Raw genomic sequence first — 143986 nt, 5'->3', positions numbered from 1 at the left:
CCCTCCCCACCGCCCCCCCACCCAATAAGCAGTATTATAAATCTCTGTTCTTTGGTGTATAGTGTTGATTCTGTTAGTGTATGTTTCCTGGGTTCATTTGTGAACATCAATATTTTCATACCAAAATGAATCACAGAATCACAGAATAAGCCATGTTGGAAGAGACCCAAAAGGACCACCTTGTCCAGCCCCTAGTCCTGCACAGAATACCCCAAGGATCACACCCTGTGCCTGAAAGCATTGTCCAAATGCTTCTTGAACTCTGTCAGGCTGGTGCTGTGACCACTTCCTGGATGCTGCTCCAGTGTCCAACCACCCTCAGGGGGAAAAAGCTTTCCTGATGTCCAACCCAAACCTTTCCAGACACAACTTTGGGCCATTCCCTCCTGTTTGTTACTGATCACCACAGAGAAGAGATCCTATGATCTAAGAGATCTTGCCCCTCCTATTCCCCTCCACAAGGAAGTTCTATACAGCAGTGAGGTGCCCCCTCAGTGTCCTCTTCTCCATGTTGAACAACCCAGGTTACTTCAGCCACTCCTCATATGGCTTCTCTCCAAGGCCCTTCACCAGCTTTGCTGCCCTCCTTTGAATGGTCTCTAAGACCTTAATATTTTTTTTGTGGCACCCAAAACTGTCCCCAACACTCAAGGTGAGGCCACCCCAGTGCAGAGCAGAGGGGACAATCCCCTCCCTTGCCGGGCTGGTGATGCTGTGCCTAAAGTTCCCCAGGATGTGGCTGGCCCTCTTGGTTGTCAGGGCACTGCTGACTCATGGTCAACTTGCTATCAGCTGTAACTCCCAGGTCCCTTTCCACAGCTCTGCTTTCCCCAGTCTCTCAGCATCTCATTCCCCAGTCTGTCCATACATGCAGGGTTGTCCCATCCCAGGTGCAGAATACTGCACTTACCCTTGTTGAACTTCTCATGGTTGGTCATTGCTCACCTCTCTAACTTTTTGAGGTGTCTCTGAAGGGACTTTCTGGGAGTTGGCAGATCCTCCCAGTTCTGTATCATCTGCAAACTCACTTAGTATCCCTTCCAGTCCTGCATTTCAAGTCATTTCTGAAGATGATGAAGAACACAAGGCTGAGAATAGAGCCATGTGGAACCCCACTAACAGCAGGACCCCATTCCAATGTCACCCCTCTCAGTATAACTCTTTCTGCCTGACCTGTGAGCCAGTTGCTTTCCCATGACATAATGTGAGCCAGTTGCTTTCCCATGACACAATGTGTTTATTCAGCTGTGTGTTGGAAGTTTTATTCCAGAAGGATCCTGTGAGAGACACTGTCAAAGGTTTTACTGAAATCCAAACGGTTACATCAACCAGCTTCCCTTGATCAACTATGTGGATTACCTTGTCATAAAGGGAAATCAGGTTTGTTAAACTGGACTTCCCTCTCATGAAGCTGTACTGGTTGTGTCCAGTGACTGAGTTGTTTTCCAGGTGTTTTTCACCTGAATAATCATCATAACATTACCAGGCACTGAAGTGAGACTGAGACTTTCCACAAATACTGAAAATATGGCACTGTGGTCTGGACAGTGATGCATTTGTTCTGAACTTACCTACATATACTGTTCCTACTAACACCTTTGTGATTGCTGATTGTATAACATAGGGAATTCTTGGGAAGTAAAATATTGTTCACTTCAAATTAAAAAAAGAAATGAGCCCTTACAGCAGAATAAGCGGAATAAACCCAGGACCTGACAATTTTCAGAAAAACCAGTTTTAGAATATTTAAGATAACTACTATGATAAGGACAATTCATTAAGGTTCTATACAAATGTGATCTTTTTTAGATCAATCTTCTAACATGGTGCTCTGTTTTACTGTCTGGTCAGTATTCTTCTATGTAAGACACTAATGTTTTTGCTTTTATAAAAAGACATTGGGAACTTGTTCATTATTGAATTATTACAAGCTAAATAAAGAGAAAACTATGACACCTTAGAGAAGATTTCATTCTGGAAACTTATTAAAATAACAAACCCAATACCTAACTGTCTTAAAAACTGCAGATGGCATCAGTTTTTATTGTAAAGCATTTCTGAGAATCTGACGAAAATGATAGTTTTACTGCTTTCTGGTTAAATTTGCAGTTCTGTTAAACTACATTTAAATAAGTATTAAATTATGAGTTGTAATGCAGATCATGTGTCATGAGCTCTAGCAGTGTCATACCCTCAAATGGTAAAGTATAATATTTTGTGAAAACAAGTGGAAAATACAAATGTATCATAATGAAAAGAGATGTTTTTTATGTCATATGCTATATACAAAGACAAATTAATTGGAGCATCTCCACCACTCCATCAGCTTTTCAGATAAAGCAAAATAAGGGGCTTAACCTTTGTTTGTCAATCCTTAGTCTTTGGAGACAAAAATTATTAAATTTCTACTCCCTTTAATCAAAAGTGCGTTGACCTATAGAAAACTAAAAGAGTGATTTTGCAAAATAATTATATACATACACATACAGAAATATTTGTCTTATTGTCTTCATTTTAGTTTTAGCCACCCTGGAAGACTGAAATGAAAATATTCTCCATATAGGTGTATTTTGGTATCTTCATATGGCATTTTCCAATATCTTTCCTCTTTTACTAGTTTTGCCGCAGCAAATACATACTGTGTCACCTAGGTATGCATGGCCTTTGGTAGAACAGTCAGTCATGTAAAGCAAGGCAACATTGCTGGTTTTGCTGTAAAAGAAGAGAAATGGGACCATGTCCAGAGTCATCCCACTGTACAAAACTTGTCTAAAATTTCATTCCTTCTATCAGAGTCCTTCATGATGACAGGAGGCCAAGCAAGAGGTTTGTCCTGCACATTCATCTCCTAGATAATTAGAGATACAGATCTAATTTTGTATAATTACATATATTACATATAAATCTAGATAAATCTGCATGATTCATAGTAACTTTTACAGATTATTTCTTATCAGCAACACCATTCTTCCCAGAAGGGATGTTCAGTGTCTTACTCACAAATACCATCTTGCAATGAGAATAATTTTTTTTGATCTTTAAAAAAAGGAATATCTCCACCTCAATGCAAAGAATTATTTATTGCATGCTAGTTTAACAATGAAATTAAATACAGAAAAAGATTAATTTCAATACCATATCCATAATAGTAGTCTGTTGTTAAATTGCCATGAAATTGATTTGGCAGCTGGGTAGATATCAGACTATTTTTCACCCTCATTTCTAGATGTTTTTCAATTTCCATGCTACCTACTACTGTTCTCGAATAAATTCCACTTTGCTCTGATAATTGTGAAAAGGTTCTTAAAATTCCATGTAGAATTTGAAAGTACTTTAAGTAGGATTATATTACTGATTAAGCCCTTTGTCAGCCCTTTGCTAGTCTTAGGTAGGAATTTCACATTTACAAGTAAAGCTGAACATCAAAAGCTGATGTTCATTCCTCTGTTCAGACCGTTAAATAGCTACCCTCCTTTATTGCTATTTACCCATTAATGTTGGTTTCACTTTTGCTAGACTGAAGTCTGGAGCAAAAATTTAAGGTATTCAGGCTTTTTTTTCTTTAGCATATCATGCACCACTAAGAGCAGAGATCTAAAGCTGTAAGTTAAACCCTTACACCAGCCTTTCAGCTGCTACTGAAAGTCCCTTGCTGTGCACTCATTCCACCTGGGGTATTTCAGTTCATTTGCAACTTTAGAATATATTCTATTTTCATGTTACATTTCCACCAGTACACACAGGCATTCCCTTCTTGTCTCTTTAATTTCAATACTGCATAAATGAACAGCATCTTGGGTGAATATTGCCAAACCACTTTCATCTCCATTCAGGAAACTGGGATGGTTACTGCCATTTATTTCTCAGAATTACTTCCTGCTTTTGGCCATTGCTCACTACATTTAAATGCCACATCTGCTGAGAAGACAAAAAGCATGCTCTAATGAGACACCCTTTTAAAAGAGAAGTACTAATTCTTTTTCTTTTTTTGCCATATAACTCTAAGAGTGCATTATCTGATTGTGTCAAAATTATATGCATACTGTTTTACCTCCATGGAAATCCCATAAAGCAAACAGGTTTTGTTAATCACTCCTGTAAATGGTTCCTGGCAGCAGCCTGGCTTTGCATTTGCAAAATGAGCCAGGTTTCTCTCTTCCAAAGAGCTGAATAGCAACTTTCAAGGAAGGAAAAAAGAAAAAAAAAATCCCAAACAGGTCTTCTCTCCAATGGTGTCTGCTACCTTTCAAAGGTATGATTTCTTCCCTATGTTTTCTCTCTTCTCTCACTCAAAATTGTATATTAAAATCAGCAAGAGGTCCTCCTTCCCAATAACTCAACATACTCTGTTTTCTTTTAGAAACATCTGTTTTCTTTTAGAAAGGGATAGTTGTAGTTTTAGTTTATGCAAAAATTCTTAAAATTTGGGGAATAAATGACACAACACAGCCAATAAATTTTTTCAAAGGTCCATGTTGAATTTTTTAAACACTCAAAGTGTGATATGCAATATGTTCATTCAAAGTAGAAAATGTGTTTACTCAAGCATCTTTGTGATAACTGCTCCTCACATCAAAACAAAGAAAAAAGTCAGGTAAGGCTTTTTAGGTAAGTAAGTATAGCATGTGCATACATAAGTGCATTAATAAAAATATTGCAATTTTCCACATCTGCTGTCTTCTGTGCCAAAGACTTTAAATTTTCTGGCTTAGGAGAGGAACCAGTGTGTCAGAAATAATTTGGATATTAACTTTTATGTAGTTAATCACTCTTTCTTCTGATATTAAGCCAATTCTATAGAATATAATCTCTTGGGTTATATCACTTGCCAAGTTGTTTTGTAAACAGATGCTACTTTTCTTGAATATTGATTATATTTAATATATTTACCTTGTCCACAAACTATTGATTACATTTTTTCTTGTTGTGTTTTATCTGAAAGCTCATTTTTTCCTGTTTTAAACTGAAGAAATACATTTGGCTTTTTCAATAACTTTAGCATAAACATTATAGAACAAGGGAATAGGAGTCATATGTTTAATCTGGTATGGAACTGAAATCAACTGTTTTCTTAATATCATATTTGATAAAAGGTATCTAAGACATAAAAGTGTATTTAAGCATTCATCTGTTCTAAAGAAATATAGAATATCTTTGTTTCAGGACTCTGTGATAAAAAATTTCCTATCTAAGACCATATGATGGGAAAAATTCCCTTTCCCACACTTTCATTTGTTCTGCCAGCAGCAAGGCATCACATTTCTTCGGTTCTGCTTCATGGTCAGATCCCCACTAGGATTGTATGCATTTAGTTAATCAACATTTATCTTTTTATGCTTATTAAAGGTTGAACATCTACCTTGCTTCCTAAAGAAAAAATATTATAAAATTCTGGTTAATATTTCTCATTGCTTTGATTTTTTTTGGCTAATATTTGCTTTTATTTATTTATATTCAAGACATAGCTATCCTGAAGAGTGAAAATGGTTGCATTTCTGCATCACCTATTTTTTTCATCACTTTCTTCACATCCCGATTTCACTGCTCACTTGCTCACTGAAGGCACATGCTCATGCAGTGAAAACAAAAATAAATAGAAAGGCATTGTAAGCAATAGGGTTCTGGTAGAGAGAGGAGCATGAGAGAGAGTTACAAGCTGTCTGAGTTATTTAAAGTTCACTACAAGGACTGCTAAAGAACATTTTCTTCTGCTGCCCTGCCTTTTGACTGTGACATTTCTTCTGTTTCATGTGTCTCTGTGGATATGGGATCTAAAGCTCACTGCACTTAGTTGGAAATTTTCTAATAATTTTGCACTACTTTGCTATTCCACTTCAGCTATAAATCTTTTTCCATGTAAGGCAGCTTGCTTTCTCCTTGAGCTACACCATGCAGCGTCAACTTACCCTCTAGATCTCCATGTGGTTTCAAATGTGGGACAAATTACTAACCCAACAATCATTTTTGCAGCTGTTTAAGTTAGAGAGGTCTGTGCTCCTGCTGAGAGTGGTTGCTGGAGCCAAACCTGGCATGCTACATCACCTAGAGGACTGCTTGACATGCATTATTGCACCATAGGGCTGCGCCTCGCATCCAGCCAGCCACCAGCTGGAGTGGTTCAGACCTTACACCAGCCACTTTCCGTGGTGTTCCCCTCTCCTTGCTTTGCTTCATGTTACACACCCACCAGTGCAGCCAGAAGAAGAAAAGTGCTCAATTCAGTGTCTTTGCTATTGGTATTTTAACTATTCTGAGAGAATGAGGACCTGGCATGCCAGAGGCATTGCCCCACACTGCCCTCTGCTCCTGCCCAACAGGCAAGAATGGGTGCAAGGAGATGATTGTATGAAACCTTCAGCTGGTTCTTAAAAACAGACTTTTGGAGGTTTATTTGTCCCACATATCCTTCCCTATAAAAACTATTTTAGTTGACATTTTTAGTGGAGCTAACATATTTTAGAGCAGCAAGGGTTCTTGGGTTTTTTTTTGTTTGTTTGTTTGGGGGGTTTTTTTGGGATTTTTTTTTAATAGCAAAGTAATAAAGATGTTAAGGAAGTAAAACAAAAAAAATTAAAAGAAAGATGTCAACCCTAAAGTTTCTGAAATTAGTCATTAAAGATAGATCATGTATAGTAAAAATTATAAGTTATTTATCTTTTTTTCCACTCAAATTAGCTTTGTTTTGTGGTTTGGGGTTTTTTTCTCTCTTGTGTTTATGAGTTGCAGAGGCAGCTAAAACTGAAAAACAACAGCAAATTTTTCCCACCCTTGCTTCACAGTTTGCATAGATTTAGAACTTTTTTAATATTTACCCACATGGAAACATCTACCATCTGGTGAGCATACTTTGGTCAGACATTCTGCTCCCAGTAGTCAGGACATCTTGGAAAAATTCCTAGTTCTGAAAAAAGAAAACAAACCTTTGTCTGTGCCAGCATAGATTGTGGGCCAGATGCTTATCTGAATTACACTGCTGTGAATAAGCACTTTCAATACTAATGAAAAGCAAAAGTTTGGTTGGGTTTTTTACTTCTTTATTTTCTCTTCTTCAATTTAATACAGTAATTAAATAGACCAAGATTATTCAAATAACCTCAGTAGTCATTTTAAGAGTAAAAGGATCTTTAATTAAACTTGGAGTAAGAAGTCAGCAGCTTAAGGTTCCTTCTCTCTCACAAAGGGGAGTGCTACAGCAGATTTCCCAAGAATTTGAACTTTTGAATCTCAGGCACTCAGAACAGAGGGCCTCTCCTCTTTCCTTATCTCAGTATGAGCTATAGAAAAGCACCTTTCTTCCAGAACAGTCTATATTCCAAAGGCTAAAATTAATAATTTCATAAATGGGGTGTACATGCACAAGAACTCTTATGCGAGCTTCTCCTGCTTGCTTGTCCCACTGTTCTAAAATACTGCATTCTCAGTAGCTTAAGTGTCTTCACTGCACTTGCATTAGTAGACTCAGTTTTCAGGTTTCAGTTTTTAATGCCATAAAATTTAAAAATCAGGAATAATTCCTGCTCTTACTGTTTTCTTCAGTTCACTGCAGTTTTCAGACAAAAATGTGAGTGATGAAAAGAAACGGAAAAAATGTTTATAGCCTTCAGAAAAATTGTTTATTTTCAATCTCTTTTGTTGGAAAACAGATACTATTTCCCACATAGCACCTAAGAACAGAGCTAATATGTATTCCTAAATGTTAATGCAGCGGCTTTTTTTTAAATTTTCTCTAGTGTCTAAGCAATTATTTTCTGTTATGAACCCAAGGTGAAAATGTTTGGCTTTTTTTTCCCCTTTCAGCTCTACTGGAATTCAGATGAGGACATCCTCATAGCTTCTTTTTGAGGTGGTGTTTTTTTGGGGTTTTTTTTTTTAGACAGGATGGGTACTATTTATAAGAAACAGTTCATCTGGTAAATTTAGTTGCTTTTTTTTGTCCTCTTTTACTACTACAAAAGAAAGGATACAACAAGAAGTGGGGCTAAATTTCTGAGCTCTTTAACACTTTTCTTTTGGAATGCCCTACCATGCTTTGGCAGTGAGCGTGCAGGGTGGCACCCTGGATACCATCTAATCAGAAAAAGCAGAGAAATTGTTTTAGCTTAAACTACTTCTTGAGACTGAAGACAGAAATTCCATAATTACTGGAAAGGAATCAGATGTAAGAGGCGGACAGCTAGTAACAAAGCAAAGGATGACTCGGATGTTTCTAGTGCTCCCATCCCAAAAGATTCTGTAGTTAAAAATATTCCAAAAAATCCAAGACCACTGAAATCAAAAGGAATGCACATCTTCATTTCAACAGGTTTGATCACATCCTAATTTAGAAATTATTTCTGATCTTTCAACTAGTCTTAGAAAAGGTGCTTTGAGGTAATTCCATGAGAACCAAGCACTGTTCATATTGAAGTTTTTAAAGAAATTGTGTTCAGAGTTATGCAGAATTTAATTAAACTTTATTCACCATTATTTCCCCTGCACTGAAAATAGGGGTTTGGTGGTGCTGCTCCTCTCCTGTCCTGCCTTTCCCCCCACTCCATGAACTATGCTGGTACAAGTACCCAGTGAATCATATAGTGAATCAAATAGAGAAGTATAATATGGGTTATAATCAAGAAGGAAATAAAAACTGTGATGTTAGTTCAGTCACCACTGGGCCGTGTTTGCATTTGTGCTGGCATAGTTGAGGCAATGGAGCTAACATGATTCAGTTAGAAGGAAAGAAGACACCGTGTAGTTAATGACTGAGCAGCTGTTTGCAGACACAGAGATATTTCTAAACCCTTTTGTTTAGTGTCTGTATTAGCACATATAATAGTCTTCTTATTGTCTCAGATCAGAAGACTTTGAAAGGATAAATGAAGGGAGAGAAATAAAAATTAATTAATCCAAGAAGATGAAATAAAGCAGAGTTACCAAGACCATAAAGTAAAATTATTTCAGAGCCACAAGCTGGGCCCAGACCTCAATGTGTTCTCATTGTTTGGCTGCAAATATATTTTTTTTTTTTTTTGGTTCTTTAGCTTAATTTTGTGTAAAATATAATCTCATGGTTGTAAGAAAAGCCTTCTAAATATAATCATTGCCTCTTAGATTATTCAACTTAAAAATCAATTCCTGTAAATAAATTCTCTGAAATTTAATTAATAATTCCTTTTCTATTTTTGCTAAGTAATAGATATAAAGATTTTTAACACTGTAAAGTCATACTGATTTAACTTCTGCTTAAAATCCATAAATAAGCCTTATTTGAATAACAAATATGTGTTTTAAGTCTTCGTAGCCAAAGAGGTGAATGCTGTTGCTAGCAGACTGGTAAAGACAACTGAATGTAAACCGGGAAGTTAATGAACAACAAAGAAATTATAAGAAAGCTAAAACCAGAAAACCTAGGAATAATCTCCTGGTTGCATTAAAAAAGTCTTCAAATTAGAGCTGATATGTCTGTCAATTCTTGTCCAAAGTTCGTAAGCTTATGTATATTTTTAATACATGATAACAGCATAAATGTCATTAAATGTGCATGGCATGTCATTGATAAATGTCAGTAAAATGCATGAGGTTTCAGGGAGCAGGCACTGTTACTACTGCAGGACCTCAGAGTCATCCCAGTGTTTAGATGTCTATCTTCAGCATATCTCACAGTTCCCTCCACTGTGTGAAGGTTCACCCAAGACACCGAAGGGCTCAGCCAGAAGACAACTGTGGAGGCAGATTTCATTGCCAGCAAACAAGTTTCACAGCAAGAGCATGCAAATTCAGAGCACTGTGGAAGGAATGTTGTGGGAATAAAAAAAGAGGAGTGGTTTTTTGGCATAGTTTTAAACCGAGGGATAGAAAACAAAAGTCTAATTGAATTGTCTTGTATAATTTTCTAACATAATTTCCACAATCACTTGATTTTTATTTTTTTTTAAGATTGAAAAGGACATTTGGAGTTGCATGGTTTTGTAAAACAACATTTTTGTTTGTGAGATGAAAAGGAGCTTTCAGCTTTTGAAATAATGATATTGGAAAAATTTTGTTATAGTATGAGAGAGGAATTCTAAGGCTGGAAAGGATAAAACTACATAAATTCCTTTCCATTTTATACAGGGTTGGACACATAACTTATGACCTTTAGTAAATCATTAAAAAAAAATTACAAGGGTGGAAAAAAGGGTTCTAGTTCAGCCAGACCCATTGGGAGGTGAGAAGAGACAGAGATGTCAGAGTATCATAGCATAGTCCAATATTGGATGGACATTGGAGGGAGATACAGGAGAGAAAGGGAAAATACAGAAAATGGAGATGAAGAATGAAGACCAATAAAATTTGAGCTCACATGAATAATTTTCCCAGAGCTGTCACTTAAAAAGCCAGCAATTCAGACAAAATTGTATTTCCTGGTTTTTTGGGGTATTTTTTGTTTTGGTGTTGGATTTGGTTTAGTGCTAGAATAGAAAATAATGAAGTTAGATTTGGAGATGCCAAATTTCTACTAGTATTAATTGCAGATTTTCAGTGTGAGGGCTGAGTACTGAGTTTTGTGCATTTTGAATGGCCTGAAGCTGAATTTGGGTCAGAAGATATTTTCTACTGAAGCTGGTCTCTTTGGGTGTTATGAGTCTACTGTCCCTTTTTTAAATTAAGATTTCTTATATATCTGTTTCATGTTAATGTAGAAATGTCAGAGATTTTTGGACTCACAATATCTAATATTTGCAATGCTTCTGGTTTAAATTAAAAGTTAAGAAAATTAAAAAGAAGGTAGTGGAGAAAAAGAAAAGAAAAGGTAACATTTTATCATTTTCAAATGAATTAAACTTGATTGTAGTTGTATAACTGGGAATAAGAGATGATAAATATTGTAATTGTTTATAATTGTTATCTTCAGGTGTATTGATGTTCAGTACCATTTTAGGCATTATTAGCTATTATTTGGTATTGGAGACATCTGAAATCCAGAGTTAATCAATAGGGTAAGGGATCTCAGGTAACAAACAGCCTTCCAAAGTGACAGCTGGTGGCCAAATATTTTTTAAAATAAAAATCAGGAATAGAAATCAGTGTTGAAGCAACCAAAGACAGAGGTATCTGGTTTAAGATAATCAGCGTAGGTGCATCTATAGTCAGGACAGAGACAGGGGGTCTCCAGAGGGCAGTTCATTGCACGCTAGGTTAAGTGCCAAAGAGAGGTGGTACCTCTCAGGGTACTCCTGGTGCAAGAGGATGTAATGGGAAGAGGATGACCAGCTTAGACAAGACTTTCAGTGTTAAGTGCACTGATGAAGACATGTATCCTATGGCTTTGTCTGTTAGCTCAATTTCCTCCTACACCTTCACCCCAAAGAGTATTCAGGCTGATATTTCAAACTGAAAATGGTTATGCCCCTGGGAAACTTCTTCCAGTTTGACAGACCTTTAAATAAAGAAATATTTACTATGTTATTGAAGATAATTTTGTTAATAACATCCTTCCATGGTCTAAGAATTGATTAAACTAGTAGGCAAGCTTGCTTCAGAAAAAAAAAAAGAAAAAAAAGAAAAAAAAGTTGCAATATTCTCACAAACTAAACAAATTTAAGACATATTTTAGCATTATTTAGTTAATTACATTAATCAGTGGTACAATCTGTGGGTCAGAGGTTTATGTACTAATTGAGAATATCAAGTTGTTAAATGCATAAGAGCTTGATTATGAGGTGGTTAAAGTATTCTGTGTGGAAAACTGTAGTGTCTAATTCCAGCAATACGAGACTGTTGATGACAGGATCTGACCCTTTCTCAGTTCACATTCAGGTGACTTGCCCAAACTCTCATTAGGCTTGCCCAATGATCTTTACAGAATGTATGCTGGAGTCTGAAGAGGCTAATAGGGGAGGAAAATATTCACACTACTGAGCTAAATATCAGCTATTTGGTTTTATTCCCTCCTCCCCACACCCTGCTATGTTTGTTATCTGGAATAAGGGTACCACCTACTGGCCATCAAGTTTTTTTGTGAAATTATCTGAACACATCTTTGTCTCCTGCTCAGTGGCACTTATTCCTACCCTGTTGATTAAAACAACCTAATTTCCCATCATTTTGTACCATTCTGGCCGTGTGCATTTGAACAAATATTCTTTTTGCTTATATATATATTTCAATAAAGATCAAAAAAATTATATGCAGGAGGTCAACAGTTCTTGCTTTAGTGTATAATTTTATTAATGCAAGCAAGCTGTCATATATAAAGGAGCAGCTGGATTTCTTTAGTATGAGGCAGTAGCAGTCTCCAGAATCACATGCTTTCCTACAAAGAAATGTAAAAAGACATGCTCTTACCTCTCTCTCTCTTTTAAGGTTATAGGAGATAGTACAATCTTCGTACTCATGATTTTCAGCCTGGGGGTCTGACCCCACTAGGCACATTTTCTGCCTCTGAAGACTTCATTTCCTGCCAGCATGTGAAGGAGAAAAGAGAGGAGAAAGAGGCGGAGCTCCATTTAGGAGCAGCAAGGGTCCACAGATAGACAATGAAATCCTGAGCATGTCAAGAGTGGGGTGATCTAGGCTGGGTTAGGAGAAACTCCGCAGTCACTCTTCTCACTCAGCACATTCACACTACTCATGAAAAACCACTGATCTATTCCAATCTCACATCTAAGGCCAAATTTCTGAACGTTCCCTTTTACATGCCTTAGTCTAGGCCACCCACAATTTGGGGCATCATGCTGGTGTTTGTAGGGTTTTATTTTCAAGAAAACTTGTGGACTGCTAGGTATGTATACTAATTTTGTGACCTTAAGCAGGGGAAAACTAAACCTTTGCTTTAAAATAAGACAAATGAAATCAGCTTTGTAGCAGTGACAAAGGAGACTCACACAAATTGTGCACTCCCTTCAGGTGAAGAACAGAATGGAAGGTGTCAGATTTCATACCTTTTCTCGAAGAAATTTTTATTGTGGTGAAGGCTGTGTATGAAACTGCTTTTGATGCTGTACTGCTTTTTGATACTGATGCTGTATGAGTATCAGTCATATCCAACACTAATGGCCTGACCAGGACAGAGTTAACTGTCCTCATAACAGCTCAATCAGTGCTTCAGTTTATGTTTGCGAACAAAACAATACTGATCACTCACTGATGTCAGAGGCATTGATGAACAGTGTCTGCACAGCACCCAGGCCACCTCTGCTTCTCACTCTGCTCTGAGGCTGATTAGGTTGGAGGTGTGAAATAGTTAAAAAAGGAAATGCAGACAACCCAAACTAACCAAAGAGATATTCCATGACATATAGCATCATGGTCAGCCAAAAAAAAAAAAAAACCGGAAAGAGAAATTGATTGGACATTGGTCCACCTGAGGGAAGTAGTGAATGATTGCCTTTGCATGACTTGTTTTGTTTTCTTTCTCTCCTTCCATTTATCCTTCTTTCTTTTTTTTTTTAATTAATTGTTAGTCACCAAGATTTTTTTTTGTTTTAATGTTCTTTTTTTTTGTTCCCCCATCCCACTTCATTGAGGACTGAATGAGGCCTGTTCAGTGCTTAGCTGCCTACCAGTATTAAACAACACATGGAGAGAACTAAAAAAGCCAGGTGATATTTCAGTATTGTGGGCCCCAAGAATCCTTCAGAGAAAGAAAGCATTTCTCTGGTGCAACAGAGATTAAAGTAATGGAACAATGTAATACAGCCATGTTATGATAGTTTTTGAAAGGAAAGATAAGGACTTGTTAAAATGTAAACTATTTGTAAAAAACGCCCCTCATTTAAACAATTATGCTGTTTTTTCACTCCCTAAAAGTTAACATAAGTTGAAAACAAAAATTAAATCTACCCTGCTTAAAAATATCAAGAATTAATTAATGTTGCAAGACACAATTAATTTGTGATACTCATCATCAAGTCATTGAAAAAGAATGAACTGATCATTACAAAACTGCCAATATGAATTATAACAAAGCCATTTGGAATTACTATAAGTATGAGAGATCTCATATTGTGTTCATAAATACCTGTGGCATTAAAATGGTATGGTTTGCTGAGTCATTTTAGCTGCACTTTCCTCTGGACCTAGGTTTACCGTTTTTTCTTCAGCAATATGGCTTAAACATGCATTTCTCTTCCCAGAAAATTGGAGTCCTTGTAGACATGGTTAATTGTACTATAAAAGGCATATCTGTTTGATATAGTACAATTAAATTATGCTAGTTGTGTCCTTCAAAATTAAATTGAAATTTAAAAAATTAATTCTTAAAAATTCCCATTTATAATCTATAATGATTTTACATTATAGATTATAAAAATATAAACACAGCCCCAACTTTTTTAAAGTTGTATCTTACTCCATCCAGAATGTCTCAGGTAGGAGAAGAGCTGTGGATATTGAACCATGGATATTGGACAGGTGGATATTGGACAGGTAGCCCCTATTCATGCAAAGGGCAGCAGCCAGGTATCTGCAAGCACTGGCTGCAGTTATGCATTGTGTCATCCTGAACACAACCTCACTGGAAACAGCAGGCAAGACGAAGAGATCCTCTCCAGCTATGTGGCAATCACTGTGACCATATGCCACATTCAACATTTTCCTGATACCACTGTTGAGATCTCTTTTCCCCTGGGAAGGTGGAAGGGCTCAGCAGCTCTGCACCATCAGAGATCTTCCCCTGCCAGCTGCATTCCCTCTGGTTTTCTAGAGATCAGAGAGAATCCTTTTATCAAGTACATGAAAGGCAGTTGTTACAATGCCAATGGCACAATTGTGTCCACAGTGTGCTATTAAGGCTGGTTAAAATGTAGGAAGACATTTTCCCATTTGAAAAATGATGGTTGTCTGGCCTGGCACACTCCTGCGGACTGGTTGATCTTGCCAAAACTCCAGCAGAAACTGGCATACAGGATGACCCTTGGCTGTTATCGCGTCACTGAGCTCAACAAGACTTAATTCCCTGGAAAGCTTTGCTGACTTGTTGGTGGCCAAGACTGCATAACACGCTTGTCTTTAAGTCTGCTTAGGTCCTTCTGCTGCAAATTCCCCAGCACCTGTTGGTAGGTAGCATATTTCAATTCCCAAAAAAATTGTACAGTGGAAATTTGGAATGCCTAAGTATTTAGTCTGTGAGCCTAACAGGTGGCAAAAAACAAAAAATAGGGGAGACACTGAGGATCTTTGTAAACATCTCTAGAGCAGAATATTTAATTCTAATGTAAAACAACTACCAACATAGTTTTTTGGCGCTTTTTTACCCCTATATTTTTCTAGACAGATTTTTTTTTTAACAGGTATGGATTTTATTTCCAATCTTGTTGTGCCCACAATGTCTAACATTTATTAGTGACAGCACAGAAAGAACATGGTGACTACAGAGAGAACAGAGATACCATCAGAATATATTGCAAAGTGAATTTTCATTGCAGTATAAAATGAAATTTAGCTCCCAAAGTGCATAGGCAATAAGATTAGAACTTTTCCCCTAAGATTTTAATCAAAAATTTGTGGGGAAAAAAAGACCCTCATAGAACAAAGAAAGTAAGCTTGCTAACAATTTTTTGAAAGAGAACAAAATTAAATTCTACCAATAACTAAAAAATATACAGCAGTAGTGTATAGTTTATATGATAAATCTTGCTTGATATTTAGAAAAATATTTTGAAGCATTTTATGTCGCCATAAGGAAAATTCTGTCTTGAATTACAGATCAGATATATTAAGAAATACTGAAGTGTGTATTTAGTTTTAAGAATATCCTCAGGGTCCTTAAAAGTAAATAATTGAAGCAAATAAATTGAATAAAGAAGTGTGAAAATTACATGGTTTAAAGTGATTTGGTGTTCTAAGTCCTCAAGAGCCCATTGAAGACAATTAGTACTAAGGAACTAAAACTTCTCAATTATCAAGACAGGTTCACCTTCAAAATCTTTGTCTTTCTCTTTACTTCCACCAGATGGTGGTATATTGCAAAAAAAACCAATTCTTGGGGATTATTTTTTCTTTCAAAGCCTAAAAGCAAGGGAAAATCATCAGTTAAAAAGAACACATGGAATCTGTAGGAGATAATACAGATTTTACAGAAACAAAATCCTATTTTTTTTAAGTTATAGCTGACCCCATCCAGGTTTCAGTAGGTAGAAGCAGTATGACTTCTCTTCTAGTTTATTCTTTATTGCTTAACCGTCAGACAGTTTTATTTTCAATAGATGGAGTAGGAGAGATAGTTATTCACAATTATTATGTTTTAATCAAGTCTGGTAATATTTTTTCCATTGCACTTCAGCAGGGATTCCTCACTGCACTCTTTTAATCATTTTTTTTCCTAGAAGAATTTGCTGATTGCATTTTGCTCTGTCTCACACGCAATACCCGTGCACCTTTCTGGTGGATTAAGTGCAAGGCTCTGGGCACTCTAAAGCAAATACTTAAACTTTAGTCAGATATCATGATGCAACCCTTGAAGGTTCCAAACACTTTTGACATCAGGTCAAGGAAGATTTAACTTTGGCTTAAAGATTGTCCTTGGCTTCAACACAAGAAGATTCCCACTGATTCTGAAACCACTGCTTCAGCTAACAGGCAGGCATGTTCTTAAAACTACATCAGCATTCCTACTACCTCCTCCAACTGAGTAACTGTGTAGAAACACTGGATATTGAAGCCCTTACAGGGTATGAATGCTTTTGTCATGAAAGTGCCCTGGATATTGATGGCAGGGAGTGATGTAACCTGTGATATTTCAAGATTTATTCTAGGTAATTAATACTCTTATACTTCTTCTCCAAGTATCGTGATATTGTATTAGCATCTGTATATGTAGACATACAAGCACTTACAAACAAAAAAAAAATTGCTAAAGATCTCCTCATTAAAAACATTTTTCTTTGCTTCTGAGAATAGAGAAATGTTTTCTTCTATTGAGAAACTGTAATTTCAGCATCTGAAACTGAATGGAATCTCTGTGTTACTGGTTTCAACAAAGGAAAAACTTAAAAGGCAAAATATAATGCTGTTGTCTGTGCTTTATTCACTGTGTCTCTCCCGGCAGTGCCTTGATATTCATTCATGAGCAAAAAGGTTCAATTTGCTAATCCTTAAGTTCCAGAGGCTGAGCCTGGGGCCCCTGGGAATATGATGTTCAACACAAGTCCTGACACTCCACCCTAAGCTGTGTGGATTTGAAAAGCAGGCTTCAAGCCCGGAGCAGGACTGTTTTCTAATTACCATCTCTTCATGTGAAAGTCAAAGTCTCAGAAGCTAAATGTAATTAAAACAGTTATTCTACCCCTTGGTACCAAACATGAAGCAGCCCAAATTCCCAGGTCTGTCATCTATACTGTGCCAAATTATTCTTTGCTGTGTTGACTGCTGCCTCCTCATCTATGTGCTCACCAATAATGCAGAAACTCTTAAGACCACTGATTATGAACAACAGCTATTCATTTGGTCTCCTTGCTTTGGATTACAAATTGTCTGCTATGCCATAGGGTGGCTGAACTCATAGCATTCTCTACAAAACTTCTTGTATTGCCACTCCTCTCCTCAAGTCTACTGTAGAAACTAATCTACCCCACCCAAAAAGAAGATGAAGGGAAAATACATGGGTTTTCTTCTTTTAAAATCAAATGTTCCTCACAGCTTGAGTCATAGATTTTTTTTTATTAACTCATAGCTTTATTTACATCTGAAAAGGGGCCTAAAACCTTGTTAAAGCAGGGAATTTAATTTTAAAAAAAAACTAAGAAATTTTTCAAGTGGGAATTTGCAGTTTATGCAGTGCCTTGATTTGTAATGGTCCATTTGAAATAGTTTCAGTAAATAACATCATGCAGAAGGTATGATGTTCTGAAAGGCAGTCTCAATTGGCATAGACAAATCAGACAAATCATAGTAACTATAGGAAAATTGATTCCCTACTTTACAACAGGTCAAGCAGTGTCTTGCAACAATAAGGTCAAAGACTGTGCTGCTTACAAAGTTGCTGTAAAAGAAGAAAAAGGGCACTACTCTGATAGTCTGACTCTCTCACTTTCTGTCCTTCTTGTCTACTCCTTCTCTCCAGGCTATTCACCAACTCACCACTCTCCCTTTTTTACGTTAAAGATTAAAGGAGAAGTATACATCTGATAAACAGTATATTAAAAAAAAATCAGTCCCCAGTTCCAGAATTAAATCAAATTCTGAATTTTCTATGATAGTGTATACAATCTAATAAAAAAATCAATAGTAATCACAAACCTTACTGAAAGGAAAATTGTGATTGCCAGACCAAATATTATGTGGGGAAAACCATGGCATATTTCTCTCTGTCCCTGTTTTCTTCATGTAGTAGTGATCAAATAGTGACCATTTACTCCACTTTTTGTTTGAGTTTCTTATGCTATTTTTCTCAATCATCATTTCCACCTTACAGAAGGCTTCCCTCCTACCACTTTTGCAACATCTGAGGGTTATAATATGTCTTCTGCTGTCTTAGAAGACTAAAGCTTCTCCATCACCAAGTCATTTCCTCTTCTCTCACTTCAAATTGTGCATATTCATTTCAGGACCAGTGTAACTGTACAGGACACAGAATTGCTTTTATGAATGTTGGAAGGTGACCATCAGGGTGTGAGTTGGGTGAGTTGGGTGTGAGTTGTGCAGCTCACACCCCAACCAGACAACATGAGCTGTGGGTCATTGTTTTGGCTAGATCTGATAACACAAGCAAGGATTATGAAATAGTACTTTTTTTAGTTATTTTTTTTACTCAAAACAGGCATAAACATTCATTTTCCTGGCCATGAAAATCAAGTAACATCCCTGAAAAGCTCTTCTTTTGATGAGATGCATCCTGAGAGAGATAAACCAAGAGACAGTGTCTCCACATACAAATGTGTGCTTGTCTGTATCAAATGAATGAATATCATAGAATGGTTTATGTTGGAAGGGCCCTTAAAGAGCATCTAGTTGTAACTGCCCTTGCCATGGACAGAGACACCTTCCACTAGACCTCAATGCTCAGAGACCCATCTAGCCTGGCCTTGAACCCTTGCAAGGATGGGGCACACACCGCTTCTCTGGCCATCTGTTCCAGTGTCTCCCCATCCTCACAGTAAGGGATTTATTCCTGTGTGTATGTGTACCTATATATAAGCATAAGAAATATTGTCCATTTATTTGACTTTTTCCCTGTTTACTCAAACTGTTTCAACTGGTTGTACAAAGCTAGACTGTTTAAATAACATTTGGCTTTATATATTATTAATTTCAAGGAGTATCTATAATAATGAATTTGAGCAATCCTTTCTTATTCACACCTGTTGCCAAAAGAGGCAGATGCACTCCTAGCAGAAAAGCACTGAAGTGTTTAAGTGAACAGAAACCAGGTTTTTAAGCACCGTGCTACAGATATTTTAACACTCTATCTAAATAAAGACTTATCACAGTACACGTCAGTTCCTTCCACATCAAGATATGCCTTGGAAAGTGTTGCAAATAGTACATTATGTTTCTTCACACACTACTGAAAGCTGCTAATAAGGCATCACAAATCTTTTAGCACAGCATTACTTATGCCTTCTGCCTTGTTGAATGTTCCGAAGAGATCTTATTTATAATCTGCATCCAACCATTTCACAGAAGCCTGGATTTCAGGTCCAGGTCAGTGTACCATGCATTGAAGTAGAATGTTTGATTTGCCACAACTATGCTAGATACATGAAGGAAATCTAATTTCTTTAACGACCAGTTTCAGATTACTTTCTTTCTGAGAATATAAATTGATAGTTTATCTGGAGTAAATCTGGAGTTTATCTCTGAACTTTTATCTGACAAAACAATCTGAAAAAAAGCTATCTACAAATGTAGGTTTCTTATTACCTTTCAAGACTGGAATGAGCTCCTGCTTCATGATAAGGCCTTCACTTTGGCTATAAGCTTTCCTTTGTTCTTTTTTCATCTCCCCAGTAAGCACATTGGGATGTCTTCAAATTCTGAGACCAGTGTGACAAAATAGTGTTACCTTGCTTGAGACATGGATTCAAACAAGGTTTCTCAAACCTGTGCAGATTGGTGTTGATTATCCCAAGCTATGAACAGCAATCTGTATTTCTGTCTTATATTGACAGTCCAGGCTTACTTAATGATCCAGCTGACTCTGATTTGTGTATTTCTTGGCCCTTGCCATGCACTCCTTCCTTTTCCAGATCAGCTTTCTTTAGTTGCTCCAGTTTCTGCTTCAAAACTTTCAACTTGAAACATATCAGCTCAAATCTGCTTTTTTTCTTGATTCAAGGGAAGTGCTGGGAATGCCAGCCAGATGATTGCCCTTCCTATACACTGACGGGATCTCACCTACTTTTTTTTCAGAATATTCTGCATCTTCTAGTTTATACTAACCCACCTGCACCTTAGTTCTTAACGAAAACTACAAAAAAACCCCACAACTCAGTATTATATTCCCTTTCCTCTTTTCCCTGACTTTTCCCTTCCTTTTTTCCTCCCTACATGTTCATAAAACCCATGCCTCAGCCAGCTCTGACACTCTTTGGTTGGAGCCAGACAGAAGGAATATCCAATTGACATCTTGGCACCTTTTTTCATTAAGTCCCTTCCCTATCTGCATTTTGCTTCCCATTTGTCTGTTCCCTTTCAGCACCTTTCCGCTCAACACTGTAACACAGGAACCTCAAACCACAGAGGTGAAGCAGAGGTACAAGGGGTATTTATAAAAAACCCCAAATTTTAACTTTCACAACTCCTTCGTTCTAATAGTAACTCTCAACTTCACTATCCCAAAAAAAAAAATTGAAAAATCTGCCATCAGCAAATGAACTTTTGAGGAGAACAGAAGTATTTGCCAAGGATTTCATCTTCAGTTTCAGCACTTCAGTGTCTTTGCATATTAAAGAAAACAATTTAGAAATTTGTGTTATTGTTGTCTATTTCTGCAGCAATCAGATGTAGAATACTATAATAACACGGTACTATAGTATTTTGCAGTTACGTATTCCTTGAAATGTTATACATTATATGCTGCAAAATTCAGAATAATTTTAATAAACCCTTCATTTGTGGGTATATAAACATATTTTTTGATCCCTTTTTTGAAGCAGAACAAAAGGCAAGTTGTCTTTTCCGAAAAACTCTTTATTGAAAAGATCATTAAATAAGATACCAAAACACAACAACTTCTACAGTATATGATTATACAACTACCTTAAGGATTTGGTAGTACACAAAAATTCATTCACGAAAGAACTGTTGAATAAACTATTTCTAAGATCTCTATATCTGTTAAAAAGTAGGAATTTTTTATTTTTTTTAGGACAAGAATGATTGTGTTTCAAGCATAGAGTTTATTCATTCTAAAAGTTTGTATTTTTGCATCCCAATAAAAGTTTTTAAAATATTAGATTAGAGGAACAGTTGTTTTTAAATATGTATTAACAATAGATTAGAAAAAGAAAATTGGAGGAACAATGCCATTCATTCCAGATAAAATGATTCCCAGGTCATACTGCTTTGCAAAATCTTAAAGGAAATAATGCACAATGTAGCACATACTGGTTTTCTTTCTTTCTTTCTTTCTTTCTTTCTTTCTTTCTTTCTTTCTTTCTTTCTTTCTTTCTTTCTTTCTTTCTTTCTTTCTTTCTTTCTTTCTTTTCTCTCTTTCTCTCTTTCTTTCCTACATTTTTTTTAGACCTTGAGTTAAATGCCTACAGGGGATAAAATAATCTTAAATTCTAGAATACTCCACACAAAAATCTGTTATACAGCTTGGATTTTTAAATCATTAATACAAAAAAAGCTGCAATAATGATGTCAAGATTGTCACTTAGGATGTTTCCAGTCTATTAGATTCACTGGTGTACAAACCCACTCTTATAATGTTAGCACTTTATTAAGTAGCTGGGACACTGCACCTGGACGAGGTCTTCATGTTGCTGCCAGTCATTTAAAAAGTAATGTGTAGACTACCTGAGCAGCCCTTTATGTATCCATAAGAGAAATGCAAAACTTCCTACAACTGATTTGCAAAAGCAAAATAGAAAATGGTTCCAGACTAACAGCGCACTGTAACTTCTGTGACACAACAGACTGGTACTTAACCTGTTGGGAGCTCAAACAGAATAATGTTATTCCTTGGTAATTCAAGTCCAGTTTTGTATAGTCCCTCTTTTCCTTCTGTACAATGGAATGATGTACAGAATGTACAGTGATGCAGTTCCTGAGATATGAGCTGTACATTATTGTGTGCTTGGAAAAAGCAAGTCTTCATTGGGCAACCAGGAGTTCCTGAAGGCTTTGTTTCTTAATAGCTGACACCCTCCAAAAATTACTGGGTGGCTCCCATGTCATTTCCCCATATTGCTGCCTCAGAGGAATCATTCAGTCAAACAAAGCTTGCTTGCTAATGAGGTACCACAAAGCTCTTTTATTGCACTGTCTGATTGACTGTTCTGGCAGACCCATCCAAGTATCGTGGACTTGGATGATTTTGAAATCTGGTCATGAATATTGTGCTTTTGTGTGTGTTGTAATATGACACCTGCTGAATTCAAAAGGCTGGATGAGAATGTCAAGTTTCAATAGAAATTAATATTAGCAAGCAACTGTGTTTAAGCTCTTCTTGTTGACAAAGTTTAGATATATGATTCTTATGCTCTCTGGCAGTCTAGTAAACAGAAATAAACAAAAATAATTTGACATATATTTATTACTTCATTTAGGTGTCAGGGATATTTTATCTATCTATCTATCTATCTATCTATCTATCTATCTATCTATCTATCTATCTATCTATCTATCTATCTACCTATCTATCTACCTATCTATCTTTCAGGGTTTTGCAACCTCACTCGTGAATTCTGAATGCTTGCATTTAGCAGCAACTAAAATCTCATTCCCCAGATTCCTTGCAGAGGTCAGCCCCTCTCTTCCACTTTTTTTTGCTTCCTGAAGAGTGAGATCCAGGTGCTGACTCTTTTGTTATCCAGAAGTCAGCACAGTTTATTTTGCAGATTATCTGAATCTCTTTGTTTTCTCACTGCTTTCAGTCAGTCCAAGATTTTGGATGTGGAGGATATCAATGATCAGTCTGGAACCTTAGGGAATTTAAGAAAAACCTGCTCTTCTTTCTGCCCTCCAACATGAAATCATTGTAGTGGTAGCTTGTATGTTCAATTTGAAACTCCACCGTGCAAATTGATAACTAATTTTGGGGAAAAAGAATTAAGTTCAAGACCAATTTTGTCTACGTTTTGTGTTCACTAGAAGTCTGGTATGAGACATAGCTAATATCATACCTTTCAAAATTAAATCACTCTTAATCTGAAAACTCAACATTTCATCCACTTTGTTTACAGCACATCCGTTAAGCTCTTACCTAAAACATAAAACAAAATTTTAATTTCTAATAGAAAATACAGAAAAGATCAAAACTTTTACCATAAGCAAGACTTAAGGATGAAGGCTTATTTTATCAGCACGGCCTTTAACCTTGATAACAACAACCATCATATTATGTTTCTTTTAAAGAAAAAGTAACAAATATATGCTTCAGAGATGATGACATTATTAATTTTACTTTTCCTGTATAGGGGATTTGAAATATTATGGATGACAACTTAAAAATATAGAAATTCAAAGTTAATTTCAGTTCCATTTAACTCTGCATTAGGAAGTACTGACAGGTGTCTGTAATAAGTGCATGGCTATAGCCAATATTTCGGGAGTCTAACAAATAGTTAAGTATGAATTTTCTGAATAATTGATATAATTATTCATCTATGAACTTAATTAAAAAGTTCGTAATGGAATTTATAAGAAAAATCTACTCCTCTGAAGACATATAAACAGACAGAACATCTGTCAGTAATTGCTTTTATAAAACAAAATTGCCCATATCAAAAGGTGTTCTTTAAGAAAAGGTAGCACTCTCTAAATTAATGATCTTCAAAATAGTATTTTTAAGTGGGAAGGGAAGGGAAGGGAAGGGAAGGGAACTGTCTAAGTTTCTGAATTAGTAAATTCACACATTGTGATAGCCTTCTCTGACCTGAACTTAATCCAACACTCATTCCTGCTGAAAATACAGCAGTATGGATATTGCAGGCAATGCACAGTTACGGGTGAGGCAGGTACCCTGAGGATCTTACTGGAAGAATGTGCAAAATAGAGACAAATACACCTAAGCCTATAATTTTTCAGCTGTCATCCAAAAATGAAGGCTAAAGAAATGCTGCAATTCTACAGCAGTGAGGCCATCAGGAAGTAGCAACAGTTAGAAGAGAGAAGAGATTTCAATCAAGGAAGTCTCCCAAACTTAAATAATTCCTTTAACAGCTCTGGTTTAATTCTATGCTTGGGTTTTCCATAATTTTAATACTGCTACGCTTGCTTTTCATGGATGACCAATAAACTGAAAAACCAGCACTGTTTTTTTTTTAGCTTAACTGTATTGCTATTACAGTTTTTATTTCCTCATCTAGTTCAGACTATCACACTGAATGACATTCCTCTGACACCTCCATCAGAGTCTAGGAGCAACTGACAAGCTGTACTTTCCAGCCATACTTTAAGCTGCCTCCACCAGTGACACACAGTAGCTGGATGTGTGTGGATTCAGAGTCTGCTGAAAGGAAATGGGTTATTTAATGCCATTTCCAGCCAGTCTGACTAATCTGTTAGCTCTGCTCTGCCAAGAACAAGTACACGGTCACAAGGTAGTGTGGAACACTAGATGAGGATGGAACAGTGAGTATCATCATTTGAGGTCATATGCCATTACCGTGACTGTCTAAATTACCTGCAAAATGAGACACGGAAGAGTATTTGTTTCTGAAAAATTACATTCTCTATCAGATGGCAACCACATTACCTTACCCTATTTCTTTTTTAGCTTTTATACTGTTAAACTTAACATTAGAGAAAAAGATAATGACAACTTTTTCTCTTTTTTTTCTCTTATTCTTCTGGTTTTCTCATGAAAGAATGATCTGAAGTTTCTTTTTATTTTTTCCTCAGGTACTGCAAGCAGCAAATTTTGGAACAAACTGTTCTGCTTTGTTATTTCAGAGCAAAAGATATTTTACAATGCAAATATCCATAATAGAACTCGGGATCTTACAGGCTTGTTGGAAAGAAGGTGTTTCTTAAACACTTGAGAGCATGCTGGGTCTCCAGTCTAATTCAATGTGTTTTGTACAAAAAGCAAGGAGTGTGAGTTTACTTATTTAAGCAAAGCCCTTAAGCACATTTAAAACATTGAGACTGAATGTACTTAATTGCTTTGCCTTTGCTATATTTGAGTCATAATGATTATTGCAATAATTAGTGTATGCTCAGTTATTTCTTGTCAGTGCTTGCATTTAAGAGTTATTGAATGAATAAACTGATTAATAATATTTGCAGTAAGAAAAGGAAATATAATTAGCTTTTATATAGTTAAAAAACATTTTACTTTAAAAAACTCCATCCCTCCCCTTGAAACAAAGTGTAACAAACTTGTGAGAGGACTTGATAATTCTCTAAGTGTTTGGGTTTTCTCTTGGGTTCTTGATTGTTTGGGGGTGTTTGTGTGTGTGGAAGCTGGGGGATTGATTCTTTGTTTGGTTGTTTTGCATTTTTTGGGTTTTTTTTTTTTGGTGGGGGGTGATGGTGTGGCTGTTTGTTGGAGGAGAATTGATTTGAGGAAATACCTCAAACAGGAAACAGGTAAGTTTTCAAAAATAAGGTCTGTCCCACTTTTGCCTTCTGGTCTGAGCATCCAGGCTTCACAAGTTTTGGACAACCCCTCAATTTTGATGGCTGTGGTGTGCCCCAGTCCATTCAGACTTTTCCTCCAAACTGGAACCCAGAATTATTGAGATCCCAAATCACAAACACAGAACTGGAAAATGTGTAACTTTCAGGCAACAGTTGATTCCTCATGGCCTGAAAAAAAATTTTCCCATGCTGTGACCCTCCCTATCTGTTAGCTTCCAAGACTGTTTTCAACTCTGAAACTTCCTGTTTTCTACAAATCTGTAGAAGGAGGGAAAGGAAATGCCTTTTAATACTCATTTTAAGATGTTCTAATTTCAATTAATCTTTCAAACACTTCACCAAGTTTTTTGTATAACCAGATTACTATTTTGACTTTTAACAGTGACAGCACCAGGACATGAATCAACGTTTTGTTGTTTTTTGGTTTTCCTGAGCATTCATAGATTAGAAGTCAAAAATTCAAAATTCACCTACAAGCAAGCTATTTAAAATATTCATTTTGAAATTGCCACTTAATAGTTAATCCTTTTCTTCCTTAGATATATTCCTAATACATTAAACTAGTCAAAACGTAAAATACTGTGGCACTTCTTACTACTATATTATTCAAGAAATTTGGAAACCTTTACATGTTTGAGGTGTTGCATTAAGAAGATGTAAGATTCTCAGTAGGATTTACGGACAATATCAATTTACTTGGTGTTATGTTGGTGTGCTTTATAAAATGGGAAAGGACTACAAGATTGTTTGAAAGCATGTTAAAATCGCAGTTTTGTACAATACATCATGCTTAAAAACTAGTTTTATTCGCAAATGTTTTAGTCCAATTAATCTCAAGTAGGAAAAATTCACAATCAAGAAACAGCAATTGCAAAAAAGACACAGCTATGTTATCATCTTGATTTTCCAGAGTATATTTTCACACAAGTATGATCTTAGATTTAGATAAGATAACCATAATGCACAGTTACCTATTAACTAAATATACATTGCTTTCTTCTGCTGCATCAGTAATATGAACTTCTCTTGAGTATGTATGGTCTTCTAGCTTTGTTCACATGTAGCTGCCGTTTCAGAATATAAGGATTTTTTCTCTTCATGATTTCTTTTTCTTGGCTTGAGTTCTCTAGATCAAAAGCGTCTTGCTGAAGTAACTGTAGGATGCAAGAAGAGACACACTGTTATCTACTTTTTTTGGTAATGGAGATTACAATCTCCTCAACATTTTAATAAAATATTAAAATATTTTATTTCCACCAATAAGAATCATTACTATATTAGCTTCAGCATTAATTTAAAAAATATATACAAAACTCAAGACACAAAACTAAAATCAGACCAGAGATGAGCTGAGCCTTACAGAAGGGATATTTAAATTCCGCTTCAAAAAATTAGATAATTGGTTTTGACTAGAGAGGAAAGCTGGTATATCCTCCATAGACCAAAACTCAAATAGACTGAAAGTTTTCTAATGACTATCACTCTGTTATCACACATTTAGATGAAACACCTACATGCACTGCTGTCTGGTTTCATCTTTTGAGAAATATTTTAATCTACAACATCCCTTCTGAAAAGCAGGGAACTGTGATTAAGACAAATGTGTTATTGCATATATGGTTCTAGGGTAGCTCCTTTCCAGCAAAAAATGCACTGATGAAGAGAGCCTTCAGAAAACTCTGGTTCTCAAAGAGATTGCAGTCCTTTGCATGGACCACTCCAGCTAATATGAGGATTGGGTATATAAAGAGTTATGACTCAGCAAAGCAAACCAAAACAAACAAAAACCCAAACAAATAAAAACCAACCAACCAAAAAAGTTCTGGATTCAGCTAGACTGTACATGAAGCTGAGATAGATGAAGAACTTTGCTTTACTGAAAAGTGGGTAGTGACACTGAGTTATCTTTTTTCACTACACAAAGCAGCTTTTAGTGTAATATCTAACAATGCAAGTGTACTGTGCCTAGTGTGCTTCTGTCTAATCACTGTAATCATTGTACTAAACCAAATATCACAAATGGACTATGAACAATTACTATTTAAGAGCAGCAATCTTCATACAATCACAATGTCAACTTCCAGAGCCCTCTTTAGTTGTAGGGAAACAAAAAGCAGGAGTTACGTTGTTGCCAGCTTCCTAGCAATGATAAGAAAACCAGGGTACCTAGTAAAGTGGTATGTATACATGGACATATATCCCTGCATTTCAAATCCAGTTTGCCTTAGGGTCTTCAAACAGAAATACTAGGTACATTTATTTATGCTTCAATAGATCCATAATAACTTAATAATGTCTGTTAAGCAGATATTAATTATGTTTTCTGGCATAGTGATGACTTATATATGTTTGTTTGGTTACCTGGAATGGCTAAAGATGTGTTTTTGTAAGAAACATACACTCAGGTCATCAGAAACTGCACTAATTCACTACTCATACTGAATGATGCATATTAGAGGTATTAAAGAATATAAAAAAGGGAAGGAAAGCTCAGAAAATGTGATGAAAGTGACAGGGATATTTGGATTTTTATAACATCACTACAAACAGAGCCTAACAGAGAGTTTAACAGCATCAGAAACATGCATTTGTGACAGTTTGTGTTACCTCCCAATGCTGAAAGGCTCTGCTGTGGCAAACTTTTTGGAGTTGATATACTGTCAGCATTGCTTCCAAGCTGAAGCCATCCAGAGCAGCAGGGAACTGTCTTCCTGGAACCAGATCCTCCTCATCTACCTCTACTGTTTCTCCCATTTGGTTGTTTATGTTGTTGACAAGATTGCAGACATTTAGCAGGGTCATTTTCCAGTAAGGAAGTTTTGCTCTGTTAATCTGAAAATAAAAACATTCACGATTTAACGTATTTTGGGTTTTTCGTATTCATGTGCTACATTCAAACATTTTGTTAGAAACAAGTTTATGTTTCTGAAGTGCTTTTCATCTGGTCAACTTTTAAACAATAATTAGAGTGCAGAACTTAGGACAACTCATTTATTACACACGCCAAGTCTGCTTCCTTGCAGCCTTGCCCCCCAGGTAGATATAAATGATGAAAAAGCTAAACTGCTACCAAACCAGAATGGCAGCATTTCAGAGTCATTCTGCACAGGTGCAAACAAAAACACAGATGGAAATTAATATAATATAAATTCACAGGTGTAAATAAGGATAATGAATCAAACCCACTGGATAAATTCCCAGCTCAGGAATCCAAGCTGGATGCCTGTGGTTAACTAGACACTCCTCTCTAGTTCAGCACAAATACCAGTCATCTCAAAAATCCCTAAGAACAGGAATGGAGTCCCTGCTTCAGGACAAGCTGTCTGATGAGGCTGGGTCTGAAGTTACAGAATCTGCAAGCCCCAGGAGTTTTGAATGCTGGAAAGTGAAGAGCCTGGGAGATGTTTACTGAAGGTCTGTAGGCTTAGGAAGATGGAGCAAAGATAAAGCATATCTGTGAAAACAAAGTACTCCTGACTTGGTAACTGGACTGTAAAACTGAGACCAACTGTATTTAGGTGGCCCATAATAAACCTGTTACAGAAAGATAGAAAAAAGGAAATTTCACCATGGTTTGTCTCAAATTTTGTTTGTTCCAGTATCTTGTATTATGTATGATCTCTTAAAACATTTGAAATAAATGCTCATAAGCATGATTTTTACTTTTCTACTGGCACTGTTTTTTCCAGGCAGTGGCAGCAGCAGTCTTCTTCCACTTTGGTTATCAATAGCAAAAAAGTATGTTTAAAACTTAATTCCTATCTCATTTACTGCTTTTCATGATTTTGCCATTTTCTTCATTCTCCCACTACTAATTATTTCTTCTGCAATGTATTCCTTTCAGTGCTGAGTATAGCATTTAGTCTCCTTCAACTAGAACTGGTGACATGGCAATCTCCAATCAAAAGCCAAATAGAAAATTCCTGTTTATTCCTGGCAAGGATTTCCTTGCTGTGCACATCAGGATTAGACCTTACCCATGAACTGAAATGTAGTTGCTTGTTTTCCTGTATGCACAAAGTTAAATACAGGTATGACACTAACACAGACATTGCCTTTCACACATTCTTGGCAGCACTAATTGAGTGTGGATGTAGTGTTTATTTGGCCTGAACATCAGGTAATCACATAACCTGTTTCTTTAGAGCACCTTCCTAACAAAGGGGCCTTGTGTGCAAGATTTATGTATATTCATCACACTTGACTATTTTTTGAGGGAAAAGAAAGAAAATTCAGAAAATTAGGAAGAAACAAGAAAAGTTGGCATCACTCTTAGCATTAGTTACAAAATGGGGTTTTTTTGGCCATGCTCGTTACTCCAACATACACCTGATATATGCGTGCCCTTGAAAATGAGAATGATTTAGCCTTTTAATAAAACTGCTGTGCATTCTCAGATGCCTGACAACATTTAAAGAAAATTATTTTGTTTTGAGGCTAAGAAAACAAATCTCAAATCTTTTTTGGAAGCCTGTAGTTTGTTCTGCACTCTTTAATTTGAGCTCATCTGATTTCACATTGAAGTACCGTAGTTAGTCTATCAAATTACTTAAAAGGATGTGACAGTTTCAAGATAAAATTATTCTCTTTGCAGAATATCTAATTTTATTAATAGAAGTTAAACTAGGGAAAAGACCAAATGCCCAAGGCAATTTCAAAATGTTCTTTGGTCTGTTTTAATATATTTTTTAAATATAAATATGTGGAGCTTTCCATGACAAATGAGGCAGCTTCTCCAGTTCACTGCTCTCTCCTGGGTATGCAAAAGAAATGTGAGCTAGCACGTCAACAGCTAAATTGCAATGGAGCATAGAATCTAGAGGCAGTACTACATGAGCAATGAGATTTCTGAGTTGAGAACCAAAAATATTCCAGTGGATGGAAACAGAAGAGTAAAGGATAGGGTAATTTTTCATGCCTTCTTGCATAATTCATAGAATGTTTTTGATCTAAAGTTACTACTTTATGTCATTCTGATGCACATCTATATACAAAGGAACTTTCCTCTGTGTATTAGTAAAATACTTAAATAGCAGATTTCCTTATGTGCAACTTGTCTTAGCTCCTACTTATAAGTTGAGGAGAAAACAAATTTGCAGTGCTGTCTGCAAGCTTCTAAATAATATTTCATTTGTTAAGGGAGTCTCATTCCTATTAATGCCATGAATATATCAAAGTATTTTTACTTGGATACACCTGCTTCTGACTTACTGCTACCATTAACAATTCAGTCAGAATGAATTTTGGGTTATTTTAATTGAATGTGGAGTTTTCCAGGTCATGTCCAGTCACTAAACAGGGCAGACATGTTATTTTTCTGCTCCACTATTACATCAAGCATTAAAATCAAGCCACTTTGCTTTTTTGGATTATGGAAAATGTCTGAAGCAGTTATCTGAAAGGTATATGTAAAAAAACAGTTTATGATGATGATAATCCAAATTTTCAGGTTAATTTATAATATGGGATAAATTTATATTTTATACATTTATATGTATTTTCCACACAGGTGTAAAGCAATATCAAGTACAGTCGCTCAACACATGTTTTGGAAAACACCTACACAATAAAACAAGGAACCCGTATCTGCCAAGTAGAAGTAATTTTTTCAAGAGTAACTTGAAAAATATCTGGGAATAATCTGAAGAAAGATAGGAGATTGAAGTATGACCTACAATTTACAAGGTATGTGAATGCTGAAGGGAATATGATGTATGTATTTCCAAGTATGTTGAACATACTTGTAAATAAGAATCAGATATCTAATTTCTCCCACTTCATGGACCTTGAAAGAGAATTTAATATCACCTAAGAAACTGAAATAAGCATATTTCCTTCTTAGGTAACAGGCTTGTCCTATGCAAGACAAAAGAGATTTCCAAGTTATAATTTATATGATATTTTATTTCCATATCTGGTTGAATGATACTCCTCATAGTTTGCCTAAGATACTTCTTTAGTTACAATCCTTCCATACATCCCAAATGCTATTTTCCATTAGGAAAAACGATATCTGCTTTTTACATTCTTGTCTTTATCTAGTAAAAGCAGATAAAAAGCAAATTCATTACAGACTAAAAATCCCAAGTTAGTGTAGGATGTCTATGGTTCTGTTCCATAATAGTAGTTGAATTTTTTTCAGATTGTAACCACAGAAATAATATAGTTAATCAGATAAAGCAGTGAATTCTGTTAAAGAAGAAGTGCTTCCATGGTGCATACTAATGCCTGTAAGCCTAATTAATTTTTATGTGATGACTGAGTCAGGAAGTCACTAGCTCCTAGACAGCTGTAGGTTCCTCCTACTTCTAGGCAGCTCCTCAGACAAGGAGGCTAAACACTCTGGGGAAAATGCAGTCATAAATAGGCATCCTACAACAATGAAAACTCAGTGGGTCTAAGACTTCAGAAAATTAATGTTGGGTGGGATCCCAAAGGTGGAGGATATTCTAGGGCTGATATATTCTCCAAGGAATACTTTCTTTTTTTTCCCCCTAAATAACATAGTGTCAATCTTTTTGAGTTCAAAAAAGATTCTTCATGCAACTAGTAGTTTCAGGCAAGCATTTAGGAAAGTGGAAACAGTTATCTCTTTGATATGAATAGGGTTTTTTTATTTAAAACAAAAGAGAGACAGGAGATAACTGTCCACATATTTTGACAAGTCAGGTTTTGTTGTTTTACCTGATCTTCCAAATGGCTTTTTGGATTTTATCTTAGGAAAAAGACAGAGCATTTTAAGGACTTGTTTGATCCTTGTATCTTGGTTCAGATGTAACAGCAGGCAAGGCTGACAAACTGCATTAAGTGTTGAAGACAGATTTCAATAAGCATGAACTACTTCTTTAAGGATGGAGAGTGATTCAGAAGATAGATGACCTTAAGAACAATGTGAAAAAGGGCAGCAGGCACTGGACAGCAGTCTGTGAAGTTAAAGGCATAAGGCAATTCTTTTCATAATATTGTATAGACTACTGAATATTGCAAAAGGTGCACTTAAGCTCTGGGTGTAGTCTTGATACTGTAGTCCACAAGTGCTTACTTAGGTAGATTTTTGTTCTATCAAATGCTAAACCCACAAGTGATAATCCATTTTGCTGCACTTTTAGATCTCAGCTTTCATAAACAGTAATTTTTTTCCCATCTTAATGTTGTTTAAATCGTTAGGATTTCCTTTGCTGATTACCATGTAAGTGTCAAATACAGTCTGTGTAATTTAGCAGTAATTGCCCTCAAACGGAACCAGATCTCAGGCACAACACCAGACAGGTATTGCACATACTGTCTTCAAATTTGTCTATCACACCAGAACCATAATTTTTTGTAATGAGAGTTGAAATCTGGCAGTGGACAACAGAAAAAAAGTAATTCCAGTAATGAATGGGATAATGATATTATTCTTGTAGAAGACTTGATACACAGTTTTTAGTGTTTCCACCATGTCTTGCTTTGATGTAAAGAGACAACATAAATTTAACTAATGAACTTTAGATGGTGATTTAAGGCAGTATAATGAAGAATTAAAGCAATGTCTTCAACATGAATCTACTGCTTCTGTCAACTTCAAGTGTCAGTTGACTATGGTAAATACCCTAAGAAAGCTAAATAACAAGCTACATGACATCAAAAAACCTAAGAGTACTATGGCAAACATAATGACATTATTAACTGGTGCAATGTATTTGCACATTTGGAGTTACCTGAGCTTGTGTTCTGTGGTGAGAGGGAGGAAAAGATGAAAGTTATGTTCACAGATCCACCAAAGTCAGTAGCAGAAACACCAATAGCTGCAGGGTTTTATTCCAGGGCATGCTATGCTTTGCCACACAGCAAAAAACCTATTTTTGTCAGCATCCTACATTTAAATATATCTCTGAAAAGCAGAAGTTATTAAATCTTTCTGTACCTTAGAAAAGTGAGTGGCCAACAGGGTTATTTGTAATCTAAGTTTAACTATCATGACAGTAAAGAGCATTGAGGTCTAAGAACTGCCAGACAAGTTAAAGAAAATGCATTTTCTGGCCTCATACTTCCTGTAGTCTATCTAATAATCCTGTGGAAAAGGCCCCATATACTTAAATACAATATAATGGTAGGTTTTCTCTTTAACCTCCAATTAGTCATTGACTTATGTAAATTTCATTTTTGGGGAAGAAATTTTTGATTTCTCATTTTATTTTCCATTACATTTAAGTACCACTAAAACTTTATTGGAATAATTAATTAAAATATTCACCCTTAAACCCACAGCATTTGTTTCAGAGTTTGTTCCTTACATGTGGTTGAAGATATATCAGACACATATATTTCTTAGATCATTTATGGAAGAAAATTGTGTTGAGAAAGTGTCTGTCAGCCTGTCCAATACATATGTGCAACACTTTCTGCTCCACCTAGTCAATATGAGGTTTTCACTGAATTTTTATATATTCATATTAAATAACATAAACATTATTCACAGTCTGGAAACCTGTCAAGGAAATGCCATTTACAAATTTAGTATTTTCACAGTCATGTTCCTGTATTGGCAGTATAATCAAAATCCTAAACTAAAATTGGCATATGTATTACCTGGTTTTGCTTTATGATTGTCTTAATTTTATATGGATATAGGAAGGGTTCTGCATAAAAATAGCACTTACAGCTTTGACTCAAGGTTAATTTAGCTTTCATCGGGCATAATCTTATGTTACAAATGGAAACACATTTCCTCACATAAATTTACATCTCTGTACATAACACAGTTTTGACAGTTTAATGAAAGTACCAGTGTTACAGCTGAGGAACATGTTTAGTGTGTCACATCAACACCTTTACATTTCCTTTGAACTGGAGAAAATCTTGCACCGAAGTAAAACCTAACACTGAACTTTTATGTCTAGACCATAGGTTATTACTTTGTGCAAAGACTTTTGGGTTCGTAATGAGAATTCATTTGCTCCCTCCCTGTCAGGTAAAGGAAGAAAAATAATTACCTTTGATGTGTACATATTGGTCAATAAATCTGCTTCTAATGCTTTCATTTCCTCTTCTGAATCTGGGAATAAACCAGAAACATATGTCTATTATTTGATCATAAATCATGGACATTTCAATTCAGTATACAGAACTAAGATATTTAAATTATTTTTAAAAATAAACAGCAAACACAACCACAAATGAGGTAGAGAGAATATCAGGAGTCTTCAGCAACATTATATTAAAATAAATACTCAATATATTTTTAAAGCATGATCAATCTTATTGAACTGAATGGAACTGTTAATTTATCTCAGTTTCATAGCAGACTCATTAAACTGCAGTTCTTTCAGTATAGAAACCTGGTGCAATATTCTTCATTGTTTTCATAATAAATATTTGTCACCTTCCAAAGTAACAACTTTGGAAGAAAAAATTGAATATTTATTTTCAAACAATATTTATTTAAGTAGTAATTATTTACGTGAAATGAAGTTATAATTACTCGATTAATAATCAATATTCTTGATTACTCTTAATTAAATTAAGGGCCTTTTTACCGATATGTGGGAACTGAGCTTGTTCCCTCATATCAGTAGTAATACAAGCTCTTGACAATGTATATACAATCTTTTGACAATGTATATACAAAAAAGAAAGCATTCTGACTGGAAGGGTAGGGATTTTCTTTACTGATTTAATCGACCTTTGATAGCTCAGTAGATTTGCAAGACTTGTGATTTGGGAAATGGGGTAAAAATTGCTGTGGAAAGAGAAAAACAGACACATTTCTACACACAGCATCACAAGATGAAGATGAGAATCACAATGAAGATCTGGTGCCTTGGCAGCAGCAATCACAGCTCGAAGAGAAAAAATGTAAGGAATTGGTTAAGCCTTCAGGTGAAATACAGTTCCACATAGCTTTTACCTTTCCTGGAACATCAACAGTCCGAACCCAAACAATGCATTAATATTTCAAACCATATTAAACCAAAATATATTTCATATTCATATAGGTAATATCTCACTTTCTTCAAAATAATCAATGCTTTTGGCATGTAAGACCCTACTACTGAATCTGTGGATGGATTCTGCCCATGCCTTCATTTCAGGGATCATCACCATGTTGTGTCACTACCTTTCACAGAACATGAGACTGTAAGGGACCACAAACATGTGCTAATGTGCCACATTAGCACACTGTGCTGATAGGTCTCTATCAGCACAGAAGCCACTCATTACAATGCTCTTAAAAATCAGTCATGTTCAATCTCAATAAATATCACAACAACTGTCACTTTATTTCTTCTTTAGGAAATGCTTCTAAATATCATTGCTTACTCACTTGCTTCTGATTTCAATTATTTCTAATTACAAATGTATCCATGGTTTGCAAATAAATTACTACACTATAAATAATACCTTTCTATTTGCAATATTTAACCATCATGAATTTATTGAGAGGAATCATTGGTCTTGCAGCTTAGTGGTTTTGTGTCCTTACAAGATTAGCAAACAAGTCCAAGATCACTGTGTCGTTTTGGTCAAAAACCACTGCCTTGGAAATCCCATAAATGCTTCATTGAAAGGCTATGCCCAGATGTATTGGACTCCCTCCTATTCTCTTTCCTTGCAAAAGCCTTGTATTCCCCAACTCATCAGAGCAGCCCTCTTCTGTCCTGATGTAACAGCATAGCACAGTTTGGTTCAGCAGCCTCAATACTTAATCACCTTAGTGCTAACCATTAGCTACAGAGGGCAGCTGTCTGGCATGTCCTTTGGTTTGTTTGTCTTTTGTGGCTGAAAAACCCCAAAAACCAGGTTAGATAACCAGATAATGTATTTTATTCCTCAGATTTCAAACAGTTGTGCTTCAGTTAAAAAGGAACTTCTAACAGGAATTTCTATTATTTCCTAAGCCACTGCATTTTGTATTGTTGCACTGCTTCTTATTCCTATTATTTAGGTCATCAAAAACTTCCATGTGTCACACATATCCCCTTCTTCTGTAGGATGCTCCTGATCACCTTTGCATTACCAACACAATAGGTTCATTCATAATTTTTAACATCAAAGCAATTGCATTTAAGTGACTTGCTGTAATGCTGATCTACAACCAGCCTTATTCAATGTTAAATTTTTCATATTAAATAGGACTAGTTGTAGACCGGTCAGCAAGTCTCTAGCAACTGATCTCCAACTTAATGCCTTTCAGCCCTTTGAGCAGGAATGGCAGTCAGCTTTGCCAGCTTTACCATTAGCCAAAGTACTTCTGGCAGCACAAGATCACCTCAGCTGAATTTCTATCAATGACAGCATCTCCTGTGAGCAGATGAGCACACACACGATGACAGCCAGGACCCCACAAATCATCGTGATTTGTGGGGTCCTGGATCACACCAGCTGAGAACAACAAAAGGACTTGTGCCTGGTTAGCACCTGGGTTTTGTTCCTGTCAAGGATGGAAGGAAGCTTCCACACATCAAGGCTGGACGATAGCTGCAGGCATGAAAGATGGGAAGAAAGGTATTAAGAAGCATTTGGATTGAAAAAAAATCTAGAGGACATTATTTAGGAGTCAAGATTCCTTGAGTGAAGAATAAAGCAAGGCTTGGAGGGAGAGAAGGAAGCATGTTCAGGTAATTCAGGAGTCAGAAGAGATTGATGATGAGCAAAAGCATAAAAAGAAGTCTCTAAGAAAGCAATGGTTACAAAAAGCCTGGTTACACATTATTGTTAAAATCAGAGAGAAATTCACACAATTTCTGTATTCTTGAATCCATTGACAAAAAAATAGTTTCTACTTCTATATTTGTATTCTACAGGTACATACTTACACCTGAGGGCAAACTTTTTTAGAAGAGAATTTAATTTTATTTTTTCTTATGATATAACTGTCCATATTAGTTGCAGATTATTTGAGCCCCTTCACACAAGTTTCTCTGTGTCGTTTCTCATTACAATAATTTCAAATTTTCAAGCAAATCAACCATTGTGTTAGTTCCCCCCACAATTTGGTTTATGGGGTGTTTTTTATGAACCTATTTTAATTCCCACTTAATTTATTTTTACTTTAATGGTCTTTCATTAAAACTCTATAACAAGTTAAATTTGAAACTGCTTCACTGAAAATACTAGTGAGGAACTTGTTTAAAAAGCTTAGAAATATATGGGGAGGAAAAAAAATGTTAAGCTTTGTCACTCAGATCGTTCTCTATAATATACAGAATAATTAATTATATTTAAACTGTAATAAAATGCAGGTATTATATGGTTTACATTTTTTTTTTCTGCAGGGGAATACAAACCGTAAACTTCTATCTAAAGTGAGAATTAGGAATTCTGAGTCCCTCTGAATATTAAAGTTGAAAATTAAAGTTACCTCTAAAATTACCCTGTAATTTAGTGGAGTTAAAAATCAGTTCAAGTAAGTTCAGATTAGATTTTGCAGGCTATTCTGCTGCATATATATGTGCATACACCTGTTTAACTATCACCATACCTATTTGGTCATAAACTTTAGACATAAATGACAGATGCTTAAGATGTGTCATTTTTCAAAGAAGCAAGAAATGCATTTTAGTATATTGTACTCCTTTTGAGCTCTTTTAAGCAGTTGCTCTTGGAGAATAAATGCACTTACACCAACCTTCTTACTGTGTGATTTTCCTGTGCTTCAGCGGTTTTTTTGGTCATAATTTCAGATTTGTTTTTAGCAACTTTTTCTCCAGACAATAAAATTATGTTTCTCTTTCTAAAAAGCAACTGAAGGGCATACATATTCATGTTGATTTGGATTACAGCAGCTATTCATGAGTTGCAGAAATTACAATTTGTATCTTAATTTGAAAATACATGATATTCAGTGAGCTACAGCACAACCAAGCAGATGGTCTGAGCTGATTTGTATTTCCAATTACTAGTCTGCACTAATTGCCGTGGTATGGATGCTGTGAGGAGTAATGGATTATAGGAAGAGAGAAAGTTAGAGAGGGGATATAAAAAACAATGATGCTGGCCGGAGCCCGTTATCAGAGGCGGCTCCCGGGCGCCTAATGGGGACAGCCGGCGGGCGCTAGGGGACTTCACTTGCTTGCTTTGGGTGCCTCTCAGGGCTGCGGGAGCGGCTCAGCGCCGGGCGCTCAGAGGGGCTTCGGGCGGAGCGGGGCGCGCCCGGCAGAGGCGGCGGCGGCACTTACCTGAGCAGAGGCTGCAGGAGGCCAGGGCCAGCAGCACCACGCACACCAGCTGGACTCTCATCCTTGCCGCGCCGCCCTCTAGAAAGTAAAGTCCATAAATCCTAGGGAGAGACGGAGAGAGAGACAGAGACAGAGAGACAGAGACAGACAGAGCCGCGCCGCTCCTCGCCCTCCGCACGCGTGCTGACGGGCGGCTGCCGGCACAGACGGGGGACCCAGACCCTTCCCCAACTATATAAGCCGCGGGGTGATGTCACGGCGGTACCGCCATCGCCTCCTGACGAAGCTCCCCCCCTCCCTCTCCTCCTCCCTCCCTCTCCCCCCTGCCGCTGCCCCCTCCCCGCCGCTCCGCGCCCGCTGACGCCACTCTCCGCCTGACGCACGCGGAGCCCCGCGGGGCGCGCAGCGAACCCCGCACCCGCGGCCGCGGGGCGCGCCCGGCACGGCTCTTCCCCAAGGGAAACTATCCTGGGATTTTTTTATTACTGTCATTATTAAAAAAAAAAAAAGTTTCCGCAGGTGCTCCGTCCCCAGCGCGGGGCCGGGGTGGGGAGCGACCGCGCCGCCGTCCTCGTGCGGTTGACGCCCTTTTTCTTTCATCTGTAGAACCTTTGCCTACAGCAAGGGAAGGAACCGCGCACCGGGGACGGCAGGGATGTTAAACCGGGGATGGGCAGGGAATGCCTGACATGGGGCACGGCAGGAATATAACCCCGGCCATGGGCAGGAGTGTTGCATCGGGCACGGGTAGCAGGAAAAAAGGGAAAGAAACAAAAAGAGAAGTCTAAATGTGTGAGAGATGCAGCAAGATAACGGGAAAAGCCACTTGATAGAGTGTTTCATAGATGCGCAAAAAATTGAGACCCGACCAGGCGAGACTCCCCTATTACTTCTGAAGAGCGCTTGCCACAGCCACCCGCTGCGGTTTCAAGAGAGAGAGCGTTCCTCAGAGACATATCTCTCGGGATGTACTTCTCCCTGTTGATTTTTCCACTAGGTATCCTTCCTCAAGGACTAGCGCAGAGCAGCCCGAGGTCGGAGGGAGCGGGACACGCCGGGACCCCAGGCGGAGGCAGGGCGGCGGCGGGACGGGCGCGTCTGCCCCGGGCGGGGCGCGGGGTCCCGGCTCCGCTCCGCCTGCCCTGCCCTCCGTGCCTGCCCGGCTGCCCCCACCTGCGGGGCTCTCTTTCTGCCTCTCAGCTGCTGAGCCGTAAAGCCCAGAAAAATGACTCGAAGGTGAGGGCAGGGTAACCTCCAACGTGTGAGTATAAAAACGTAAAGCTCAAGACTGGCGTCAGCCTCCATCGCGTTACTGCTTTTGCTGTGAGGTTGTTGGGTTTTTTTTTTGTTTTTCTCTGCTCAGATACAGACGAATGCTCCATATGTTGAATACAAATACAGATACAATGCAGAACATTTCTGTCTCTCTGAATGCATTTAAGGACAGATACACGTGTCACACGCAGCAGGAACACACGCTGTGAGTAGATTCTTCTGTCCTGGATGTTCCCTTAACCGCAGAAACGTTCCTCTAAAATGCAAAGAGCAGAGATCGGTGTTGTTTTCTCCCCTACCCTCTGCGACTGAATAGGTGTCGCAGGAATACCCAAAATTTTCGAAATCCTGCCACAAGGAGCACCTGGTGAGAAAAGTTTAATCAACTGAATTTTTTCTTCCCTGAAACAACTTTTACAGCACAACAAAATTTAAATTCAATTGTTGCTTTGGTTTATGCTGAAATAAATACACAAGAAGTGAAATAGAGTGCACTGGGGTGATATTAGATGTTTTAATAACACGGATTTTTGCATACAGTTGGGAACACATCCTTCTGTACTACTGAGAGAGAAAATAAAAATAAACAAAACCCCTAAACCCCCAAAACATATGTATCACATTTTACGGGCTGTGCTAGTCTACCAGAAAGTTTCAGGTATCATTCATATGCCTGAGAACCCAGGTTAGATGAGGTAGACACTCACACTTCCCTCTAGTCCTATTTTCTATTATTTCCATGATCTAGAAAGACCAATCTGCAGCTAATTTTGCTCTGTGGGTGTTCAATAGTTCAGAAAGCTCTATGAATGAGAATCATATTTCATAGATATTTTCTAGTGCCCACTTTCTGTCACAGAGTTCTTCAATAGCCTAATTACCCATATTCTTATGTAACTGGAATTTAAAGGAATGATTTTTTTTTTCCTCAGGAAGAGACTAATTGCCATTTTTTCCTGCCATTAAAACCTGTGATCGCTTAATTGCTGCCTTTTTGGTTTTCTTTTTTTTTTTTTTTTTAGGGTTTTTTTTTCAGAGGTAGTATTTCCTAGTGATTTGAAAGGGACAAATATATGGTATGTTTTGAACCATATTTTTTTTGCCATTGGTCTGTTTCCATTTTCTTTTTCTTGGAAACTGACAAGGCAGAAACTTCAGTGTTGAAAATCTTCTTTGCTTTCTTACCACGTTTTATGTTCTGGATGTATTATCTTCAAGTTCCCTGGATCAGGCTCAATTGAGCTTGGACAATTATATTTTTTTCAGTAGAACTCAGCTGTCATCTGCTTCTCAGATACTCCTTTACTTACTTTTTCTGGCTCTTTCCTACATCTATACCTTGTACTGCTTCACAAAGAATGGTATAATAATAAATTTAACCCTTTCAACTGTTAATTTCCTAAATCGCCTCAACTTCAAGTCATCTTCATATCACATTTCTCCCAGTACAGAAGAGAAGCTGTTATAAGGAAAAAAGCCAACCTCTTTGCAGATCTGTCTCTCTCTCCCTTTTATTTTTAAATATTCTTGTCTAAAGAAAATATTTATAACTATTCATTAGTGCAAGTCAATTTCGGAAGCTCAGTTTATCTTTGCTTGCTCTCAGCATGTGATTTAGACAGCCTGTCCAGGCCTATAAATCAGGTCAATTCACAACTGTGAGGCACTGAAGATAACGAAACAATCAGGTAAATGGCAGATTCATGGAAGAACAGATATATTAACCTCTATTTACTTTGTCATAAAACTACCATCATAGCATATGGATAACACCGAACACAAAAGCTGTAATCACCAAACAAAAGGAGAGTACCATTCTGCTCATGTTCCTGCAGTAGAGGGTACTGGGGATTATAATAAGGAACTCTCAGTATAGCATTACCAGTCTTATGTCTTTGGAATAGAAATAATCACAAAAAGCATGGAAGAAAATTCAAGATTCTCAATCTTGCCATTAAATATATTTATGTCTCAGAATTTTTTAATTTTTCTTTTAAATTTTTTTAGCTAAACTTAGCAGTAGTTATATAAGTATGAAAACTCCAAGGGCAATCATTCTGCGGGTGGTCACTGAGAAAGTGTTTCATACGGCAAACTGGCTAAAGACGCTCAGAATCTTAAAGTTTATTTTAGTTATGGTGATTAACCTGCTTTGTCCCTACAACAGTTTGGCTATCAGCAGTTTAGGTTAACATGCTGGGCAGAAAACTGATTCAAATTAATTTCTATCATGTCAGGCCAAGGGACAAGATCAAGGAAAGCAACAGGACAGACAGGCAAGGGAATTCAAAGCACATTTAAATCATGAATGTAGTCAGACACTGCAGCAGAATTTCCCAGACAATGTGAATTCTCAGCATGTCTTTTCCTGACCTTAAAAATAAGTCAAGGGGGTTTTATGTGTTTGGTCAGCACAGTGATGCTCAAAACTTGATGGTGTGTTCAACTGCTGAAAGTCTTGGAGACCTCCTCTGCTGCAAAGGATATCAGAAAAGAATTCAAAAGTAAAAGGCAGATGGTGCTTTACACATCAGATAATTTTTAGTAAGTAAAACATTGAGCATCCTCTCTACTTCAAAGCTAATCTCCTTTAGTCATTCTAGGACTCAATCTTTTAGATTTGTGAGGTTGTGCACTTCCAGGAATCCTTGAGAAGTTTACTGAATAGTACCAAAGAGCTTACTGATACAGAAACCCAAACACATAAGCGACTACATTATTGTCTGAATCAGAAGAATTTCTTAATATGCAACAAATTTCTGCCACATTTTAAGGAGCCACAAATCTGTAGAAACTTCCTGGATATCCAGTGAGCTCATCCTTTGGGTTTTGAAGTTCTGGGGTCTAAAACCATGAAAGTAGCATTCTGTGCAGCTTCTCCATATGAGGTATACATGCATGGCAGAGCTTTTTTTGATGCTTTGGAGTTTCAAACAGCAACACCAGCTCAATACCCCAGGGAATCATGATCTTCAAATCATGAAAAGCTTAAAAGTATCATTTCAACAGAATAATTTGAAGTATCATTTCTCTTTTAATTTTTTCCCCATTAAAGCACTGCCATTACATTTCCAGAACTTTGGGATTCTCTAACCCTTCTCATGAAAAAATAGATTCTATAGTTACATTACTATAAAGTAAACACAACATGTATGCACCAACACACCAGCAGTTAAAACAACTGAAAATGCAAAATTTTAGGACATACACACACACATATATGTATAACCAGTTGGAAATTGTTTAATAGAAGTCAGTTTGGATAAAAAAGGCCATAAGAAAACAATATTCACTCTTACTCCTAATGTCCATTTCCTTTTAAATTTTTTCCCTTTTACTAAAATCCTTTTATATGAGAAAGCAAATAGTGCAGTTAGAAGTGCCACCACAGTGTGTCATGGGAGCTATGCTTCGGGTACCTCCTCCTTACTCTCACTTTTCAGCAACTCATTCCCAGGCTAGACTGAATCTTTCTCATTTCTCTGATTACACATTTTCCCCAAATACCTAATTTAATCATTTTTTCATTTCTCTCCAGTGAGCTATGAATATTTTCATTTAGATTCCAGGGTATAATATATACAAGAGACATGGGTGAAAAGCCTGATATAACTTTGTTGAGTATTGAATATTCATGTAATCCACTGTTCATTAGAGTGATCACGCTTTGAAATTTTGTGTTACAATAATGAAATAGTTAAAAATTGCAAGATTATTTTCTTAATACTGTTAGTCTTGGACTCATAACAATGACTACTGACAATTCCTGAAAGAGCAAAATGAAATTGGTTTCAGAGGGTTTGTCCCATAATATTCAGTTTTTGTCAGCAATTATTCTTCAGCATTCTATGGAACATGATAACAGAAGACATAAGTATGCACTGTTACATTACTCTGGTTCAATTATGCCATATAAATAAGAATTGGACTCCACACTCTGAAACTTTTGAAATCATCTCTCCTGCCTCCTTCACAAATTTCTCAAAGAATTGTGCTTTTTCGTCCTACCCAAAAGAGAATTTACTCTAACTAATTATTTAAAATCACACAGCCATTAAGAGATTTTGAAATAAAAATACTGAGGAATATTTCCTCTGTGCACAGTAAAGAGGCAATATATTATTAGTACCGTAAATCACAGTGAATATGCTGAGACCTTCAACTTGATAACATAAGAGCTCTTCCCCAGAAGTCCTTAAGAGATTTCCAAACAACCAGTAGCCTTTCCTTTTTATTATCTTTTTTATTATTTTTCTTTTCTTTTTTTTTTAAATAAAGGTAGCCTCAAAGAGTCAAGGACATCCTTCCACAGTTCTTCCACTGCAACATAAGAAAATACAAAGAATCACTTAGAAGTGTTTTTTTTTCCTTTTCAGTTTGTTGGTTAATTTTCTTCTTCAGAAAATTTCATTAAGCAGGGCCAAAGCACCAGTCTTAAATTGATTCTTAATATATAAGGTTTGTTGCTTGACCATTTATGAGCAAATAATTTAGAAATCGTTACATCTAATTGTTCTGAATTTAGGAGTGATAGTCAGAAACAAAATATGGATTCAAAGAACTGTGGTTTCAGAACTGTGCCAGTACGCACATACCAAGTATATACCACTTCTGCAACTTCCAGGTTTTTTTTACCTAAGAGGGATGGAAACCTTTTATGTAATTTGCACATCTGTGAACTGAAATTTGCATGCATAGTATTTAAGAAATTCCTTGGAGATTGAAAAGCAGACATCCCAATAAAGACAAACAAAGTGGTAATAAGAATACATGTTACAGCAAACACAGGCAACCAATCATTTACAACGTAAGCAAAAACATCACTGACTAAGAAAGCACCCCTTCTGAAAAATAAAAAGAGGCTTTGCATCTGAAGAATATTTTGCATTTGCATAACACCTTTCAATTTCAGTGCTTCATAAACATGAATTAACTATAACCATGTCTAAACTAGAATGCAGCTTATAAATATACACTGCTCTAGAAAGAAAAGTTTGTCATCTGCGGCAGCCTACAGCAGCCTAGATTGTGCTGTTAAGGCAATCAGGCAATGCTGAAGAGCTGCAGTGTTTATCCCTTATCAAAGCCATCCAGAGCAGTGCATCCTCCTGGATATATGTCCTGACAGCAGTTCCACATCTGTGATCACCATCCGTATCATAATGGCATCAAGCCTTGGTGCACTCACTCCTCTCTCCCCCTGCTCCCTCCCAGCAGAAATATGTTACACTGGCAAGAGAACAGTTGCACTGCTGTAACTGCAGGTAAGTGAAGGGATTCAGCGAGCACAGAGCGCTCACACCCCAGATTAACACGCTGATGTCAGCCATGCCTTGCGCTGTAGACATGATCTCAGCTTCAATTCACTATCCCAGTGCATTGATTTGTGCTGCTGGAGCCATGTTTAATTGAGACCCAGAGGGGACTGTTTTCTAATCACCCGATGATGTAGCCCCAATCCTGAAAACACCTCCATACATGCCTAATTTTAAGAAGATGAGCAGCATGACTCAAATGCTTAAACTTAAGCTTGTCTGTATCTGTAAATTTCATGTACACATAGCAAGGGGAGGATGGATTGTTGATTTAAACAGTGAGGCCTGACTTCCAACTCTTGATTTTAATTGAGATACCTATGGAATACTTTGGGTTTCAACTGAAAATATTCAGCAGTCAAAGATTACAAGCAGGTTTGATGAGCACTATACTGACCTGAAGGTATCCTGTAGCATTTTATACTGTTGATTTAGGTAAAACTAAAATTCTTCAAAATCAGGAATAAATACTTAGTGCAGACACAAACTTCAGTTTCTTCCAGCTTTTCTCCTCATTGTCACCAGTCTCCCTTGGATAAACAAGCGGTCCAGCTGTATTATGTTAACTGATGAGACAGCTTGACATTCACTGTTAGGGCTAAGAGGTAAATGGTACCTTTGTACTCATGTAGCTACAATGATCTCTCTCCATAGGGCTATATCTTTAGGAGTAAGGTAAAACATGGGAAGTGAACATCTCTGACCCTATTTCAGTGAATATCATGAAAAGAAAAAGGTTTATTTACATAGATAAGACCCCTTTGCTGTGTGAATAGCCAGCTGAGGTCTTAATGCAGAAAAAATAATGTTAGAGACCACCCCTATATACCTAAGGGGATTTAGAAGGTGTGAAGGAGTTAAAAAATAAGCAGACATGGTGTATGGCCTCTGGCAGGTTTACACAGGTCCATCAGACAGCAGTAACTCCCTACAGTCTAAAGCTTCACAACGGGGCTGTCCATCACAGAGAAATGCCTCACTTCAGAGATTCAACTTTTACTGGAACCATGGAATCTTTTAGGTTGGAAAGTCTTCAAGTCATCAAGTCAAGACATCAAGTCCACCTACCAGCTTAGCACTGCCACTAAGCCATGTCAGCCACTAAGCCATGTCCCGTATCCACACATCTTTTGAATACCCCCAGGGATGGAGACTCCATTACTTCCCTGGGCAACATATTTCAATGCTTGACAACCCTTTCCATGAAGAAATCTTTTGCTAATATCCAGCCTAAACCTTCCATGGCACAACTTGAGGCCGTTTCCTCTCATCCTGATACTTGTTACCTCAGAGAAGAGGCTGACACTCACATGGCTACAGCTTCCTTTTAGGTGGTTGTAGAGAGAAATGAGTATTATTTTCTGAAGGCTAAACAGCCCCGGCTCCCTCAGGGGGTTCTTATAAGACTTGTGCTCCAGATCCTTCATCAGCTTGATTCTCCTTCTCTCAACATGCTGCAGCATCTCAATGTCTTTTGGTAGTGAGAGGCCCAAAACTAAACACAGTACTTGAGGTGTGTTAAGTACAGGACAACAGTGACAGTTTACCACTCAACAAAGTTTCTCAGGAACCTGGTGACATGCTTTAAACCCAGACAGCAGCCAAGCCCCATCCAGCCCTTCACCCACTCCCCTACTATTGGGAGCAGGGAGAGAATCAGAAGGGAAAATGCTAGGAAACTCATGGATTGTGATAAAGACAGCTTAATAGGGAAAGCAAAAGTCACACATGCAAGCAAAGCAAAACAAGAATTTCATTCACTGCTTCCCATGGGCAGGCAGGTGTTCAACCCTTCCCAGGAGAGCAGGGCCCCATCACCCATAACAGTGACTTGAGGAGATGAAGATCATCACTCCAAATGTCCCTCTTCTTCCCTCCACTTTATATGCCTTAATACATGGTCTGGAATAACCCTTTGGTTAATTGGGGTCACTTGCCCTGGCTGTGTTTCCTTCCAATTTCCCATGCATCCCCAAATTCCTCCCTAACATAGCAGTACAGAAAGCAGAAAAGGCCTTGGTTCTACCTAAGCTCTGCTCAACAGTAACATGCCTGTATTATTCACCCTGTACTCAACACAAATCCAAAACAGCTCCATACCAGCCTGTGAAGAAAATTCTTTCTCTGAAGAAAATTATCCCTATCCCAGCCAACACCAGCACACCTAGAGATGAGGAATTGGCTACTATATACACATTTGTTTATAACATTTAGTTTTGATATAATACTGATTTCATCTGATAGCTTGTACTGGGTGATCCTGCTCACTATCTTTTGGTGTGATAGGACAGTTGTGTTTTGAAATCCTTACTGTGTGCAGATGCCAGCATCATCACAAGATAGCCTACAGCCCTGGTACCAGGGTGAGACTGTGTGTATTTCTAACAGTAATTGAAGCAAGAAGAGAATACTGCATTTCTCTGTCATGCATAGCAACCATTCCATTTCTCCCTTTCACAACACATTACTACTAGCTATCATCCATATTTGCAATGCAGAATATGCCCTTTTGAATATAAAATTCAATAGCAGCAGTTTCTTTCCAGATCATAATCTTTGTGATTATACAGTTGATTTTACAGTAGTCCTGGTCATAGGTTTATGCTCCCGACCAACTAGGTCCTTTTGGCGTAAGGCCTTGAAGCCATCACACAAGCCTGCACAATAAAGTCACCGTCACAGTCAGGGACTGCCTGGCTTCTTTCCAGTCCTACATCTTTTAGCATGGGAACTAGGCTTAAATAGTAGTAGTATCCATACATAGTAACATCAGCGGGAGTTAATTATCTAAACAACTTTGTGGATTTGGACTGAGTCAATACTAAGTCAAAAGTCTTTATGCCTTTTACTAAATATTTACTAAATAATTACTCTGTTTCCTTTATACTGTTTCAGGAATTAGGATACCATCAGCTAGCAGAACAGAGAGGAAGCCAGTGGAGTACATTCCTTTTATTTTCTTGAGTTTGGGTGCCTGGGCCTCAGGGAATAATCTTGCTGAAGTAATAATTAACAATTTAGCAGTTAAAAAATCATGTACTTGACCAAGAGGCACAGAAAAGTTTCACAGGAGCAAGTATCCTTCACTGTGAGGCATTATACTCCAGTCCAACACAGGAGAATATCTTCGGGAGAAGACATATGCCTTGGCATGTGCACCTCTGCTGTGTAAACTGTCTCATTCTCCTGCTTTGTGTTGCTCTGTCAGATGCAAACATGCAGCCCACGTGGTTTTCTGCCCTTTTTAAATATTTCTGATTACAGTTCATCTAAAATGCCATCTTTGGCATGTGTGTCAGAAACATTCAGGCATCTGAAATCCACCTAAAACTGTGATTAGAGACCTAGGTTCCTTACTGGAACTAAAGTTAAATCTGTGAAAAAGCATATTTCTCAAGGACTCAGTTTTGATTGTATCATTGGACTTGAAATAGACAAAGATGCTAGAAAATGCTCTATAAAATGTTTTCCCCATTGGGAGAGTAAGCTTAATATACTTTTTGTTGGTTTTTATCTCAAATTGTTTTTAATTGTCTCATTCTGAAGTCAACACCAGTTTTTTTCTTAAGTTAATGTTCTGTGTAATAAAACTGCTTTCTAGTTAGGATAAAAGTAAGAACTTCTTTTGTATAGGAATTAACGAACCATTTCAAGAAATTTTCATTTGTTTTTCTTTTATTTACTTCTAACAGAGACAATCTACTTGTGATTCAATGCCCCAGACATCAGTTTTTCCTAACACTTTGCAGTTGGTCATTTGTGCAAGACCTTGATCTGGCAAAACCCCGGTGATTTTAATGAAAATGCTTCAACTAAAACACACAAAAATATGAATTTAATTGTCTCCAAGTATTACATCATATGCAGATTCCTACCCTGCTGGTTTTTGGATTTTATTATTAGAAAAGGAGTGAGAGATATATTTAGAAGCTGCTTCAGCCTAGAATTTATCATATGTTGTGTATTAGAAGATTCCTTCTACTTCATGATGCCTTATCACCTTTAAAAGTAATTAATGAACTGTTATAGTGCCAGTATGAGATTAGGGAAGAGCAGTATTTTGCCACTGTGGAATTTTCAGTGATGTTTCCATGCTTTCCTAGATGAGAAAAGATGAGTGGAGTACAAAAATTTGTTTCTGTTCCTCTGAAAAACAGGCTGGATGGATGGATTAATTCTACCATTTCAGTAGGGTTTGAGTATTTTTCATGCATGGCTGGAATCTAGCAAAGGAAGAGGGCTCATGTTTTAATGTGTGTCTCCCATTGGAGAGACGACTTGTGGAGATCTCTGTCTCTCTGAGCAGGAAGACGAGAACAGGCATGCTGGAAGCTTACACAGGAAAACAATATCAAGGATTTTGGTGTAAAGTTGCAAAGTGATAGGCTTAATGGGTGCAGGTACTGACAGGATCCCAGGGACTGGTATTAAATAAGAACTCCCTCTGTAATGACTGGAATAGTGTACACCCCCAGGGGACATTTGTTTCAGATGTTTGTCTCTAAAAGATGGTCTCTTTCAATAGATAAGCACACTCAGAAGCTTGTTTCTTTCTGAAAATAATTTTCAATTGAAAGGGTCGGTTCCTTTAAATACTGTAAAATCTACTTAAATTACCTAAAAATTAGTTCCTCTTGTGAAAGATTAAATAATGACCTAAAGTTAAATAATGAATCAATGGATCCAGCTCAATTGAGCAAAAGCTTTTGCAACACAGCCACAAGAAAAATGTTTCCTCTGTGTATGTGTGTATTTAAGGAATCATATCTGACCATGAACGTGTCAACAGTTTATCGTTAATTCCAGTGGCAATGATAAGAAGCAATTTAAAAATATATCTTTCAAGAAGAGAAGTAAATTTTATACACGGGTTGTGAAGACGCCTTATCTTGGAGGCTGTCTGGTTGATAGGGGGTCCTAGTCCTTCTTAAAGTTTGCTTATCTACAAATCCTGTGATCATATTTCCTCTAGTGCTGCAAGAACTCATACTGATTATCTTTGGATGTAGGCAGCATAAGTGGCTTTTTCAGTAGGTTATAGCACATTATGCAAATTTAGCATACATCTATTGAAAGAAAAAATATTTTTTATATAGTAAAAGCTTTATTAAAGATATTCAAAACCCTACACTATATTTGTATCAGGAAAGTATTTTTGTCACAATTCTGAAAGAAAAATATTTTGTGTCTCTTCAAGTTCTACAACCTTCCAGGCATAGAAAGTTTCTTTGATGTAGCCAGTATGTTTTCAACATAACTTTCTCAATGGATACAGTTCTAGCTAGGGCTGTTGGAAGTGTACTCAGATTAGTTTTAGGTTTGGTGATAAAATCAAATCTTGGTCACCAAGCTTTGCTGACCCAGCAGCTTGGAAAACAGCAGTTCATCTAAACTGCTCTATTTGACTGAGATGCCACAAGTCAGACAGTTAACACCAAAGAATACAGCCAAAAAATTCTATTGCAACATGCTGCAAAAACTATTATGACAAGTAATAGTGTAATGTACTTCACAGGAGGATTAAAAACCAAAATACAGTTATAGGTAAATCATTTAACCCTGACTGCTGTTTCCAAGATAAACGTGCAAATCCGTAGGAGCTGAGAATTTAGCTGATGTCTCTTAACACATTTTTATCAAATTGACAGTCAGGAAAAAGGAGAGCTGGAGAAAGGACAAAAGGAGAAATAATTTTCATGTTACATCCAATCATTAACAGAAAATCTGCTCTAGGAGATAATCTCAAGTACCTTGCTGGCATCATGTCCTGTCTCTGATAGGTGGGCACCAGCACATGTTTAGAGAAGAATGCAAAAGCATGGCAAATATCAGGTAGGCTTTTTTACTCCCAGCATCAGGTAATCAGTGATTCAAAGATTTAGAGCTGAAAGCTTATTTGGACCATTATATGTAACAAACCCCACTACAGACAGAAGGATATTCTGCTCACTTAATTTCCTTCAGCCTTTTATTGCAGACTCTTCAAGTACCTAACTGACAAAAATTTACACCATTACAGAAAGAATAGGAATATGTAAGGGAGTAGAGTTTGAGAATGGAAAAATGGTAAATCCAGTCACAGGACACTGTCTCAGCACCTAATGAAAACAAGGAGAGAAAGAGATTTTTTGGGGCTGGATAAAGTATGGACTGTGATTGTGCAGACCAAGAACTTGACTACATCATATCTGGGGGTTTTCTTCTTGCCTGTGCTTAGGAGTACTTGGGGCTTGTGGAATATAAAAAACTGCTTCTGTATCTGCAACACAGTATAAAAATCTGCTTACAGGGGCTCAAGCTGACTGTTTTGCTCCCTGTTTTATTAAAGCACAGGAAAACCTTTACATGGAAGTCCTCTAAAAGAGGGCAGAGCAGCCAAGGTGATGCTTCACATAGACCCAGTATGCAAGTCAAAAGTAACCTGTGAGGTTTAGTGTACTTTAGGCCATGCCAGTAGCTAGTGAGCTGTAGGGAAAGGAAAGAAAAAGAGGTTTGAGATACAGCTGGATTGAGGTGAAAAATACAGAGAATACAGTGATTTTTCTGACTTCTCTTGGTCATAAGATCCATGGTTTTGCCTAATCTCTCTTTTTTAACTATTCCTACCTTTTACCTTCCCAAAATTTGCAGTCTGATGGCAGTTCTGTCATTATTTGCAGCCAGATAGCACTTCTATCTTCAAGTTGTTTACTTAAAAGTGCTATCTTTTTATGTGTATTTATTTTAACTTTGCTTTATGATTTTTTCTTTCAGCAGGTCCTTATATTTACACTGTGAGAAATAATTGTTTCATGTTTATTTTCTTCATGATGTAAATTATCATAGAGCTCTTTTAAATTAATCAGATATTCACATTCCTTCTGAGCCAAGAGTCTTATCTCGCTACTTTCACATATTAAACTATTCTGTATGTCAAATCTCTCCTCCTGCCATGTACTCCATATCCTCCTTCAGGTGGGCTACCTCCGTTATTCAAAATGTAGACAGAGTGAAAGTTTACAGTGGCATAACAACCTTTTCCAATTCATTTTGCATTCCTTTCTCATTAATTGTTAACTCTCTCTTTTTTGTTTGTTTTGGTTTAGTTTTGCTTTTAACAGTATAGAACATTAACTTAAGGCTTTTCATGGACTGTTCCAAATAAATTACATTTCCAAGATGTGACAGTTAATTTAAAGGTTTGTTTAGATTTCCTTCTGAGAATATTGCTCCACACTCATCAACATGACCCTGATTTGCCATTTTATTACCAGCCTCCAGTCCTCTTGAGTTCCTTATGCGAATCTCAAGTTGAGCAGGGCAAACCTCAACCTCTCTGAATAGCGATCACCAACTTTTCCGACTTTCAGTGGATTACAGTCTGGGTATTGACCATTCCCTCTTACACTACTGGACCATCTAGTCTAGTGTCTTTCATTCATATATTTGGCTGATTCAAGAAGACTCAATATTTATGAGGTTTAAAATGAGGAAGCCAAGGTACCCGAATCACCCTATGCACAGAGCAAGGAATGGGCAATTGTCCTATTCCTAAGGTACCTTTTGCTGTCTCCTTTGCTCACTGCTGCAGCCAGAATGAAGTTACACAATATGGCTGAGCCAATCCAGCTGCTCAGGGCTGCTCAGACAAGACATCTTCCTCCCACACCTCTCTTCCCACATTCTTGGACTCATTGTACTGTTTCTCTCCTCACATACCAGATCTGCCAATTGTCTGATACCTCAAAAAGCCAATTTAACTACCTAGCCCACAAAAAGCTGTTTATTCACTTTCCTGTGTCAAGTCCCTTTTTCATCCATTTAAAAAGTTGAATGGTGTAAGCACAAAGCCTGTTGAAAACCAGATTTGGCACAAGGAAAGGGTCAGGAGTCTGGCTGGAGAAAGTAGTAAGACATCCTCACTTTTAAAGACAGTGAGCCATTAGATGAGATGAAGTCCTTTTTTGTGAACCCCCTCTTAGAACAGGTTAAGCTGCCAAGCTACCTTACCACTCAGCCAAAGGAGGTCTTGCTCCTTCCCCCTATTTCCAAGTTCTCCTTTGTTTCTTCTCTTTTTTCTCTTAGTATTCCTGGTTTTGAATCAGCTCTGGAAATCACACTGTCTGACTGAACTTTTCTGATCCTGAGGTAAGTCAACTCATCTCAGCAATCAGCCAAAGCAGAATAAACAAAACTTTTTTTTACTGGGTTTGAATTTGCATAGATTACATCAGCTTACAGGGAGATCAGATGAGATCCTGGAGACTAAGATAAGCACTGGAGCTGAGCGGTGGGTAAGTGAGGTGAGAAAGGGCAAGAAGGAGGACTAGAGTTCCCATTCCTTGTGGCATTTAAGAAGGTAATTTGAAACTATACCATAGACTGATATGGTTAAAGCTGGGTTCTAAATCTGAATTAAAAGTGGGGTTTAAAGCATATCTGTGCTGCAGTATTTTTGCAGAGAAGAATAAAATACTCAGAGTGACCTACTTTGGAAGACAGCAGGTAATACACAAGTGCTTATAATTCCCTTTCCTTCTACTTTAAATACAAGAATGAATTGTTGACATGTCTTTCTGAAGATCTCAAGATCCATACATATGTATTTTTTCCAAAAAATGAGTCCTGCAAAACAGACTGCTTGCAATTCATTAATTACTTCTCCTAGAGGGAAGATACTGTGATGGAGAACAACTTGGTGAGCCTGTGGGTGGCCAGCTAGTCACCTTTTAGCTTTTTGCATGCAGAAAGTATGATTAGAAGGTGATCATACCCAAAACTTGAGTGGTTTTTGCTTTTTATGTCAATGTGGCATGCTGGGAAGTGCCAGGGCCCTGGTCTGGAATGTTAGTACAATATTCCTGGAAGATCAGAGCTGCAGTTTAAAGAAAACTAAGGACGTGTACATACAGATACAGATAATTTGAGGCACTTTGGAAGGTTAAGGACAAGCTAACTGAACTGTTGTGTCAACACTGCCTACAAAATTAACCTGTCTCTCTGCAAAGTTTTGCTACTATTCTACCCTACCCAGAAACTAGCTTACGTGCTGGGGAATGGAAATTCAAGTCCCTTCTTTTAATAAGAGCAATATCCATGCATTTTTATGTGGTTTTGTATGTTTTTCTACAAACTAAGTAGGTTTTTTGCCCCCTATGTTACTTCTCTTTGGGTTCTACAGATTAATTGAATATTGGAAGAAAGTGCCTGTAGTCACTCCTTTATGGTGTACTAAACATCCTTTACTCTTGTTTTTAGGAAGGGGCTATGTTCCTCATTCTTAAGATTCTCTCCTTTATTACTCTGCAAGACTTTATCATACACTCACATACTTTTTTCCTGGTTTTGGTTAGACTAATTGTGAAAGTGCATAGACTGAAAGGCCTCTTTTTCCCTCAGTTGTGGGGAAAATGTCTGCTTATTATGCTGGAGCCCTTTCTATAACTCTTTGCATAGCTACATGAATGTAACAAACATTTTGATTTACTTGTGTAGAGGGACCCACATTGCATATATTTGGTTGAAATTGATTTTGCATTTGCTAGAGGAAGAGGAACAATTTACATGGTATTTTAATTTTTGAATAAATTAAAATTGTGAGATGACTTTTCAGAAGTAATAAAACCAGCTACAAATATCTTTGAGTTCCCATTTATTTTCATAATTAAAAGTGAATATTATTTTGTAGATAAAGCTATTTCATTTTAACTTCCCAATCTAAATAATTACTTGAATACTAATTATTTGCTAGGAAGTTCTACATTGATTTGATTTTTATACCAAATATGCCTTGAACATCTCTTAAGTACTGAAAAAATTTCCCAGTCCTTTGGATATAGGAAAACTCCCTCTTTGTGCCATATATAACTTGATTCAAAGCAAAAAGAAAGAATTCTATGGACTTAATGTGTGCTTATGTTCATAATGCTGAAATCTGACTATTTCAAACCTGCCCTGGCAGCAGGATAAGAAATCTGAAAGTTATTTTATTTCAGGTTCTCTATTTTTTGTGTGTGTGTTATTTGAATGAATACACAAACAAGGCTTCTAAGAGGCTCTGGTCCCTCTCTTTGTAGTTACAGTTCAGAGAATTCGGAGGCGTGGGACTGAACTGAAAATATGTGGGGTATTCCTAGAGCTGCCAGTAATAGGTAAACCATGAAACGGGCCTTTGCTTTGTTTTCTTCAGGAAAATTGAATTCTTGAACAAGGGAGGAAAGGGGAAATTTAGAAAAATACTTTTTTCAGATAAGCTCTTACTCTGGTAGGCTCCTATTTAATCATTGCCCCTGGTTGATAAAACAATTCCCTATTGTGCTGTTCCTTTGGGCAGCCACATAAAGAATCTGCCCTGCGAGGGGAAAAAATAAATGGAATTACTTACATCTAATATGTAGCTGTTAAATTACTACAGATATGAGAGGGCTACGGTGTGCTAGGGCTGTGCACAGGAATTCCCACCTGCCCTGGGACTTTCACCCGCTGGCATCAGCCTTTTGGGCACAATGGCTCCTCTTTCCCCTGCTCCGCTCCAAATTGGAGGGCGGGGGGTAGGAATAAAAGATTTTTCCTTCTGAAGCTTTACTCCAAATCACTCATTCCCAGAGGGTTGCTATGAACAGGAACCATGGTGTGTGTTCACTTCCCTTCTGGCAAAGCCAGTTTAGAATAATAACAAAAAAGGTCGTGGAACAGCTTAGTACGAATCCAGTCTTTCGTGTTGCTGCCTCGCTTGTTCTCTGCTAGGCCACATTTTCGAAGGTGTATTCAGTCTGTAAAGGCTTTCATGCAAATAGCTCGTTTACTTAAAAGTCCACGGAGAGCAGAGGGGCCACAGCGGTCTTTTCCCCTTCATCTTCCCCGTACTCGTTCAACCCCTTGTGAAGAAGTACCGAGGTACTGAAAAGGCAGGTTATTATGCATTGAGAACTGGTGTGGCAACTGTGGCTTGCCCTTCATTAACGTGAGTTTAAGCTGAGCGACTTGACCTGAAGTGGCTGGAGCCTCCCGGGGAAAGTTTTCAGGGCTTTTGAATGTGTGTGTGTGTGTGTGTGTGTGTGTGTGTGTGTGTGTGTGTGCGCGTTTTTACGGAGTTCCACACGGGAGCAAAGCCCCCTGTTCCCCATTTGCTGCCTGCTGCCCTGAGGGTGACAAGGCTGAAAGTTTAGCAAGTTCTGTGCATAACTCCACATCACAGGAGCAAGTGCGTATTCCCCCCCTCCCCTTTCTTTTTCCTGCTTCTAAACACCTCCTTCAAGTTCGCAGCTGGGCAGGACTCCAAAGGTGCAGCAGCAGCAACAAGCTGGAGTTCAAAGTTAGCAGTAAATTGCACAACTTCCAGCTCATCGCTACGCTCGGTGACTATTAACAAGTTGGAAGGCGCTCAGGCAAAAAAATAGGGGAGAAGGGAACACCCTGGAATTGTTTGGGGATCGCTGATGTTATGCCGCTGGGATCATGGCTCCTTTTGGAAGGAATTTATTGAAAACCCGGCATAAAAACAGGTAAAGTGCGTGGGAATGTGGAGGACCAGGTAGGGCGCCATGGGATGAATTATTTTTTAAACTTTTTGTCTGGTTCTGTGGGCAGGATGTGTTATCGGCAGCGTGCCGCTCCCGGCAGCCGAGCTGCGGGGCTCACCTGCGAGCGGCAGCCGGGCCGGGGCAGCGGAGGGCAGCGGGCCGGCGTGTGCCGAGGGAAGAAGGGGCTTTGCCCTTGCCCCCTCCCCCCGGACCTGTCGTGCCCCTCTTCGCTCTGGCTCTTTTGATTCCTGGGCAGTATTTTCCGTGAGCGGGAGGCAGCTCTTCCGGACTTGGAGCCTTCCCGGCTGAGCCGAGGCGAGCAGCGGCGGTGCCCCGCGCTGGGAGGGTGAGGCTGCCGGGCCGGGAGAGCCGGCTGCCAGCCCGACCTTCGCGTCCCGTCGGCGGCAGGGGGAACCCGGAGCTCTTCCCCCGCCCCGGCGCAAAACTCCGCGAGTTTCTCACGGGAGGGCCGGGCTCCAGGCCCCGCGCCTTAGCCCCGTTGCCCTGGGAGGTTGACCGGCAGCCTGCAATCCCTTCGGATCAAACCCGTGCCTTATCTTGTCCGCTGGCTGTCAGCCTGGGAGGTGAGAGCATCCCCCCCGCATCGAGCTCTCATCGTGGGGAGGCGCGGGGGGGATGTTTTTTTTTTTGTTTAGCCTTTAGTATAGGATGGACTTGTACTGTGTATACTTTTTTTTTTAATTAGAAACCTCTTCAGAGGGACTGTTGCGGTCCTCTGGTCTGCTACTGCGAAGTTTCTTTATGGGGACTTTGCCCCTTACGCTGTACATGCTTCCACATGCCCCACACGCGGGCTGCAAAAAGGAGAAGGAGGGTTATGTAATAATGTCAGGTGCTAGGGTGGTACTAGATTTTTTAAAGAGTAAATTTTCTTGAACCCTATGGAATGTACAGCGGCTGAGCCCAGGTAGCTAAAGCTGAACAGAAACAGGTCACTGGAATTTCGCTCAGTGAGAAACTCTAAAATCACTTGTAGTCTCATCCCCATTTCACCTAGTGCTCTTCACAGAAATTTAGTTTGTATTTAAAGGAATACAAAGATGATCTTTTCTATGAGGGATATAATTGAACTTTAAATAGTCTTGTAAAAACATGCTCTTTCTTTTCCATGTTTGGCTTTTGGTTCACACATTTGATATATTGAAAATTATTGGGGGGGGCCTTGTATTTGCTGGGATTGTGTAAAAATGTTAAGTTAGCATATTATATTGAATACAAATTATATTGTGACAGTCAATGTTTAAAAATTGAATACTATTTTAGAATTATTAATATTGTAGTTTACTGATTAAACAGCATATTTTCTTAATGTGTCTGAAAACAGTAAAACTTTGGTATAATTCTCTTGTGGCCATTTTTTGTTTAGAAGATCTAGAAAGGTGGACATGAACTTTTCTATGAAATTGCTTTCTTATAGAGCTGGAAAGTTATTACTCTTAAAGTGGATGTTTTGTTCCTACAATCACTTCTGTGAATAAGGATTAATTCACAAAGCACAGTTCCACTGTGTTCAACAGTGAAATTGTTTCTCTTTTGGGAATTTACAATATCTTCACACTAATTGCATCAATCTCATTATGTTTGCTGATGTGACACTTTATTCCTCAGGAAAAGAAAGTCATAATCCAAAGCTTTAAATAGGCAATAAAAATTAAAATACCAAAAGAACCTTTGCTGGTTCATCTAGGACTTTCTATTCATTTTATCCTCACATTCCCAGAAATAAATAAATGCCTCTAATGGCTGAGAGGTTTTGTGGCAATCAGAAGGGGCTGTGTGGCCACAGAAGTGTAGGGGGAGGGGGTCAAGAACAAAGCAAACTACATACTTCCTAAGATGTGTTATTATCTATTCAGATATTTAAATTTCTGCATATGTTATGTCAGCTTTGATACTGAATTTTGAGAATTAAACTTTGCTTATGCAGTTAGTAAAATGGTTTTGCAGCATGATTGAAGAGATACGTAATAATTATTTCTCATTTTAATTTTATCATGGTGAACTCATTTGAAATCTTGAGAAGTGAGCTTAAAATCCTTCATTGTGTTTAGGCTGGTAGTTGGAGAGTCAGAACTTGTGGCTCACTACTTTGTCTAACTACCTGTAAAGAAGGACCAAAAAGGGACATACACAAATGTATATCTTTAACCTGCTGCTGCTTTGTAAAATAGGCCTAGTGCTCATTCGCATTTTTGGAAAACTCAGCTTTTTCCTTTTTCTCTGGTAGTTCTTAATGACCATTTGCTACATGTAAATATAACTCCTGAAAGTTGTAAGATATGCAAATGAGGAATAAAATCTCTGTTTACATGAGTACATAAAGCTAAGTTGAGGTAACAAAGGTAGGTGGAAGGAGAGCCAGAAGGAAAATGAAGGCGTTACAGTCATTTGCTCAGATAACAAGATGACACTACTGTAATTAGTGCTTGTCTTGCAGCATTGCCCAGAGGTTCCAGATCAGGTCCCTGTTTAGTAGTAGGCTCTTCACATCCAGATTGTAAATTGTCAGTTTCTGCCCCTGAGACCTCAGAATTTAAACAAAGAGGTTACACTAACACTAACTAAGTCTGTGTCTGAGCAAGAGGCGAGAGACATTGTCCATTATGTCATGAGTCTTTAGAGAAAGAAACTAAGATTAAACCTCAGGAAAACAAAGCCTGTGCTGAACTACTGTTAGTATTTGAAAAGTCTTCATTCAGTATTACTCTCTTGGGCTTCTGAAATGTCACTATATACAGAGACAGCACAAAGCCCATGTAGCCTGTAGATCACTTAAGCCCTGGTTTGATTTCAAGGGAGTGACCTCTAGGATTGTGACTCCAGCATATGTTTCTTGTCAAGAAAGACACAAAAGTGATATTTCAATATCTTTTTCAACAGCTATAATAGTTTTTTACAGTATTCATTGTTCTTCTCTGACAACCAGAAGTAATCACAGTCTCCAGAATGTGTATGTGCTTGCACTATGTCCCCAGGAGAACAATACTTCCAAGACACCCCACCCACTTACAAACCCAAATGTGCACAGCAGGGACAGGTTGTACCCTCTAAGGCAACAAAGGAAAAGTGAAAGTTTCCTGCAGGACTAAGGTTTTGCAACATGAATAAATTCAAGGGGATTTATTTTTATGCAGATCTCTTAAAGATGCTTACTTTGAGCGTGAGAGGAATGCTCAGCTCATATTACACTACAGAAGTGTAGTGAAGGCAGAAATGCTTAGCTGAAGGTGGAGGAAGTGAAAAGGCGCTGAGTTCTTTGCTCATAAGGTCTAGTATTGATCTAACACGTTTCTTTGCACAGAGACAAAACAGCTCCCTATCCAAATATGAGAAATACAGAACATAGATAGTGTTTAGGTACCAAGGTTTCACATTGTATTCAATTTCCTGGTTGCTAAGCAGACAAGAATTTATGCTGTATTGATTTTCAGTAGGATTAAGACTTCTCTGGTCTTGGGTGCTAGATTTGATCACTTTTGAAAATGGGTCTTTAAGTTTATTTAAATACTTCAAGGATATCTGGGTCTATGTCACAGTGAGAAAACTGACCTCATTGCTATTTCTTTCATCTCAACCACCTCCTTGGGTTTTGCACATAAACCTTAGACAAAATTGTTGAATCTCTACTATTTCATTCATGTTGTAGCTGGGATCCTGAAAGGGAGAGGGTACAGATAATCAATCTTGATGCTGTAGGACTGTCCTGTTATGTTCAACACCTTGAGAAACATGTTTTGCTAGTGTACTTCATTCTGGTCCTATGTTTACTACAAAAGTTTTTACACTCTGTTGGCATGCAACAATTCTGAACACAGAGTAGTGTTTCATGATTAAACAATTGTGTTACAAATCTGTTAATATTTAAATATATTTACTGGTTTTGCTTTTCCTTCCTGTATTTTTTTTCTACCTTTTACTGTTTACTATTTTCCACTGTTTCCCACTTTTACTCACTGCCACAGGAGTTAGTGTTTCTCTGTAGGAGGGAAGACTTATCTTGCCTACTCTTTAATTCTGCTTTTCTTTAATCAGCTCATCTCTGGTTCAGAAGTAGAAAAAAACCCATGTATCTCCATTCAGTGTTATGGATAGAAGAGGGAGTTCTTCCTGTCCTGACAGTCAGAGGCCCCTCCCCAGTGAGAGACACATTCAATTATTCTGTCAGTTTATATATTACAGTGCAGGGTAGTGAATTAGATTAGAGACTTCATCTATCTGATACTGACTTTGCATTTCCATGATCCCTCCCTTTCTCCCTCCCTCCAGTAGTTTCTCATTGCATCTAGTTAGCCCAGTGATTTGTGTATTGCTCTGAACATCTCTTCTGCTCTACCTACGGTTGAGTACACCGCTGTACATTTTAAACCTTGATGAAGTAAAACTGAAAATGCTCAGCATTTAGGTTTGGACTGGTAAAGCTCTTGGAGATCACCTGCATATCTGAATGAACTGTGTATGACCCACACTGTAAGTCTTATGGGATCATGTGAGATATCTAATACTTCTCTTGGATGAGCACACCTGGATAAAAGTCTATGTGAAGCTATAAAGGTTCTTTTTGGTACAAGACTACGAAGTATTTGGTATGTATGTTGGAGAGGGTAGATAAAAGTTTTAGAATCAGTGGTGCTACTTGTGTTAAATTTTTAGATTGAAAAGATGGTGCTTGTTTTGTAATGGTAGAATGCATTCTTTTTACCTATTTTTTTAACTTTTCCCTGAGTGTAAGATGTATTAGTGAATTATCAAAGAAGTTGGTCCTTTTTGAGCCAGACTTCATACATTTTAATTTATTTTCTGGTCTTCCTTGGAAATTTTCTCTGGGGTCAAAATGGTTGCACACATTTTCTAATAATCTTTGTACATATTTGTTCACTTCACTTTCAGGAAGAGCTTTTTGTCTAGCAAAACACTAACCTTATTTCTAAAGAGTTAATTATCTACTATTCCAGGAGGGCAGGCAGCAATTTCATCCTGAAGGAGTAAATAAGACGAGTAATAGAAGTGTAATACTACACCATCTAAGAGCATGACTTTGGTTAAATTGAACCTAATCTGAAACACTAATATAGTGTAGAGTTAGGCTGAGAGATACTTTTCAGACAAAACTCCCCCTTTTTTTTAGTAAAACATTAAAAAGAGGAAAAATCTTGCTGGTCAGTGGTCATTTCCTATTTTACTGTTGAAAAACTAGTATTGTGCATGAAGAAAGACACATTCCTAAATAAGTAATTAATTCAGTAGACAGAAGTAAATTTTTAGAGTTGGGCATTTTAAAAAAAATCTATTAACTTTAATGAGAGTCAGTGATAATCACAGAGTAGTACCTCCTGATTTACCTCTGCTCAGAATAAAAAAGTTTTTTGTTTGTTTTATATGAGTAATAATAACAATTTAAAACTCTGGTCTGAAACACTATTATTTGAAAACATTAACATCTCATATGCTGTACAAGCCTTAATTAGTTCATCCAGCTTCTATATTTAGTATGTTGGTAAGTCCTTATTAATACTGACAGAAAGGATGATGCACTATAAAAATGTGAAGACCACGCATTAAGTGAAGCCTAGGACTGAATGTTGGACATGGTGGTACCCAGCTGTGTGCATGGGTAACTGGGCTGTTATTGTCACTTCCATTGTTTCTCTTATGTGTTATGGTACTCTCAAGATCATGAGTTTCTGTCTTCTTCTCTACAGTGTTTCTGTGCTAGCAATTCCTCAGGTATCACACAGGACAAAACAGATAAGAGTTTCAGGAAGCCTTGTCCAAAAGAAGACTTTTTTGAGCATGTTTCTAGAACTTGACTCAAATAGGCTGCAGGATTAACCACATTGCCTTTTCCTGGTTTGACCTAGCCAGAATTACACTTATGGTGCAGGTGTTGCAATAGTGATAACGATACCAATTTTTTTGTGACCTCAAACGCGCGATAAGATTACATAGTTTTCCTTAGCAGTAATTTGGGTGTTAATATTTACATGCCTCAGGAAAACAAGTAGGACATGACTAGACAGTGTAAAATGTGTAGAAGTGCAGACTGTGAAAGCCAGTTAGTGGGAGAGGTAAGACTTAGATCTGTGAGTTCTTTTATTCTAGTCCTTATGCAGTCCACTAAACATAGATGCCATGCAGGAAAGTGAGAATACACTGTGGATTGTTTAGGTTTGATTTCATGTGATTTTTCTGAGGAATTTTTCAATGGTTTAAAATTTTCCATAATGTTAAAAATGTCTTGTAAGGAGCGTTTTAATGTCACAGAAAGAGAAATAAATAAAGAAATTCCATGAACATATTAATATATTTTGAGGTGGTTTTGTGAAGTGAACTCAAAAAAAGAAAATCATCTGCAGAAACTAAAAAAAAAAAAAAAAAAAAAAAAAAAAAAAAAAAAAAAAAAAAAAAAAACAAAAACAGAAAGGAAGGTTCTCAATGGTAATGATAATAAATTGTCATGTAATTGTATATAATAATATGATAATAATATGTCATGTAATGTGGTAATGAGCAAAAGACATCAAACTTGAAAGAAAAATTCTAGTGCATGTTTGGTACATCTCTCATGCACTTTATTTATACCCTTTATTTGAAGATGTGTTTCTCTTTCACCAACTTTCTTGTTTCATTCCCACTCCTGTCTGCCTGAGTGCATTTTTCCCTATGTCAGTCTGAGACATTTAAATTGAAGTTTAGATTTTTACTAGACATGCATTTTTGAGCATCAGCATTAGAAGAAGCCAGGCTATGTTGTAATCTTGGAGGAGATATAAACCTCTGTTTTTCTGGGTTGTGGTTGTTTTTTTTATGACTTTTTTCCACATTAATTAGTAAGTTGCAGAATAATCATAGGAGAAAAACATTTTTATAGATATGGTGTTTGCTGTGAATATAATGTATAATTTCTTTATATTGAGGGTCAAAATCATTAATCTGATTAAGTTGCTTTCTTTATTCCTCACCCCTGTTTGCTTTCTTTCATTGATGTAAAGAGTTCAAAGTTACATATTTCCTATCATAATGGTAAATAGAATAATCTCTATTAAAAAACAGAATATTTTATTTTTCCTCCTTTTAATAACACAAAAATATTGACGCTTAAAATAAATATGCGAAAGCATAATATTCTCATGTTCAAGGACAAAATCAGGTTTATGAAAATTTAATAATCTATTAGCTCTTGTTTTGGTCAGGTATAAATATGTTTACCTTAGTTTAGCTTGTAAGGGTTTATGACCTCACTGGAATAATGCAGTTGAGTGAAGACTACTAATTTTTAAGAGAGTCTGCCCTTGGGTCTTGAACATGCAATTTGCTTTGTGTTAATAGATTCCATCATCCATGTAGAACATCTTACTTTGCTTTCCCCAACCTCCTTCAATTCAAAGGAATTCTTTCTACAGTGGGTATTTTCCACTGTGAAAGCACTTTTAAGCTACAACGTTTTTCAGAGCAGCAGTTCAGACACTGTTTTGATGACCTAAAGTATACCTCATTTGCCATAGGAAGTTATCAGATTTTGCTCACTGATCAAAGAGTGGTTTAGTGATATTTATAAATGTGGGATCTTGTGCTGAACTTGTTCAGCTGCTAATGTTTTGGTTAGTAAATTGATGTTCTGAACTGCTGTTTCTTTGGACATTAGCTGTTGACAGACTTCCTCTGGACTGATTGCTAAGGCACTGGATATCCTTTTTTAACTTGATTATTGCCTGTATCTCTCAGGGCCACTCTGTTGTTAACATCCTGCTTTACTGAAAAGCCCTGCACAAATTCAGTTTTCTAATGGCAATCTAGGATTGGTATTGACTTTACTGCACTTTCACAGACTCCTGGTACTTTAAGGATTAGGTAGATAACTAATAATGTTTGTTTACCCATGGAAGTTCCTACAGGTGTCTGACAAAGATCTAAATTATTTTTGGAACTGCAGTTGTGAATGGTCACAGTACTTTTGCTGACACTCATACTGCTCCTGAGATTCAAGTACACAGTGAAACACAAATGTCAAGCTCCCTCTTACCCTACTTGAGCCTGCTGAAAATCTAGGTATCTTGTCATCTAGGTACTCTTTGTAGTTAATGGGTACATCTAAACACTTCTGGAGGGCAATTCATTTAGTCTTAGACAGGCTGTCAGTATGGGATTAGTCACCCTTTTGGAGGTGCCTATTTTATGCCACTGATTACAGAGGAAGGTCAGAAAATTATCTTTGACTGCACATCAACATTTTTAAATAGCTTAAGGTAGATGATATGAGCACCACCCAATCACTTGTCATGGAGCATGCTCAGATTTGTAGAGCAGGTTATTAACCATCTTTTGCACCACTCATTTTAGAAATTAAAAAGGGAAACATGAACGGAGAGGTGAATTACAGGTAGATTATGTATGATTAAGGGAGAACCATCCCAACAGCATGGATGTCTTCCCTGACCCTGCCACAAAATTCCTATCTAGTTTTGGGCAAGACACATAAACCACAGTTTACAGAGCTGGTTATTCACTGTGTGTTCCTCACTTGCTAATTCAGTGTCCTGTAAACACTTTTTACGTAAGGGCTGAGCAAAGGAGGTTTATGGATGTCTTACTTTGCATGTGTCTGTGGATGTTTATTCAGTTAGAGTGGGAATTTAAATGAGTGAATAGCTTTGGTTTGTAAAAGGGAGTTTTTTCCCTACAAGAGTATGTGGAGATAAATTCTGTAATGTCAGAATTACAGAATTGTGAAGAGCAATTGAATACCTGATGATAAAGGATATATACCAAAAGTTTAAATTTTGAAAAGTGTCCTCTAAAAGGGTTGTGCCATAGATAGGAGAAAAGATACAAATAAAAATGCACAAGTATTGAACAAATGTAAGCAATAAGGGCTAGTTTTATGAAGGTGCCTAAATGTAATTCCAGTCACCTAAGAAAATTTTTAAGAACTTCGGATGTTTAAATTCTGACTGGTAACATTCCCCAGCCACCTCTACTTCTAATATGTCTTACACTGGTCCTGAACACCATGCAGTTTGTCCTTCCCTCATTATGCATTTTTCAGGAAAGTCTTGTGAAGTTGTTCTAAACTGAAATTCTTGCAGTATTTCATCTTGAAACTGCTTAATTTTATGCTGGTTTAAGTTGCAGTAAGGCAGACAAGGACAAGGATTAGTGTTGCAAGCTTCAGAGAGAGAAGGGAATCAGGTTTTGGGTTGCTGTACTAATTAATATTTCTGGGTTTTTTTTATGCAATGAACATTTGAACATGATCTAACAGCATCTAAGTCCTGCCCTTTTGTTCATGTTTCTGACTGCTTTAGTTCAGTTCTTGCTGAACTTGCTGGTGTCAGCAAACCCCATTGTTAGGAATTCAACTCTTTTGTAGTATTTTCTGTGGAAGTTGAGATGTCCAAGAGAGCATTATGAATTTTCAGCAGCAAGGGAGATATTTGGAAGTTATCATATTTGGTGTCTGCAATGCCTCAGTATGTTCCGTGTCCTGACAAAACTGAGTACTGTCTCTTATATGCATTTAAGTGAAGCAAGTAACCACTGTAGCAGAGAATGAATCTTTCTATGGATACACTGAATCAAATTAATTTTTGTTGAACTAAGTAGCATGGAAATCTTTAACAACATGAATTTTTTCAGTACTTGGCTGCATGCTAAACATATTTCTTTGTGCTAAAGCATTTGTGCCTGGTAGGCATATATTCAGTATAAAAATGAATTTATGACAGCTTGTGTCGAATGTGATCACAGAATGCATATGTATACCTCATGTACTGTCACATATGTACAATAAAATATATTACAAACCCCAAATTATTGTATATATAAACAATACATGCAAAAATAGCCTCTTCTGTAGATTGCATATTTATGCATCTACATATCACAAATCTGAGTACACACACCAGCCTGTCAGAAGTGACAAACAGAATGTGCACATGTCACAGAAGAAAGCTAAATATGTGTATTTCTCCCAACATGACAGAGCTGTTCATGTGGCAGAGGGATGCATGCCTTCATCCACCTGTCACTGTGGTAACCACTCAGCTTATGAAGTACCTTGTTAAAAGGCATTTTTATCCTCCCTGAGCTATGAAGCCATCTCAGTTGCTCATATGTTGAAAGGATAGCCACCTGCAAAGACATTTGGATATGTGAAATAAACATAGGATTAATTTGAATGTCGACTCAGTCTGACTTTCTGTGAACTAATGACAACAAGTAATTTTCAGTGTCACAGCCTGCTTGGGATAATCACTATCCTGCCATAGATGTGTCTCACAAAACTAGCACCATTATTTCTCAGGCCTGCCTTGGTCTTCGGTCATTGACACGTGCTTAGCTTCAGCTGTGCCCACTGCAGGTTTTTGGCCTCTGTCTGCTCTCTCTGTTCATCACAGTTCTCTCGCCAGGAGTTACCACCTTTTCAGTTGCATTAAATTTTTGAAGTTTCTTCCTAAACTGTTCAGTCACATTTGGATGGCTATCTAAGATGGTTTAACAAGGTTTTTATCTTTATGGCTTAATTCATCATGACTCATTGGAGATCAGACAAGAAGCTCAGCTCCAGTGGGAGGGTTGTGATGGACAACTGACATGGTTATGAGCCTCTTCCAGCTGGAAACACATTATCTGAACCCATTATGTCTGCCATAGAATAGGTTTTGGGCTTAAGTCATAATTGTTTAAATATTTTAGGATTCACATGGCTTTTTATCTGAATCACATGGAATGTCTTTCTTCTGCAGTGATCTTCCTTATGTTCTTACAGCTAAAAATTGGGAGGGGATGGGCGGGCTGTTAGACTCCATTCTCTGTATCGCTCTCTTGTCTACACCATTCTTCTTTGCATTAATTTCATAAATTTCCCATTACTCTTGGCAATCATTATGATCCAGCTTTAAACTTGCCTCCAGATAGGAATTCATCCCTTTTTGCCTTTCCTATCTGTATTGCTCAGCTGGCTAGAGCTAGTTTTGCAATCTCCTATGCCCTCTTTACGCATATACATTGCTTGGGAAGAGCACAGTTGGTGAGGTTAACAATTTATTTCATTAATTCAGTAGCTTCTTTAGAGAAGATGTGGTTGTATTTCAGAGACCTTATCAGCCTGTGGGTGACTAACTACATATTGAAGCATTCATTGATAGGCAATTTTAGAAAATTACTTGAAAGCATAAGCTGCACAAATCTCTCAGTCTGACAATGGAGAGTAAAAATGCTTCAGGTTTCTTTTTAAAAAAATTATGTCCACTCTTCTCGTTAGCATAATTATCTAGTACTCAATTTAGCTCTTTAGAATGAGCATTTATATAAGAGTCCACTTCATTATCTCATCTTTGTTTTTTCCTTTCAGCTCTTCAAATACTGTAAGTAATGGAACACATTTGTCACTGAATTGTTTTTCAGAAAGTTTGAGGCAGAAATTTGAAAGAAAAAAAGAAAAGAAAGAATTTATATAAATTAAGTCTTGCTAGAACATCCTTTGAGGTGATGTTTTTCAAAATGATTTAATGAAAGCAAATGAAATGGGAAAGATTGTGCAATGTAGTTTCAGAGTGGGGTGGTTCACAGTAAAATTGATAGCAGTACGTATAGGAGAATATTAAAGCCCATCCTGTCTTTCTCGCTCCTAGCAAACTGCAGCAAGATACTCAAACTGGTTTTTATGATATACAAAAAAGCTGTGTTGACAAATCATTAGATTTTAAGAAGTTAGGAAAGGGTAATGATTGATGAAATTGTTGAACAGCTCTAAAGGCTTGCTGTAACATTAAGAGCAATCCTAAGCCCCTTTTCCAGGCTCCTGGCCATTCTCTACCTTTCCCTTTGCATTGCTGCTATTCTTGCTTGACACCATAGAACCCAGATGAGTATTTTTTAAATTTTGTTTCCTGAGCCTGAGTTTAACCTTAGGATTGGCAAAAAGAAACCAAATCCATCTGGACATTCCATTCATTATGAATGAGAAGAGCACTTGTCTCACATGGTGCCACCATAAGCAGAGAAGAGGTGCAAAACATGCAAAGCATATAAGGATTTGTAAGAAGGTAACCATCCTAGCCTCCTTCAGATCAGGGAGTATTGGAAAAGGAGCATGAAGTCTTATTATTTCCTTGTCTGTATCTCATTCCATTATTTAACTTGCCTTTTTATCATCTGTCTACATATAGTGCGCTTTGTTCATGTTTTGGCAGCTCAGACCCAACCTCTGAATATTTTGTGTTTGTTTCTTCACTGAGCAAAATGTCAACAAAGGCAGGGGAGGGAAGCAGTACACTTTTGCCTTTCAACAAAAGCTGAACTGAATTTCATGGAACCACAAAAAAAGAAAAAAACCAAACCCAACCAAAAAACAAACCAAAAACCAAACCAAACAAAAAACCCCTTCATACTCTCAATGCTTGGAATTCCCCTCACTTCTTTGATCTCAAAAGTTCATAAACAATCAGGGTACTTCTAAAAGGCTGTTATAAAAATTCTAATGGGAGAAGTTAGATAACACAAATTTCTATGAACTGTAACAGCAATTCTGTCATTTAGAAACCTGTCTTCCAAATGAGTCGTAAATTTTTTTGCTTCCTCTATACTACTGGAAGTGATGGAGTTTTAAACACATTCTGTACATTATTAATAGAAGCTCTGTAAAGTTTGTAAAGTGTAGCCAGTGCTTAAATATGCATAGGCACTTAAACACAGAAGCAATTTGAAGATTGTATTTTTGCAATGTAGCAAAGTTCTTGTGGTAGATGAAAAGTACCAGTGGCATTTTCATGTGTTCACTAGTGAGAACTACCCACTGCTCAAAATTAAGATGTAGCATTTACTGTATTGATATTTCTAAACTTCTCGTGTTGCTCATTAACACTGAGGAATTTGAAAATGTCTGTCTTCCCATCCCCCCCCCATCATGATCTAAAGAATTACTATCGCTGAATATGTCAGTGTTTGTTTTGGCTCTGGAGTTTTTCCTGGATCTTCCATTCCTGTATAACAGCTGCTTCCTCAGCAGCAGTTGCAATATACACATCAAAGCATGTTTTCCCAGTAAAGTAAATTGTTGATGTTACTGTTACTCATCTTGGAAAATATTTTGGTGGACAGCTAGTTCTCCTCTCCTTTTCTCAAGCCTCCCCCTCCACTGTGTTATGCTACTCCAAATACAGGCCTGGTATGATAAACGTGTTACCTGTCATGACATTTTGTGCACACGCCACGCTTGTTGGAATTCCAAACATTTTTTTGACTAATACCCACTCACCAACCTTATGACTTTGACTATACAATTGAGAAATGATGATTAGTCTGACAGGAAGGTAGATTTAAAGCAGGTGTAATTTACAGAGAATGAGTACCCTTAGGGGCAGAGGAAAATTTCAGAGGTATGACAGGAGGAAAGGGCAGGGGCAGATGCAGTCTCCACTGCAGCCTTTGCACTTGCCTGTGATTGTAAGTGAAGGGGAGGACCTAGTAAGGTTTTGGTCAGCTTTGCTGAACATCTGCACTCGGCCCTTGCAAATGAGGTTTTGCAAAACAATATTGGCCATTGTAGCAAAGACATGGAGTCCTGTCATTATTAAAAAGAGCAGCAGGGGAGTGTTTAGGTAAATCCATCATAACTATTGCTCTTATCTAGTGAACAAGGTGTGTAGTTCCTCTTCCAGTATGTCTTACTTCTGTCTTTCTGTAGTGCAATATGCTGAGTTAGTGTAATTTCTTGGCTTATTTTCTATGTAGTATAAACTCTGCTATCCATCCATTTAGCAGATGATAGAATTATTGCTGTCACCCCTTGTTGGTCCTTCTTCTTGTCTGCTTTAGTTTCCGTTTTATCTGTTTTAAGTACTGTCAGGGCATTTTTCCTTTTTTGATTTTTCTTAACAGTTGGTCCCTGTTCAGACACCTGTTTCCAAGCAGTACAGTTATTAGAATGAAGCACATGATTTCCCATGGGATTTTTACCAAAGTCTGACATTTCAAGTCAGCAGCAGTCTGGTGTGAATGAGTTATTTGCAGTAAAAGAATTATCAGAATTATTTTCTTTAAACTGTCATACCTTTTATGTTTTCATTCTATAAAAAAATAATGCTATCCCATTGCAATTCAAAGTTATTCCACTGAAATTTGTCACAGAGTACCAATATAGTGTAAAGTGTTTAGGTGAACAGAAATTTCAACTACAGATCTTTGTTGAATTGTAATGTATGCAATTTTGCACAGTAGCTAAGGTGGTGGCATTTCTCTGCAATGAAGATGAAGGACCTACTTATAGTTTTAAGTAGATAAATTTTAATTCATATTGGATATAATTTGCAACAGCTGTTGCTAATTAAAATGCTTCATAGAGCCTTCCTGACAGTATGTATATCTTGCTGAATTAAAAATTTATGCCTTTAAAAAATAACAGAAAAATGAACATCAAATTTATACCAGGAAAAAAAGTGTTGTAACTAGCTAGTTATAAAAATAAGCTTTCTTTAAATTGTTTTATTTTTTCAAATATCTGAAATATTTCAATTAGAGCATCCAAACTACTGTGTATATGTGTATGTTTGAAAAAGATCACTGGCTCACAAGATGCCTAATTTTCTTTTATTTTTAGTAAATGCCTATGCACATTTCTGTAAAGGAGGAAGTTTTATCACAGAGCAAGATTAAATGGATACAGAAGCAGATGGTAGAGAGAAATTTATTTCTCTGTATAAATAATAATTATTTTGTTTTCAGAAGTACTGTGGTGCTCTTTCCAAGTCTTCCTGAGGCATTAGGACCACACTGATTATCTGTACCAAGAGCTTTATTCTCACAGTTAAAGTACCAGTTCTGTCTTGCCATGATACCCTTCAGGTGACCTTTTCTCTGCCTTGCATATGATGCAAAAGGGAAGAAGAAGCAAGTTTCTGACATGTCATGTATGGAATTTCTGTGTCCTGTATGACATGGATATTAACTGTGCCTCCATTAATACTGTTTTTAGGGACCTGTGGAGAGGAATGGTAATGCAGTTAGTTAATAGGCTCATTTGAATCCCTAAGGCTTTGAAGTAATTCCAGCTTCACTGGGTAGTGAGAGAGCAGCTACTTCCTCATTGCTGCCCTTAGGAAACTCAGAAGTGTGTCATGTACTTGGGCAGGTGGCATACCAGGATTTGGCCTTTATTACCTTTTGAATAACTTTACAGAAGGGGACAGAAAGTTAAGAGAAAAGGTGGTTTAAATGTGAATAGTCTGAATAAACATAAAATGGACTTTCAACATGAGCCATTTATTCCTGAAAGGTTGACATACTTCTGACCCTAGCTTTCATATGGACTGTGTATTCTCTATACCTTTAATGTTTAAACTCACCTTCAAAAATCTCTTTGGATCAAATTAAGTTAGTTTCTTCCATGCAAGAGCTGCAACACATGGCCCCAACAGCTTTACCTTTTTACAAACTTGACAGACAAAAATCACAAAAAGCCAAAATATGTTTTAATCTTTTCTTTCATAATGCTCATCTATTATCTCATATATACACATATATACACACACACACATATATGGTAACATGCTGAGATTTTGAAAAAGAAACAATAAAAGCAATAAATACAATAAAAGCAATAATAAAACAATAAAAGCAGTGTTATCTAAATGGTTGTGATAATGTACGTGTTTTCTATGCTTTGACTTCATATTTGGTTATTGACTTCATATTAGGTCAGAGGTCTGGTAGAAACAGCATTCCCACACCATTTCCAAAAAATCATTGGACATTAGGAAAAGGTTCTTCACTGAGGGTGGGGTTGGGTACGAGAACGGTCTCTTCAAGGAGCTGGTTATGGCAGCAAGCCTGTCAGAGCTCAAGGAGCTTCTGGATGATGCTCTTAGTTATATGGTTTAATCTTAGGTAGTTCTGTGAGGAGCAGGGTGTTGGGTGTTGTTGATGATCCCTTTGAGAGTCTTTCAATTTGAGATATTCTGTGATTCTGTGGCTGATATTTGCCTTTATATACCCTGACATGTAAGAGTCACTGGTATCAGAAGCTCTCAAATTATATGTAGCATGTGCCCTATGCTACAAATATAGGCCATTTGTGTCAAGTAGGTAATATTGTAATATCGGCTTCTTATTATTTCCAGCAAGTAGATATATAATTAAGAACCATCATATTTTTGATTGATATCTTATCTTTGATGATAGTTATAGCTCAGATCTAAGAGATAACAGAGATTAATAATCTTGGCACTGAGATAACAAGGTTTTCAGAAATTCCATGAAAACAAGGCAAGTTTTCTCTGGGCCCTTGCACATGGAAGAAGCATCTGTGGGTGTTGAACAAAGACCATAATACAAACACATACTTCCCAACAGGCATATGTGTGTGCCCCAGCAGCATGCTCAAAGACCAGCCCCTTGAAAACACTAGATTATTAATTGCTTAGTGTGTCTTTTTTTCCCAGGATGGCATTGTGACACAGCATTTTCAAAGGCAGTAAATGGCTCAGGCACTGAGCAGGCCTGGCTGGGAGGTTGTTCCCCCCTGTGCAGCGTGGCAGGTGGGGGATGCAGCACAGAACGTCTTGCTGAGGAGCTGGGAGCTTATGGATTGAGGAAGAACAGAGGGACTGCTGAGCAGCAGAGCCCTGCCTGGGTCTCCCTGAAAGTGTTACATTTCTTAGTGGACTTCAGGAAAGCATCTAGATGGCAGACCCTGAATCTCTTGGCAAGGACTGCTCTGCAAGGATGCAGTAGGCAGCAGCAAGATTGTGTCTTAGAACTTTTTTTCCTTTTCCATTGAAGAAAGTGAATTGTTCTTAGTGGCATCTTGGCATAATGTAGGGGTTTGCTTAATGTTTAGAAGTATTTTGAACTTACTTGGGAAGCAGCACACCTATGTACTCTGGTCAGCTGAGGACCCCACCAATGCAGTCTGTAAATTATAAAACATCATCTGATTTGTTGGAGATTAGGCTGTATGTGCTATTTGAGAGGGCTTAGGCTGTCATAGAATAAAAGATGATTTTCCAAAAAAATTGGGGAAAAATTACTAAGATATTTTACAGAAATTGCTTTCTAGCATGAGCTTTTTGATGGAAAATTTATAAACAATTAGGAGTTCTGTGCATTTTCAGGGAAAAGGTTAATGCATTGCTTGGTGTGTGATCTATTTTCACCAACTGATATTTATTCCATATAAATTGTTTCAAGGACTGGGAGGAGAAAAACTAGTGAAATTTTTGGTCATAAACATAATCTCAGGTTTTAATTCCTTTCCTAAGTGTTTAAAAATCAGTTAATCAGTTTGATTTATTTTCGTAGAGGGCATGTCAAGAAATATGGTAATATTGAAAAAGGAGTTAATTTTTATTTTTTTGATGGGCGCAGTCTAGAAATAATTTATTTCAGTGAAGGGAGACAAGGTTTTTATCTATGCTTGTTTTCACAAAGGCAAAGTATTCTTTTAGTGTCCATTGTATTTCAGAAACACTGTATTAATTTGCTAAGAGTATGATATGGAAGTGATCCAATAGAATGTTTGCAGAAATTAGTCGAGAAAAAGAAGCATCTTGTACACATGAAGGTAAAATTCTAAAATGTAGGGGGATCCCTTTATTTGATTGGCATGATTGGTTGTAAAACTGATATACTACATATTTAGGGAGACTATTTCAGGAAGGCAAACAATGATGTTTGATATGTATATTTTTGGGCCAAACATGCCTTAAAGTCAGTGAATATCAAAAGTGCCCCTTCCAGCATTTAAGCCATCTCATATTTTGACTTTGTAAAGTGACCTAAGTAAATGTTTTTGTTTTGTCGGTACGTTGCTGGAATGTATTACTTTCCCCTAGGCCTGAAGAATAAATTAACTAATTATATATCTGACACACAACACTCAGTTTGTGCTGGTGTAATTAAGACTGTGTGAGGTCTAGAGTATGATTGGGATGGGGTTTTGGGTCATCTTGAAGAAAAACAAGGAGCAGAAGGCATGCAAATAGCAATCAACCAAGCAAACAAAAAGATGGGAAATGTACTTTTGACTATTATTAAGTTTAAATTCCAATCTGGTCCTAAGTAATTAGTGGCTTTGTAAAAAAAAATACAGACTTGCATGTTGCTGTTATCATCAATACTTTATAGTCTTAGAAGTATAAGCAGAACGCTTCAGTAATCAATTCAAAGAAACAGACTTCAAAACAGAACTGAAAGCTTCAAAGCCTGTTCACTGCAGGATTATGTTTTTGAAAAAATATAAGTTGCCTAGCTAGTTTTGAAGAAATTGTTATTGCGGTCATCAGGAAACCTAAACATTTAAACTGAAAAAACACTTTGGTTGTTACACTCCTATTAACTGCTAGATTATTTAAAATGCTAGTTCTTTATTCTTTCATGTCCTTTACAAAACTACAGGACAGGAAATTCAAAGAACCTGTAAATATGAGAAGGTTGCCTCTCTGTTAAAATGACTGTTTAAAAGCAGACCTTGGGCCTGAAGATTATTACTTTTAGTATTGCATCTCAGAAAAAAAAAAATGGAATTCCTGTTAATGACCAAAATTTATTCAAGACCTCTTTCTTAATATTGAAATGAATTAACAGATTACCTTATATATTACTGGCTAAACTGAACAGTCAAGGTCTAAACTAAGTTGTGAAATTATGATGGGTAGGTCCCACATTTAGTTGTGTATACTAAATCAACTGCTGCTGTAACCATTCTTGTTGCATTTCTTTCAGGTAAACCAGAATCTGAATTAATCTCACCTGAATGAATCTGATTGGGTTAATCTCACCTGATTTTAAGTTCCTGAGAGGGAAGTGTTTGATTGAAGGTGGCTACATAAGTCTCTTGTAGTAAATGAAAGAGAGAAATAGCTTCCTCTTGTGATAGTTCCCAATGATCAAAGATGGGCTAGGCAATAGGGATTCTTCTTGGAAGTCTTCTCTCAATGAAGAGGAATTTTGATGGTGAATTTATACTGAAATCTTAACTTTCAGATGAGTTCCACTTCATAAATGCAGAACCTGCTCTCCACTTTCTAAGAGGAATGCCCAGTTTAACAAAAGATGTTTCCTAGTACTGTCATCTTCTTGCATCCTGAAAGCGATTTTTAGTAATTGGTATTCTGTGACTGACAAAATGATGCTTCATTTTTGTTTGGGACTACCTGAATTAAGTGTGAAAAAAGAATTAGACAATACATTTTACTTGAAAGGTCCATGGTAAGGTTCCAGTTTGCCATTTTTAGTGGAAGGTAATAAAAAACCACTTTTGATATTTTAAAATATGTTAGAATTCCATGGCAATGTAAGATTATAAATGTCTGGCTAATTCTTTTTGCTTAGAAGTAAAGATCAAAAATTGAGTGGAGTAACTGAATAAAAATTAAGATAATATATGTTGGGACAAATGCAGAAAAATTAATGAAAGAATTTCTACTTCCCCATGTTGCTTTGATCCAAGAATTACAGAGATGGTCAGAAATTCTTTTAATTTCTTCCCTACTTTTCTGTAAAATGTGATAATTAAAAGATGTAGGTATATACAATATACATATATATATATACACATATACATTTGTAAGTACATATTTTCATGTATAAGCTACTTGATTTCTTTGTGAACCTGTATGGTCATACATTATCCAATTGTGCTACTAAGTTACATTTTATAGTCAAAATAAAGAACAATCATTCCCCAAGAAAGCTGAATGTAAAAGGTCTGGACAGACAGGTGCATCATAACTGAAAAAGTTACAGGAGGCAATAAACAGCTAGAAAAATGCTGAAAACAGTAATTTAAAATGTTGTTTTTATGTCCATATTGTTTTTAGGTATCCTGTAGAGTTCGCTTTACAATATGCCCGTGTGTTTCCATCAGAAGTTTGCTTAACTCCTGCTGAACTCTGTGGGAATTCCATATAAGAAAGTATTGTGAAAGTATTTATCAGTGCAATAATGATGGGTTGTCTAGGGGCTCTGCAGATTTATCTGAATATTTGCTAATAGCACAGAGAGGAGCTGGCTTCATGAGAAAACTTGAAAGGAGCCAGAAGAGACAGTGGGCCTCTGCTTAATCCACATAATCAGTTACATACTGAAAATATTAGCTAGAAGAAAATATGCCAATCAAACAAAACAAAAAATAGGAAGACTTTTGATTTGAAAACAAATTGCATAAGACACTCAGAGAAATGCTAGAAGAGACTACATTTATTTCCTGAAATGTATTTCCTAATTGCAAAAGAAATGAGGAAAGATACAGCCTGAATTTACTGCCTCAGAATCCCAGTATGGTATTTCTTATATTTTTATGCCTCTTTTTTATTTTCAGTACTTCTATAAATTTAAATTCAATGACTGGTAATATACTTGGATTTGTAAATCAATTATTTAGATATCAGTAGCGAACATGGTTTGAGGCACTGTATTTTTCATTATTCATTTTGCATAATTTTATGCATAATGATTTGTTGCTTTTTTCTTTTCATATCTGTAGTGTAAAGCAAATACTGAGTTATTTTTAGTCACAACTGACTTACGTTGCAACTGGCTATTTACCTGAATTTCACTTAACTGTCAATCTGTTAACAGAAAAAAAAATCACATCCTGCATATTGTAAATCTCAGAGGACTTATAGATATTGAATTTTTAGTGTGTGACATACTTCAGAGTAATGCCATTTAATCTAATATGATCCTCCATTCCTCCCCCCCCCCACTTAAACTTGAATATTACTCTTTCTTTGTGCCACTTTGCCATTTTCTGTGTCTGTGATATGTACTTTTTTGAGAAGCAGTCTATGAAAACATTATTAACTTTTTGAGCACCAGTTTCAAGAAATAATTACTGTAAAATTCTGGTCTGTCAGGGGGAGCTGTTGGAGAGGGAAAATGATGCTATTACTCAGAGTCATCTACCAAAACACACATTTTACAGAGAATGTTCCAAGACCTGAAGCAATGTAGTTGGACAGTGCAATAATACTAATAAACTTGCACTTGTCAGTTTTATTAGTATTCATTTGCAGTTGCCTTTCTTTTAAGGATTTTTGCCTCCTGGTCAGAGTGGCACCTAGAGATGAGTCAATCATAGTTCAATTTATTGGATTGCAGTGTGTCTGTCATGTTGTGTAATAATTAGGAAAAACGAACAAGCTGGATTGCTTTACTAATCATAGGGTGTAACTGTAATTAAGCCAAATAAAACTCCATGCTTACTACAACTCAGAAGACTAAAAAATTTCTGTGATAAGTAGTCCTAGATGGAAACAAAAGCTCTATTGCACCCTTTGACTATGGTCTGAATAGTTATTTTCCTTTTCAAGACTTCTCTATCAGACTATGTTAAACCTCTTTCATTCAAATTAACTGCAAGGGATACTAGAAAATCCAAAGACATTTTTTTCCTCAGGGAATTTACTGTTTTATCATTTTATGTGAGAGGTCAAATCATCAAGTCTGGGCAAGAAGAAAACTATTCAAGGGGAGTCTTGAATACAGGAATATCCAGGCAACTCTGCCAACATAGGCCCACAGCAGTCCAGGACCAGATGGGGGCAAACTGAAGAATTAGCTGTAAAGTGAATTCAAACCTTTGGTCAACTGAATTGCTGTCTAGGCACTGGAGCTAAAGGAGCCATAATGGGATCTCAGACACCTGGAGTTAGATATCTCAGTGTATAAGGAGGCACCAGGTTAATAGCACATTCACTGTAATTCATAAACAAACAAGTAAATAAACAACTAAATAAAATAACTTTTTTCCTTTTCTTGCATTTCTGTATAATTTCAAGTAACAAAATGCAGACCCATGTATGTATTCTCTTGAAGCTGGTATTCTCTCACAATTCACTGGAATTCAGGCTATTCAGGCTGTTTTGGCTCTTCAGGAGGGGCAACAAATTTCTTGCCACTTAGTGAAAAAAAAAGCAAAACAATTGTTTTTATGCTTGTGTGGGTGCAAGTGTGGCAGAAGAGCTATAGATTTATCCTATTGTTAGATTCATTGGTGGTGTTCAGTCATCTTTCCTCAGTCCATCTATGTTCAGTGCATTCTTCCCTTCAGAAGCCATTCCTAATAGCTTAGAAATGTCTGTGTAGTCTTTGTAATGAGAACAAATATGAAGATCTGGAGGCTGTGCTGTCCTAGGTCAGTCTGAAAGTGTAATGCAGATTGCCAAAATTTAATAGACTTACTATGTATACAAAACCAAGATTTGATGAAAGACACTTTGTGAGATTCTCATTCAGCTGGAATAGTAATAATATTAAAGCAGTAGTCAATTAAAGCTGTTACTTAATCCAAAGATATTTCTTCATGCAATTTAAGCAAGTATATTGTCTTGTACAACAATACATGAGTTTTTCAATGTGTTGGTCATATCAGAGCTATAGTAATTATTCATACTGTCTCTGCCATTGATATGTAATTTATACTTGGTCTCTTCTTGTTTTCCAGATCTCCCAGCAAGGACATGGCTTCAAATGAAAGAGAGATTGTGGTTTGGGTTTGCCAGGAGGAGAAGATTGTGTGTGGCCTGACAAAGCGTACAACTTGCTCAGAAGTGATTCAAGCACTGCTTGAGGAACATCAGACAACATTTGGAGAGAAAAAGGTCCTTTTTGGAAAACCGAGTGATTACTGCATTGTAGAAAAATGGAGAGGCTCGGAGCGAGTGCTGCCTCCCTTGACAAAGATTCTGAGACTTTGGAAGGCCTGGGGGGAAGAGCAGGCTAATTTGCATTTTGTATTGGTAAAGTCAGATGCTTTCCTCTCATTTCCACTGTGGAAGACGGCTGAAGCCAAGGTAGTACAAAATGTAGAAAAGCAGTGGGACCTCAGTCCAGCAAACTACATGAAGATGTTGCCGATAGATAAGCAGAAGAAAATTGTGAGGAAGACTTTCCGGAAACTGGCCAAGCTTAAGCAGGACAGTGTTCAGCAAGAGAGAGACAATATGGAGACACTGATTCATCTGATCATTTCTCAAGATCATACCATTCATCAACAAGTCCTTAGAATGAAAGAACTAGATATGGAAATTGAAAAATGTGAAGCAAAATTCCATTTAGATCGTGTGGCAAATGATGGAGAAAATTATGTGCAGGACTCGTATTTAATGATCAATACAAGTGAGGCTGAGCAGCAAGGGAGTAGGCCAGATGATCAAAAAGAGATGCATGACTATTTGAGCAAAAGTGAGGGAATTTTACAGGTTGAAGAGAGACTGAAACATCACAAACAATTAATAGAGAACCTGTGTGCTGAAATTGAAAGAGAAGTACACGGTATATGCATGGAAAAAACCGGAGAGTCTGTTCGCACAGAAGGAGCAGCTAATGCTGAACTGGAAACCTCAGATTTGGAAAGTGTAAAATATGAGCTGGAAAAAAGTATGAAAGATGGTCTGAGAATCAACTCATACCTGAGCTGCATCCAAAAAGAGCTTACATACAGGGACTCACTGCTTCAAAAGAAGGAGAAAGAATATGAACTTCTTACAGAAGAATTTAATTTACTACATGTTAAGGACAACATTGAAACTAGGCTTCAATCAAATGAAGAGCCATCCAAGGGCAGTGGCATCTCCAGTAACAGCATTGCTGTTCCTGACTTTGTTCATAGAGTGACTAGTTTGGACATAAACGATACAGACTCTGACACTGGAATCAGCTCTACACACAGTCAGGACTCTGAAATAACTGCAGGGGACATGGTGCTGTTGTCAACATAGTTGAAAACAGTTATGCATTTTTAAAATTATATTTTGGAGGATATTTATAAGAATTAGTAAACCTGTCGTCTTGAAAGTTAAGCTCTTCAAGGTATTAAAGCTGTGGCACTGCTTTAGCAAAGGTAAAGGGTGTCTATTTATGTCCTTAATAGTGTACTTGTGCTAGAATACTATGTGCTAGAAGGGCTTAACTGGTAATAGGTGCAAAATTGTTGACTTTGCTAGATCAAGACAGACTGTTTAGACTTCGTAATGTTGATACTCAGTGAAATGGGAGCATTCTGACTGGCTTGGACCAGAAGTTTGGAGAGTTCATATGGTTTGGTCTTTGGGTCTGCTCCTGCATCTCCCTAGCTTTTTAGGAACGTGAAGTAGAGACTAGAGAAAACTAGACCAACAGCTAGATTTTCTGGTCTGTTACATTAGCTTTATGCAGATGGAGTTTCCTTGCTATGAAACTGCTGTAAAAGATTATATAATTGAGCATTTAATATGTTAAAAAATAGTTTTTATGATAATGTAGAACAGAATATTATTATTTCATTTATTCTGTATTTTTAAATTCAGTTTATATATAATATCAGGATGATATTTTTAAAAACTCCTAAGTCCCATTTTAAAAATTACCTTCCACACATGGGTTTTTAATTTTGATCCTCTTTCAGCAGCTTTTATCTGCTTTTAAGATCCCTAAACCCCCTACTTATCTGTTGTTACCCTATAGTTGCCCCGGTGATGTTTAAATCCACACAGTTCCTGCCAGCAGGCATGTCAGGACTGCTTACGTCCTGCTTGTGTGAGACGCTGAAATCCCAGGCTCACACCTAACCCTAGGGGCATTTTCAGCAAGACTTTCTCCTGCCTATCTCACCGGTTGGATCCAGCGTCTTAAGCCTCCTGAAATCATGACTACCAAAAAAAGAATAGCAGAAGCAGCAGGTAGGAACCAGACATTTTAGTCTCTGGCTAGACACTGTTTCCCAACAGCTAGGTAGCAACTATTTTCAAATAGCAAGTAGGTTTTCAAATCCCATCTCGTACTGCTTTGGAGCAGGAACCTATAAATCCTTCTTCCTCAGTGAGGACTTTGGGATACAGCTAAAACTGATCCACTTTATATAGTTAATAAAATATTGTGCTTCTTTACCCAATAAAATATTGGGTAAAATAAAAAATAAAAAAAAAGGAAGGAATGCAAAACATAAGAATTTTACAACTATGTGGTTAAGTCAGTTTTTTCATTTAGGATGTGGTAGTTTATCTCAAACCCTTCTCCAGCATATTGCTGTAAGTCCAACACAAAGCTGTAGAATTGAAGTGTCTCGGTTACCAAACAAGATTTCTAACTCTCTGCTAGAGGCTTTGCTAATGGAGAGCACATGTATAATTTCTGGTTGCAGATCAATCTGTTTAATAATTTTGATTGAAAGAATTGAATGGAGAAATAATTACAATATTTCTGAATAAAGTTCAGTTCTGCAAAATTCAAAACAATTATGGAATTAAGAGCCTACAAAGTAAGCAAATGGACAGTACCTAGAAGGTGTAAATGTAAAATTCTTTCACATACACTGCTTTCTTTAATTTTCTTCTCCTAAGTGTCTGTCAACCATGTGCTTTCTAAAATGACCAAAGTGCTAGGACTGCTGATTAGCACATATTTAATGCAGAAAAAGAAAAAAAAAGAAAAAATATAGAAAAAGCCTTTTCTGAAAAGAAATTTTTTGTGGTTTATTTTTTGGGGTTTTTTTTTTCCTAATCCTGGCTATTATAAATAGTTTCTGTTTCAGCAAAGTGTGTTAGTTGCCTTAATATATTTTGTATTGTATTTTTTTCATACAATGTTATTTGAATGCTTCAATAATAATGTGTAATATTTAGACTCATCAGCTCCTGATGGAAACATGTGTATGAAATATATTATCTTTGTAATAATTTATTAACGCAACTCTGCATCTTTTGACCTCTGTGGTATCATTCTAAAATGTAGTTAAGCCCAGAGCTCTGAATGCTGAGAGTAGACTAATGTATTCTATGAGTTCTTATGAGTTTAGTTACCAATAGCTACAATTTCTATTGAGTCATTTTTTTATATATAATTACTTAGAGGATAGAGAATTGAAACAGAGTAATATACACAGCTGTGCAGGCTAGTACAAGACCCGTGGGGGGAAAAATTAATTTCCACTCATACTCTACCAGATTTATTTTGCTCATAGGAACTTGTGTGGATTCTCTCAACTGATCTTTATCCACACTTGGTAGTTGATTGTACCTCCCCTGCAACTTCTAGGTCTTAAGAGTATCACTGTGTTTTAAAAAGAAAATAGGTAAAATAGGTTGAAAGAGAGTATTTCTAAAAAAAATAAAGTAATATTAAAAATCCAGTGTTTTGAAGCATTTATTTGAAGTTTGTACTTTGATATCTCAAATAAACTTTTTTTGTTTCAGAATTTAGAATGTTCAAGATGATTAAAGACTGTGTGCACTCTTTGCTGTTTATCTGCTTCTACACTTTCCATATATTTGTTTGACTGGGTTTTAGGATGCTAAAAGTATTCTTTATGAACGTTTATGCTCCTCACTTCGTCCTTTGTCACAGCTATATATATTTTATTTTAGTTTAAAATTCCCATCATTTAAAATACACAATAAAAATATCTGGATCATTTACTGGCATTCCATTAAGCCAGTTGGCATATCCATCTTCAAATCTGGTTTTATTTTATAAAATTTTATATGGACTACATAACACTTACTGACAAAAGGCAGTTCAAGTAAGTTCTGCATAAGAGGAGAGACAAATGATTGCATGTTGCCAGGTCAAATTGAGCTTCTCATCTGCCAACACCACCAAGTCCTTCTTTCCCCAGCTAGTCTTGATCCATTCTTTGCCCAGCCTGTATTTGTACTTGGGATTGACTCAGCTTGGATGCAGGACCTTTCACACTTGGTCTTGTTCAGCTTCATGAGATTCACATGGGCCCAGCTCTCCAGTCTGTCAAGGCCCCTCTGGATGTCATTCCTTCCCTCCAGCATGTGCGCTGAATCACAGAGCTTGGTGTCTCTTGATCAACTTCTCATCTGTACAAGGGCAGTCAGAGCTCCATGAATTCCAGCTGGTCACTGACATAGAGCATGGCATCCCCTCCTTGTTTCCCCTGCCAGACCTTCCTAAAGAGCCTGTATCATTCCATTGCAATGGTCCAGTCACAAGAGCCATCCCACCGTGTGTTTGTGATGCCAATAAGGTCATAGCACACATCTCTAGCTCCTCTTATTTCCCATGTTACATGCACTTGCATACAGGCCTTTAAATTGAGCTCTGGATGAAGACTATTTTCTGACTGAAGAGGCAGGAATTCCTTTGTGCTGCTCTCCTGCCCAACCTGTGTTTCCTTCCCAGGCTCTGGGCATGTCTCGCTGGCACTGGCATCAGACTGGTAATGGTGGGGGTGGGTTGAGGTTCCCCTCCCTCCACAACTTTAGTTTAAAGCTCTCTTTACCAGCTTGGCAAGCCTATGACCAAAGGTGATCTTCCAGTTCCCTGGCGAATGTTCCCTATCAGCCCTCAGCAGCCCAGTTTTCTCAATGTTGGTGCCATGGTATAAGTGGATGAGCCCTGGCTATGGCACCAGTCCTCTAGCATTGTTGGTTCACCACATCTGACCATCCCTCTCACACCCCTGCCCTCTGACTGGGAGGACTGAAGGGAAAAGTGCCCGTACTCCAGATTCCCTTACCACCACTACCAGAGCTCTGTAATCCTTCTTGACTGATACTCAGAGCACTCCAGGCTATATCACTGCTGAAACCACAGTCCCCCACCTGGGCACAGCTTTTGCAGGCAGGTCTGCTGCCAGTCCCCAACCCAGCAGATGAGTCAAGACACTTCCTAAAATCTGAGATCTGAAATGCAGCCTCTCCTTTCAGCAGCTCCGTCTGAGGGCAGGATTGGTCACCACCAGGTAGACAGTGCAGCCCTTCCAATCAGAGCACAGCCTTAAGGTAGTGCCCTTGGCCCGTGCAGATGGTTACAGAAGGATGCCCGTTTGCTGGGTTCCAGTCTCTCCACACAGCCAGTGGAATGCTTCTTCTTCAAAGAAATGTCCTTCCACACACACCACTGTGCTATTCCCAGTTTGTCTGCCCTGGTCACGGTGTTCCTGCTTTTCTTCAGCATTAGAGGAATACTGTGGTGAAAGGTGCCAGACTCAGCCTGTATTATGACTGGTTTGGGGTGGGATAGGCTAGTCCATCATATAAACCTATGCAGAGACCTTCAATGACTGTCATCTGGGCTAACTTTGCTGAAATGAATGGACTTGCCTAATACAAAGTTCTCTGGATTCTGCATACATGAATAGTCTCACATACATATTTATAAACAATATAATTTCAGCAATTTCCAGGGAAGAGTGTATACCCCAAATTCATGTTTCTGACTGACTTTATTATGTACTTTAACAAATTTGATGAAAGCAGATGAGTCAATTTAATTAACTGCTTTAGTTCCTTGATGACTATTTCAAATATAAAACATAATTATCATTTGGTCATATAGAAATTTGCAGTATTTACTATCCATTTATGTTCATAAAAATTACTGTATAATTAGAAAATTATTGTCTTTTTTTTTCCTGCAAAAGTGAGTGTTCCCTAAGAGCTTTTATCACTTCAAACTCTTAGACTATATATTTGTTTTCAGATTGTCCATTCAGCAGTTGTTCTGCTGGCTGACTTGTGTTCTATATGTACATACATACCTACATACATACATACATACGTACATAGCAGAGATTCAATTGTATGATACTGACAGATTGAAATTCACAGTTTAGAGCTTCAGCTTGCAACTTTAGACTGCTAAGATAGGCTTTGCATTCCTCTACATGCTCAGAATCATTATTTCCTGCATATTTCCAACTGTGTAAGGACATAAATAAAAGTAATTTAACAAATCAGTATTTCAAAGTCATATAATTTCTATTTCTGATTGCCTTTGGAGAAAGATTCAGACCCATGCACTTTACCCAGCAAAGTACTGCTATATCTAGTGTTAAGCAAATAATAATTTGAATAAACTTGAGTGATTGCATTAAGTTTGCGTTGCAAAACTTTGGCAATGGTGGGACTACAAGGGTGGCTTCAGTGACAAACTGCAAGAAGCTTCCCCCATGTTCAGCAAAGCCTATTCCCCTGTTCAACAAAGCTGTTTCCAGGATTGCTACAAGGCATGGCTGCCAAAGCCTCTGGGATAACATTTAAGAAAGAGGGAAAAAACTGCTAGGCAACAGTGGCTGGAGAGAGGAATGAGAATACATGAGAGAAACAGCTCTGCAGATGCCAAGGTCAGGGAAGAAAGAGGAGGAGGAGGTGCTCCAGGTGCTGGAGCACAGATTCCCCTGAAGCCTGTGGGAGGGTCCATAGTGGAGCAGATACTCCCCTGCAACCCATGGAGGACCCCGCTAGGGAGTAAGTAGATGCATCCAAAGAAGGCAGTGTCTCCTTGGGGTGTCTGGATCAGGCATCTGGCAGGACTTGTAGCCCTGTGGAGAGAGAAGTTTGTGCTGTAGGACTTGGGACCCCATGGGGGATCCATCTGCAGCAGGCTGTTTCTGAGTGACTGCAGCCTATGGAAGGTTGCGACCAAACTGGAGAAGTCTCTTCTCACAGGAGAAAGCCCATGATGAAGTAGGGGAAGAATGAGAGAAGGAAGAGCAAGCAGAAACAAAGTGTGAAAAACTGCCTGCACCCCCCATTCCCTGGCCCCTTGCACTGCTGGGACAGGAGGTAGAGCCAAATCAGGAGTGACGTTGGGCCTGGGAAGAAGGGGGAGTGGGTATTGTATTTGTGTGGTGCCGTTGTGGCAGGAAGGAATGATGAATCTGACTTCATGTTCTTAGAAGGCTATTTTATTATTTTATGATACTATATTATATTATATTAATATAGTATCGTAAAATATTATATTAAAGAATACTAAACTATACTATACTAAACTAAACTAAAGAATACAGAAAGGATACTTACAGAAGGCTAAACAGATAATAATGAAACTCGTGACTCCCTCTCCAGAGTCTCAACACAGCTTGACCCTGATTGGCCAATAAGACAAAACAATTCACATGAGACCAATTAAACAATCACCTGTTGGATAAACAATCTCCAACCACATTCCAAAGCAGCAAAACACAGGAGAAGCAAAGGAGATAATATTGTTTTCCTTTTTCTCTGTGGCTTCTCAGCTTCCCAGGAGAAAAATCCTGGGCAAAGGGATTTTTCAGAAAATATCGATGTGGCAGGTGGGAGGCAAGTGTTTTAGGATTTAGGTTTTACTTCTCATTACCCTACTAGGATTTGGCATATATTTTCTTTAATATTATCTGAGCATTCCTTGTTAAATTACTAGTATTCTTGTGATTATTCATTCTGCTAAAAACAAACAAAAAATAACAACCACCCCCCAAAAAAAGTTATTAATTTCAATTTTCATCCCATGAAAATCTGCTTTTGTAAAAAAAAATATCTTTGGTAATGATTAGCATTTTTATTTACAGTGCAAATCTAATATGCATTTCAGAACAGAAATCTCTAATCCAAAGGACTTTTGCTCTAAACTTACCTTAGACTATCTCTTCCTGTCTCACCAGTTTAATTACCTTGAATATAAATTACTGTATTTTTCCAACAGTGGCATGGTCAAAATTATTACACACAGAGTATTTTTCTTTTCCTACAGTTATGCTGTTTATCCTTCTGGGTATTACACTATGTCATTTAAAAGACATCTACACTATTTTGCCCTTTATAACTTCCAAAAAGAAATTGCTACTTGCTATCTTTCTCAGGGCTCTATCTGACAACATAAACATAGTTCAAAACAAATACTACTAAATTTTCAATGTCTGTAATAGAATGATTTTTCCATAGATTAAAACCATTAATTTTTCCTGAAATGATTTGAAATGCTTATAAGGGTTATATTATACTGCCTTTGTGATATAGTATTTTCTAAAATGTAATAGTCTCATTCTGAAGTTTGCTATTGATGTTTGTTTTTTTCTTTTAAATTTAATAAGCAACCCAGAATATATTATGCTATGTCAAAATCTCAGACAAGGCTGTCCATGACTGAATTTATTATCTTCCAAAGAGAGGATTGGCAGTGTTTAAAGTACAAACATCAAGATTTTCTTCCTAATACTTAACAGATTCTAATATATAGTTAATATGCCTTACATCAAATATAGCATTTCAGACAGATGATTACAGACTGATTTTCTGACATTAGATTTGTAGCTGCCTTGCACTGCTGGCAAATCAAGTCTAACTGGAATCCAGTCACTAATTTTAATGGGAGCTGTGCACATGTTTTACAAACCTCCAGGTTTAGTTAAAGAAACCTCCACAAGAACATCTAGCTACTTATGTCTGGGTAGTGTATTGCTTTTTTTGAATTATGAATTATATGTTTACATTTTTTTGCTACATATATTTTTCAGGTCAAAAAAATCTGGCTAGTATTCCAGTCAGTTTTCTATGATTCATTTGGAATTTAAGTGGATTTGCATCAATTATTTGTTAAAAAAAGCATAATAATTAAATTTTCCAAAATATTTACAGCAAGAATTTGGAATTTGCTGTTCTTGTCAGCTGAATCAACATAAGAGTGGGAAAATGTAATCTTTGTGCATGCAAATGCAGGGGTTTGCTTATGCAATGACTATATGCTTGTTTTGCTCTACTAGCTTGTTGGTTGAAATTTTAAAATATTTGAAAACTCATGATGTTCAAATTCATTCCCCAACATCCACTTTTCTGGAGATAATAATTCTGGGTAGAGGGGAATTTTTTTTTTTTCAAGAACAACACAGTGATTGTCTTGCTAGGATGCACTTAAAATAAAATAAAGTGGTACTAGCTGGTACAAAAAGTTCAGTTTAATCTATAAATACAGCGTAATTCCAAGTATTGAGGCTGGATAAATCATATGATATTAACTATGGAGAAAGTCATGCAGTCACTTGCTATGATTGTTTCACAATGTAAAACTGTTCCACAGTGCAAAAAGTTAGAGTATATGAGATCTAAAAGTAAATGAACACTTTATCAGTGCATTCCTAGGAATAATACCTGCCGACAACTTTGTTACAGATTATAGGGGAGAGAGTTACTCAGGAAGTTATTTACTATAAGGAAGTAGTTGTTAATACCTTTCTGTCTGTATTCAGAAGTTTTGCTAGGCACAGAGATTTAGAGAGCTTTTGTCATTCATGACCTAGAAATAATGGGGACTCCTTTTGCATTAGAATCTAGTGACAGAAAAATACACATGGTAATTTTAATTATTTTGAAAATTGCCACTGATTGCATGAATGTAAACATTATTTGCCCATTTTTCCCATTCTGATTTGATTTTTCTCCCTAAATTACCTTAAATAATTGCCTATCTTATGTATTTTCAGCTCTACACAACATTTCATTATGTTCATGTTTGCAATTTTTTGAGTTATTCAGTGGTCAGATCAGATTTTATTAATAATGTCTTCCAGTGTCAAATATCATGCTTTTTTATGTTATGTCAATTCTTGTTTTGCTTTTGAACAGCTATATTTCAAGTTCTTGTTTCTGAGTTCATGCATTTTTTTAAACTGTAGATTAAATAGCTTCATATTTTATTTTGCTCTAATGGTCACAAAATAGATGTACATACTATCTTGAAGAAGGAGGTTGCTACTTAAATCTGAGTTCACCGAGGTGATTAACCTTTTAATAGTTTGGATAGAGTAAATTGCCCTAACTTTTGCTCTTCTTTATGTATGAAAAAAAAGTGAATCAGAAAAAGATTTTATGTAACATAGGAATGTCTTCATTAAAATATTTCCAATATTATCTGTATTTATGTAATAATGAATTCTGAAAGCAGAGGAGTTCTATGAAAAAAAAAATAAACTGCTATTTCTTTTCTGGTATTTTCATGTCAAACAGGGCCAGGTCAATCATAAACCCAGGAGTGTATTGCAGTCACACATTTCTAGAATAATAGATTAGCCATACAGTTTGGCTAAAGTTCACTAAACTGTTTTGGTATCCTTACAGCTGAAAGCTTGTAAGAGTTGTTATGAAACTGTTACTGGTGATGACCTCAAGAGACATAGCCTGCATCTTAACATTTACTATTTTCAGGGTGGGTTGTTTTTGCCATCTGGATGATTATTACTATGCAAAAAATTCAGTTCCCCCTTTCTTTGGGAAGTACTTAGCATTAACAAGCAGACCTTGAGTTGTTTTTCATTTCTCTTTTTTTTTTTTTGAAAAAGCAAAATTATATAAATGAATTTTAGCTCAAGTGTTCTTTAAAAATACTATTATTCCTTTCTATACAGAGTAGTCACTTATGTACTGTTGCTGCCCTCAGTATTCTTTTCCAAGACATTTTTCATATATTTGGTTTTGATGTCTAAAATTACAGGCTGAGGGTGTTTATAGTTAAGTCAATATTTGAGCTATGCAACATAGGCATTTAGAGAAAGGCCAAGTCCTGTGCTTGTGTAACTGTTTCATTGCTGTAAATTACTCAGTAAATGTTTCACTCTTTCATATATTGAAAGAGTAATGCAGTAGTTCACATTTGTGCTATAAGCTAACTCAGTGGACTAAAAGAAGGAAAGAATATTTTCATCTGTTTTCTAAGAGTATGTTCATATACCCATATTTCTGCATAAGTTAGTTGTGATTCCCTGTTAATTTTCCACAATTTAATAGCTTTAGCTACCTTACTTCCATTTTCTTTTTTTAAATATAATATGGGGTTTTGTACACTATATATTGACTAATATTTATGTTGCTAAGTAATAATCTTACTGTTTGTTTCACTATGTGCTATGTTAATTAACATTTGTTCCTTCTTCTGTTTAGACTTTGACTCTCCCAAAATACTATTTTGACTCGCATCAGTACACACAGGTTTAGACACCTTGGTTTGTTAATTCAGCTACTAAACTATTGAGATAGACTTTGTAGCTATACTTTCAAACATCTGTTTCTAAGGCAAGTACATGATTTTGACAATTACAGGTAGATTAACACTGAAAACAGAAAATCACCAACTCATAAAGAGCATAAATTCTATCTGTAGGATTTTGTTGTGGGAGAGGTTAGGGGATTTGTTCCTTTCTTTCTTAAGAGTCAAAAGAGTATCAAAATAGCTACATGGGAATGGACTTGTTGTGACTGTTGCATTTGGATTTTATCTTTTTCATTTTGAAATTTCCCTGTTTCGACACTAATATTTCTGGGATCCACCATGTTGAGACAGTGCTGCTCCATGATCTCTTGTGTCTGATGCAGTCAGGCAGGCTCAGAAATGACCAGTTGTGCCTGTTAGTTGAAGTCCCAGTGTACTTTACCCAGAAGTCAGTAAGTTTATATTTGGCAGATGCTCGGCTCACAAGGCAGATAGCTGGCAGAAAAAAATGTAGTTTTTCTCCTAACACATAATCTTCTATGAATGAAAAAGCACCATCATCACACAGTGCACTGTCTGTTACATCCCATAACATACCAGATAATTCCTGCCTTCTCTTTTCTGTGATCTGGGACCACTTTTGTGAGGCCTGTGAAAGGAATGAATTTGAGTGTGGTTTAGCATTAAACAGAGTAAAAGTTAAGTAAGGGTTGAACTGGAGCCAACCATAGCATAAAACCCTTAAAAATAGTTACAAAAGGCCAGCAGACAAAGGACATATGCAGAGATAGAAAGCAGAATATTCTGTTCCTCGTTGTGGGTGTGACAAACTCTCAGTCCATACTCACCAGTATCATATGGCAATCCTGTATTTGGTTTTGGTTGAGAACAATAATTAGAAACAACTGGTTTGCAGTGACAGTAATCATCCATTGCCAAGAAGAAGGAAATTCATCATCTCCAGGATTCCTTAAATTGAGACAGGATGTTTTTATGCTCAAGTAAACCACAAGTTATTGGGCTTGACAGTATTCACTTACAATTTAAGGGAAGATGATATGTTCTACTACAGGAACTATTGGTGAAATTTTATGGTCTATGTTAGGCAAAGATCAAACCAGATGATCCTTATGTCTTAAACTCTGTCCTTAAAATTTGCAGCTGCTCAAAAAACCCCTTGTAAGCAAAACAATGAAGAGAAAGAGGAGGACTGAAACACCAATCTGAAATGTTTTATCTATAATAAAGCACAATTGTTTCCAAGAACATAGGGCATTTCTCTTTGTTTGGAACTATTACGTCCCCAGACTTGTTCATAGACAGGGCCTAACCAAAAATCTCATCAACACAAAAAAAGCAAACTGTGAGTTCTCTACTACTTTCTCTTCTGGCAGTTGAAAGAAATATTGCCTACACCTCCACAGTATGCATCACTCATGTCAAGCCATGTAGAGATTTACCTGCCAGTGTAATGACTGTCTGTGCAGACAAAGAAATAGTGTCTTCTTACATATAAGAAACTACTTTCAGGATGACTGAGTCACTCAAAGTTTCTGTCAGAACCAGAGAATAAATAGAACTAGGCATGAATCTATCATGATACTAGTGTTAAGGCATTCCCTCCTATCCTAGTTTTTGCCATTCTGTTTCACAGAAATGCTCATCATGGAGCATTTTAAGAAAGGAAGAGAAGAAGAAAGGTTCTAGGGAACTAGACTGTCAAAGTCCTGGCACACAGTAAATCTTTTCTGCTTTCTCTTGCTGGAACTGTGATACTACACAGAACTTGGAGAGTGGGAGTATTCAGTGTGCTACACTTTAAAACAGACAAAAAGAAGATGGAGAGAATAAATTAATACAAAGGGAAAAAATTTACCATATGAAACAAGAGAAGGGAAACAATTTCTTCCTCTTTTCTGAAACACTGCAAAAGATAAAGAAGGCAAATACCAAAGACAAAAGCTATTAATTCTATCTTCTGCTTCAGTTTTTAGCTGTACACCTCATCCTTTTTAGAATGAATTGTAAATTTTCAAACAAGTGCAACTTTAACTTTTAATTCTCCATTCACTATTTCTGTTTAGGTTTGGGACATTTCTCCTGCTTGGTTTTAATTTATTAGAGTTAAAATTTGACCTGATTCAGTCTATTTAAAATTTCTTTCATGTAATCATGGTCAGGTTGCTTTAACTTATTCCTATAAAACTGTAGCTGCAAAGATGACTTTGCATTTTTTCCTTTATGCATTCACTTTATGTCATGAAGCACACACACAGAAATGGTGCAATTATGTTTGACTTGAACTTCCAGTTACATAGCTTAGTAAATTCTCAGAAGTTGTTTATAAGGTTATGGAATAAGAGGTATATTACATGTGCTTGGAGCAATATTCAAAAACATGAGAACACACTGTTACAGTATTGACATATACCCTTTTATATTACATAAGTATTGATCTGCTCTCTTGAGCTTGCACAGAAAAAAGGAAACCTTGTGTCAGCAAAGGAAAATGAGTTCTTCATCTTCTTCATGTTTCCAGAAGTTTACATACCATGAATCCTTCAGATGACCCACCCCAGAAAACTGTAGGAAAAACATCTTTCTGTCCCTTCTTCCTTTCAGCCCTCTCTACATCACACACTGGTCATGGCTGGAAAAGGATCTAAGGTATTTCTCAGAAGAATAGCATGTGAAAATTTATCCCTGATTAAGAAAAGTGACATAAAAGATATATGTGACCCAATACCTGGGTATTGTAAAATATTTGAAAAAGTAATATAAGATGAGAAATCTGGGGTATTTGATTATCTCTAGTCACCAAAGCATGGAATTTTAGCAACCCCAAAATCATGATTTAAGATGCTTGATGGTACTGTGGACAATGTACATTAGCCAGGAAAAGGGAAAAGATTAAGGACTGATCTCTCAATTTATTTTAACAGAAATATTCCCTCTTACATGGTATTCCTCACTCATGGCTTGCAAAGCATTTTGTGAGAATTATTTCACCAGCACTTACTTAACTGAAACTCATTTAGCATCAATACCTGATCTCACTTTCTTTGCCTTATCTACTGATATTTCTAATATCTGTATTGGAAGAAAAGAGCTTTTAGTTAAAAGAGTCAAAGTGAAGCAAAAGAAAGCAAAAGCTTTTCCATAAAAGTATAACTTTTTTGATCTCAGAAAACAGGTGTTACCAGAGTCTATCCATCTTTAAGTTATCTACAGAACTTCATTGGGACAGCAGGTTCAGGTGCACTGAACTGCAAGTCCCCTGGATTGTTCAGGTTTTAACACATGAAAGACTCAATACAATGACAGTTCAGTCTCAGAAAGTTCAGTACAATCGTGTTTACTCTAATTGACAAAAGTAAGATGAAGGATCTCATTTAAGGTGTGAGGTCCCAATAAGTAGGAATGCTCCTGTGAATTTTTCTGCTTTAGTTTCAGCAAGGATAACAGCTAATAAAATTCATATCGTCCCATATGAGACATCCTCTAATTGCTGCACTCCATCAGTTGTAATGGAAAGTGGATAATTTACTATACAACAAAATTGTTAGATTATTGGAGCAAGTGTGCTTTTTTGATAGCACCCTCTGGAAAGTAATTTTTCAAATGGCCTTTTATTAAATAAACTCTTTTGAAAACAGTCTGCTTTCCTGCAGAACTGTGGATCTCTGAATATACACACCCATGCTGAGAAGCAAATTACATGTAAAAGCAGAAGAACATCTGCAATTTAAGCTCAATTTATTACTTACAGAATAATTATTTCATACAGAGTTTTATGACTTTTCTCACTATTTAAATATACCTTTCCTTACCCAACTTGGCAAATGATACACTATTCTTGGGAAAAGAGAAGTAAAGACCAAAAGAAGAGCTAGGATTGCTGCTTTGATAGTCTCTCAAAGCCTAGATGTACTTAGAAACTGTACCATGAAGCCTGCAAAAGTCATGAGACCTTGAAAAAAAAGAAAGGTTTGTTCAGGGGTTGTCAGTGAGGAAACATGATTTAACTTCATGTAACTGGCAGGGAACTTGGTACACTTAGTTCTAAAATAGGCAGGACTGACATTTCAGCAAAGATTATGTTGATTCTTCAAGAAATTTCAAGGCTGATACAGCAAATATGGTAATGATTAAATGTTATATGATGCTACAAGAACCAAGAAACAATTTCTCTCCTATTCTGTGTTGAAGTATCATGTGTTTATACAGGATGCAACATAATGCTCTCCCAGTTTAGGATGCAAGTTGTCCAGAGCAAATAATTGATGAAATAGTGTAATTTGCAGGCCTATGCTGTGGACCTTTTACTAAAAATGGAACATTCTGGTAGCTTCCCCCAAACACTTTTTTTTTTTTTTTAATAATGAGCTCCTTTACTTTGCAGAGGCTGTTGGGGTTTTTTTAATAAATCTCAGAAAATTTGCATGTGACTTAGAAGTGTAAAATTTTACAGGAACATTGACAGTGAAGTAATTTGTAGCAAACTATTTCTGTCAGAGGAAAGAATTAAGGAGCATAAGGTATTTTATAAATACATCAAAAGAAGAAAGTGCTAGGGAGAAAACTGCTCTGGGAATAACTATCCAAAGCTAGTTATGGCAATGCAGATTTCTAAGAAAACAACATTTTACAAGAGCGAGAAGAAAAAATGGTAAGATACTGAAATATACTCAGTCTTAAAGTCTGCCTAATCTCCTCAGCTGCTACTCACTTTAGACATATCAATCTCAACTCACAGAAGGAAATTTTTTAATAAGAAGGTACTGTGCAAAGTTTTACATTACAAAATCTGGGTCAGTTACAATCCAGGCATCCAACAGAGCAGGTCTCCTTTGAACTCTTTGAGAATGGGTTTTGTACCACAAAGAAATGAGTAGAAATAAAGTTGCACCAGTACTGAATTTCCCTCCATACTCTCTTGCTAGTACTAGGATTGGGAGGGGAAGGGAGAAAAGGGCTCTCTCAGCTCACAAGTGGGTGAAAAACTGTGTAATGTGGGTGGCAGTGCCAATGACCAGGAAGAATGTCACCCTCTGCTCTTGTTTCCTTCTAGGGCTCAAGCTGGCATTTCTCCATCTGTGGAGACTTGTACTTGCTCTCTGGCTGGTCATATACCCCAGGTAAGCTGACCACTGAGTATTGATTACATATGGAATAAAATAACTCTCAGATTTACAGCCGGTTGTTGCTTCCTCATGAGGAAATTTCTGTTGCCCAAAAATTCTCAGTGTTTACCAACTGTCGTTTTCCTAACACAATAGCAGAGGTTTTGCCAAGAGCACAGGGGTTGTGCAACAGCCTCTCTACTACATTTGTAGTACTGTTTTGCTCTATACTGAAAAGAGACTGTGGGTATTGAGGTAGGAAGAGCATGGAGGATTTACTTTAAATTTTCTGCCTTATGATGCATCATCTGGGGCATGGTCGGGAGTTTCCTGCTGTGGCAACAAATGACATAGAATCTGCTATTGCTTTCAATATCATAGGTGCTCATGGCATTTGTTAACAACATAAGATCACATCGTGAAACATTTTCAAATCAAAAGCAAGAAAAATGTACTAATGTCAGGGTTATTGACACTCGTGACCATGACTTGGGTCTATTAAGCAGTGACTAGGGCTATGTTCTGAAAACTTCCCTTCTTATATGCCAGCTGAACAGAAAATCCATGTTTAAGTGCCTGCTGAGGGGGCTGAGATCTTTTGCAAGTACATATTGGGACCCATATTGGACCCACAGGAGTGTGGAATAGGTTCACAAGCATGGTTTTAGGCACACAAAAATAATATGTGGGTGGATGAATACTGGGGAAGATGAATAAGGAAAAAAAAAGGTAAAAATGAGAATGTCTGAATTTCATAACATGCATTTTAATTACATCTGACCATTTCAGTGACAGCTTTTAGGAAAGCAGAGATCTTCTAATGGTTTTCATCTTGAGGGCTTACAATACTGTATGGAACATGTTAGTATTACTGTTTCCTAGGTAAATCTAGGCAGAAGAAGAAAATGGAGTTGGCTAGGATCACTTAGTCATTCAGTCAGTGAGAGAATTGGGATTTTTAAAGGGAACACTTAGTTCTAGAAGAGTCTTCTTTTCATTATTCTCTGTCCATTCCCATTTAGATGAATGAAAAGACCCTCAGTAATTGCTGTGACCAGCGGTTTTTAACTCTGCCTTCTTTCAGGAAGATTTTCTTCCATCTAACCCAGAGAACACAGTAAATGGCAAATATAACAACACATTTTAGAGATTTCTGGGATTGTATAAGATAGCAAACAACTACTTGTACAGAAACCAGCATTTCAAATCTAAAACTTCCTTTTTTTTTTAAGTAGTAAAATTATCCATTTTTAGCAACAAACCTATGTTAAATGATAATTTATAACATTTATATGGAAAAAATACAGTGCTGTCTTTCCATTTTGTCAGTGTGCAGATACTGTATATGAAAGAAGATTTATGAATTTTCAAGTAAGATAACAAAAATAGTTCTTCAATCATTAACATCTGGTAGATTTAAATAGTTTCCTAATTTTTAAAATATTTTTGTTATATCTGTATGGGGATTATGGAGGCATAATTTTTATTTTAAAACAAACTATTCAAGAAAAGCACTTCAAACCATGCAATTTTACTGAAAAATTAAGCATGCCAGGGTTAGTTTCCTTTCACAAAATGAATTCACTTCCTTTGACTTCTTCCATTATAATATGCAGGCACCAATCACATTAACATAGTGTTTTTCAGCAGGACCTTCCTTTATGTAGTGCAGGTGAAGTTCTTACCACATAATGTACCCATGTTTCAGGTATTATTCTCTAATCTTCCATATATAGCCACCTGCTCTATGCATTGCACACTACAGACAATTAGAAAACTTATTAATTCCCTTTCCTTTCATTGTGGGAAGCATCCATGGAATCAAAGACACAGAAGATTCACAAAAACTTACAAATTCCTTCTTAAAAGTCACTCTTGGAAGAGGGAAAGCTGAGGCAGAAGGAGTTTAAGGTCAAATATTTCTCTTAGTATGGCATGTTAAACATGAGGTCAGCACTGGACTCATGGCAGTAATGTACACTAAAGTCTATGATACAAGGTACATGTTCAAAATCCTGACCTCCAGTGATTTAATTTACATTTCAATGAGTCTCAGACATTAGGTTGTCAGGAGCAAAAATGGTCCAGCTAGAGGGGGAGGGAAGGAATGCAGCTTCAGCACCACAACCACATCTGATGCACAGCACAGGGATGACATGGGATGGTACTGTTAGAAAGACAGAAGACATACCAAGCTTCCATCTCTGGAATCTCTGTCTGTTTAGGAGTCAAGGAATGCATGATCACTAATTGCCCCTGAAACATCTATTTCATTAACATGTCAGAACCCCAGATTTTCTTCTCTTTCAGCCAATGGCTTAGATAATTTGCTTATGGTGAGCAACCCAAAGTATTTAATGTGAAAAAAAAATTTAACCAAGTCAAATGTATCAAAGCAACCCTATCAAATGTGTAGCTAATTTTGTATTAGACATTACAGTGCAGTTAAAAATAATTAGAAAAAGAATAGCAACGAAAAAAAAGTCCCATTTGCTTGTCCACTGTGTCCCTTAAGACAGGTCTTGGTTGTCTGCCAGTCAATCATGCAGTAAATGACACAGTCTCTGCTGGTCCCTAGGTATTTTCTCCTTCCATTTTCTTAGTGACATCCATTCTCTGATCTTTAATAGTGGTTTATGCGCCCAGCTCCTTGCTGGTTTTCCTCTTTCTTATTCTGCTTTTCTCTGCAGTCTCCCTCACCCTCTATGGTAGGGAAGAAGGCATGCAAGTTGGGAGCAAATAAATATTACAAGCTTTTCTTCAGTCTTGTCAGAACTTCTAAGAATAATAAGGTCTACTTGCTGAAATTTCAGTTCTCTGTACTTTACTTGAGTTTTCCTCCTTGGTTTACAAAAAGTCTCTTGCGTTGTTTTTTATTGTTGGTCTCTGATTAGTATACAATTCCTATTCCTCCCCAGAAAAAGTTTAGGTGGCAGTAAGAATTGCACGGTCAAAATGGAACAGTTTCCAAGACCTGCCACTGAATCTGATATTTCACAGGAAAAATAACGTTCTTTTTATCAAAGGAGTCAGGAGGACAGTGAAAAATTTTTGAAGAAGAAATTGGGGGAAATGAGTTCTGTGATGTGGTTTCCTATTGATACATGTATGGGTCACTCAAGTTGAAATATTTATATCCCTTATTTTAACCAATAGAATAAGAAACAGGTTTCAGCAGAAACAGCTTACCAAAGCTAATGAAATCTCTTCATGGGCAAATCATAGAGGAGAATGAGAAATTTTGCTAATGGCTTTTATGGGCATTTGCCCACAAGAGGAATGAACAATGAGTTTATGGAGCTCAGGACTCTGCTCCAAGCTCCAGAGAAGGTGATGCTGCAAAAGCGCAGGCTGTTCCAGCATTATAGTCCATTCTCATGTCCCAGCTTCTCTCTTCCCAGTTCTGCATCTTTTCCACTCATGACTTCTTGTACCAGTCATATTGTCCTTTTCATAATATTTTATCTCCAGCTCCTCTGGCTTGTCTTTTTTAAGGACATTTCTTCATTCTCTCTCAGATTTTCCTTGTAGTCTTTCTTTGGCCACTGGCAGTCTAAGATTTCTTTTCCAGACATTCCCAGTCACATTCCCTGGTTTACCTGTACCAGTCTTCTTGCCAAGTCAGTCCTCAGTCTTGAAAAGAGCTAAATAGTTTGTTTGGATTTTTCCAGGAGAATTCAGCCTGAGGCATCTATGAAGCATACGGAATTTCAGCCTAAATGGTTAAAATCTGGCAACGTTTTATGCAACATGAAAGAAGGGTTTTAATAACAAGCAGCACCACTAGCCAAATCTGTATAAATCCTAATCTGTTTCTCTTTGAAGTCAATGTTAAAAAACCCCAATAGGACCATTAATTTTAAAACTTTAATGCAGTAATCAAGTAAGCACATGCTTAAAGCACTTTTGTGGATTGGACAGCAATTAAAAATGAGAATGTACTTCAAGTTACTATGAACATGAATGCACTATTTGCATTTACTACTTTCACTTCCGTTTTGTGAATGTATCCAATGGAATCTGTAAATTTTCTCCTTGAAATTATTCGTTGAATAATGTGTTCACAGGGGCTGGACTTCCAAGCTCAAGGAAAATGAAGAAAATTGATAAACTGATATTTCTGCATTATTTCTGTAAATGTTCCACTACAGCTCTTTGTTGTGGCTGCTTTGGGTAGCAGTATTTCAGTTTGTAAGGATTTTGAGCATGTGTTCAAAGTAGCATGGGAGAGAAGAGCGTGATCTTTTCCTTTGTTTTCGTTTATTATTCCAAAGAACATGAAGGATTCTTTCATGTTCTCCTATGGAGTACAATGCTTTGAAATTCTTATGCAGGGCATGTTACAGTCTAGTAGCCTTTGGCAATATGGCCAGGATACAAGACCTCACAGAAAAAAAACAAATGTGAAGAAAATAACTGATGAGGCTGGGGGAAAACCAAAAAGGCATAGGCAACATGTCATAAAGTTGTGACATCCAGACTTTTTCAGAGTTCAAAACAATGAAGGAAGAGCTGAATGTGTCTCATGTATTATAAAGATGCAGTCTCCTCTTGATGATAAATCGCTCAAAACCCTACAATCCCCTCTACACATCATATTTCCCAAACTAACTCACAGGTAATATATAACAACAGTGAAAATTTCCCTCTTTTTAATAGAGTTGTGAGATCTCTAGCTGTGCTATCTGTGGAGTTTGGCTATATTACCTAGAAAATCATCCTGAGCCACATCTCATCAGGCTGTTTCGAAGATTTCCAAATTAAAAAAAAAAAAACCAAACAAAACAAACAAACAAACAAACAAAAAAAAAAAAAAAACCCCCAAAAAAAAAGCAAAACGAAAAAAAAGCAAAAAAACCAAAACAAAAAAAAAAAACCAAATACCATCTTAATTTTGATTCCATCACATTTACCTCAGATATTTTATTTATGAAAGTTAAGATGTCATAATCAACATGAGAAATATATTATGTGAGCATGGAAACAGTGCAAGTACTATCTAATGTTTTTTTAATTTTTCCCAACTAGGAAATTCATTTTCTCTGCTTCCCTTTGGAAATAATGAACTGTCTTTATTCTTTATTCTAAAATCCATAGTGATTCTTCTAAGTAGCACAATTTGTAAGTATAAGTAATTTTCTTTACTGTTCACTGCTGACATCTTCCAGGTAGATCTTGAAGGTTGAATTACTTGTTTGTGATGTGACTTTCTTTCTGGAAAATACATTAGAAAGATTAGTCTTATTCATATTGGTGTAATTAAAATCATAACTAGATCCAAAGGTATTGCTGCTTTTTTAGTGTCTCAGTTTCTCATTAATCAGAACACAATTCTCTCCAGAGCTCTCAATAAAATATTGGTTCATTCTTTCCTGCCAAAAGAAATTGTTTCCAGGTTAAGTTGACCTAACTATAGTGCACAAATTGTTAATTCATTTTCTTATTCAAGTTTCTCAAGTATCAGGGTACAAATTGGATTACTACCTACCTTCTCTAAGATGACCAGCTGAGTTCTGATATTTGTGCATTTTTTTTAATAAATGTAAATTTCCTTCTTGCTTTTTTTAAGGACTGTTTTCTCTGTACTGAGGGGGGTTTTTTATTATTATTATTATTGTCAGTGCTTCCGTATTCCCACAAACAATTGCTCTCTCATTCTGCAATAGGTTTCAGATTATTTTCCTAGCCATGTAGTTGCTCTCCTCATAAGGTATCTGGACAAAGTTGCACAATGTTATTTTCTTCTTTGGAAAGGCCCTGTTGGGATTCAAAAGCGTTCACTTTCAGCCTTGTTCCCCACAGTGTTTAGACAGCCGTAGATTTTCATCAAGACTTTTCAGTCATCATTTACCTCTGTGGCAGGATTAAATGAAGTAGTTTTAAAAAATTCAAACCAAAACCCTAGAGCCATCCCAGTTCATTTCTTTGCTCCCTCCTCTCCCCACCCATTTTTTTTTGCCCTGAAGCTTTTTCCCAGGCATCATGATCTTCTCAGATTGCTGTGATTCTGCATATATCTTATCCTGAATAGGAAGAGGCCTGCCTTCCTTACATTTTTATCTTGCAGGGATCATGCTGCCTTCTGATTAAATAATTCATCTTGGAACCAGCATATGGGGGAAACATAAGTGCTTCTTACACCTTTTAAGGAAAGTTTGTCCAAGCAACAGATAAAAACAATCAATTAATTCTCATGGCAATTTTAAATTAAAATCTTTACTCATATTATATTATAAAGCATTATACAATAACTCAACAAGAAAACATTAATATCAAAATTTAGTAGCACAAATGCATGCAAATATGTACAAATTTATTTCATAGGTAGTGTCCCATTAATTTGCAGGACATTTACTGCAGTGCCAATAGGCAGAGAATACATGGGATAGATATTGTGGAGGCACTTTCCCTTTGGCCTGCTGTGCATACACATTAGTTGTAGTATCTAATGAAGCTAACCAGGGTTCTTAAATTCACTTCTCTAGAAGCAAAAGGCCAACATGGTACATATAGATCACTCAAAGACTGTATATAACATTGGAATTTTAGAAAGGTAGAAAATGATGTAAATCCTCTAGTAAGGCTATAAAAAAGTATTTATTGCTTGGAAGGACAGAAAACTTGATCTCACAGTAGTACACAACTGAAATTTTTAAAAAACTAATGAAACAAAACAAATTTGAAGTCTTCAAAACCCAGATCCCAGATTTAGAGAGTTAAACTGATGGGAATTAGGCCCTGAAATTTATTTAGGCTAACTACTACCGGCTTACATACCCAGCTGCCTCCAGTTTCAATACATATACCTCTAAGAAGTAAGGACTGTAAGTTTGTAAGACACATATCTTACATTTCCAAACAGTTTGCAGCCATCTATACATAATAAGGTACATGCAGACTTGTCAAGCAGGCAGATCTAGGGAGCACAGGCCAAGACAGAGCATATCCTTTAGAAGCTCCCAACTTTAGCAGGATAACACTGCAAAGATGACTGCTGAAAACATCAAAGTAATGTCATTCAGGTGAAAACAGAAACACCTGCATAATTTTTCCCCCAATGGGAAATTGAAATACATTCATATTTTAATATGTGCTTAAGCATGTTCCTTATTACAGATATTTTCCGGTGAGGAAAAACTAAATACCCCAGGAAAAACAAACAAGAAAAGAAAAAAAATCACCCCACATTTAAACTTTCTTCTTTTTTCTTGCGTTGGTTTTCTCCCCATAGTACCTCATAGAATGTTTCTATGTTAGTTATATATTTATTTATTTATTATAACAGAAACATTGTTTCTGTTAGTTATCTGAACTTTAAAAATATTTTTTCATTATAAATTTGTAAATTTGAAAGACACTTTAATGATATAATGAAAACTTACTATATAGAGAGGATACAAAATTGGGTCTGGACCTGGTTTGATCTTGGTTATGTCTCAGGAATAAAAAGGAATGCAGACTGAAAAATAAATATATAACTAACACAGAAACATTCTATGAGGTACTATGGGGAGAAAACCAATGCAAGAAAAAAGAAGAAAGTTTAAAATTCTTCAGTGAGAATAGTGATGGGATTATATGTGTATTCTGTCCTCAGAGACTGAACCCTTTTCTACCTGTATAGCCCATATACTTCTGTCTACCATAGCCTCTGTTCAGCTGATTTACCTGGAAAGTCTGAGTTTTTTAATATTTCCTGTAAGCCAGACATTGGAATGTTGTTTAAATATATATATATATATATGTACACACACACACACGCACACATATATACACTTTTTTGTCTCTTGTTAAATTTAAAATAAAGCTCTTTATTTTGTGTCAATAAACACAGCATAACACCAGTCCTTGGTGTTATATTCTGCTCTTATACTGCGTTCTCAGGAGTTGAAAGAGTTGAAAGGGAGAGGACTATATTAAATGAAAGTGTCACGAATGTGAATATATTAAAAGAGAAAACTGCAAAAAAGAAGAAAAAGTTGAAGAAATAAGAAATCTATATCTCAAGAAAAATCAGCTTCCAAATGAAATTCATTTTAGCAAGTCATTTAAAATAAAACAGGAATTGGCAATACGCATTTAAATGGTTCAATAATGATTTCTATTATTGGCCAAGAAAATTCATAATCTGTCAGTTACTTTTCTTGACATATACCTAAAAATCACCCTTAGAGTTCATTATTTCACAGTAAGGTTAAAGTGATGTTAAACATCATCCTAACTTTATATTTTGATATGAATATATATACAGTTTGCATACAATATTTCTTATATATGAAAGTCAGAGTTTTGTGGTACCCTAAAGTACGCAGTCTCAACTTAAGAACAGCATCATGTGATTCTACTTTTCTTCAGTTATCATTATAACATTATAAATGTAAGTTCTGACTGCAGTAACTAAAACAAAAATAAAAAAATCCTGGTTTAGAACGGTGTTTTTAGCTCTGTTACAGCTGAAGAATTCCTGGAAAGTCAGTAGATTAAATTCAGACCACTCTGGCATTGTTTTGCCCTTCCTGTGACATTCATGTATAAACGAGTGAGAAGTAGCACATGCAATTTCCTGATGTTGGATTACAAGATGCCTATTGTCTGTACAAATATGGAGAAAAACAGTCAATACTTCCTCTTCTAGAAAAGTTTGTGTAAATATATATATTAATATATTATACAATATATAGCATGTATAATAAATATTATGTATGTACATTTCTTAATATGTGAATAAAATGTTGTTGCTGTTATTATGAATTATTACTATTGATGAGGTGTTGGTATATGTGGCCTTTTCCACGGGACAAAGCAGTCTGGGTGCAGCCCCCTTGGTGCTTTCTGGCTTTCCTGTATGAGCTGTAAACTGATGGGCTCTGGGGAGCTGCTCAGAGCTGGGGAACTGCAGCACTCTGAGCGAGCTGGGAGCTCTTCAGCCTTTGCAAACTCTCCTCCTTGAAGATTAATATTTTTCAGGAGCCCTTGAGGAAATCTGCCAAAAATTATTGTTGTTAAAACTCTGTCCAACCTTAGTAACGCTCTGGAATATTTCAATCAGATCTCAATCCAGATATTAGGGAAAGGAGCTTCCTTTGATTAACAATGGTTGGACTTTACATAATCTACAGCAGGAAACTCCATGCTTTATTTCAACACACAAGTAAACAGAGCAGCAGCTGCTGTTATCAGCAGCTCATGGGGCTAACTTTTCAACAGTCTTTTAACCCAAAATTTTCCAAACAAATCTTCAGTCACACAGAAATAATAAGGAAAATAGTACTGTGAGAAAAAGTTTGATGTCACCAAAAGGAAAATCAATAAAATTACTGGTTTCTGCTCTGTTTTAAAATTTTTTCAGCCCCTATAACATGGATGGTTAGTAGTTATACTCTGTGGACTAGCTTGTGTTCATTAATTACATTTTGAGAAGTATGTGTGTTCTAGGATATTTTCTGATTACAAAGTCTAGCTCTTCGAAACAGCCTGATTCTTGGATAAGATTCGTCCAACCATAGAGCTCTAACATCCTGCAATGAGCTGCATTTCACCAATCAGTTTTATTGGCCTTATAAGTTCTTTTTCAAGTTTCAATGCAATAATTGTCTTCTCTTAGTTCTACACTTTTAGTGACTATTCTTTCAAGAGATATTTTATTAGTAATGTGCTGTATGAAAATTATCTCCAAGTGAAATAACCAGGTAAAAGGATGATAATATTTAGTGTGTTTGTACATTTAACTATTGCAAAGTCCATTTAGTTTTAGGTCTAACATGTAATATTTATTTCATGCTAGTGTGGAACGGTACTCAGGAGCTCACAACACAGTCAAAGATGAAAATCAGTAGGAACTAGACATGCTAAAGCCAGTTGAAATGGCATGCCAGTTGAAATGAAAGCCAGTCAAAATATGTGTTAGGGAGAAGCTGTTTGGAGTCACTGGACAAGAAAGCTTACAGGTAACACTGCGAAATAACTTAGGTAAAGAGCAATGGACAGTGTAATTTATCCTTTTCTACACTTAGTAAGCAAAATGTACAAGTTTTATTCTGCAATCTTTTGATTACCAGAAAAACAAAGAGAGAAAAAAGAAGTAGCATGGCTGTCTGCCTCTAATTTCAAAATTTATTACAAGCTGGTTACAGATGGGAATATTCAAATCACAAAGCACTGGAGAACAACCACAGGAAAAATTAGCAAAATATTTCAGTTTGGGTTCCAGCTGCAAACTGTTTTCATGGAAAAATGTCCACACACATTTGAAGAAGCAGCCATGCGGAAACTTAAAATCCTTTGTAGGTCCTACTAATTATTGCTAATTATTTTAAAGGGAAAGGCCTTGCTAACTCCCTAACAGAAACACTGAAAAGCTACCTTAATGTCCAAGAATAGAGGAATTCTTCAGTTAGTGCTGAGGAGAATGGGATTAATGAGACTAATGGTCCATGCACAGATGCTAATTTCTTGCTGCCAGCAGCCAAACTGATTTCAGCTGTAGCATTCCTCCACTGGGTGATCCTGGCCCAAAGCCCAGCAAGCAGCCAGGGACCAGCTCCACTGGCCTCTCACGCCGAAAAGAGCCTTCAGATCAAATTCGCTCTGCTATGGCCCAGGGGTGTGCTAGAGAAAGCTAGGAGCTGTTAATATTTTGCAGCCTGGCCTTAGTGAGTTGTGAAAGGTAAACGGATTATGGACAGTCAGTCAGTTTGACTTCAGACCTGACGGCAAAGACACAGTGACTTCATCCTCCTCCCAGTCATTGCTGCATAGCTTTCATGTGTCCTTACTCACAGTTCAGGTGCAGGAATTAAATATCACAAGAGCCCCGAGGCTCTTCTGTGAAACTTTTCCAGGAGTGAATTTATTCTGGTGTCTCAGAATTTGTTCCTGTCACAGAGGAGAGGCTGATTTAGGATTTAAATGAAGCCTGCAAGATGTCAGTAGCGGCTTTGCCCTTTGGCTTCTCTGTTCAAGAAAAAATTCACAGGCTGTACAAAGCCTGGCACAATGCTGAAATTTTTCTGCCTGTTGTTGCTTTCCATTTCGTTTTCATTTTCTAAAAATAGCTTCCTATACAGAAAAAAAAAAAAAAGCAGAAATAATATTTTAAAATCTCACTCATAATTGTGTGTTAAAAAGAATATAGTAGGTGTTGCATCACATAAATTGACAATGATTACTCTTTTTACAATGGATTATTAACAAAATTAATGTTAATATTCTATATTTCTGCTTTTTTCTCTATTTATCATAGTTCAGAGATAGCAGGCATTATTTTATCGAGGCATAATATTCTAAATTACCTACAAATTAATGACTACTCTTATTCTAGTAAATCTGCTGGGTTTATGGTTTTGGGGCATTTTGTGACCCTGCCTGTCCAGTCCCCTTTGGATGATGAGTTCCTCACCTGTCAGTTTTGCTGAAAACAGGACATGCTCATCCTGCTATTATACAGCAATAATGATCTGTCTGTCCATTCCAGGCAGAAAGGAAAGCAATGCTGTTTTCTTCTAAGATGGCAATCTACATTCTGTGTGACAGCAAAATAGTAATGGAAGAGAAAAAAACCACCAATCCTCTTGCAAGTCCATGGGGATTAACTAGGAGAATGCAGAGGTTTTTATAAAAAAACCCAAACACCTCTTTTATTGGATCTCCCAGGAGTTGTAGCACTATTCATCTTTGAGGCTAATGAAGTTCCCTTGTGAATCATGCTGTTTGAACTATGTGGGGCATATCTTGATTAGCATATGTTTCTTCTAAAAATATATTTTGAAACCCCTGGAACTTGCCATTTGTTTGAAAGTCGTACTAGACTTTCAACCTTGCATCACTGATTATAGGACAAAAATTTTACTTTTAATCTTTATGGAAGGACATCTGGCTTTGTCTGCAATTCCTCTCCCCAGTGAAAATTTAGCCCAATAATTCCCTCCAGAACACAGTCAAAAAACCCAAGGTTTTTCAATGTGAAAGTGAAATAGAAAACTTTGAGCTAATGCTTACTTTAATATAGTCTAATTTAGGAATTCCCAGGGAGCTGAAATTTTAACCAGAATTCTCATTTTATGTTTTTGGTTTGTTTTGTTTTTTTTTATATTCAAGTCTCTTTCTTACGGTATCTCTGGTCCTGTCTTTAAGGACATAGGGGTTACAATGTCAGCCCTGGGATAAAAAGAGTATCATCATTGACCGCTGCCAGATCTTGTTCTTACAGATTTACTGTGTGTGCTGTCTATACTCCATCCCTATTTGAACACCATACTCAAATGGACAGCTAGGTGTGTGTTGTGCCTAACACTACATGCTTACTTTAGGATTTCAAAGCATCCCAATTTTCAAAACACCCTGATTTTCCTGATTTGTGAGCTCCATTCCTAATTATCATGAAATCTGTAGAGCCAGCGAAAATGTGACTACCTGTACTTCTCCCCAGAAAGATCTTCAGCTTGATTTCCACTGGTTCAGAACAACTGTGTTTTGGTCACTGATCATCCCTGGCAGAGGAGCCATTCCCAGGAAAGCACACAGTGGTTACCCTGGAGGTGGTTCAGTGAAGGCAGCTCCCAGGGTTGCTGCCAGTGAAAGATGTGTATGTCACAACTGAACACGTTCTATCTCCCTTTAGCAACCTGACCTGCCTTTATTCAACAGCCAAGGTGAGGCAAGAATGTAAACACAGAAGGCATTGTCTCTTGACATGACTAATCTTCCTTTTGTCCTGATCTAAACAGCTTTTCACCGTACCTGATGCATCTTTTCCATGCTCTGAAAAAGGAAAAAAATTATTTTCTTACACTGCATATAGATTAGCACTTTGGAAACTTGACTAAAATGGTACTGCAACAATATCTAACAATATTTGCAGATAGTTTTGTTGCAACCATATTTTTGAACAGTTTATATACATATATACAAAAAAATATGTTGTGAAACATAATTCTCTTTGACCTGTATCTACTTACAAATTTGAACGTAAAGCAATACCCAGGAGAGTATTATACAAGATAATGATATATTAAACCATGGCCTTAATCTTGTAGCAAAACAAGACATGAGTCTTTAATAAGATATAAAGCATATACTGCAGTTTCATCATCTCTGTCTTTCAAAGAGGTGAACTGTAATGGAAGATGAAAGTCTAGCTTGCTAATACTGTTTCTAAAAATTATTTAATTATCACCCTTCAGTGACTTAATGTACGAAGCTTCTCATACGTTCTATTGTTTCTTTTAAGCAAAAATTCTAGCGCTTTTTTTTTTTTTTTTTTGAAACATCTTCTAAGGTAATCATAGATACTGAAAATCCCTCTCCTCTCCACAATGTCTGATTTTATTCCAGCATTTTCTGATTATATGGACTAGGATTGCAGTCGGCAGTTTCTTGATACTGGTCATTGTGAAATGGCCTTATTTTACTGTCTAGGGCATGTTATGTAATGTTTATACACCTCACTTTCCTTCAAAGTATCACATGTAAAGCACATCAGCACTCTCTTATGACTGTTTATGAAGTCATAAGAGCCTTCCAGATGCTTAAGGATCATGGTTGTTTTCCTGTGCTGAGGCATAAGGGAGACTGATCATGTCTCAAAACTGCTTTTATAAGTATGTTACAGTATTTTCTTGCTGAACAGTTACAAAAAGATACTTTTTGTCAGACTGATTTTACACAATCCTCAGTAGAAAATTTTGCAAATTTTCAAAATAGGTCTTTCATGTGAAGCATTAGCAAAAATTAAAAATTGAAAATAACATAGAATTATATGGGCAAACAGAGGATTGCTGTTGTACTGCTGGCAACCCTCCTTCAGGCTGGAAAACCTCTTCTCTGTGAGCTTTTTATTTCTAAGTTAGTTACTCCTATCTCCTACTGGTAAATTTTATTTGGCATTGCTGAATAAATCTTCTGTTCAAAGTGGCATTTCTGTGTTTTCTGCCTGTCGGTGTTCCTCTTGCTCTCAGTTTTCATGGAGATTAACCTTTAATCAACTAACACACTAATTCCATATACAAATCAGACTCAAAGAGCTATTTCCCAGAGGATGCAAGCTTTTTATCTACATATTCAGAGCTGGGACTGCCTGAGATATAAGCAGCAATGATCCAAATCCATTTATTAGTCTGGGAAGAGCAGACCTGATATCACTCAATGCCTTTGTGCACCAGCTCATGAGTACTTTGTTTAGTGAGGCATTAAAATTTTTGAGATATTCTCCCAGAAGACTAAGTGTCAAATCCAGGAAGCCTTGCACACCACAGTGGACTAATAAGTCTGTGCTAAAAGACAAATACAGTGCTGTAATATTGCAAATGGAAGTGACTAGATAACATAAGGCTCCTATATCCTGCACAAGATAAGCACCGTAGTAAATGTGCACCCCTAAAACCCCATGGTTTCCTTCTTCAAAGAAGAGAAACAGTGGACATGAAAACAACAGTGACTGAAATAATTTTCTACTGTCACACAAAGAAAATCACTCCCAGGCTCATGAAGAAAAGGCCTCATGAAAAAAGATTTGGTGGTGTTTCTAAGTAACCATCCTTCTAACTCTCATTATGAATCCTTTCTTCTTGCATAAGACATGAATATAAGTGTAAATACATGTGTTTCAAAAATGCTTTCAGAAATGAAATGTAACTTGATACAAAGAATGTTAACTGATGCCAGTATGTCACATAAAAAGTCATAAAAATAATAGTGCCATCATTTCATGCTTATGGGTTTTGCTAGAACTTTGCACTTTGCTTAGTTTTAGCATATGGACATAGTAGATATAGATTTTATTGTTTGTGGAAAACTTTAGAAAAAAAGCTATGTTCAAGGTGGTGAAAATTCCATAGGCTGAGTCTGTCTCTCTTGCTGAGCCTTTTGCCTTTTGGATGACTGAAAGCCTGGGTAAAGTTAAAAGCCTGGGTAAAGTTAAAAGCAATTTGATCTAAGTTTTATTGATCTGTGTATGCAATACTAATAAATATATTAATATTCAAAATCATTATTCTGACCATTTCCTAGTTAAGGTTACGGTTTCCTCTAAGAAATATTACATTCTATACTTGCAGTTAAAATTGCACAATGAATCAAACATTAGCAAAGAAAAACCATCAAAGAAATATAACTTCAAAGACTATTGAAAGATTTTATGTTTCTTGAATAATTTATTTCCATTTTGTTTTGTAATCAAACAGAATGCTTTTCATTATCAGTACATTATCCTTAAATCAAAGATGATATAATAATCTTAATTCTTAAATATTTTTGTTAGTTTCTGTTAAAATAAAGGTGACTTTTATCTAAAAGCCTGATTTTCAGGCTTAGTCTATTAGTTTAATAGGAGTTAAATTGTGACTCTGGGATGTAATAAAAGTAATTTCAAATTTGAATTTAATTTACCAAAAGTAGAAGATCATTGAAGCATTTCAGATAATAAACTTTTCTTAGAAGATGTGATAAAACTTCCTGGAACTCTTTATATGCATGATGAATTATAAGTAAGGATTATTAAAAGAGAGGACTTTTACTAAGTACCAATTATTATGATTAATGTACCTGAAATTAATATCCAAAATACTGAAAAATATTATTTTGCGTATCATATATGATGCTACTTTTGCATCACATTCTTCTAAAACTCTCGAGAGTCCTCATTTTCAGATTTCAGTTATGCAAATACAACCATTTGTCCAGGCAAGAGAGGATTCCTGTGGCATTATAAACAAGAGAAAAAATAATGGATTATTATATTGCAGTTGATGAAGTGAAACATATAATCTGAAAAATGTTTTTCAAAATTAATTGCTTAACTTTATCCAATGCTATGTAGCCCATCAAGATAGATGACACAAACTAGATCCACAAAGGTGTGGAAATGACCAGTGTCTGGAATCTTTGAGGAGTAATATTCTATCACAGGGGGTATGAAAATGAGTTTCATTCCCCATATAACAACAACTAAAATTTTTTAATCTAAGTCCTGAAAGTGAGGTGAATGAATACTGCAATAAGTGGTTCTCTTCCTACCTTGCTCAAGGAAGTCATCTCAACCTCTCCCACCCAACCAAGCCCCAGAATAACCTCACCCTTTACTCTACAAAGTAACTAAAAGGAACTGCTATAAAGTCTATAATGCTCTAATCTCCCATTTTCTGAATTATTTATTTTATAATTCCTCTCAGTTTTACCATTCCTACCAATCATGAAGAGAAAGAAATTGTAGATACAGATGGATGACCTTGGGAGCAGAAGGTTCCGTATTTCCAAACAGGTTACACTAGGAGAGAAAAGAGTGTTTTGTTGCTTGAAAAGTTTCACACCACTGGGTCAGAACTTTGGTGAGCAAACAGCCACTTCCAGATAAAAGGGGACCTGAGGAAATCTGAGTTTGAAATAAAGGCCACCTGCAAGAAGGCTGTGAACCAGTCAGTTCAGTCAGTGTGTTGGCACAACCTTTAGATGAATCCGTGTTTCTGACAAAATAACATGATCTAGATATTTTGTTAATATTAAGTATGTACATGTTGATATTATGTAAATGTGTGCTTATATTCTAACATAGGAATCCTGGCAGGAAAAGATGAAAATTATGACTCTTCTTTCAACATTGCTTTCTGTGGCTGAGATTGATAAAATACTTGACAGACCATCCTCCAATGCTTCTTCCTGGCCACAGTTTTCCAGCAGATCCTGGTGTGTGTTACCCAGCGGGAGCTGTGGTGAGTGTCTAGCAGTGATGATATCTTCACCACCAAAGGACAGATTTTCAGGATGGGACAAGGGCTGTGTTTTAAGAAAAAGGCTCTATGAGTCAGCACCCTTTGGCATCCCCTGCTCTGGCAGATGTCCAGCCCTGCTTCTCCCTGCCAGTGCTATCTGCAGTCAGCATGAGGTAAAGTCTCTTTATTTGGCAGGTCTCCAAGGTTATTCCCTGAAAGCTCAGCTCCAGCCAGGCAACTCTCCCACACAGCCACAACTATGTCACTGCTTGACTTCCTTCCAACCAAGGCCGGTAGCCACAGTCATGGTGCACTTTTGCTGCATCCATCACTGCCAAGGAACACTGGGCCTAGCAAACCCCTGCCATTATTCCTGAAGGAAAAAGATTACATGTAAAAGTAGGGCTTTAAATGCTCAACCCAAAGTGTCTTCCTCTTGTCCAGAACAGCTGCAATTTGAAGGAATGCTATTTGTCTGCCATTACATTGGTTAAAAACAAATAAATCCCCTGACTCCCCTTCTGCGTGTCTCACACATCAAAGCATTTATATTTACATGCTAGACCAGGTCACTTCTCCTCACCAAGTCAGGAGGAACAGTAGAATAACAGTAGCTCTCACGCATCTCATTTACAAAAGCACTATAAGCACAACAAGATCCTTAATTACCTTTTAAAGGTGGTTACAAAGACAGAAAAGATAACTCTGTCTTTTACCTCTTAATCTCTAATGCCAAACAGCTTCTGCTGAATGTCTAGTGCTGATTATTGTAAAATTACAGGTAAAGCCCCATCTTTTCTTGATTACTTAGATAGACTTACAGGTCACAGATGGGACAATTTACCCAAAATAATTTTACTGGAAATCCTGCTTTGATATCATCCACAAAGGAGTTCTTTTACCCTAGAGATGTTGTTTTGCAGTGGAAAATGTGGGTCCACAATAGTCTAAGATGTTCAGGCAGGAGGAGTGATGAGGAAAGAAGAAAAGATGACACTCACAGGTTTCTCTCCATCAGATGTTTCTGGTTCAAACCTATCAATCCAAACCAAGTAGAACAATTTCAAGGGGTGGGTTATGAAAACGACCATAGATATATACTGAAGTTTTACTGCCATGTATATATATATATATATACTGATAGTTATACTGAAGTTTTTACTTCATATGTTTTTATTACATAGATTTTATATATTTGTTACAGTAGTATGTAATGTAGTCTTTTTATTATCATGTTGAAGTTGTACTGCAAAACTATTTGGTCCTCTATGCCTCTTCTGTCACACTTATTTTCAGATACTACTTCACCACGGCCTCTATGCAGAGAACAATTTACTTCCTCCACGTCTTCCTTCAGCCTTTCTCTAGGCAACTGTTCTGAATATTTTCCTATTTTTTTCTTTCCGTTAATTACAATATACCCTACATCTGCATTAAAAGCATTTAAATGGGGGGCTGTGATTGGGTGTGTGTGATGAAGGTGTTCTCTAACATGTCACTTAGTCTATAAAAATTTCAAGGAGGCTACTGTATTCCTCTGATTTGCAAAATGATTTGGCCATTTTCTGAGCTAAATCAGTAATTTGTGATAATGTAGTTACAAGGAGATCCACTACTCATTTTCCATTTGTCTACCTGTCAGTACTACATGTTTTATCTAGCTGGCAAGTTTGCCGCTGACTCATTAATGTATGCAGCTCATATCATGTTAAACTAGATCCCTGCCAAGCTTTTCCCACCCTGATGCTATCTTCGTGGTCTCTTAGATTAACTGGAATTCTGGATTAAGTGAAAGCCTGAGGCATTTGACTAAGAAAATGAGATTAACATAGATTAAGTGTGTTACTGAAGACTGCTAAACTAAAACCTCAGGTGTGTAGATTACTCATTATTTTTTTAGCATATAGATTTGCTGACTATTTAAAAATAATTAGCTTTACCTGCTACCATCTCTGGCAGAACTTCATCACTCCCTGATCCCTTTTGCTGCTGGATATTTCATTTGTACATGCTGCTTCCTCATAGGTTCCCTGTCTCTTCCATAAATTATATGTTTGTTCCACTAATTATGTGTTCTCTTTTCCGTCTCATCCAATCAAAAAACTGTTTCAAAGCATTCCTGTCAAACTAAAACTTGCATTCAAAGCAGACACAGACTAAACATCTTTCTTGGTTCTTTTCCAAATACTTACAATATTCAGTCTAGAAGTAGAACCTCCATCTAGAAGTCCATGTTGCTTAATTTATACAATCTCTTCAGCAATCTGTGGTGGGCATAACTCCACTTCTCACCTTTAATTATATCTCTTATACAAATATTTAATTACTTGGTGTTCCAGACTGAAAAAAAATTGAATTTGTTGCACAATGATCATAGATGTTACAAAATGATTAAACCTTGCTCTCTGATTGTGGAAAGAAAAAATAAAACAATTGTTTAATAATGATTGCTGGCAGATACAAATATATTTTCAGTCTTCACACAGATTTTTCAGGTTTAGGTTAGTAAATATGATGACTGCTGTAGAAGTTTGAGAAAGAAGCTGCAATTCTGTTTCAACTCTGTCATCCATGTCTTCCCGTTAACCAGAAAACCCAATGTACTAGCAAATAATGTAGACAAGAAAAATTAATGTAAAGAAAGATTGATATAAAATCAATGTCTTGAGACAAATAAAGTGGAATATACTGCTTGCTCTAAAAATCTTATTTCACCCTGAAGTTGCAGTTGACATTTACCATAAATTATCTCAAAAGATCACTGCACGCAGAATGAGTTTGGGATTCATGCATGTACCCTCTACACTAGAGCAGTGTACTGGATAGGTATCTGATTATTTCAAATATGGATTTTAGACCAAACAAAAAGCACAATTCAATATTTAGATTACCGGATTACATTACTGAATTATGGTGAATATCCACATTAAGAATATTGACCAATTTGATTTATGTGTGATTGTCCCATCAAAATATAATACCAGAATAGCTGTATTTTGTTGGATTTTGGTTATTTGGGGTTTTTTTTCTTAAAACATTTCTAGTTGCTAGAAAATATGTTAGACATAAAATGAGAGGTAGGCACCAGCTGTTATAGTTTAATAGTGTAGCATTTTTTAAGGTGCCTTATCCAAAGACTTTTATATTCCCATTACCTATGTATGTACCTAATTCCAACTTTGCAGAATCAAGGTAGTTAGGAGTGGCATACTCCAGAAAGAGTCCTGGGGGCTTTTTCATTTGCAAAGACCCTGTACTATCCTTTGGCACTGTAACAACCTTAAAACCCCAAGTTCTTACTTCAACAATCCTCTTATGTCTGTGTGTTTTCCCTGCACATATCTCAGGATTTGAATATTTATGATCTCAATCCTTTATATGTCTGTCAAACTTTTAGATGTTGTGGAACCCAATATCATATTATCCACACACCTATGGGCATAAACACAGGTCTTTATCTGAGCCTATATCTATTACTGAAAAGAACAGGGATGAAAAAGCATACATAAAAATAATACTCTTAATATTCATGTTGTTCCTCAGCCTTGCCAAAAAGTAGTGTGATAGAAGTCTGAATTCCAGAATCCTATAAGCATGTCCCAAGGCAAATCATATAGAAGTGTACAATTTTTCTTTCATCATTTTCATTTGCAAGTATATTTTACTTTGCAGTTGATGATATCTATCAATGCTCTACAAAAATATATTTTGTGGGCATGTTGTATTTTTGAGGAAATCAAAAAGACAAAGACTAGGGCAAGAACCACATAAAAATCTCAGGCTCTGCTTAAGACATCTTGTAAGCCAATGCTTAATTTTCAGATCTGCCTGTGCTGAAGTGTATTTGAAGCAGTTTTCCTTTAAGTTAAACTATGTCATAATCTCCAGAATAAAACTTTCTCATCAATGTCTAGAATGTGCATGTTTTACCAGCTACAGCAGTAAGATAATGCTATATAATAACTACACATATTTCTTCACCTGAGTAGTACTAGTACTCCTACTGATGGCTAGAATAATTTTAACCAAACTTTGCAAACAAAATGTAGAACTTTTTCAAAACACCTTTTGTACTCTTGTATCTTCTCATAAAAAAAAAAAAATTTTGAAAGAAAAATTAAGCTAAGCAGGAATTATTACTTTCTACCTTTTTCCCCAGGGAAAAAATATTTTTTCAGCCTCATCCTATTATAAATTTGAAATTTGTAAATTCTTACTGAAACATTACACTACCAAATCTGTCTTTTCTGCCCTAGCTGTAGTAATAATTAAAAGAAGCTTAATTCAGAGTTCCTACAGTAATATTTTGGTTACTTTTTGGTAAAAGCATGCATTTGTATTCATAAGAAGCTGTAAGAAATCCACTCTTGCCTGTAGATTTTAGCCTTAACACTCATGACTAGATTGTCATTATATGGTCAGATATTGTTTTAGTTAAGCCTAAAAGTTTTAAAAATGTAGATAGAAATGTATATAGTAGTTTTTTCCTTAAGCAGTTTTCTATTCAAAACAATAAAAACAAAAATTTCAGAATAGGAACAATAATTCATAATATAAATGAGTGATTCTGCAGAATCACATTCAAAGTTTTTGAACAGTAAAGATCATAAAAACTATTTGAGAAATATTATCTTACAATTTCATTAATAAATTGAATTAAAATTAATTACCAAGTTACTAAATGGAAGAAGACAATTATAATGAGTGTGATTCACAATAAATTATTGGCCTTTCTTTGGTCAATACTCAAGATTCCTATTTTTTGGAACAAAACCAAATCTGTAAATTCTACAAATATTTTTAAAAGGAAGCTGGGAAAGGCAAAAGAATAAGCATGTATTTTTCAGGGTGCTATGAAGGAATTTCTCAACCTTTCTAAGGCTGCTGGACAATTTAAAATAGCTCATAAGCCCAAACTGATGTCAGGTTTAGACTTTAGGTTATGGTAAATAATGCAGAAGGTGACTGCACTCTGTTCTCTGCCACTTCTCAGATATCTAAAGTATCCTCAGCAAACACATTTTGACATATTATGAATTTTCAGCCAAGTGTACATGTTCATGTGCTGACATGAGTTCAACAGCCCATCCTAGAACTTTAAAAACCAGCAGGCCCCTTGTATCTCAGAACCTCTTATTTCCAGACTCTTTTATGGCGTTGTTTATAAAAAATGATTAATTGTATAGAATGAGAAGCAGAGATGAGTATTAGCACTTCTGTATTCACACTGAGCTCTTACTTTTCAAATTTGGGCCACAATCTCAGACTAATTTCTTGAGTTTAATTTTCTTCATGTGTTGTATTTTAATACTTCCACCGTAGCCCTCATCAGGGACAAGAGATCTTAATCTCGGGATGTTATCTAAGCCACAACTCTTATAAAATTTGTTTCTTTGATTTTGAAGTCTTCTCACTATCCATTTGAAAATTTTCTCTACATTAATAATCTCTTCTCCATTTTCTCTACATGCATTTCTATGATTACTTGTGTTTGTGGGTAGTGTTTGCAGGTCCATTAACTGTTGCTAAGTTGAGTAGCTGTGGCACTGCGATCCCTTGCATAAAAGATTCAGGTTACCTGCTTCTAATGCTTGCTATGCCCTGCTTTAAATAAAACAGCATACCAAGTAAGTAGCTTGAACTCCTGCAGATGTTGGAATATACACTAATTATTCTTAGGTTGTAGCTGAAGGTCTTGTCAGGCAGCATTCTGACATTTGGTTTTTGGTATGGTTTCTTCTGTACAGAAAATGAGTCAAAACTTTTCAGTTGTCTCTGCCTCACAATGAAAGCAAAAAGTTTGACCTTGCCTTGGCATGTTCTGTGCAGGGCTGTTCTCAGCTGTGTTCATTACAACCTCACTACGCCTCGGTGGAGCTACGGTTGCGTTTTCCCTGCAGTGGAGGCACACTGAGGAGACAGTGCAGGGTCACATTCCTAGCACACAGCACTGCAGCTGCCCTTTGGTGCAGAGATTTAGACCTGACAAGGAATGGTAGTGCAGTGCTGGTGTAAGAACACGTATTTGCTGAAATGCAGAGTCACATGCTTTCACCAGAAACCTAGTTTAAGGGACATGAAGCATTTTTTTTAGCACAAGATATAAAAGGATCATTCGATCTAAATCAGCAAACATATGTACTACGAAAATATTTATTGAAGATATATAATCTAGGGGTGATTTATCACAAAAAATATCATGTGTGGTGGAAAGATTTATTGTGGTCATCTATAGTTAAAGATTCTTGAATTGTATCTTGAAAATTCTGTATATTTTGGGCAGATATATGGCAGTCAGAACTATTATTCTTCAATGCCCTTCCAGTTGCATTGAGAATTCTGTGATGCTCTTTTGATTTTGTTTGATTTACTCCTACTCAAAATCCTATTTGTGTTCCAGGACTATTCTTTAACATTAGTTTAAAATTTTGGGAGTTTTATAGCTTAACTCCCTACTTACACAAATTTAAATGTGTTTCTTTAAGAGTTACCTTACATTAAAATGAGATATGTAACTTCTAAATATGCAGCCACCTTTTATGATATCAAACTTTTCTAGGAATTAAAATTATATATGAATTTAAAACATAGACTCATAGAATCATGAAGCTTGAAAAAGACCTCTAAGATCACTGAAGTGTCCAGTCATTAACCCAGCACCACCATGTTCATTGCTAAACCATATTCCCAAGTGCCACATCCACATGCCTTTGGAACTTAAAGGGTGATGCCTTCCCAAGGCAGCTTATTGCATTGTCTGACCACTGTTTCAGTGACAAAATGCTCCCTAATATCCAATTTAAACTTTCCCTTGCACGCCCTGAGCCAGTTTCCACTTGTCCCATTACTCATTGCTAAACCATATTCCCAAGTGCCACATCCACATGCCTTTGGAACTTAAAGGGTGATGCCTTCCCAAGGCAGCTTATTGCATTGTCTGACCACTGTTTCAGTGACAAAATGCTCCCTAATATCCAATTTAAACTTTCCCTTGCACACCTTGAGCCAGTTTCCACTCGTCCCATTACTGGTTACCTGGGAGAAGATACCAACCCCACTTGGCTCCAGCCTCCTTTCAGGCAGTTGTAGAGAGCAATAAGGTCTCCCCTCAGCCTCCTTTTCTCCAGGCTGAACAACCCCACTGCTTCAGCTGCTCTTCATAAGACATCTGCTCCAGACCAGCATCCTTGCCCTTCTTTGGACATGGTACATGGAACTTTTGCAAGAATACATGGGGTTAAAATATAAAAAGTGCTGTCAAAAAAGGAGTTAAAAGGTGGCACACAGTTTTCACTTGTTTCTTTAGTGAGAGAAATATTTCAGTTGAACAAATTTTTTGACAGTATATGCATAAGCAAACAGCAATGCCACACCTTGGTTTAGGGTTTTTTTTGGTATGCTTATTGTTAGACCTTAAATTAAGGCAGAAGGAAGAGTTGCATCAAGTTAAAATGCTACTGACCTCCAGCAAGGACCAAACTGAGGATACAGAAGAGATAGAAACCATTATAATGCTCCAAACCACTGCAATTCTGTATATCACTGCATTGGAAGTTCCTCTTTCTGTGGCTTTTCACTTGTTTCTTTAGTGAGAGAAATCTTTCAGTTGAACAAATTTTTTTGACAGTATATGCATATGCAAGCAGCAATGCCACACCTTGGTTTAGGGGTTTTTTTGGTACACTTATTGTTAGACCTTAAATTAGGGCAGAAGGAAGAGTTGCATCAAGTTAAAATGCTACTGACCTCCAGCAAGGACCAAACTGAGGATACAGAAGAGATAGAAACCATTATAATGCTCCAAACCACTGCAATTCTGTATATCACTGCATTGGAAGTTCCTCTTTCTGTGGCATTTTTGAAAGAAGAAAATTTCCTTAAGGTGTTCATGGTCTTCTTTGTTCTTATTTTCAGCTATTCTACTGTTTGTACGGATGCTCCTGAAACCAATTTCGTTCTTGTCTACAAGCCTTTACTTTTTGTTAAACTGAAATGCATCGAGTCTTATTCCTTTTGCACTTCCATTACAATCCTCCAGTCTTTTCAATTTTTTTTTGCAAGATCATATTTAATGATAACTCACAAGCGAAGAGTTCTATTCATAAAGGTAGCGTACATCCTGTCCTAGAGAAAAAAATTTCTTGAGTAAAAAAGTAATCCAGGAACAAAGTCAGTTTGATCCTCTCTGTTCAAAATAATATGTGTCATGTGGAAAATTGTTCACCTGGAACAAGTGGACTAAGAAAAGCAAATTTATTTCAAGTTTAATATTGTAATTATTTTTTGCTTGTAATTTCAAACAGAAATCGGGAGGTGAAAAGTCTGCTAAAATTACCTATTGTATTTGCCTTTTTTATTTGAAGTTTTCCCTTTAAATGCTGCTTTGAGACGGGAAATTCAATACATTTTCATTTCCAACACTGTACAAACTATTTTTTTTAATACTCATTTTCATCTGTGAGTATCACAGGGCTCTGCCCCTGCCATACTATAAAACAGGGATTTTCTTTTTATGCTCTAAATTATCCTGTATTTTTCTTGTTTGCATTAATCCTCTTATGAAATATTTTTGGTTTCTACTTCAGTTACTTCCTTTGCTAATGCCTTTACAAAGATATTCATCTGACATTTATCTTTTGCTTCATTGTTACCATCTCTATTTTACATCTTCAAGAATTGTGGAAAATAACCCCTCCAAAATCTCTGAAATATTTATTTCATTGTATAGTTAATATACAATTAAGGACTGAAACATTCCACTGAAACTATTCAATTTATGAAGTTATTCAATTTATTCTTTAGCTTATATTTGTGAAGCTATTCAATATATTCTTTAGCTTATATCTGTTTAAAAAAAAAAACTGATGGGAAGTGACTTTGTTGTAGAGAGAATGAGATTATGATTGATGTAAAACGTATTCCTATTTCCTTTTAAAATTCTCATTAAATAAATCAGTAACCCATTGATGGTTTATTCAATTCCAGACTCACTGTAGACTGCTCACAGGGTACAGATGCTTACAGACACCATTGCACAAGTGTGGGTATAACATTCTGACGACTGCTTGGGCTCTGAAGAAATATAGATGCTGCCATGTGGGTCTCCAGCTAACAAGTCTACACAAGCCAGTTCAGGCCTTTCCCATAGTGTTCCAGTTACTGTGGCCCTGGAAGCACAACACAGAGACAACTGAATCACTGTCCATGTAACCATCTCCAGTGTGACATGGCTGCATACGAGCCCCAGCCAGCAAGCCAAGAAGACCCAGGCTGACTCTCCTCAGTCATGCAAGTGCTCTGTTGCAGTTTCAGTGGCAGAGGAGTTCCCCCAATAAAAGATAATTCAGGCACTGGGAATATACCCTACCATATTCTGTTAAATTTTCCACTGCACTCACTGCAAACCTAACAGGGGTTTTTAGTATGAAATACAGCACTTTGTATCCAATAGTTACATTTTATCAAAATGGTGCACACTGTTTAGTGCAGGTGTGTGACTGTGAGCCATACTTGAGCGAGACGGATTTTTTATGACTTAATACATCATGTGCTGCAATATTAAAATTTGTCAAGAATTCTCAGTAGCATACAGGCAGACATTCTGAACTAATATTTTACAGCTGGCACAAAAGAAACATATGTTCTGTGATCTTCCAGGAGATTTCACTTTCATCTCTCCCTTGTCTAAAACTATAATTTTAGAATGAGAAGATGTGGTTACACAGAAAAACAAATTTTTAGACAACATTTTTCTTTTCATTTATTTGAGATAAGAAGGAAAAAAATACTTTTTATTTGTTTATAAAGATCCAGGCTATGTTGGAAAAAAATAGCCAAACACAAAAAATCTAACAATTACACCATTCTGAGGATGTTTTAGTCTAGATCATTTCTAATGGCAGAAGGAGTGACAACATCTGTAGTCTGACTAAAATAAAACTGAACAATTAGAAAGTGAATTCTGATGTGGTAAATGAGGCTTCAGCTATTGCAGGCACACATTCCCTTATTTTCTTTATCGGCAGATGCTGATGTTACAAAACTATAACCAGCAATTGAGCACAGATGGTTATCTCTGTTCATCACAAAAGCTCAGAAGGGAATAGGCACTTAAATAGAGAGACCTCAGTCACCTCTCTCAGTAAATTTCCTGCTCTGACTTTCAAACAATATGTCTCTTAACAGTTTCCCAATCACATGCAATCTGCGCATCCAGAGGGGTAACCTCAATTGCACCCAGCAAATGGAAACTGACCTCACCTGGCTGAAGCACACATTTATGTTCTCCCACGACTGGATCTGCCTTGAGCTTGAGTTTTAATGGCCCCTAGCACTCTGGGTACAGCTTGCTCCTTCCTGTCTAAAATTCAGACCACAGACAGACAATTATAGTAGACATTCGATCACAGCAATACCCAGGTATGTACTGCAGTTCAGGCTGGCTGAAATAAAAAAAATTCCAATGAAGTTTAAAATTCCTTAGCTTGAGATAAATTAAAAATATTTTGTTGTTCTGTGTTTGAATTTGCTGAACATGAAGCAACGAGCACAATGGAAGTATGATGGCTGGGTAAAGTTATCTTTCTGGTATTCCAGGAAAGACAATGAGGTGAAGAGTAAATGTTGCTCAATTTAAACATGGATTAACTCCATATACATTTAATTATACCACTGAACAGGTTTTCTCTGATCCTCTCCTTTAATGATAAAATTAAAGTAGTTGGAGCTAAAGAAGAAAGTTCAAAGAAGTAAGATTCCCAGAAAACTTTTGTGAACCTATGACTTCTCTTTGCAAAGCAATATGCTGTAACTGTAGTGGTCATGAGTAGCTGGAGTCAGAGCACGGCCAATCTCTTATCCTGCTGTGCAGAGCGCCTTGTCTGGCATATGAATCTCTCCAAGTCATAGCACAACTCCTGCTCCAAAGAAGGGTGTCTATAACTGGTGAATGCAATTTCTCTGTCATGGTGCTTAATTACAGAGAGTGTGTTCTGATGAGCTTCATGAAGGCTGAGTGCTTATTCACTTTATAAAAAAATATATATAGCTAAATATATTATACATATCTATTTATATAATCTACCTAAGTTTTGGTATCTTATGTATCGTGTGACATATATCATTAAAATTACATGGAAAAATTTCAGTTTATCCTAAATTACATGCAATGGAATATATTGGTTTATGATACAGAAATTCAGGGCTCTTAAAGTTGTGCAGTCAGCAAGCACACAACTGTGTGAACATGAAAAGTGTCTACACCTTTTTTGAATAAATATTTGAATAGCTCTGAACAGAAGTAATTTGGTCTCAGTACATTTGCTTAATGGCATTTTTTCCAGCTTGTTTAGTTTTTTTTACTGCCAGTCATTTTCCTTACGTTATCTCTTTAAAATTCTTGGTTACAATGACTTAAGAAAAATCCCAGTATGTGAACAGATTGGTGAGTGTAAAGTACATATTATGCAAAAAGGTAGTGGGCGTGTTGTTGGTGTGGCTGTCTCTCTCTCTCTGCTCGCTTGAGAGCATTAGTCATGCAGAAAAACTGGTACAGTTCTATATGATTGCTATGCATGCAGTCAAACTAATACCAGAAACTGGAATAGGCTGATATGCTGTGGAAGATATTCAAATTGAGAACCAAAGGGGAATTTTCTCCAAAGTAATGGTTTCTAGTGTCCATGAGACTGTTGGCAGAATTATCTAAGTATGAAAGAAGACCATATGCTCATATTGCTTGATTGACATTTAAATCAGCAAGAGTTGGTTGTTTCTGGAACAAGATGCTTGTAAACTAGTCATGAGGTAGGTAGTGCTGGGTGGTGGCATGTATTAATGAAGGGCCTTTGTAGTATCTTTTATGGTTAGCATATTAAATACACTATTGGCCTAATGTTTTCCCCTTATTTAAATAGGTCACTGTTTGGTGAAAACTAGAACAGAGGACTATGCAAATCAAAGGGAGCTTTGTGATCCACATCTGAGTGTCCAATTACTGGCCTCAAGCTGCTTGCGTCTTTCCTACTCACAGATTCTGTTAGGCCTTATACAGTGTGGGTTTAGACTGCATAAAGGAAAAAATGGCCTAGTTAGATGATCCACGTTAGCCAGAGGATATAATGTTATATGTAATAACATTGTAGTATCTGTAGAGGACTGGAGGATAAAGACTACTGCTGAAGGTATCCAACAGAAAAGTTCAACATCTTCCTCAGTGTGAGGTATTTTAAATATCTCTACCTTTTTCAAGAAGTTTAACCATCAGGTTCTTTGGGTTTTTTTCTGCTGGGGATATTCTAGGAAGTCTGTGATCATTCTATGTAGCATTATTTTCTTTCTACCACAAACATTCATAATCAAATACCTGCTGAATTTGTATGTCCCACCCTGCAATACACTATGCCTTGAAACAGTGTGCTGAGGTGTCTTGAAAAAAAGAAGGAATGATCAGTGTCATTTTCTAAAGAGAGTAATAAAGGACTATGTTCTGAAAGACAAAGTTTCAGCCTGAAGTATCTGAGAACAGAGATATCTCAAATATCTCTACCACTCTTGAACACAGTGCTAGATTTAAGGAACATTTAGTGATTTAGTGATCTCAGATGAAATGTGCTAACCTGTATTGCCATGCTTTGTGTGCTTATTTATTCTAAAACACTTGCTTTTCCACTTACAGTATGAAAATTTGAAAATTCATGCTTTTTTTCAGCTTTTGCATGCTTGGAGTAAGTAGCAAAAAGCTCACCTAGTATTCCAAGAAAATAAATGGTGTCTAAGTAGCTAAGAGTACCTACAGGAGTTTTCAGATCCATCAAGTGAAATTTTGTTTTTAATTGAGTAGGAATAATGTTCAAATTATTACATGTCACCTGAGCCACAGTATCTGACTGTGTGTGTCCTCTTAGTCTATGGCAAAGGATAATGCAATTTGCCTGAACTTTCCTTTTTTCACGTTTTAAGAACATGTATGAAGACACGTAGAACATGTCAGCCCAAACTTGAATAGAAATCTGAGCCCATGGAAGTTTGTGAACTGCAGCTCTGACCAACATAAACTTAAGAGAAAGTAAGAGAAAGGCAACCATAATAGTTCCAAAAGATAAAAAATGTGAAGTCTCATTTTATGGGGGGGGGGAAGTGAAAAAAATTAAATGACAGAAAAAAAAGCCTCTAAATTTTAATTTACAATCTAATAGATGACACTGATTTTTTTAAGTCTTAGATTTCTTTTTTTGGTTTTTTTTTAATGTCCCCTCCTCATATGTAAGATTTATCTGGTTAGTAGATACTTTTACATTTTGTTGCCTCCAGACCTTATCACATTGAACTTTTCAACAACATTTGGAGCTTATTTTTTGCTACCATGCAGTTGCTACTGATCTAGTTTTGATTTTTCATTCAGAATTTCTTTAAGGGGGATTATCACTAAAAATATTACTGGAAATACCTGAAACACTTGATTCAGGTAAAGAAAACAATTTTACTCGACTTCATTGGTCAAAATGTAAAAAAGCCCTAGTGCACTATAAGCTCCCTTTGCTGGATGTAGCTAGAGAGGATTTTCATTATTTGCAGATAAACAGAAACAGATGTCTGCAATAAATTGTGGACAATTTTAAAACTTCTCAAATGGGCAAAAATATTAAATTAAGAGCTGACAAAATGATTTTGAGTTGTAAAATATTAAATTAAGAGTTGACAAAATGTTAAACATTTTTACTGGTGTAGACTTTATTGGTCACCGTATATAGCAATGTGGCTATGCAATCTTAAAGAATACTTCTGACCTCAGCTCCTCAGACATGTAATGAAAGGTTTCATTAGTGTCTAAAGGATATTAAATGAACTCTCTAAATTACAAGGTGAACTGAAACATGCTAGAGAAGACTAACATTGCCACACTGTCTCATGGAATGCTCTACTCCAAAAAGATTTGCTCATGGAAAGCAAGAAGAATCAAGCAAAGAATGTTTCGTTTTCACTCGATGAAATGGCTGAGATGGTATCTCAGTGTAAGGAAGGCCTTTACCATGTATGCTTCACCTCTTTTCAAATTAGTGGAGTGGTGTTGCTTTGATAATCTAGCAAGAACTTCAATACACAATAACACTAAATATGTGTTTGTTATAACACTATTTAGGAATTGATTATATCAAAGGCTCATCATAAAGGCAAAGTCTTGAGATTTATTTTATTTAATAAATGGAAATGATAAGTATATAACCATAGAATCAAAGACCTTTAAGATCATTGAGTCCATCTGTTAAAGTGTCACAAGTTGCTAGGGTCTTCAGGCTGGTCAACACAGGCTTGATTTCCTGCTTTCTTGAAAGCTCTCTGTAAGATTGTTTTCTCCATTCCTCCTCTGAAATAAAACTGTTGCAAAGTCAAGTACAGTAATGAAGACAAGCAGAATGCGTCTGGAAAAAAAATTATTACTTAAAATACAAAAATGTTAAAATATGGAATATATGCTGTTAACTGGAGTCTGACATCTACAGTTACTACCTTTATAATTTTTTTGAGAAATGAAAGCACCCCTCCTAAAGAGAAGTCATCTTGATCATTACATTCCTGAACTGGCTATGACAAAGGGAACAAAGAGTACATTGAAAAAGTAATGGTTACGATAACAGAATGTGCAAGAAGGAACTGAAAGAACAAAACATAGAATTTGGGGAAATTGCAAGAACTGACTCATTTTCCAAAAATATGTGCATGCTATGTGACAAAACCCAATAGATACATCACCACCTAGAATGATTATAAACAAAGCACTACTTCATATGTAGAATTTTTTAGACCATTAAAATCAGATGTTCATGAGTATTACTCCATCAAAAGTTAAATCCAACAATTAATTATTAGACTGATGGCCTGCCATACTTTATGAGTAACTAAAAGAAAATAACAGTGTAGTACAAAAACAGTGAGTACAGCACTGAGATTTTTGTTTTGTTTTGCACCCATCTTCTTTACTCCACTTATATCTCATTGTCTCCAATCTTAGCCAGACAACTGTATTTCTCCATTACTGAATTTATACTTTGAACTTATAGTGCTGCAGATGACAGTACTATTGATCAAAGGACTGCTCAAGCCTGAAATGATGTCTAGGGGAAAATAAATAAGATTGGCTTTAAGTGTAGACATAAAAGCACAGAGAACAGCAATGAACATTCATATCAAGCAGTAACATCCAAGCTTAAGAATATGTTTCTTACTTAACACTGGGGATGAATCAGTGAATAATTTCTGGAGAATTAAGAAAAAAAAGAAAGAAATTCCATAACTCAAATGCTTGAGATATTCCAACTTGAGGTTACTGACAAACTGACCAGAACTTCCAAAATGGAAAACTCTGGTTTATGTTTATCAGAACCAGGTTCGTATCATGGTGTTTTGAATCTCAATTCCTGTAATTAAGTTTTTCATTCCTGTAATCTCAATTCCTGTAATTAAGATGAAAAAAAGGTTTTTCTTGTTTTATATATTGGTGGTGCTTAATTTTATCATTCAAGCTTATGGGGTATGCTCTTTTTTTTGTTCTTATTTTAATGTTTTTAGCTTCTGAGATGTGAACTAAGCACTAAAAATTAAAAGACACTTTTGATGGATGTATTAAGAAATATTCTTATGTCATATTTGACCAACTTGATGGCTTCCTATAATGAAATTATTCCCTTGATAGATGAAGGGAAAGCAAAAGATATTATCTCCCTTGACTTCAGTAAGGTTTTCAACACTGTCTTTCATAAGATACTCACAGAGGGGTTGATGAGGTCAGACAGTGAGATGAACTGAAAACTGCTGAATGACCACATCAAGGGGGTGATGAAAAGTAATACAAAGTCTAGCTATAGGCCAGTAGCTAGCAGTGAGCACCAACGACCAGGGTCTGGTCCTGTTCAATTCTTCTTTAGTGGCCTGGGTGGTGGGACTGAGAGTACTGTTGGCAAGTGATAAAGTGACAGAAAACTGAGCAGAGTAGCTGATACACCAGAAGACTGTGCTACCATTCAAAGGCACCTTGACAAGCTGGAGAAATTGGCTGAAAGGAGCCTCATGTCGTTGAAAAAGGTGTCCTTCATCTGAGGAGGAAAAAGACTGTGCACCAGCAGATGCTGAGACCACCCCATTGGAAAGCAAGACCTGGGAGTGAAAAAGGACTCTGGAGTTACAGTAGAGCCAGGAATGTAAAAAAGGCTAGTGGTATTCCAGGCTGAATTACAGGACGCATTGTCAGCAAGCCTGAGGAAGTGATCCTTCTCCCTTATTTCAGTACTGTTGAGGTCATACTTGTAATATTGTGTCCTGTTCTGGAGGCCCCAGTAAAAGAGACATGGATTTACTATAAAGAGTCCTGTGAAAAGCCACTAAAAATATTAGGGAAGTGAAGCACTCTTCCTGTGTGGAAAGGCTAAGAGATCTGGGACTGTTCAGCTTGGAGAAAGCTTTGAGAGAGCTCATCTATGTATACAAATTCCTGAGGGGAGGGTGCAAAGGAGACCAGGTCAGGCTCTTTTCAGTGGTGCCCATTAACAAGCAGAGGCAATGGGCACAAATTGAAACGCAGGGTGTTCTTTCTGAACATCACAAAACACTTTTTTACTATGTGGTTGATGGTACACTGGCACAGGCTGCCCAGGGTGGCTGTGGAATCTCCCTCCTTGGAGACATTCAAATGCCAGAGCAGTTGGCTATAAGTAACCCTGCTTGAGCAGGAAGGTTGGACCAGGTGTCCTCCAGAGGCTGCTTCCAATCTCAGCCATTCTGTGATTGATCCTCGTCTGATAGATATGGGGTTTTGAACTGGCCTTCAAAAGTAACCTCACATTTATTAGATCTTTATTAATTTTTTTAAATGAGATTTTCAGCTAGCACTCTCAGGAATGCTGCTAGAATATCCATGTTTCTTTTCCAACTTTTTGTTTCTATTAGGTTTTTAAACCCATGTGAACTACCCGGGTTGATGTCTAATCAATATTTTTACTACTTATTACAAGTAACATGCTTAGAAAAAAATTAATGTCTAAAAGACAATGTGGAAAATTGAGTCTCACAGTTCTTTGTGCCACAGAATTGGTCAGCCTATGATTTATTTTTCTTACAAGAAATTTGACACAAATGGAAACAGTAAATCACTCTAATAATCAGAGTGTAATAAAAGTGTGAGATGGGAAAACTATTACCTGCTGGTGGATATAATACTGTGCACTGTGTACCAAGTGTCTTTCTTTCATGAAGAGTCAATTTAAAAACACACGATAGAAAAATAAACAGGATAGATAGATCTTAAAATCTCCTTATTTTTCAACAGAAGAGCACAGCTTTCCCCTTTTCTTATTTTCTGCTCTTATGTGAACAAATCTCACAATTCTCTTAAAGCCAATTACCTGTACTGTCAGGTCACATCTCACTTATGGTCCATTCCTGGAGTGTGTTTGAACTTCTCTCTTTCAAGAGCTTGTATGAGACTGCTCGTTTCAGCACAATGCAAATATATTGAAAAACAGTACAGATGGATCTGATATTATAAGTCTTGATCACAATGTACAAAGGGAAATGGTAGCTGGTGTAATATATTTGTTACATCTATAAGTTTCAAGTTAGCATATGTTAAGACCAACTCTTTTATCAAGACTGCCCTGATGGATTTTATTAAATATGTCATGGTTTAGGAATGGTATTCTCCAATTTAGTAACCCCAGTAAAATCATGCCACTGCTTGCTCCCTCTCCACCTTCAATTGGAAACACAAAAGGGAAAGATCACAGGCTGAGATAAGAAAAATTTACTGGAAGTAACAATGAGATAAGAAAATTAACAGTAACAGCTACAATATTAATAACAAGAAGCATAAGACAAAGAAATTATATACATGGAAAGTCAATTAAACTATGACCAGCTCTTCCCCAGCGTGTTTTTTCCCCACTGAAGGAGCACTCTTCTCCTCCGAAGGGAGAGCCCCTCACTCCATCCCTGGTAGTTACTTGAGGTGGTACAGAATGACCTCCATAGCCACTGGACTAATTTGGTACTAGCACACTATTTCTATGGACCTGGATGTTTTCTCCCAGAATATGAAACTGCTGATTTTCATTTCTTATTTGTTCTTTGATCCACCTTGAGTCCTCTGAAGGACCTTTTCTTACAGCTCTTACTTCCATGCTCTGCTCTTCTGTGTCATGAACTGGCTTATTCATACCCCAGATATCAAGAAGGGAATTCTTCAGGGGTTTGATCAAATGCCCTTTCCAAAAGAATATCTATGAATTACAGGCAAGCATATTTCCTCATCTGAGAAGTGGAAATGAAAATGTGCTTAGATTACCGTTGCTTAAATATTTTGCATTAATCTGGGCAATATTAGAACAGTAATATTATCCTTCTTATAAAGGAAGAGACGGCCAGACATGGAACATGTTCATGTCCTAGTAATTGAATTCATTTTCATGAATGTATGTGTGTGAAACATAATCATATTTATGCATTCTGATTCATAAATTTAATATTGCAGTCATCTTTCAGACCACATGTATGTTCACTGGTAACTTTACTAGGTTGTTACCTGTTAGATTTCATTACAAATTGCAAAGATGGCATCTATAACTGAGGTGATACACTGAACACAGTGGGTCCCAAATTCACACTGAAATTTAAGAGAACCAAAATTAATTCAATGCTGAAATTTATGAAAAGAACAGAAGCTGTGACCACTTAAAATAAGTGCCATGTCACTGTAAAAGTTTGAAGTCCTCTACACACAAGAATACTGACAGTGCTCAAGAACTATTTATTCCTCTGTCTCCTCAGAGAGCAGCCATAATACACATCAGTCACTTCTAAAATGTCCAGGCTGGGTAGGCACTGAACATATTTTTATTGGTGCCATTCAGCTTCATCATTAATCCTCATTTTCTTTTTTGTGTTCAGGAGCCTGACACTTAAAAATACATGCACAATTTTTTTAACTTGCAATATCTTCTGCAGAATTATTTGTTTGGGTGATGTTAGTCACAGTTTACTATTAGGTGTAGCATTTAGCACAATTAGATACCTAATGTGGGTAATTATCTATTCTTTTATGCTAATAAACTTGCCAGACTTGGTGATGACAGTGAAGAGAGGGAGACCCTAGAATAGATAGCAAAATGTCAAATTGTACATAATTTTACAATTTCTGTTATTCTACTTGGCAATCATAAACATAAGACATGGAAATAAAATATATATTCACTTTTTCCTAAGAAATTTAACATTTCTGCTTTTTAAATTAGACAATATGTATGCTTAACAAAAATACCAGACTGACCAAACTTGTCAGAAGTGTACTATATAATGAAAATTTGATTTTTAAGCTTCCTTAGTTTTATATATGAGAATCTCATTCATTTTAACTAATTAGCATTACTAATTAAACTGACCTTAAAATAAAATCAGAATTACAAACACAAACCCATTGACAAAATAGGTTGTCACTTTTAAACTGAATGCATCCAAGTTTTCTTTTGAGTCTTTATTTCTTCCTTTGGACTGGAGGTTTTTCCACTTCCAACTTGCAAAAGACCCTCAGTTTTTGCCTGCCAGTAAGTATTTTATTTTAATATTTTACTAGTGCTCAGTAATTCACTTGATAGCTAAACTAGAGAATTTTGAAAAGAAAAACAGATATAAAAAATCAGCTCTGGTTCCTTCCTGTGATAGTTTCCAAGACAACTAGACAAGATGGGAAAGTTGAATACAGTTTTAAATGCTTCAGATGTGCCAAACTGCAGAAAGAAATTGAATTATTTGTTCACAGTGAAAAGAATGGAATATAACAGAAACAATACTTAATCTCCAGAATCTCCAGTGTTTCCAAGAAAGTTAAAAAAGTAAAATTATTCCATTCTCTTCAGCTCAAGCCATAAGAACATAGCTTTCCATGAGAGCACTAGTTTTGGAACAAGCAATTATTTTTCAGCATAATTTAAAAATATCTGGTATTGTGCTTATACTGAAAATTAGAAAGAAGACTTTCACCTTTATATAACTTTATAAATTTATCCATTTTATTTCAGACATTAACTGAATATTAATGGAAGGTTCCAAGGCACACAAATCAAAACTGAAGCAGGCAAAATGTTTTTTTCTAGTTAAAACACAAAAATATAAAAACAAATGCTTATATATAAGTGAAATCTATGTATTGGATGTAATAAAAAATTTTAAAACTATAATTTATTTCCTTTCTGCAATTTCAGTTACTGATCTGCAGCATAGTAAGATTAGCCTATCCATACAAAAATACCCTGCAATAACTAATGCTTTCATTTGTGAACAGCTTCCAAAGTTTTTCTTTTTTTCTGACTTCATATTATAATGATAAAAAAAATCGCTGTTTGCTTGTTTGTTTTTCTTACTTGTATCAACCTTCATTTGTGAACAGCTTCCAAAGTTTTTCTTTTTTTCTGACTTCATACTATAATGATAAAAAAATCGCTGTTTGCTTGTTTATTTTTCTTACTTGTATCAACCTCTTGGCAATTTGGAATTTGCTTTATATGCAGAAATACTGAGACACCAAGTATCACTTCTTTGCTTTCTGGATGAGTTTCAAACCTAGACTTTTCTTATTAAGAACCTGACTGGAACAGATGTATGACTGTAGGTATTTCAGCTCTGATATAATCCTGTTTCAACAAAGTTTTCTTCCAGAAAATGTTCCAAACAGTTTTAATCATGTATTACATTTGGCTTCCTGTAGAAAATCACCTTTTTTTTTTTTTTTCTTTTCTGTGGGGTAATTTCATTGACCTGAAAATGTGAGCTGAATAATGCAGTATCACCTGTAGGTAACAAGTGTAACAAGTGTTAGCAGGTGCCAAAAATCTATTCTAATCGGAAGCAAGTAGGTGTCTCTCACATTTGGGAAAATGCCCATTTTTTTATTTAAATATTCTTAGCTTTTGAAATATGATCTTAAAAGCCTCCAAAGCAAAGTCTGAAGCAAAACAACCAGCCTCACAAAGTATCTTCAAAAATTTTGGAGAGCAGTCAAGTATTCTTGAGTATAATTTTATTTACTTTTCAGTTGAAATGAAGTGATAAGATTCAGCAGACAAAAATATATCTTTTAAACTTTTTTTTTAAGGGGTAAATATTGATCTACCTTCCTTGGTGTAGACTTGGAAGCAATAAGAGATAAACTGCAGTGGCTGAAACTTTATAAACTATTAATTGTATGCTAGTAATACAACCAGTCATACTATAATTTGCCTAAATCTGTTACTTAAATCCCTATGTGGATAAGAAACAAAGAATCTTCCAAGTTCATGCTATTTATTTCATGCTCTTTAAAATCCACCCTAGGTTGGCCCAGGCCCAAATCCAGCAATTAAGGTAAAAGGAGGGTGTGAACTATGTGAAAGATGGTAGAAAATTTAAATCTGTTTGTTCTTGGTCCATTGTGTGTGTGTCGTTTCCTGTATGCTTTGTTTCAGAAGGTGTGGCTGGGTGGTGGGAAGAAGGGCTGCCAGGTTGTGTGTTCCTGCTGTGGGTGGGCACAGCAGAGTCTCCTGGAGACAAGGAAAAAATACCCTGAGAACAAGTGAGTATGCTCAGCAAGGAACAATTTCTGCAGTGCAGACTAAAACAACTAAGACATATAGCAAGGAAGGATTCTCTGCCTTGAGAGAAGCCTTCAAAAAGGAGATGCAACAAATATCAGAAGCAATTAAAAGATTAACTGCAAAAGGGACAAAGACACATTAGCTGTAGTGGGAGGGAAAGAAAGAAGGACGTTGGGGGTACATACTTTAACGTCTTCAATCTTGTCCCACTCAGTTCTTGATTTCTTTTTCTATTTATGAAATGTAGCTTAATTTGTGTTATTTTCTAGAGAAAACCAGTCATACAAGCAGGAAACCTTTTGAGTGATAACATCATGGAAACTGAGGGGAAAAGAGAATTCCATCTCAAAGCAATGGCTGCTTCTGGAGCTAACAGAGATGCTTTGTTAGTAGACCATGCACTGTATAATTAGACCCTCATATTGTGCGTATTTCCAAAAATCAACAGTAACAGGTCAAGCAAGGCCTAGAATCCATGCTCATGTCCTAAAAACATCTGATCTCCTCTTAATTTGCAGCTTTCAGAAAGCATCAATAAAGTTCTGGAAAGTACAGAGCAGCCAATGCAGTCTCAAGGACAAATGTGAAACTTTATGCAAAGTTACCTGAAGTGATCCCTGCTGGGTTTTTCTCTGCTTCCTGCTGGTCTCACTGGCTCTGTGAATGCTTTATCCACCTTGGAATGAGGCATAAGTGTTCTGAGAAAAATGTCATTATTCTTTACCCGATCAGTTCGAGGGCATTTCAGAGAATCTCACTGTGAAAGCATTCACATGGCAGTAAGACATTTTCTCCTCGAATAAGCCTATTAAAAAAAAAAAAAAAACACCTCAGAAATTGTGGTAGGGCTGAAATATGTAGTTTATTCTTGTTGTGATGTTCTCACACTTCAATGCCAAAGTCTGGCAAGGAAATAGGTTGCCATCATGCAAAATATTTTTCATGGGGGTATAGGAGACTAATTAAGTCTCTGAAGCATTGAAAATGTGGCTAATACACACTTTCTGCTAAATAAGAATGCTTAGGAAGTACATTAGTAAAGGGTTACAAATATAGTTACATTCCACTGATTCTAATTCTTTGCTTCCTGTTCAGTGTTCCATTGTTTATCTGATGAATATTTCAAAGGGACAAATCTTCATTTTAATTTCCATTCATCAAAAGATGAATGAGGTTAGAAAAGTGGTTAGCTTTTTAACATTGTTTACTCAAATATTGCATTATTGAAATAAAATTAATAAAGAGATAGTTTGAGTTCTACTTTAACATTTTATTACTTATCCATCTTCATTTGTTCAGATTTCTGCTACTGATATTCTATGAAAGAACAGTGTTAATGGACAATTTAGTGAAAAAACTAATTCTGTCATCAGTCCAAACTGCAGTTATTGCTACTATTTTGCCTCTGAATTTAAAAATAAAAATATGTATGTACGTTTCAGGTATTTCCAACCTTTGCTAAATCCAGGTGTAGTCTGATCACAGAAAATTTGCTGTACATGTATCAATATCCATATAATAAGGATTAATCAGTAAAGCTAAAATAATTGTGGAATAATATCTAAGAAATTAAAGTAATATGAAAGAGGTCGGCCATAGATGAAAAACTGTAACTAAACCATTAGTAATCCTCTAATTCAGGAGGTGTTCTGAGGAAGATGAGTCAAGGGCTTTAATTTTAAAGTAAATAAGGCTTAGCCTTTAAAGCAACTATTTCTTCATCAGTGTTAAGTACTGTTATCAAGCCATAGCATGAAAGAGTGTGGAAAAACATATCAGAGAGCACCTAGAAATAGTGAGAAAAATTTATTGATTCTGAATTTTTAAATTCCACAGAAGTATGCAAATGAAAATGTACTTTATTTCACTCCAACATGCCAAGCATCTGTTACTGCTACTTGAAGAAATTACTTATCAAATCTATTTTAACTGAGAGAACATTTGGTATTTCTGATTGTCAGTGAGTCCAAAAGCTTTCAAAGTGACAGTCATGACCCTGAGAGTAACTCAGTTGGTTAGAGGCTGGTGCTAACGATGCCAAGGTTGTGGGTTTGGCCCCTTTATAGGCCCTTCACTTAAGAGCTGGACTCGATGATCCTTGTGGGTCCCTTCATACTCAGAATATTCTGTGATACTGTGATGGCTTTTTCATCCTTGTTTTTGTCCTGTGAAGAATTATAGAAAATAGTGATAGTTTTAGAAAATAACTACTATGTTTCTGTAACATTCCAAAGTTCTAGACACACCAAACCAGATCTGTAAGTTTGCTTAAACTTTGATTGTTCAGATTCCGAAGATATAAGATATGTTCTCTGCTGTTGGATAATACTTTTTGGAAAGTAATGTAATACAGACTGATTATACAAAATAAAATTTTACAGCAAAATGCTTAAAGACTGTGAGAAAAAAAGGCGTTAATTATGTCTGTGATTATCAATCTGACAGTTTCTTGGAGAAAAAAACAAAATTTGAATATTACAAATATATCTAACTAGCCTGTTCACATGCTCTTCATCTTCCTTTTGAAGGTCTTCATTTTGGGTTTGTTTATTTGAATAGTTTATAGTTTAGAAAACCAGCTGTAGGATACCATGGCTCTTTTCTCAGTTGCATGGATTTACCTGGCAGTTTCCATTGGCTAGATTTTTAAATACTGGTACACAAGGAGAGAGGCCAACATGGAATTTTTAAGAATTGAAAGAATATTTAAGAATATTTAAGAATTGAAAGTGATTGCATAGAGCCTTGAGATCTAACTGAGGAAAGTGAAGTTCCTGAGATGAACCTGCAATGCAGGAAACCCTGCAATGCAGAGTCCTGTCTCTTAAACACCAGATTTCTGTAGTAACATCCCAGTGACTGTGGAAAATGAATTTTTTTCACAAAGAATTTTCAGTGCATCTTTTGATCCGTGTACCATTTTTTGACAAATAAAAGTCAATTTATGAAATCTTCAGACAATGTATTTTTTATCCTCCAAAACATAACCAAAGCAGAATCTTACAAGCTCTGTGCTATTTCAAAGTATTGGATCCTCAGTGTGAGTTCAAAATGTCTTAATAATTAAAAAAATAATAATAATACTGAATGTTCCCTGATTTGTGTGCAGATATTTGGGATACTAAATTTCATTACAGATTATTTTAATAAAACAAATCCACATGTAATATTACAATTTTAAAATTAAAAGTAGAGAATTGCTTAATGCAACTTAAATAATATTCTTATTTATTACAGGGATATAGTTCAGTATAAATATTCTCTATTACATGATATCAAGACAATATCAAAACCTGCATAAATAATTAGCAGATTCCTTTTACCCTTTGAGCAATGCTCATATCAGGTTTCTCTTCAGCTAGGATTATGGCTCTATTAAAAACTGTCTGCCTGAGCAGTTCTATAAAAATGTTGCAGAGATGAATCTGTAGCATTATATGATATCAACTACATTATCATAAAGAAGCAGTAAGAAGTAAATAGATAGAATGATAGTCTACCATGTGAACCACACAATCAGCTTAGAAAGGGCTAAGAAACCAATACTCATCTGGGTCATTCTTCTCCAGGAGCTGGATTTTTCATGGAAATGAATTTCCAAGTTCTAAATCACTCAAATGAAAGTGCTTTATCCTCTCCAACTGGGACTTCTAGTTATTTCCTCACCATTCATCTGTTGTGATGCTCAGCCTTAATTTACTTTTTCTTAGTTTCGTACCATTATTCTCAGTTATTCTGACAGTTTATAACAGTGAACTTTATGAAACTGTTCCAAGATTCATTTAAGAGAAAGAATAAACTTTTTTATATGCCTGTGCTAAAAGTGCCAATCTGCAGAAGTTCCCACTATCGCCATACAAAAAAATCTCTGAAATTCTCTTCTTAAATATGTTAAATTGCTTGATAAGAAGATATCTGCTTGCAGCTTCACATACACAAATGCATATGTTTACATACAAAGTGCAGTTTTAGAAGTCCAAATATCCTTACTACCTCATAATTTTAAGAAAAGTACAACGTTTTTCAAAGAGCTTCTGAAACTCTACATGTACAGATAGAAAAGAATGAACCAAAGTAATTATATTGTTCTTTGCAACGCCACAAAAGATGTGAAATCCTAGTCCTCCCTTTTTCATATCTAAGCTCATTTGGTGAAATGGATGTGAATGTTGTTTACTGTCTCTTTGTGATGCTTAAGCAGAATACAGAAGTCAGGAAGAATTGTAAAGAATATGCCGGAAAGATCACTGGCATAGAAAAACACAGACAATTATTGAATGTTTGCTCAGTTCAGAAGATGGGACTATTTTGTCATGCTGTGTCTAGAAATAAAGACAAAGCCAGTTTACTGCTGTTACTTGATGCTTGGTCTTAAAAAACATGGAATGCTATTTGTAGTTCCTTGGGCCTAATGTGCTTTATTTTTCCTTGTAAGTATTTGTTTACTATAACAAGCTCTTGATATTTATGTTATGCAAAGTGATTTATTTCTCTTGCACTCTTTCTTGTTGTACATATGATTTCAGTTTGGGTGGAATTCTTTAGTGGAATCCCAAACTTTATATTAGCTAAGCCAAACTTCCTATTAACTTGCAAAAACCTGAAGTTTGTTGCATAGAAACACATTTAATCAATTATGCAGTTCTATGTTGTTAATAAAATAACATTATAATTGTACAGCTAAACTTTAGACAGTGAGAGTATCATATATTTGAAGAAGGAATTTTGATGTTCAAGTTTAAACTGGAAGAATATTTTGTGAATCCAAGAGAGTTAAATGTACTTTGTGAGTGACATACACACTGTCTGAAAAGAGACAGGGTACACTAAAGTATTTTACATAATTGCCTTTTATTTTTGTGGTAATCTTGTAAAATGAAGAGAAGTCATACTTTCTCAAACTATGTTTATGTTCATAAACAACAAATAATACAAGCGTTTTCTTATTTGGAATGAAATAAAAAGTAAAGTTTGCAAGAAATCAATCTCTAAAACAATGAATTAATTAAGAGAATGTGTCTACATAATACATGCTTAACTACAAATTTCAGCATAAATTTGTAATTTTGTAGAGTCTTAGTCTTCAGTCTCCACTGTATCTAGATTCCTTTTAAATTGCCATCAACAGTGGCACAATTATATTAGTCCCCACTAGATTCTCTCTTTTGACATGATGCAATATCTTACAAAGCATTTCAGCTCTGCACAAATGTGCATAACCTTGGACAATATTTAAAAGCTATGAAAAATCTGAATAGAATATGGGTATGAACCTGCACATTCACTCCTTGAATAGTGCTGAAGAAAAATTTAAAAAGCAGCAAGTAACCTTGGACAATATTTAAAAGCTATGAAAAATCTGAATAGAATATGGGTATGAACCTGCTAATGCCTGCACATTCACTCCTTGAATAATGCTGAAGAAAAATTTAAAAAGCAGCGTTTAGAAGACCACAACAACACAAAACCACGAAGACCACACACACTGCTTCCTGAGCCCTCCCATCCTCCTGAAAAAAACCCCAGCAAATAACAGCCATTTCTAGTTCTCCCCTGGTAGGCTTGCAATTTAGGAACAGAAAATGTTGACTGCTCATCTTGTGTAATCTTCAGTGCGTTAGAACCACTATAGCTTGCAGAATTCCTTACTGAAAAATAGTTCAGATCATCTGCCTTTGTCTCTGGAGCATTCAGTTGATCAAGTTACTTCATACACCTTTCTTCTAAATTAATCATTCAGGTCCTGGACTGAAGAATGGGTCAGTTTGATCTTTCATCAGAAGAAAAATTTGAGAATTCTGTTAACTGCTTTTTGTTCCTATATCTTGAAGGCTACATCTTATTACAGCAATGGCAAAAATTGCCATAACAGGTAGAGTTTTGCCCTCACTCATCTTTAATACATCAGCTGTGTTAGATGGTTCTACATTTCTGAGGCTTTTTTTGATCACAAGCATGTCATTTCTTACAATGTCAGAATTTCTGGACACAGCTCTTTTACGGCACAAAAAGTTTTAAAGGGCAAGCTATTTTTACTTCAGTTGGGCAAGAAATCTTTTTGCCCTCAGCAGCAAAGGTGAATCATCAAGCTATCTATTAGATGTTAATATATATGCCTATACAGGTAAAGCAAATTAAAAATAATGCATGCCACAAATCACTCAAGGGCTCTTTTCACTTACAACTTTGCTCTAAAAAAATGCGTGAGGGCTGAAACAAAAGTTGATTAAATTCCAGTTCAACAGTGGTGGTCTGCTCAATGTTTAGGGAAGTGTGGGGCTGTGTGGGCTAACAGAGAAAGGACAGCTGTGTCTGTTCTGGAGTTACAGTACAATTCAATCCACCAGCCTGTGGTGGCTCTCACAACACACAAGTTAGGCACTGGGGCCTTTTCTTCTTCTGACCCTTCTTTAGGCAAGGCAAATATTTCTACATTATGCTGTTTCTGCTGTAACAGAGTCAAAAGCTCAGAGCCCTGAAAATGGCTCATGTAGCCAGAAATCAGGACAGCAGGTTTAAACAGCCATAGAATCAATTTAGTATGTTGAATAGTACAAGCAAGAGAGAAGAGCTTTCAAAAACATAATAGAACAGGGGTATTATGACCTGGATGTGCCTGTACATGGGAACACACTTATGTTTAAGTGGCTGATTGACTTAATTCTTCATTTGCTTTTATAATGAATATAAGATTAATAGCCAGTAGAACAAAAGAATTTAGTATTGTTCTGAATGAATCTTTACTGTTATAATCACAGAGCTCAAGACTGGAAGGGATTTCTGAGTGTCCCATAGCAATTAGACCAGGTCATTCTGGGCATTGTCTCATTCAACCCTCTTTGCATCACCATCTCAGTGGACATGGGGCAAAAGTCAAATAAACTTTATATAATCTCCTGTTTAAAGGATTTTTCTGCCTATGAATTACTCTTGCTTTAGAAGCAGAGTCTGCTAACAGCAAGTGGGTGTACTAAAATACAACAAAACCAATGTTACTGCTTCTGATGTTGGTATTTTGTAGGTGCAGTGCAGATGGTGTAGGCAATGGATTTGTTTTTCAGCTACATTCACATTACATTCTAAGATTTTTATCCTACTAAAATATTTATTTACTTAAAATGTACCAGATTCAAAATTCACAGGAGGAGACTCTGCTGCTTTAAATATATTCTTTTAGTGATGTTTTAGACACCCTATGCAGGGATATTTAAACCCAGATATAGGGTTATTCTCCCTGTCTTTTCCTACAGGTCATATTCCCCTCTGGACTTTCCAAATATCTTACATTCTCTAGGAGAGCCCTGAGTATTTCTGCATAGGAAACTGGATGGCTCCATTCTTTTGAGGATTAACCCCCAGCAGCAGTCAAGACCCTCACTCCTTCCCCACAAGTGAAATGGGCGAAAGAATTAGAAGGGTAAAGTATGAAAATTTCTGTTTTGAGATAAAAACACCCTATGGGAAACAAAAGCTGTGTGCAGAAGCAAGACAAGGGAATTTATTTACTGCTTCCTATAGTCATACAGGTGTTCATCCATCTCTGGGAAAGCAGGGTTCCATCACATGCAACTATTACTTGGGAAGACAAGCACCATTGACCCTATGTCCCCTCCATATTTCCCCCACAGGATATTCCATACCGTATGATGTTGTCCTTTTTTTTTTTTTTCTTTTTTTTGAGCACAACATCATACGGTATGGAATATCCTTTTGGTTAGCTGGGGTCAGCTACCTCAGCTGTGTCCTCTTTCACCCCCTTGTGCACCTCTAGCGCCCTTGCTGTGGGGCAGTGTGAGGGGCAGAAAAAGCCTTGACTCTCTGTGAGTACCCCTCAGCAATAGCTAAAACATCCCTGTGACATCAACACTGTTTTGGTCACAAATACAAAACAAGCACCATACAAGATACTATGAAGAAAGTTAACTCTACCCCAGCCAAAGTCAGCAAACTTAATAAAAGTTATAATTTATGGCTGTGTAGCAAACTTATACATAATTTACAAAAGAGTTAACAGCTTCAGAATGGGATTCTTGAGAGTCAACAGACAGAGCAGGGTTGTCCTAAATACATTTATTCCCTCTTTTCTTGCTGTTCTGTATGTAGTGGAATCTTCTTGGGTTGTCAGAAATGCATAGGACACTGACATATTCTTTCCAAGGAGGTAAAACAGATACCAAAATTCTTACACAGATTTTTACACTGTTTTCTGTGTGAATTTTCAAAGAATTTTGTAGCTTCCTTTTTGTGCCATGCCTTGTTCTTTCAGAGAAAAGGCAAGCACCATCTTTGCTTCATGTACTTCGTGAAATCTGCAAGACCCAAATGTTTTAACTATTTTTTCCTATATGGAATCATTAGTTGAATTGGAAAAGTTTTTGTATGAGGTTTTTTTTCTTATCAATCACATAATAGGTGGAGTTTTATTTGTTGGGCTTGGCTTCATTTGTTTTATTGCTTGAAATTTGAGCTGCCAAAAACAGATATTACCTAAGAAACCTCAGCCTTCATTTATAATCAAAAAAAGTTTCTAGCCTTCCAGACTGAATATTAATTGCAAGATAAGCATTCCCAGAGAGGCACAAAACTAAACAAACTTACTAACCCTGACATGTGCTCTGTTCCAAGTCTCATCTTTTGGGTGGGGTGGGCATGAGGTGTGGTACTAAAATAACTTGAGTGCCTGTGGCTGGCAAAACTGAATTGAAACCTCACAAGAAGAGTTTACCCATACCATGCATTAAAACTTATTTGTGAACAAAAATATTTTATATTAGCATATATACTTTACAGTAATTATCCCTACTAAGCTGCAGCATGCTTTTTGTTAGTCATCTTTTTAGACAGATCTCTAGCTTCTGTTTTTCTATCTGGCTCATATAGCAAATTCTGAATTTTGCTAATAGGATCATCAGGGACCTCACTCCCACCTTACACGTCACTAATATGACAAGTACTTCTGTTCTTACTAGAATGAATGAATAAAAAAAAATGTACAAGCCATTCACAACATTTATATAACTTTGAATAATTATTCTGCTTCCTGAAAACTTAGTCCCAACTCTTGGAAAGTCAAATCAGGCTTCTGGGATGTCACATTGGGTTTCATTATGCATTGCCTTCTCTGAGGTAACTTCCTTCCTGTGGGATAGTTATCAGCACTGTGCACACTGTTCCTGATGGGACATTATTATCATTTTGGTACTGTGATACTACTGTTGTTTGTTTTAAAGAGCTATTCCTCTATAATGCAGGCTTTAATACCATGGTTGGTTACTTATTCGCTGTTAAGATTAGAAATGGGATGGTAATATCAGCTTTATCACACAATAAGTAACAACTCAATACTTGAAATGACCAATAGAGGATGAGAAGAGAAAATGAAATCCTAATGAAAATTCCTAAGTTGAAACTAAAGAAAAGTAGATATACATAACATACTGAATGCAATAATATTGCTTCTCTAATTTTTCCAATTTCAAAGTACCCTCAGAATTAGCCATTTAAATTGTAACGTCATTTTTTAAGGATTATCCAGGCATTCTTGAGCTTCAGAAAGCATAATAAACATAGAGATTTTTCTTTTATTCACTCTATAAAACATATCACAAAAGTAATGAAAAGAATAGTAATCATCTCTCTCAAAATTAAGATATGCAATGAGTTTTCTTTTGCATTGTCTCAATTGCTAAACACTTTTTCTTTGATCAAAAGAAAAAATTCAAGAAAATGCATAAAAGAGATTTGTTACTTTGGATGAACCTGCCCTCAGGTTCCATTCAGAAATCTGTTAGCTATCTTTGGTTTGAAGTTAAGATCACAGAATTTCCAAAGATTTTTTAGTCTCCAACTCAGAATACTTGATTTTCAAAATGGACCT

General features: G+C 36.6%; 2 protein-coding genes across 3 annotated transcripts; one reads left to right on the top strand and one right to left on the bottom strand.

Moving 5' to 3' along the window:
• Positions 1–26493: 26493 nt before the first annotated feature.
• NTS (neurotensin) lies at positions 26494–39169 on the bottom strand. Its single transcript, XM_039704188.1, has 4 exons — positions 38871–39169; positions 34686–34747; positions 28318–28542; positions 26494–26864 (listed from the first exon to the last, which is right to left on the bottom strand). Exons 1-4 carry the CDS (start codon positions 38929–38931, stop codon positions 26718–26720), a joined length of 495 nt encoding a protein of 164 aa, XP_039560122.1. The 5' UTR covers positions 38932–39169; the 3' UTR covers positions 26494–26717.
• Positions 39170–56689: 17520 nt separating this feature from the next.
• RASSF9 (Ras association domain family member 9) lies at positions 56690–83199 on the top strand. 2 transcript variants are annotated; one of them, XM_039704153.1, is made up of 2 exons: positions 56690–56943; positions 79424–83199. In XM_039704153.1, the coding sequence occupies exons 1-2, from the start codon at positions 56897–56899 to the stop codon at positions 80697–80699; spliced, it is 1323 nt and encodes a 440-aa protein (XP_039560087.1). In that variant the 5' UTR covers positions 56690–56896; the 3' UTR covers positions 80700–83199. The 2 variants fall into 2 exon arrangements, with proteins under 2 accessions (XP_039560087.1, XP_039560088.1); XM_039704154.1 differs by lacking the exon at positions 56690–56943 and adding an exon at positions 57012–57545.
• Positions 83200–143986: the final 60787 nt, after the last annotated feature.

Source organism: Passer montanus, unplaced genomic scaffold (assembly GCF_014805655.1).
Source record: "Passer montanus isolate IOZ18808 unplaced genomic scaffold, ASM1480565v1 scaffold17, whole genome shotgun sequence".
Classification (NCBI taxonomy): Eukaryota; Metazoa; Chordata; class Aves; order Passeriformes; family Passeridae; genus Passer; species Passer montanus.
Note: the sequence above shows the minus strand (reverse complement) of the source record. Positions and strands in the feature narration are given on the sequence as shown.

What these genes read in the sequence shown, in the direction of transcription:
- NTS (XM_039704188.1), bottom strand. Translation starts at nt 38,931, where the DNA reads ATGAGAGTCCAGCTGGTGTGCGTGGTGCTGCTGGCCCTGGCCTCCTGC. An exon ending in CTCCTGCAGCCTCTGCTCAG is followed by an intron (nt 34,748 to 38,870) that starts GTAAGTGCCGCC and finishes GTTTATTCCCAG; the next exon opens with ATTCAGAAGAGGAAATGAAA. An exon ending in CCAATATGTACACATCAAAG is followed by an intron (nt 28,543 to 34,685) that starts GTAATTATTTTT and finishes TTTTATTTTCAG; the next exon opens with ATTAACAGAGCAAAACTTCC.
- RASSF9 (XM_039704153.1), top strand. Translation starts at nt 56,897, where the DNA reads ATGGCTCCTTTTGGAAGGAATTTATTGAAAACCCGGCATAAAAACAG. An exon ending in AAAACCCGGCATAAAAACAG is followed by an intron (nt 56,944 to 79,423) that starts GTAAAGTGCGTG and finishes CTTGTTTTCCAG; the next exon opens with ATCTCCCAGCAAGGACATGG.